Here is a 144,179-nt window from a genome sequence, read left to right as displayed (position 1 = left end):
TGATCCAGAAACAAGGTGGGGCTTTCATCGTTTGGGAAAAAAAAATGTTCTAAACCAATGAAAAGTGTTAGTTTTAGGTCATATGACCAAGCCTTCCATCTTTAGGAAACCAAAAGTAAAATGAACCAATGAAAAGTTTTATAAACAAGTCACATGACCTGTTATGCGGCATAGGGCTACAAAAAGCGTAGAAAATCCGTTGGCACGTGAGGCGGCGTCAGTAGCGGACCGATGTGCGAATAGGCCGAAGGCAGCACAACGCGTCGAGATCCGGATGGCACCGAGGTGGTGTCCAGTAAATTGCCGCACTGGTGTGGCCATCCTACAATGCTGCGCCGAAAGACGGCGTGTCCAGCTGAGTTGCGGTCACTGTTGCGGTACAGTGACTCGAACGCGCCGAGATCCGGATGGCACCGAGGTGGTGTCCAGCAAATTGCCGCACTGGTGTGGCCATCCTACAATGCTGCGCCGAAAGACGGCGTGTCCAGCTGAGTTGCGGTCACTGTTGCGGTACAGTGACTCGAACGCGCCGAGATCCGGATGGCACCGAGGTGGTGTCCAGCAAATTGCCGCACTGGTGTGGCCATCCTACAATGCTGCGCCGAAAGACGGCGTGTCCAGCTGAATTGCGGTCACTGTTGCGGTACAGTGACTCGAACGCGCCGAGATCCGGATGGCACCGAGGTGGTGTCCAGCAAATTGCCGCACTGGTGTGGCCATCCTACAATGCTGCGCCGAAAGATGGCGTGTGCAGCTGAGTTGCGGTCACTCTTGCGGTACATTGAGTCGAACGCGCCGAGATCTGGATGGCCCCGATGTTGTGTCCAGCAAGTTGCCGCACTGGTGTGGCCATCCTACAATGCTGCGCCGAAAGTCGGCGTGGGGTGCCCCGTTGGCTTATGAGGTGATGTCAGTAGTGGACCGATGTGTGAATAGGTCGGAACCAGCACAAGGCGCCAAGATCCGAATGGCAAGTCCTGGATGTTGAGTGCCTCAGTTGAGAGTTCTGAGCAGTGCTTGTAAGACTGTCTGAAGCTTATTTGCACCTGCTGCAGTTTCACTATTGCCCTGGTGTGGCCAAAGGTCGCACATGACATGGGCGGCCGGCTCCCGAGGTCCGGCGGAACTTTTTTCCTTTTCCTTTCTGCTTCTTTTCCTACAATCCGTTTCATCTGTAGACACGACCAGGTCCCTAAATGTGTGCAGGGGGACGCTATTGATTGAATGAAAATGGCGGCTTGACACAAAGCTGACTCAAGCGTTACTGTTGATGCTATACAGACAAAAATTGATTTTCAGTTTGTACATTCTTCAGGTTTTTTTTTCCATCCAAGTCTGATTGAGAGTTTGTAGAAAAATGGCTTCAGATTTACCATATACTACTCTTCAACATTCTTCCTAAATGTAACAATGTGAAACTCTCTAGGAGAACGGCTGTTTCTGTTTCCTTTCAAAATGCTGCCAACAAAATTTTCTGAATGGAAGACACCATCTTGTAGCATAAAGGGCCGAAAGGGGTTCTGGTCTGGCCGATGGTTGGTGGAGACATTTTGACTATATCTTGGACCTGCCCGGCCTCGCCCAAAATGGCGCCGGTATAAATAGGACTCGTAACTCCTTGCCCGCAAATGTATATCTAGAAAATGTTATTGTAAGTGGCCCTGTCTTATTTTAATTACAAAATGTACGTCCACCGATTCCGCAACTGTTAGACACCTTTGTTGCAACCTAATGGCCCGCTCGTTACGTTCTTCTACAGTGTAAATGTCTCCTCATCATATACGATTTCAGTTTGCTCCGTGGCCGGCCCACGTGGTTATAGGCCCGTATTTGTATACTGACATTTTCACAATAAAGGTTTTTAAAACAAAACACAGTAGTAGTATTTTCATTGGTAAAGTTTTTACTTTTAGTCACTGTTTTCGAATCAGTAAAAGGCAAGTGAAATAAAGCAGTCCAATTACATGACGGATAAAAGGTATAATATGTAGGAACGCAGTAAAGATAAATGGTCAAGGGCAGTTGTGTTTTTCATGTCTGCAACATAAAGTGATCGATAAGAATCTGATAATCAGGCGTATCGGCGACTAAGACAGCAGGCCGAATCTCTTTTACTCAACGGCTCCGTCATGGAAGGAAGAAACGCCCTTTTTCTCGAAAAAGGAATATATTTTACTTGCAAGACAGTTGTAAATTTTCCGGGAAAGTACATTAGCCTGGAATATTATAACACATGTTTGAAAAAAAAATATTGTTCGAAAACAATAAAAAGCGTAATTTTTAGGTCATATGACCAAGCTTTTCATCATTAAATTAACAAAAGTAAAATGAACCAATGAAAAGTTTTATTAACAAGTCACATGACCTGTTATGCTTACGTTATGCGCTGCGCCTCGGATCACTTCCGGGTGCGCTAACGCGGCGTGTCATATAACGCATTACGCGACAACGTAGGTCAAGAATATAGTCAAAATGTCTCCACCAACCAGCGTTCAGAACACAACCCCTTTCAGCAGTCCAAAAAGTTCTGTTAAATGACAACAGAGGGGACAGGCAACAAGAACCATCAGTCAAAGAGGGGAGGGCAAGTTCTTCTCTTCCGGGTCATGTTGGGGCGCTACCGGAACTGATCGAATTGTTAGTCTACAGTGTTTCTGGATGTTTCAGACTAAAGCTGGCGTCAGCATGAGACCACTACCATCTCGTAGCTCCGCCGTGGCCATTCCACGAGCAATCATGGCAGCCGCTCCCCACCAGAAGCCTGCGGGAGTCGGAGGCCCCCAAGACTTTTGTAGAATGTTCACGGCTGAGGGGACGCTTTTCGAGAATGGGACCCAAGCCCTATCAGGGAAGCGTCCGAGTTCCAAGGTGTCCCAGGGCCATTTTAGTGGACCAGGCCCAAAACCGAAGAGCCGGCCGCCATTTTGAGAGTCCTGTGGCAGCCGCCTATCGCTGCACCGCAAGAGCGGGAGCAACTCAACTACATGATGAGCGAGACGCTGTAGTCGCAAGAGCGGGCGGTAAACAGCTGAATGGCGGAAGAGGCACAGTGTAGCAAAAGCGGGCGGAATGGCAACTAAAACGGTAAAGGGGCGCCCCACTACAGCTTGTCTTCAGGTCAAACGGATTGTGGGACAAGGTCCAGAATTGAAGAGTCATCAAAAGGCAAAAAGTTCCGCCGGACCCCGGGAGCCGGCCGCCTATGTCGGGGGCGATCTCAGGCTACACCAGTGCTATAAGACTTGGGGAGTGTGTCGGAGCCAAGCGTCTTCTCCGAGTCCATGGCCATCACATCGCCCCTCAGGGGCCTCCGTCAAGCTGTTTAGGAAGGTAACATATCACATTGTTTTCTAATGCAGTCAGGTCCACAAACGACACTCACTTACTTTGAGAATAGTGAAGCTGCAGTAGGTGGAAATAAGCTTCAGACAGTGTTACAAGCGCTGCTCAGAAGTCTTAACTATGGCACCCAACATCCAGAACTTATGCCATTTGAGAATGGCAGTGACATCGAAGCAACTCAGGGACCAAAACCATTAACGTACTTTCACGTATGAAAATCTTACTTGGGGAGGGGGCAGGAGCGAAGCGCCTCCTCCCAGTCAGCGCCACCACACCGTATGTTGAAAATTTGAAGCCATCGTTCTACAAAGTCAACCAAACTTGGATTGAAAAATCTAGAAAAATGTACAAACTGAAAATCAGTTTTGGTCTGCATAGCATCAGTAGCAACGCTTGAGTCAGCTTTGTGTCAAGCCGTCATTTTGATTAAACAAAGCACAGGCATTGAAAAAGGCTCAAATTCAGAACTCTAAACTATGGCACCCAACATCCAGGAGCTTGCCATCCGTATCTTGGAGCCTTGTGCTGCTTTCGATCTATTCACACATCGGTCCACTACTGACATCATGTTATAAACCAACGTTATGTAAATAGTTTTTTAATAAAATGTTTTACCCTGTTTCTTTGCTGGTGTGTTGTCTATATTTTTAATATTTGCATAAGGGTTTGTCGTTATTTTGGGCGGGATGGGTGATGGATCCGAGCTGTCTTGCAGCCCTCATGGTGTGGAGCTCAGTTCATCTCACTATTTTCGTATTTCTCATGAAGGGTTGTTCCTAATATTTCTATTTTAGCGAGGTCAAAAAGAGATCCAATTAGTGGCCTACTGATTTTGCTCGATTACTTTTATTTTTTTACACGATTTTTCACTATCTGCAAAGACTAAACAGAGTATTGCGACTTTGTGCTTGTTTGTAAATAGAGAATGATCCAAAGAGAACCAATTCTAAAACAGTAAATGCTTGGACAACAATCAATCAAATGGAGAGACAAGCAGGCACGACGGATTACAACGGGGGCAAAGGCTTGCGTTAACTACCGTTCACTATCTGCAAAGAGAGAGTACTACTTAGACAAAAGAGGGGAGGGGGGGGGTGCAGCGTTCAAAGCACATCAGCGTGCATAAATACGAAAATGTTTTTATCTATCACGTACTTGACATTTTAAAGCTTTTCATATTTGCTATTAAAAAACCAATGAAATTCACAGAAAAAACCATAGGTTATAGTGGATATATAGTTAGGAATTTGCATTTACAAAACCTTGAAAATTCAATGAAAAAACCATTGGTTTTAGGCCATATATAGTTAGGGATTTGCATTTTCAAAACCTTATTTTACTCGCATAAAACCATTGAAATTCCATATATAGTTATAAGCGCTAACTATATATCGCGCACCCGCAATCCACTGCTGATGATGTCACATATTACATCATTCATGACATGGTTAGTGACATCACTGATGACATCACTGATGACATCTCAAATGACATCACTGATGACATCACTGATGACATCATCCAGTGACTGTATGTTTCTGTAAAGTTAAAATATCTCTTACATATTGAAGAATGAGTGGATATATAAGTGTCTGGATGAAGGATTTAGTAGGTGCATGACTGACTGTATGAGTGAGTGATTAAATGTGTCTCACTGAGTGCATGGGTTAGTGACTAAACTGTCTTAATTTGTGCATCATTATGTCTCCCCCTTCTCTTTTCTGCTCTGTTTCCTCACTCTCCCTCACTCTTATTCCCTTACTGCCATTCCCTTACTGTTTCACTCCCCTTACCTCACTCCCCTACCCTGAGTCCCCTTGTTTCAGTCACTCTTTGACTCCCCTTTACTCACTCATCATACTCCCCTTTCCTCACTCATTCTCTCAGTCCCTTCCTCCTCTTCACTCAGTCATTTCAGTCATTCATTTATGCACTACACATTCATTCAAAAAAAGAATGACACAGTATATAAGAAATACAGCTCTTCTTGGAGAAGTGAAGTTAGTTCTGAAAAGAACTGTTTTTTGTCTTTTTTATTTTATATATATATTTTTTCTTTTTTGAACAGTTTTATATATTTTTGTGTTTTTTGTATGAAAAAAATAAACAGGAAATGAAAAACTGTTCAACAGGAAAAAACTAAATAAAATAAAATAAAAAATATTTTCGTGAGCATTGGTGCTGCCTAATCTTATTTTCTGTTAGGTTGACACTCTGCTCTCTGTAGCATTGTATTTCTCTGCAAAAGTTACATGTAATATGTACAGTGCTCAAAAGTGGGTGGAGATCTAAAGCTGATGTCGATGGAGATGCAGATGGTGGTCCTGATGAGGTGCTGGGGACAGCAGGTGGAAGTTTTGTCGCAAGGGCTCTTGTGGAAGCCTGAGCATATTGGTGAGGGTGCACATTTTTCACATGTCGCAACATGGTGTGAATGCTGAAGGAGTATTTCTTCTGCGGGTTTCCCCTCAACAGGAAACTCCCCTAAATAGTACATGTTACCTTTGGAGCATTCACTTTTTTCTGCCCCTAAGGATACGAGAAGAACTTCCATATGAAGGATGTCTTCGTCTTCTTGGCACATGGGGCATCATCTGATACAGAAGAGGAGGAATCCTGTGGCTGCTGTCGCTCTGCCATATTTCCACTCCAAATCCTGGAAGAAAACTCCAAAGCTGGAACAAAACAGCAAAGGTCCTTTTCTCAAGAAAGTCAAAGAGATAGTGAGGGAAGTGGGTGGGGTTTTTGAAGATTCTGGAAAAGAAACTACTATAAACCAATCAAAAGTGTTGTTTTCAAGTCACATGACTTTACGTGCGCGCACCCATGCGTGCACGTTGCGTGACCGTCGCATATGAATGGCGTTTTACCCGATTTTTGTAAATACTTTTAAAAACGTGAAAAGGAGGCAGGGAAGAGACTCCCTGACCCCCTAGGCCTTCTCATGGGGTCCCTGAAGGACCCCAAAGGGCAAAAAATCTATATTATTTTAAAAGAAAAACCGCGAGGTGCGCGCACGGTGCACGCACCCTCGAGGCAGAAGTGACTCAAAAACAAAAGTAGAGAACATGAAAAGGGGGCAGGTTAGAGACTCCTTGACCCCCTAGGGCTTCTCAGGGGTTCTCTAAAGGACCCCCAAAAATCTCGAGGTGCGCGCATGTTGGAAAGAAAATTGACAAATTGACAAATTTGACTGTTTATATTTTGATTGAACATGTAGACTATACTATTCAACTTTATACAAATAAAAAAAATAGCTGTGCTGTTGGATATTATAGGATACAGTCAATGTATTACAATATATAAAGGCAGTTTGTTGAAAAATAAATATATAAAAAATATAAAAATTGATACAGAAATTCGCATTTTAAAAACCTTTGAAATTCACTTAAAAAACCATAGTTTTCACACACGTTATAGTTAGGAACTAGCACTGAAAAAACCTTTACAAATTCACTGAAAAAACCATAGGTTTCAGGCCTGATATAGTTAGGAATTTGCACTTAAAAACCTTTGAAATTCACTGAAAAAACCATAGGTTTCAGGCCTGATATAGTTAGGAAATAGCATTTAAAAAACCTTAGAAATTCACTGAAAAAACTGTAGATTTTAGGGGTGTTATAGTTAGCTGGACATTTCACTCATACAAAACCATTGAAATTCCTCCGATATAGGGGTCGAATAGGATGGCGGACGGAAGGACGACCGCCGGCCTGGAGTAGGTGGAAAATGCTGTTTTACTGTCCACCAGCCGCGGCCAGTCCGTCTGCCATATTAGGATGGAAAGCACTGTCAAATTTCCGTACGCCGCGGGAGAACAAGCACCGCCCCGTAAATACACCTGACCCCGCGGCGGAAGTAACCAATCCAGAGACACCGCCGTACGGAATGACGTCTCCTACCGTCCACGTAATCATGATGGCGTAAGAGACACAGCAAATCGCAGCGGAAAAAACCCCAGCCTGAACACGGCGGAATTACCACAGCAGAGAGGCAAAACATTACAGAGAGATTCCCACCACAGCAGATCACCGTCATGGACCCAGCTCTGCACGCATTTCCGATATTGTTCGTGCTCCACCACCAGCAAGTCATGGACCGTCGGCGACGACGACGCAGGTACGCAAACACACCAATCGATGTCAGAAGGGGAGTACCTTCCTGGGCTGTGACATGGGGAGGGGGAGGTGCATGTTGGGGAAACAGCATTAAAATAGCACCAATATATAAACAATGCAAGGAGAAAACCAGGAATTACACTGAGAAACCACTACACACGAATAACTTGCTTTATTGCACATATTAGTTAATGACTCCTAGAGTAGGCAGGAGCATGGGCACTAGATAGAACAGAAAAGGTAAATCTGAGTTAGCACATGTGAGGGCACAATGCAGTATCATACCAGCAACAGGGCAGTGTTCATAACAGAGCAGGTACATCTGAGGCCGCACATGAGAGGGGTTAAGTGCATCAACAGTCCATGGCACAGAGCAGGTACATCAGAGGCAGCACATGAGAGGGGCACGGAGCATCAACAGTTCATGGCAAGGCACAGAGCAGGTACATCAGAGGCAGCACATGATAGGGGCACGGAGCATCAACAGTCCATGACAAGGCACAGAGCAGGTACATCAGAGGCAGCACATGAGAGGGGCACAGAGCATCAACAGTCCATGGCAAGGCACAGAGCATGTACACCAGAGGCAGCACATGAGAGGGGCTAAGTGCATCAACAGTCCATGGCACAGAGCAGGTACATCAGAGGCAGCACATGAGAGGGGCACAGAGCATCAACAGTCCATGACAAGGCACAGAGCAGGTACACCAGAGGCAGCACCTGAGAGGGCACAATGCAGCATCCTAACAGCAACAGGGCAGTGTTCATAACAGAACCGGTACATTAGAGGCAGCACATGAGAGGGGTTAAGTGCATCTACAGTCCATGGCAAGGCACAGAGCAGGTACATCAGAGGCAGCACATGAGAGGGGCACAGAGCATCAACAGTCCATGGCAAGGCACAGAGCAGGTACATCAGAGGCAGCACATTAGAGGGGCTAAGTGCATCAACAGTCCATGGCACAGAGCATGTACATCTGGGGCGGCACATGAGAGGGGCACAGAACATCAACAGTCCATGGCAAGGCACAGAGCAGGTACATCAGAGGCAGCACATGAGAGGGCACAATGCAGCATCCTAACAGCAACAGGGCAGTGTTCATAACAGAACCGGTACATTAGAGGCAGCACATGAGAGGGGTTAAGTGCATCTACAGTCCATGGCACAGAGCAGGTACATCAGAGACAGCTCATGAGAGGGGCACAGAGAATCAACAGCCCATGACAAGGGTCAGAGCAGGTACATCAGAGGCAGCACATGAGAGGGGCTAAGTGCATCAACAGTCCATGGCACAGAGCAGGTACATCTCAGGCAGCACATGAGAGGGGCACAGAGCATCAACAGTGCATGGCAAGGCACAGAGAAGGTACATAAAAGGCAGCAATTGAGAGGGCACAATGCAGCATCCTAACAGCAACAGGGCAGTGTTCATAACAGAACAGGTACATCTGAGGCAGCACATGAGAGGGGCTAAATGCATCAACAGTCCATGGCACAGAGCAAGTACATCAGAGGCAGCACATGAGAGGGGCACAGATCATCAACAGTCCATGGCAAGGCACAGAGCAGGTACATCAGAGGCAGCACCTGAGAGGGCACAATGCAGCATCCTAACAGCAACAGGGCAGTGTTCATAACAGAACCAGTACATTTGAGGCAGCACATGAGAGGGGTTAAGTGCATCAACAGTCCATGGCACAGAGCAGGTACATCAGAGGCAGCACATGAGAGGGGCACAGAGCATCAAGTCAATGGCAAGGCACAGAGCAGGTACATCAGAGGCAGCACATGAGAGGGGCTAAGTGCATCAACACTCCATGGCACAGAGCAGGTACATCTGAGGCAGCACATGAGAGGGGCACAGAGCATCAACAGTCCATGGCAAAGCACAGAGCAGGTACATCACAGGCAGCACATGAGAGGGCACAATGCAGCATCCTAACACCAACAGGGCAGTGTTCATAATTGTCTTAACCCCTTCGATACTCATGACGAGCTCAGCTCGTCATGAGGCACGGTTGTAAAGACATGTGCGATGCCACTGGTATCAGACATGTTTAAGATTTGACTTAACATTTCTATGAAATGCACGGGGCATTTTGTCGATAATAGGGTATGTATCTCTGCCGCAGTCGTTGCAACTTGCAGATCATACGTCTCTTTGGACGAGGTTAAAGGCACAGTTGTCTGTAAAAGAATAGACTTCATTCTGCTTAAAGTATCAATTTCTATAGAAGAGATATTCAAAGGAGGCCATATTGCCGCCTCCATGTCTGGATTGCTGTTTGGATACAATACTTGCATACAGCAAGTGACCATGGAAGTAACGCTCATGAGATAGGTTTTTCCTGGCACCATGCCACAATAGCTGTGGTCACTTATTAGAACGTAGCTGCCGTTGGAAAGCTGTCTGAAAAAAGGCTCTATCTGTGTAGCAGGGGTGCCGTGCAGGTGACATGAAAGGTTGTTGAACCTTCGCAGTCTCCATGCAAGTTAATACCTTGACACAGAAGTGTACCGCTTGGTGAATTTTTACAGTTGTTACCACTAAGAAATACCTCTTTCTTGCCCCCACTCCAACATCTATGTGTATAAGGCAAATTCCAGGTTGACTTGATGTATCCTTTACCCAACCTTTCATACAGGCCTGCTGGTATATACTTTTGGCAGTATTGAAACTGAAAAGTTGTTATCGGGATTGTAATGGTGCCATGTATTATCCATTCAATGACCGGTCGTTCTAACATTGTCAATGGCAATTTTTCTAATTTTTCAATGCTCAGCACCGTATAGTAAGTCAGTAAGGTTAAAGATAGAAAATAATGGCGTTGTGTTGAATAGACGCCATGGCACGTTGCCTGAACGCAGGTTTTGTAATGTCCAGCCTAGCTGTACAATAGAACGTAATTGGGACTGGCCATGTTGTAACACTAGCATATCCTGTTCTATTATATCAATAGCAGATGATACAATGCTGTCCAGTGAATACATTCTGGAGGACAGGGTCGTTAACCCATTGTCCATTACAGAAAGTGATTTTTTCAAATTAATACAATCAATTTCTCGTATTTTTTCTGCAGTTTCAATTTGCGTTATTTTCCAAGCTTCATTGTAATCTGCGTATATACTGGTGTATATGAAACGTGTTTGACGCTGTTTGCGAGGTCCCAGTAAGAAATCTCACAAGTCAGCACCTTCTATAAGTAAAGTTAAGTGTTGCTTAATTTCGGGTAGTGTGGATTTCTGTAGCCATTCTAGGCAAAGTTTTCCTACACTGTATGTTGTTATAATCCCTGGATGTTGTCTTTGGAAATATCTTGGGTCTGGCCTATTCTGTTTGAACCCCTGTATTTTGTTCAGGAATCTATCTTGACAGTTATTAGTGTCTGTGGGCCAGATCAACCATTTGTTCCAATCAGGAATAGTTCTGTTTTGTTGTAAAATATAGGACACATCTAATCCCTCATCTGTAGTGGTGTTTCTATCAGGCATAGGCTTTGGTATAGACGGGTTGTTTGAATCTTTTATCTTAGCTAGGCCAAGACATGTTGTTTGCTGAATGGTACAAAAAAACATCAAGAGGGAGGTAGAGTATAGAGGTAGGATTCTTACTCCACGGGCACTGTTACATAAACAAAAGGAATCCTCCTCACAGTGGAAAAGGAAAGTGTCTACCACAGGCGTGAGGACACTCAGTGTTTTGTAAAATACCCCTCACACACCAACAGGCCCCTTGGTGTCATGCTTCATCATAGGGGTCTTCGCACCCCTCTAACTTGATGTGGCGTGCTGCGACCTACGACTACGTGGGAGCACTGATAGTTGGACTATGTGTGGCGCGAGGGTGGAAGTGGTAGGGGTGTTTTAATGTGAGTGGTGGGATATAGTGAAGTTTTAAAAAGTACCTGGCTCGTGGGTGTATAGGAAAAAACTTTATTCACAACCCCGGGCTGGTACTGGTAAAAGAAGTGCAGTGTGAGGTAATTATCTGTCGTGACTATGGACAGTACCTCTGGTGTGCGTCGACATGTTTCGGAGCATATGCTCCTTCTTCAGGACGGGGGCACAACTTCCCCACCTTACTCACGTATCTCAATAGTTAGTGTAAATAACCAAAAGTGCAAGACCATTTGCAGTGTCTTAATACTAAATAAAGGCTATAATGTCCCTACAGCGGTTTTTGACCATGCATTTGCATGACCTAAAAAGAGCAAAAAAGAAAATGATTATGGTTACCCTAATTAGGGTGGTTCAAACAGGTGCAGTCACCTGGAACACCAAGTGGCACATTGGCCCTGTAAAGGAAAATGACAGACAGGACACACAACATAGATAATACACATAAAGTTATTTGAAACATTTTGGTCATAATCATTGTAAAAAGTTGTCTTGCTTCATGAGCATTCAAGAACGTCTGGGGTTGATTGCTAATTTTGCAATCTAGAAGGATAAAGGATCGTTTTCAGTATTTTGTACTCACTTTTTGGATAGGAAATGGTGTTTTTGTTTACCCAATACTCACAGACTCGGGACGAGTTTGCCTCCGTGCTACCCCATACGCTGCTCAGCTGGTAGTGGCTGTGGATGCATGCCGTGTGGTTTTTATGCTAAGGTTCCCTAATTGGTTAGGCTGTCATAGGCTAATTGTCGGATGCGCCCGATGCCCATACATGGGTAATCCGTCTACTTAATGGTTAGTAGACACACCTTATATGGTATGTCTGGTGAAGCAAACTAGGGTGACGCTTAGCTTGGGTGCGGCGGAGGTGGCTAGAGGCGCGCATGTGCGAAAATTCCTTGACGTGCGCATGCGGGTGGCGAGTGGCCTCGCTAGCGTGGTGATCTCTTTAAGACTTATTGGTTCACACCAGACCCAAACCAAATACCACAGCGACGCAGACCACAATTGGGATACAGGGACATTTTCCCTGTGGAAATTGCAGTAGTTGTCATCTCACGCAGAAAAGCAACACCTTGACATTCAGAAATGGAACACTTCCACCACACGCACCACACATAGTCCAACTATCAGTGGTCCCACGTAGTCGTAGGTCGCTGCACGCCGCATCCGGTTAGAGGGGTGCAAAGACCCCTATGATGAAGCATGACACCAAGGGGCCTGTTGGTGTGTGAGGGGTATTTTACAAAACACTGAGTGTCCCCACGCCTGTGGTAGACACTTTCCCTTTCCACTGTGAGGAGCATTCCTTTTGTTTGCTGAATGGTGTCATTCAGGAACATCATTTGTTCTGGGATCATGCAGCCTCTAAATTATGATTCTAAATCTTGTACCTGCCACTCATGTTGTTTTTCCAAAATTCAAAACCAAATGTAGAAATTTTTTCATAAACCTTTTCAGAATAAATCAATTTAGTATTTGTCAACATGTTTTTCACTTCTGTCTTATTCACAATTTTAAAATAAAACGTTTCTGGATCAGTGATATTAAACCCTGAGAAGTATGGGAATTTCTCATAAAATGTTTTTGAACTGCCTTTTGGCGGAGTTGGACAATGTTCCCACTGATTATATCTGAAAACATTTCTTGAATTAGCAGTTTTATGCAAATAATGATGCCCAAAGTGATCGAAACAATACATTTCTTCATAATTCGATGAACCCTGTAAATAATCATGTTCTGTAAATTTTGCTGACATTTCTAAATCTGACATCAAATTATTAATATTTTCAAAGTCCCAATCATCAGAGAAAGTACTAGGTGATACAAAGTCACTTAAAGAAATCTTGAATTGATGTGGATATTTCAGGTGCTCCCCCGGGCCATAGATTTCATAGTCAGTATTGTCCCATGCTACACCACCAGGTATAGGAATAGCTGTGATGTTCACTGATGATAGTTCTCTTTTTTCGATGTGAGAAGATCTGTGTGGTTTTAGGACCAAGTTGATGTTCTGACTTACTGTGTCCATTGTACTATATTTTCCATCAATAAATCTACCCAAACTTAAAACTAAGATGAACCAGAGCAGGAGGAAAAGTACACCTAACACAATCCATAGTTCAATCCAAGGTGAAATCAGATATGTTTCTCCAAGTTGATGAAAGAGTTCTGTAATTTTTTCTTTGAAAATTTTTGTTGCTGGCTTGTCTACATGTTCGCTTGGATCATCGGAAAAGTCATCGAAATTCATGAAGTAGCCAGATGCAGTTCTGTCAATTGTTTGGATGGCATCAGGATTGTTATTGATCTTTGGATTTGCTTCTTCCTTTGTCTTATTAGAATAGTTAGAGGCTACATCGCTGTAGACAGGTGTTTCTTGACAAATTGTTGCAATTTGGGTTTCAAGAGGGCCAAGTTCCATGGCTTTGTTACATATTCCTTTTTTATTCACTGCAGGTTTATCAAAAGTGATTAGTCTCTCAGTTTGAACCTCTTAGATTGTAGCAAGGTTTGGTCTTCTGCTACTTCTTGGGAGTCCACTGGGCCTACTACTTATTATTGGCCACATGGGTGTGGTTTTACCAGGTCGATTGATACAACTCGGTTCTCCTTTTAACCAACAAGGGGCAGTAGTACTACTGATCTTGTTCCGCTGACAGGTAAGACAGGTACTGCTTTTCTGTAAGAAGGCCCAAATTCCTTCTTCACCGCAATCTTTTCTCTGACCAGATCTCCAATCTTTGGAATCCAGACAGGTCTTGCTGGGACAGGTGGTTTTTCTTCAGTGGTCGTTGGCTTTAGTTTTTCGTTACTTAGACTTTTTCTTGTTTCATTTAAGTCCTGTAAAACAGCCAAACGATCTTTGATATCAAAGGTTTTTTGTTTCACCACTGAAGTCTGACAATCCAGGTCCTGGATGATCATTCTAGTACCAAGCAAAAGTTCGTACAGACTGATACCTCCTAGAGAATTTCTTGGCAGGTTATTAAGACTACGTTGGACACTTATTTGACCCACCCGTCACCGGAACCTAATACCCTCGCTGTTATAAATTGCCTTATGTCACGTTTTTTTCACTCCACTACCGCATTTCCCTCGGGATGGAATGGACTAGAGTACCGCAATGCAATGCCCATGCTGGCCATGGCCTCCTTGTAAGCCCAAGAGCTAAACGCAAGACCCTGGTCAGAATGTATCATGCCAATTGCGTATGTGCCGATAAAGACTCGCAAATCTTTTATAACAGTTCTGGCATTAGCCGAGCGCTGGGGGCCTCATCTAAATGAATCTCGTCTTAATAATTATGGGATCGCATTCTTCTGTCTGGATGTCTGCGTATAGATAACCTGATGCTGTCTAATAGATGTGTCTGGGCAGGTGTATGGTCCGGTTCACAACTGCGATCTCTGTTGCAGTTCTGACAGTTCATTGCAAAGTTATAAATTTGCACGCTCATCCCCGGCCACCAGTATTGTGATTGCAATTCTATTAGAGATTTCAAGATCTCTTGGTGCCTCAGACCCATTCCCATGTGTGCTTCTTGAATCAAGTAAACCCTCCGATTCGTGTTTGGAATTACTCTATCCCGCACTCCAGGGATTTGAGCAAAAGGAATGGAGTTTGCAGCAATTATGTATGTATTTCCAAATGGATAATTTAGAGGTAACGCCGCATAGTTGCCTTTCAATGAGGCTTTTACTGCTAGCAGCGTTTCACCGTCTATTTGTTTTTTCGTACGCTTTTTTGTAGCTACGGAAGCCGATTGAACAGCTGCCGCTGTAGCTCTTTTAGCCAATGAATTCCCTGCAACGTGAACACCATCACATTGAAGACTCTGCGTATGTGTCACGTGAGTCTTTTGTAGTTCTTTCTACAAAAGAACTACTACTTGTTCCCATAGTTTTTTATACCTGTCTCATCTTTGTAACCGTTTTTAATCCAGGTCTGCATGGAATTATTGTAAGATTCAACGCAGTAATGCGAATCGCACACTATTAGTGTGGGGAATTCGCGATCAGCATTTTTAAGCGCCATCTTTAAAGTTAGTAGTTCAGCTTGCTGAGCTGCACATTTTCTGATTGATTCAGTTTTAGTGACCATCGGTCTGAATTTACCTAAGCGCCAGTGACCTTTAACAATCGCGAACGCTGCATTGTAAATTTGTTTTTCCACAACGTAGTGTTGTGCAAATCAGTCCATGTAGATTACACAGGTGTACTGTTCGAGAGGCAGAATTTCGATTGACAGAGGACATTCATGTTCGTATTCCAGAGCAGCTGTCTACTTGCAGAGAGCCCAGCAGATGCGAGAAGCCCACGGACGGTGCCCCTCCTCTTTGACACGCTGAGAAAGACGCTGTCTTTTCTCCTGCCGAGAAAATCCAGCCTCCGGCGTTTCCAGCCTACCCTTGCGGGTGACTGGGATATCGAGTCCTGAGAGAGAGATACCAGACCTCCTACATTCTAATCCCAAGGTACAGTGCTGACTAAACCCTTAGAGAGAATTCTTGGATCAGTTTCTTGGCAAAACCAACTTAACTTAAACTGCTACTTACTCACTCCCTCCCACGTATTAGGCTTAGGTCAGGTACACCGGGGTAGGCGTAGTTAGAAGCACGTACGTATCTTACTTTATATTAAGTATTGCAATTCTGGCAATCCATTTCTCTTGCATGAGAAGGAAGACGTTCAATAAATAATACCTTTTATTGAAAACGCCCGTCTCACTCTTCTCTGCACTCTGGTGAAATTAAGAACGCACATCTGACTGAGTGAAATAATTGTCTATTGTTTTCACACGACTCTAGAGATTGACTCTTATTCTGAAGAAGCAAAGTTGTCATGTTTATGCGGTTGTCGGAGCTGAATCCCTTCTTGTCCGAGCCAGGGAAGCTGATCCCTTCCTATTCAGTCAAGAAAGTTTCTGGTGACCTCTGAGCTAGCTGGCGCAAACCTAAATTAAGTCTAACATAGTCAATAGAGACCTAGAAGTCTTCAGTCCTACGTCTACACTGCTGTTTATGTTATTCCAATGTGCAGGGCCTATAGGGAAAATAGGAACTACACTACAAAGTTGTCTGCTAGGCTTTTGCCTTCACTTGATAACTCATAACCTAAAACAGGACTGTTAGGTGGGCAATTCGTGACTTTTTAAAGTTGAATTAGTACCCTTCAGATGCGAACCCAAGTATGATGGTGTTCACTCTTTTCAAGTGTGTCTCCAGGTTGTCGTCTGTAAGATAGATATCATCGACATAAGATAATGCCTCATCATCATACATTTGTAGTAACTCTTTTAACCCTGGCTGAAAATAATCCTGGGCTGTTCTTGAATCCCTGTGGGAGACGACAAAATTGCTTTGGGGTCCCCATACTGGAGAAAGCGGTCAAATACCTACTTTCTGGTGCTATGTTTTGACAGAAAAACATTTGAAATATCTAATGTGGTTTTATATTTTTTGCGCACGATATTATTCATTAGTGCTGCACTGTTTGAGTTTTGTACTGCAAAGGTTTTACAGCAGGAGTTTAGGTGTCTGTATTCCAAAACTAGATGATATGAATCACCTGGCTTGGAGACACGAAACAAAGGATTGTTCATTTGTGAGGTGCATGTTTCAATCATGCCCTGATATTCAAGTTGATCTAAGATCTCTCTGACTTGTTTTTTAGCTTCTTGCTTAACAGGATACTGCCTCTGAGCAGTAGGTTGATTTTTTAATTGGATTTTATGGTGAGGAGAATCCTCATCCCATCCTACATGATTTTTATATAAAGCAGGGGCTTGGGCCACTGACCATTTTCTAGCATATGTGCATTTTTTTATGAATTGGAATGTGATTTGAGAAGGCAGGCATAATCATTTCTTCACCATGTGGGCACTCCCTGACAAACTCTGGTGGCCAGTCTTTCTCAGCTAACAGGATATCATAGCCTCTAGATAAGTTATCCCAAAAGAGACCTCTTATTTTCCTAGTTTTGTACCCCTCTATACGTAATGTTATTTCATATAATTTATGGGGTATGATATCTCTGGTGTCTGCAGTTTCCACTTGAATGTATCCATTCATGTCCACTGTCTCCAGAAGATTCATCAGGATCTTGCGAGCTATGGTCACTTCTGCCGCGCTGTCTAGCATTGTCTGGGCCCACTCTCCGTTTTTCAGTTGTGTCCTCAGAATCCTCAGCATGTTTTATTTTAATGCTGACTACCTTCATTTTGGGAAATTGTATTTTTTTACTTTGATGAGCAGGTTCCTTGTCTTTGGACTTGACGTGCTCTTCTTTGTGTTTTGACCGTCCTCTTCTTTCCGACTTCTGTGAGGAAGTCTGAAAAGATCGAGAGGGACGTGTATCAATATCTTGATATCTGTTAGGTTTTCTAAAATTGTCCTTTTTTCTAAGGTTGTATCTTTTTTCGGAAGGCTCCCTTTGGGGAGACTTGCCTCCTCGTTCTGGAGAAGAGACCTTCCTCTGGACTGAAACTGTTTTTCTCTGGGAGTGGTTTGTTTACTACCCTCCTACCTCTTTTTTGGAGTATTGAGATTATTTTTGATAAAGGTTTTTTCAGGATTTTCAGTTAGTTGGGGTTTTACTGGTTTACCACCCAAACTATCTCTACCTAATTCTTCATAGGATTTTTCAATTATTCTGGCGAGTTCAAAAGGTTGGCGGATTGCTGTACCGTCAATTGTCAATTGAACTAATTTTCTATATGTATTCGTTAATTCTATTTGAACTAAAAGTTCTTCGCTAGACATTTTTTCAATGTCAGGATGTGGTGTATAGCTGGCTAGAACCGGCCATGTGGCTCCTGGTCTACCTAGTGGACCGAGCCTGGTAATGTGATTTTAATGTTTTAGGGCGCCATTAAACCAGAGCTGGTGCTCTTGGTATGTTAGTGAAATTTCAACGTCCTCGAATGGGGTGTATTCCTCTGGAGATTCCTCTATTTTGTAGTAGTGGAATTTGCGTGTCACAGCATGTGCTGCTGGGAAATGTATCCTGGAATAGAATACCTCTGTCTGACGATATTCATGGGCCTCTACCACAAATATGACTGTGCCACCTCTTGGTGATATTTCATTTTTTATAAGTTTCATAGTTATTGTTTTTCTTATATTGAGCGGGATGTTGATAGCATTCGAGTCATCTTGCCGAAGACTTGTGTCTTCCGCTAAAAGTTGAATTGCTAACGCTTCTCTTTCTCTTTCCTCTTCACTTTCCGTCATTTTATTGACTAAAACGTTTTTGTTGCAGAGCAAGTTTTAAGGAAACAAAGATTAGGTGCACAATATTTTGGAACACTGTATCCTTCAACGTTGACTAAACCAAAAACTAATACATAGGAATCTGTTCCTACTAAGTTTTGGCGGATATTAACCTTTTACCCACTCCAGACGTCTATTGAAGTTTTTATGGGAAAAGTGGTCTGTGTGAAAAGCACGACTGAGTTACTCTAGTATCTTGCGTTAGATTATTACCTTACCAAATGTTGGGCACCATTTATTGTAGTTCCTATATTCCCAATAGGCTCTGCGCATTGGAATAACATAAACAGTAGTTTAGACGTAGGACTGAGGTCGACTAGGTCTCTACTGAATATGTTAGACTTAATTAGGTATGCCAGCTAGCTCAGAGGTCACTAGAAACATTTTTGAGTGAACAGGAAGGGGTTAACTTTCCTGAATATACAAGGAGGGATTCATTTATGACAACCGCATAAACATGACAACTTTGCTCCCCCAGAATAAGGAGTATATCTCCAGAGTCGTGTGAAAACAATAGATAGCTATTTCACTCAGTCAATCGTGCATGCTTAGTTTCACCAGAATGCAGAGGAATAGAGAGACGGGCGTTTTCAATAAAAGTGGTTATTTATTGAGCAGTCTTCTTTTTCATGCAAGAGAAATGAATTTCCACAATTGCAATACTTATCATGAAGTAAAGTGCGTACAGTAAAAGGAGTATTATGAAATATGGTCACTTAGCCATAAGATACTAAAAAACGGATAAAATATATCCATACTTAAAATCATTGACTAAACATGCTCAACTGGTCCTTCTAAGATACGCCTACCCGGGTGTACCTAACCTAAGCCTATTATGTGGGAAGGAGTAAGTGAGCTGCAGTTTAAGTTAAGTTAGTTTTTGCCAAGAATCGGAATCAAGAATTCTCTGAGGATCTAATCAGCTCCGTACCTTGGTTATAGAATGAAGGAGGTCTTGTATCTCTTTCTCAGGACTCGATCTCCCAGCAACCCGCAAGGGTGACTGGAAACACTGGAGCTGGATTTTCTTGGCAGGAGAAAAGAAAGCGTCTCTCTCAGTGCGTCAATGGGAGGGTAGGCTTCCTTCGGCTCTTGCATCAGCTGGGCTTCGGATAAGTAGATAGCCGATCTGCTCCAAACCACTGTGTGTTTGCTTAAGGCAGATGCTGGTATATTTATACCTGGAAGGTGCCAAGTTTGATGTAAGGTTGGACATAAGACGTCACTAAGAACTGGCAGTTCTTTCAGGAGTTCTAGGACAAATCAAAACAAAAGCAGGGGGAATTCCTGGGCTGCTGGAGGCTTGGTTTGTTAAAGAACGCGTTGTGCTTTCTAGGAGTCTAGGGGAGTAGCCTTGCCATATTTGGACTGCATTGGCTATGACTAAATATGGATATGATTCTTATGCCTTTATAAGGATATGATTTGTTATTACCACATAAGGGCATGAATCGGGAATATTTAATTAGGGTCCTAGATCCGATTACAACACTGCATCATGTGTAATGGGGGAGGCAACAACAGTGTACTCCTTCCTCTGCTTCAGCGGGGTGTGGATGGCAGTAGAGGTATGGGGGACTCCACCGCTGACACATGTGTTTTACGTTCCTTCACCAACATCAGCCTCAGGGCACGCAGGGGTGAGGTATGCCTGTCCTTGGTGGAGCTTGTGTCCATGGAAGAACCCTTGGCCCTGGGAGGTGCCTTGGCCGTAGGTGTCCTGTCTCTGGAATGTACCTGATCCATGGGCGGTGCCCTGTCCCTGGGAGCTGGCTTGTCCTTTGTAGTGTCCCTGTCCATTGTAGTGTCCCTTTCCTTTGTAGTGTCCTTGTCCTTGGGAGTGTCCCTGGCCTTGGGAGGTGCCCTTTCCTTTGCAGTGTCCTTGTCCTTGGGAGTGTCCCTGGCCTTGGGAGGTGCCCTTTCCTTTGCAGTGTCCTTGTCCTTGGGAGTGTCCCTGGCCTTGGGAGGTTTCCTTTCCTTTGCAGTGTCCTTGTCCTTGGGAGTGTCCCTGCCCTTGGGAGGTGACCTTTACTTTGCAGTGTCCTTGTCCTAGGAAGTGTCCCTGTTCTTGGGAGGTGCCCTTTCCTTTGCAGTGTCCTTGTCCTTGGGAGTGTCTCTGCCCTTGGGAGGTGCCTTTCCTTTGCAGTGTCCTTGTCCTTGGGATTGTCCCTGTCCTTGGGAGGTGCCCTTTCCTTTGCAGTGTCCTTGTCCTTGGGAGTGTCCCTGCCCTTGGGAGGTGCTCTTTCCTTTGCAGTGTCCTTGTCCTTGCGAGTGTCCCTGGCCCTGGGAAGTGCCCTTTCCTTTGCAGTGTCCTTGTCCTTGGGAGTGTCCCTGCCCTGGGGAGGTGCCCTTTCCTTTGCAGTGTCCTTGTCCTTGGGATGTCCCTGGCCTTGGGAGGTGCCCTTTCCTTTGCAGTGTCCTTGTCCCAGGGAGTGTCCCTGCCCTTGGGAGGTGCCCTTGCCTTGGGAGTACCTTTTGAGCGGATGCCTGTGTTACATGTGAATCCCTATCCCCCAACACCCCTTAAGGATCCTGTGTGTCAACTCCAGGGTAGCTGATGTCGTGTTCTGTGAAAGATTTCCCTGCCCTAGGGGATGGTGTCTGTGGGCTCCGTGCCCTGCCTTGCTGCCTGTGGCTGCTTCTAGTGCAATACTCCGAAAATGAGACCTGCTCAGAAATGTCGCCGCTGGTCTGCAGTGGGTGCTGCAATGTGGCTGAAAGGGGAGGTACCAACTGCCATTCCCACTTGCACAATTAAATGTATGTGTTAGCCTGCCCCACTCACGCGGAATGCGTGCTCCGCCATTGTGATGCCAGTGAGTGATGATTTTCAAAAGATGCACCATTGTGTTAGTGCGCACATGCGGTTTGCGGGGCGTGACCATGATGGTCCTTGACCATGCAGCAAATGTTATGCACTATTGTAGTATCAAGGATCATCTTATGTGTTGGGGGAAGGTGTACCCGGATGGCGTGTGTACACACACTACATGTCTCCGCACACATGTAATGTTCATAGTTGTACACGTGTGTCAGGACATGTCCGGAATGCGTCAAGAATCATTATGTCTTGTCAATGGCCCATTTACAAGTGTTTCAGTTATGTCCATTACTTACATGTGTGGTCCTACTATTGACCTTGCCTGTGGTTAACAAAGGCCAGTGATGTGAGCCCAAGGTGCGTCAGATGTGCATGGCTATGTGTTGACGTCTTGGTTTTGAGGTCACATGTTTCAATTGGTACACATCTACACAGTACATCAAGGCTGTGTACCCACATTCTGTAGCTGTCGTGAGTGTGTGGTTTGTGTGTGCAAGTAGCATTGACGGGGTTATACATGCATACTGTGTATGCATATGTGTGTCGCCTGTTGTATGCCCATGCCTGTCATGTGAGGATGCAGAGCATTGTAGGTGGGGTCATGGGTGCATGATGACAAGGAGGGTGTGGTCCATGTTCGTGTTGTGTGTGCACGTCCATGTGTGTCTGTGGGGACGCTTGTCCACACTTGGGCACTCAGTCATGTGATGTTGGCTTTTCTTTCAACATGTGTGCACGTAACATTGGACATGTTTGCACACAGGAGGTTGTATGTGGGTGAACATTGTGTGTGTAGTCAGCTGTAGTGCCTTATATGTCGGTCACACATACAATCAGTGTCTGCGACATGTATTATTTGTATTGGGTTGGTCAAGATGTGATAGCGTGGCACAGCTGTGCGTTGTTGGTCAATTGACATCTGCTCCCATCCACTTCCACACAGGAGGGCTCCAAATGTGCATCGACGCTACACTGTGCTGGAGGACATGGTTGAAGAGGAGGTAATCCGCAAATTCCGGCTGGACATGCAGAGATTGCAGGACCTTTTAGGCCAATTGTCACCTCATCTGAAGCCACACAGGCCATATCCAGGAGCTATTACACCCAGAGCAAAGGTGATGGCGACACTTCACTTCTTTGCAGCAGGCACTTTCCAGTACACAGTTGGTCATGCCGGGGGGATGTCCCAATCCATGTTCAGCATGGTACTGCGGGATGTGCTGGATGCCATGATGCGTTACAAGGATGATTACATCCATTTTCCAGGTCCGGCAGAGCTGGCTGCAGTGAAAGGTGACTTCTATGCCCTGGGCCAGATCCCACACGCAGTGGGTTCCATTGATGGGACACATATTGGTCTGATTCCACCCCAGGCATGTGAAGCCGTCTATCGCAATCGGAAGCACTACCATTCTATCAATGTTCAAGTGGTGTGCCTGGCTGACAACATCATCTCCCATGTGTGTGCAAGATTTCCTGGGTCCGCACATGACTCCCACATCCTGCGGAGCAGCATTGTCCCCCAACTGATGGCTAATCTGTATCAAGAACGTGCGTGGCTTGTAGGTGAGTGTGATGTGATGACTACTGTGTTGTATGTGTGCCATGCTGTTCCCACCAATCCTGGTAATGATATATGTGTCTGTCATCCCTCCACCTAGGCGACTCTGCGTACCCAAAATGACCATGGCTGCTGAGCCCCCTACGGAATCCTACTACCCCAGGTGAAATGCGCTATAATGAGGCCCATGGGAGGACACGTCGGGTGGTGGAGCGTACATTTGAACTGCTGAAGTCTAGGTTTCGCTGCCTGGATAGAACAGGAGAGGCCCTACAATACTCACCCGGAAAAGTATGCAAAACCGTGATTGCCTGCTGCATGCTCCACAACCTGGCCTTACGCAATAATATAGCACTGATCATGGACCCTGCAGACCAACAGGTTGCTCCGCCTCCCATACCACCCATGTCCAGTGATGAGGAGAGTGGGGAGGATGAAGGTGTGAATCAGAGGCGTCAGCTCATTGCTCGCTACTTTCCTTGAATGTGAGTAACTACCTCTTGTGCTGGTGTTCAAAGCGTGATGTATGTTTGCTGGTGATGTGTGGATGTGGTGTGTGAATGCTGCCTGTTCTGGTATGCTCTGTTCACAAATGGGTGTGAGAGATGGTGTACATGCAATGCTCCCTGGTGTGTGTCCTGTGATCCGCTAAATTAGTGATGAGTGTGGTTTGTGGGATGTTGCAGTTCGGTGTGGTGTGATGGGTGTGATTCAGTTTCCTGACCTGTGCTTGTTGTTCTCTCATTATCCCTAGGTCACTCCCACAGAGGCATGATTCTCAAGAACATTGATCCCTGCACCTGGTAATGACAACTACTAAGACAAACCTGTGTTTGAAACATGGAGGTCAGACAGCATTGAGTGTTTACCTGGTGTTTATTTCACAGGGTGTGGATTACAGTTTGTGCATATTTACAAATAGGTGTTGGGGGGAAGGGAGAGTTGAAGGTCATGTCAGATGAAAACACAGTGGTGACACCACATTGTGTGATGTACACCTAGTCCAACAGACGTGTGCCAATGCTTGACATTGTGGGGCAAGATAGTTCGCAGAGTGAATGCCAGGCTCAAGGAAGGGTGAAGTCAGTGGCGGCCCCTCTTCGAGCGGGTGGATGGTGCATTGCTACTGCTCTCAGCTGGATCCAGCCTCGGACGGCCCCTCCGTCTTGGAGCCGGAGTGGGACCAGCTGTGGGGGCAGGTTGTTCAGTGACAACATCCCTTTCAGTGGCCTCAGGTGATGGTGGCGGTGGTGTTGGTGCCCTGTCCCGCTGGCCACTTGGGGGAGGGGGAGGTGGTGTTGGTGCCCTGTCCCGCTGGCCACTTGGTGGAGGGGGAGGTGGTGTGGCACGGGATAACCACTCCCTCCAAAGAGCTGTTTGCTGACCCATGAGGTCAACAATTTGTCCTATTCGGGTGTCCACGGACCGCAACAGCTGACAGATCTGTAGCGAGTCTGGTGTGCCCCATCCGCCTGTGCCTACGACCGCTAGTAGGAGGCTTCCACTCTGGCAATGCCATCCAGGGTCTCGGTCCCAGGATGGGCTGGGTGTTGTTCCTGACCTCGCCTTGCACCTGCACTCCTGTTTGTGACCTGTGGCCTCACCTGTGTCCTTCCCCGTCCACTCTCCCTGCTAGCGTGAGATATCGATGGCCCATCATCGGACGATGGGTCAGGCAGGGTGGCACAGGCAGGAGTGTTGGTGGTGGTGGTGGTGGTAGCTGCACAGCTCACAGTGGCAGGTGTTGGTGTTGTGACACTGGCCAAGGTGGTGGAGGCAGGGATGTCCTGGGAGTCTGATGGCCCTGGTAGTGTGCTTGGGCCGGCATCATCCTCTGCACCCGAGGTGTCCATGGAATCTTCACCGGAGAGTCCTGGCTGTGAAGGGGGCGACTGGTGCTGGCAATCACTGGTTTTGCCTGTCAAGTTGGAATCAGGACATGGTTGTTGGTGTCATCATGTTGGTGTGGTAAACAGTACTGGGCATTATGGTGGTTGTGGAGGTGGGGAGACAATACTTGGATGTGTGTGGTCCGGTCCTGCTATTGGATGTTGCCCCTGTGACTATGTCTACCTACCTGTAGGTTTGAAGGAGGAGATGCACTGGTCAGCAAATGGTGGGTGGACTCCATCTTGCTCTGGGATGGGACATGGGGTCTGTTGGGAGTTGTAGTGCTGGACCCTACCCCCCACCCATCCCAACCCTCCCTGTAGACATGGGGGCCTGTTGGCAGTTGTAGTGCTGGTCTCTCACCCCCCACCCCCACCCTTCCTGTAGACATGGGGGCATGTTGGGAGTTGTAGTGCTTCGATCCAACCCCCAACCCACCCCCACCTTCCCTGTAGACCTGGGGGCCTGTTGGGAGTTGTAGTGCTGGCCTCTCACCTCCCAACCCCCACCCTCCCTGTAGACATGGGGGCCTGTTGAGAGTTGTAGTGCTGGACACCCCCCCCCCTCACCCACCCCCACCCTCCCTGTAGACATGGGGGCCTGTTGGGAGTTTTAGTGCTGGACCCACCCTCCCTGTAGACATGGGGGCCTGTTGGCAGTTGTAGTGCTGGACCCACCCCCCCACCCCCACCATCCCTGTAGACATGGGGGCATGTTTGGAGTTGTAGAGCTGGACCCAATCCCCCACCCTCCCTGTAGACATGGGGGCCTGTTGGGAGTTGTAGTGCTGGTCTCTCACCCCCCACCCCCACACTCCCTGTAGACATGGGGGCCTGTTGGGAGTTGTAGTGCTGGTCTCTCACCCCCTCACCCCCACCCTCCCTGTCGACATGGGGGCCTGTTGGGAGTTGTAGTGCTGGTCTCTCACCCCCACCACCCCCACCCTCCCTGTAGACATGGGGGCCTGTTGGGAGTTGTAGTGTTGAACCCACCCCCCCAACCACCTCCAACCTCCCTGTAGACATGGGGGCCTGTTGGGAGTTGAAGTGCTGGACAGTGTGGTGTGCCCGCTGGTGGTTCTTGGCCCTGATGCCTTTCACCCTTGCCTTGAGGTCGTGCCACCGCCTCTGGATCTCGCGTTTGGTGCGTGGCACGGTCCCTGAAGCATTCACTCTGGTCACTATCCTGTCCTGGACTAGGTTACCGAACAGATGTGGTTCGACACGGATGATTTCATCCACCATGACCTTCAACTCACTCTCTGTGAACTGGGAGTTTTTCTTGGGTGCCATGGTGTGTGATGTGCAAGGTGTTGGTGGGCTGGGGTGGGGTGTGCAGGTGTGTGGTATGTAGGGATGGTGTTGTGGGGTTTGTGTGGTGGGTGTGTTGGTGTGCAGGTTGTATGTGTGTTTGTGTGTGTCTGCTGTTTGTGCTATTCTGCCTCTTTCTTCCAGCTGTGCTGTGATGCAAAGGATTGTGGTAATGGGAGATATTCATTTTATACTCTGTGTGGTTGTTGTGTCCCAATGGTTGTTGCCAGTCAGGTGTTCTGTGGGTGTGGTGACTTGGGTGCTCTTGTTTGTAATCACTATTACAAGTATGCAGTTATCTATACAGTTACGCATACAATCACTGAGTCTTACGTATACTTATTTATAAACAACAACTGACACATACATTGCCTTTTATTTTTCTACTTTGTTGGACATGTACCATTAAGCGAGATATTTGCGCATCACCACACCCATTCAATCGGCCAAACAACTGTTATAACATGTAGTCTTAACGTAATATACCTACTAAATCAACTATTCACACATCTTTGGGCAGTCACACACCTCCCACCGAACCATACACACATTCACTCTCCCATACAAATACTCAGTTAACTAATCAATAACTAATATAAACTTTCAAATAGCTAGTAACCAACTGGAGAAGTAGTTTTTACAACAACTGACAAAGTGATACAGATGTTTACACAGTTTAGTCACTATCCAATATATTTAGAGAGACACTTTAAGTTAGTCAAGTAAACAGTCAATCACACTGCTACTAAATCCTCCATCCAGATATTTATATTTATATATCCACTCATTCTTCAATGCAAATTGCTATATATATAATACATATTTAAATAACGAAGCAAACCACATTCACTGGATGATGTCATCAGTGATGTCACTGACCATGAAATGAATGATGTAATATGTGACATCATCAGCAGTGGATTGCGGGCGCGCGAGATATAGTTAGTACAACTAACTATATCGGAGGAATTTCAATGGTTTGTATGAGTGAAATGTCCAGATAACTATAACACCCCTAAAATCTACAGTTTTTTCAGTGAATTTCTAAGTTTTTTTAAATGCTATGTCCTAACTATATCAGGCCTGAAACCTATGGTTGTTCAGCGAATATAGATATGTATATATATATTCACTGAAAAAAACATAGGTTTCACCCATGTTATAGTTAGCTGGACATCTCTCTCATACGAAACCATTGAAATTCCCTTGTTATAGTTAGTTCAGCTAACTATAACTCGCGCACCTGCAATGCACTGCTGATGACGTCACATATTACATCACTCATGACATGGTCAGTGATATCACTCATGACATCACCAATGACATCTCAAATGACATCACAGATGACATCATCCTTGTGAAAGAGTGGCAGACCTCCTCTCAGTGTAATATAACCCTTGATACGCACATTCAAAATAGAAACTAAACATTTCAAAACAATGGAGATACCAATACCAGTGAGAACAACCTATTCAGTAATTCCAAAATCTACATACACATCCACTCATTCACCAACAGTTCTACATTGTCACTCATATATGTACTACACTCATACATGGAGTTACTCACACACATACTCACACATGCAAATAAACTATCAAACATCTATTTACTTGCATATACAGCTATACACTTACTTCTACAGAAACGTACACATACTTACTCTCGTAAACAATCACTTATAGAAACACATACTTATTTATACAGGAACTCTTCCAATCGTTCACTCTCATATATACTCACTTATATACATACATTTTCAGATATACTAGTTAAAACATATGTAGTTACTCATAAAAACACTATTGAGACAGTCATTCACTCACTAACACACACATACACCCATTCATCCATCCATACAGTCCTGCATACATGCTGTGTTCAAAACACATACAAACAGTGAGTCACTCATTCATGAATCTATGCGCTTAGTAATATCCCCCACCGAACCATACAGACACGCAGACACTTATACTGATACTCAAAAAAACAACTAATTATCCATATACACACTCATGTAGCTACTTACCAACCCATGCAGCCACTTATAGACAAAGCGAGACACTGATATAGATATTTACATATTTAAACATTACTCGCGAATACATGTATTCACTAAGATACACTTAATAAGTCAGTTATGCAATAATTCTTTTTAAAACATCCATTCAGACACTTATTTACCCATTTACTCTTCCATCGAACGTTAGATATACATATATGAAAAATATTTATTTTCAGAAAAGACACACATTCACTGGATGATGTCATCAGTGATGTCATTAGTGATGTCATTTGAGATGTCATGAGTGATGTCATGAGTGATTTCACTGACCATGTCATGAGTGATGTAATATGTGATGTCAACAGCAGTGCATTGCGGGTGCGCAAGTTATAGTTACCTGAACTAACTATAACGAGGGAATTTCAATGGTTTTGTATGAGACAAATGTCCAGCTAACTTTCACATGGGTGAAACCTAAGTTTTTTCAGTGAATTTCTAACGTTTTTTAAATGCTAATTCCTAACTATACCGTGTGAGAAACCTATGTTTTTTTCAGTGAATTTCTAACGTTTTTTAAATGCTAATTCCTAACTATAACGTGTGTAAAACCTATGGTTTTTTCAGTGAATTTCAAAGGTTTTGTAAATGATAATTTTGAAATGTAATAATTATTATATTTCTTTCTTTTTATAGTAATTTCCTAAATTTGTATTAGAAATACTTATATTTATTTTATTTTTAAAGTTACATTTCATATTTTTAATGTAAAACAATAACAAAAGTAAATTCAAAAAGAATGCACTGCTAGTGAAACTGCCTCAGTGAATTTGTAAGTGTTTGTTAGAGGCAGATTTACAACACCCTTGTGCCTCTTTCACACCACCGTTGCATCACTTTTCTGATGAAGCAGTGGTGCAAAAGATGCACCACAATATGTGGTATTTACAATGTGACGTATCTGGGAAGTATGTCACATTGTAAATCCCTGTACCAGAAGGACACATTCCTACATGGGGAGGCGTTCCTGCGCAGGAACACCTCCTAAAAGTGGCTGACTACAATCTACAAGATTTCACTTTGTCTTTTCAGCGCTCATGCTGTTTCAAAACCCTGCACTACCTTGAAGCAGGTGTAAGGATTGACACAGCAGTCTGAGCATAGGGCCCCCAGACCATTGCTGGAGATACGTTGCACTTCCAACATAACTCAAACAATGCACCACCTTTACAGCAAGGATACATCACATATATGTGCCATTTTTGTCTCATGGTACACCGCATTGTAAATACAACACATCCATGGTGGTGGTGTCATGGAGCACAATAACTGACATATTCCTGGGGATATGCCATTTATTGTATATGTGCCCATTAGTGTTTTAATGTAGTGATAGGATTACTACATACCGATGAATGAGTCACTACAAAACTAAAACAACTGTGACAGAGTGTTTGCTGGAAGTGTAATGATTCAAACTAGTAAATTGTGCGTATAAAACAAAAATGTGCAAGTACATAGAAGACTGCATTCATCATCTATAAGGGTTTTGAAGCAGTCTGTGCCCTAAAGCCTATTTTAAAGCATGAGTGCTTAGATAGTGAGTGGATGATTACAAGACTGCAAGGAAAGAACCTGATTGAGCCTCAGTTCCACCACAGTACACAGATAAACACATACTGCTGAATGGCTCACTACAATATTGAAACAGTAGTGTAAGAATGTTTGTTCTAAGTATTAGGATACACATTGTGGAATTCAACGTATAAAACATAAGTTTGCTGGTACATAGAACAGTGCATCCACAGTCCATAGAGGTTTGAAACAACCTATGCACTAATGCCTCTTTTAATCCATGAGTATCTAGATGCTGACTGGATCATTACACTTCTGCAAAGAAAGTCCCTCACTAAATTTATTACAGCTTCAGTTTTACCCCCGTACAATGAAAAAAAACATACTGCTGAGTGGCTCACTACAATACTAAAACAGCAGTGTCAGGGTGTTTGGTGGAAGTCTAAGGATACAGACAGGGGAATTGAAGGCATAAAACACAAGTTTGCACCTGCATACAAGACTACATCTATACTGTACGGATTTTAAGCAATCAATACCCTCAAACCCACTTTGCATATTTTAAATCAATACAAACATTTAAAGAATATATAACTGAATCTATAAAAGCTTTATTTTTACTACAATAAATACATTAGTAGATAGTGCTCAAACCTTTATTATTTTTCAACAATTAATTTATTCTTGTAACATCTCATAATTTAACAGACATTCCAATACAACTTCATCAGATATTTAATTCAGATCAATTTCCTCTTCAGCAGGTTATGATTTAATGTGTTCTAAAATTTCAACATAATTTAAAACATCAACGAAATCTGCATCACAGCTTTCATCTTCAAAATCACAATTGATGTCTGCAGCACTAATTTCCCCTTCTTCACTCTCATTGCCTGTGACAGATACGATTAGTTCTTCAATTATACTCAAAATAATATCCAAAATCTCCTGAGTATGAGGCTGTTCTCTTTCTATAATTTTTCCTTTATGTTCTTGCTCCTTGTATACAAATATAAACAGTTAATTGTATCACTTTTCATAATATATAATACAAAACTAAAGTTTTTACCTATTTTGGCCTACAAAAAATACTATATAAATGCAATTATCTAATAACATTCCATTAGTACAGTTGTGCTCATTGCAAAATTATACATCTATAATTACTTATAAGGATATCCGGTTCTTATCTTTTCTTAAATTTTGAAAGCAATCACTCCTTATGACTATAGGAAAAGACTCAGGCTGTTATTGTAAAATACACTACTAAAAAATGTAGAATATGTCTATTCACGTTACCCTTTCCAAAATAGTTAATGTGTTTTACTATAATGGAAAAGATAGTATTCATTGTCGTGAACAACACTGTGTATCTGTGTATATTTAGACATCATTATCACATTACTTTTGAATACTTCACGGGTCTACTCTATCTCTATTCCTCATCTATAACTTAGTCTAACCCTATTAATTACCTACCCCTTCCAATTTCGAACTAGCCTCTCCTCTAGTATTTATCTGCAACTTGTAGCTTACGGTTCTTTATTTTTCTCGCTGCTTTTAACCTATAATTACGTAACATTCATTAACCTAGGCCTCTCATTTTATTGTCTAATTTTTATATTATTAATTTCCTTATGTTCTTCTACTAACTTTTCTTTATGAGTGTAGTAGTGTGGCTCACTGGTTAGAGGCGGCAGACCCGAGAGCAGAGGACGGCCCGGGACCAGGGTTCGATTGCCGGTGCGGCAGGTTTCTGGACCAGGGTCAGCGGACTCGATAATTCTCTCGCCTCGGTGTCCACTCTGATCAGCGATCACACTCGGCAACTCTGGGCATTAGCTTGCTTCATCTTCACTAACGGCCCCACCAGACCGCCAGGGATGCCTGGTCTCATCCTGGAGATACCCATTAAGGGACCATCTCTCAGGGAAGCCAGGAAGGGTTTCGCAGCGGTCGAAGCGCCTTGGGACCCTCCGGGTAAGTAGTGCGCTATATAAATGCCTATACATTACATCACATTACATGCAGTTGCTTGTTATCTATTCTGTCAATCCTTCAAAATCTTGTGTTTTTAATTAATGTTCCTTCTTAATTCAAAAGTCTTTCTAGTATTCCTAACTCAATGTGTTCTTTTCCCTTAAGACCCTTCTTATCACAAATTTTATCGTTTCTTCTTTTAAGTTAGAGAAAATACATCGACTGACTACATTCAATATAGTCTATAATGTCAGGTAAGTTTACTTACTCACTACCTTGTCAAACAACGTTCTTTAACTCTCACAGAAATATTTCCACTTTTTCTTCAGGAATGTCTAAGGAGCAATTGAAAACAGGTCTGAACTCCGGAACGTCCTCGGTGAAGTGCGCACTCGTTAGTGAGCGCGCGCCTCACGAAGGATTCCCCACAACTCTGTGGTAAATGACTAGATCGCTGCCCGTGGAGGGAGTTACGGTTGGACATGCAGGGCGGGCGGGGGAGGGGCACGGTGGGGGGTGATCAACAACGGAATTTGCCTGATTGCAGGTAAATAAACAATTGCATTAATAAAACTAATTTCGGTCCATATTATCAACAAAACGCGACATCAACAAAAGACAACAAATTATCCCCGCTTTTATCAGCAGGATAGTGCAGATAAAGCAACCATAATCCTTCTCGTTTTGGTGATAATATGACCCGAAATGCATGCTAATGGGTTGGTGGTGACGATCACGCGTGGTTAGGGGGTCGTACATACATGTTTAGGCTCTATTTTTTTTTTTTAGAAAAATCGCAACGTACGCGTACAGAAATATGTACAATTACGAGCAGGAGCTGCATGCTGATTGGCTGTCAATACTCCAAACCAGGAAGTGTTGCAAGTCATCTTATTTATCATGGCAGCCAAGTCACAAGGAAACAGTAAAACTAAGTTGACAAATAAGGAAAGGGGGCACAATAGAAACATTCTCAACCTATAGTGTTGCTCAGGGGGTGGTACATTTATTGTACGCGTACCAACCACGTATGGGCGCCATACAGCTGTAATGTTGAAAGTCGTCACGTAAGCGTACGTAACCAAGAAAACAAAAAATAATTTTAGATATTCATGAAGTGTATTTGTTTCTGTGTTGTATGGCTCTAAAGAACTGTTGTGTTTATTGTGAGATGTTAGTACCTACAAGTAAGTACCGATGCAGGGTCTTAAGTTTATGAGGAACACTCTGTTCCCCTCATCTGTAAAATGTACACCACCTCTCCTATAGATTCCATGCATATTAAAACGCAGATTATTGTTGTAAACGGACCCCATTCGGTAGTCTCGCAGAAAGGCAGAAACAGATTTATTCACATGTTTCCTAGCTTTTTCTAACTATGGACAATAGTGGTTGGACCACTTCCATCTCTGCCTTTGGCATATATTAGAATATACAAAGACAGTTTTCGGGAACAGTGTCATCAATTGGGCAAAGGTGTCCTTCATGAGCATTTCCAGAGCTACCCCAGTCAAAGTGCCTAGGTCATTGCCACCACAGTGCACAATTATGAGGTCATGGTGTTGGAGATGCATAAAGGATTTCATCAATGGCATCAATTGGTGCAAGTTTAATCCTCTCTGTCCAATCCATTTAATGTCTACATTTGGTAAACCTAGGTCCTTGTGAATTAATTTCTGTTTGCTTACCTTTGACTCCAGAAAATATAGCTGTGTCCCACAATCCACACTGTAAGCATTTTGAAGAGAGGTCTGGATGCACTCTGACGGCGTCTGTAAATGATATGCTAGTTTCAAAAGTAAGATTTTTCTAAAATGGTGGACAACATGCAGTTTTGAAAAAAGAAAAGAAATGATTGGTTGTTTGACAACATTTTACAGAAAACTAGGTTCCATGTTCCTCTTTTTTAAAAGCCTTATTTTTATTGGTTAAGTAAAAGTGATAGAAAAGAACGTTACATAAGATAAGCTGGTATATTCTCCAGTCAAGCACACATGCTGTTTTAATTTGCAACAATGTATGATGATCTTTTCACCTGTGTGCTGAGTTAGGTGTTCCCTGAAGTGTTTCTATGGTAACTGGCAGATTGTGGAACGGGAGAAGGGTTGAAAGTTCTATTAGTACGAAAGCTTTGGAATGTTAAACCAATCAAAATGTGTGTTTTCTTTTTAATTAATGTGAACACGATTTTAATTGGTTATTTATATGTAAGTATACGTAAAATGAGAGGGAAAATTTTCAATTTGACGGTTGTGCAGCAAACACTGAACTGCAGAGATTTTGTAGAAGAATATCCACTGTGTGAGTGGTATTCCTATTAATCTAGAATTCAATTTGAAAGGTGAGTTGAAAAGTTGAAGGGGAGTGCATCTGTGCGGTGTATCTTTATACATTAACGAATTGTAGGGTGTATTATCAAGACTCGGCGATACAATTATCGCCACTTTATCGGCAGGAAACTGCAGATAAAGTGTCCATAATGTTATTGCCTGCATTGATAATATGCTCCTATATTCGTCCGTTGTTAAATGTTTTATAGTAGTAAACGTATTTTGCTATAATGCATGCTGTTATGCTTTTTCTTTAATATCATCTTGTGCCTCTACATTAAAGGATTATGTACCATATTATCAATAAAGGAAGATACATTATCGCCGCTTTTATCGACAGGAAACTGCCGGTAAAGCAGTGATAATGCTCTCGATAATATATCCTTGTGAATTCCCATAGAAACCCAGGTTATGGTGTTAACCTGGGCTTCTATGAAAATTCACAAGGATATACCATCGAGACCATTATCGCCGCTTTAGTGCCAGTTTCCTGCCGGTAAAATCGGCGATCATGTATCGCCCTTTACTGATAATATGGCACTGACGGGCATATTATTAAGAAACAGTGTTAAAATTTTTGACGTATTATGGACAGTAAACTGCTGATAAAACTGCGAAACTGGGCTTAATATTAGCTTCTTATAAATTGCTATAGAAGCCCAAATTCAAGTGCTAACCTGGGCTGGTATGGGAATTCTCAAGAGCCTAATATCAAGCTCATTATCGTCGCTTTATCAGCATTTTCCTGGCGATAAAAACGACAATAATCTATCGCCTTTTGTTGATAATATATCCCGAAATTCATTTTATTAATTTAATTGTTTACTTACCTGCAATGATTGAGGGGGCATATTGCCAAGGGGGTCGATAGGAAATTATCATCGATTTACTGTCCGTTTTCAGCCGCTAAGCGGCTATAATTCTATCGTCCTATTAGCAACCTGTTGCTAACTGATCTTAGCAACAGCTTTTACACGATAGCGAGAAGTTTGGGGCCCGCTTTGCATGTCAGCGATGTTTATCGCTAATGACGTGCAAACAGGGCGTACCCAACCAGTTAGCGACTGAAAGCAGTCACTAACGTCGCTATCGACTATTAGCAAGGCAGGCATACCGTTGGAAATATTCACGCTGACCGTGATTATCTCCAAATACTAACACCTGCCCAGACCAGTTCTTAGCCATGTTATCCAATGCCAAGTGGATAACATGGCTAAGACGATTTCATCTCTAATGCGTGAATATCGCTGTATTCTCAATGATATTCACGTATTTCGCCCCTTTAGCTGGATTTTTTTTGCCTTAATGGAGAAAAACGTTGCTAATAGCATGTTTTCCCTGCTAACATATCCAGCGATAGGCAGCGATGAAAAAAAATCATCGCTAACCATATTTAGCGATAAATATCACTACTTGTTGGTAATATACCCCCAGATTCCGTTGATTATCACTCCTCAGCCTGCCCCTCCTCTGCCCCACCTGCCTGCCCCATCGCAACTCCCTCCACGGGCCGCAGCTGTTTCTATATTCCGTTATATTGTACTGTTTATTTACACTCTCATTTTATATTAAATTTTCCTTGCTTCATACTCCTTGTTATTTTGTTGTAAGTCCTCTTATTTTTATACTCTGAGGTTTGTCCTCATACTCCTCCCTCCCTTCTTGTAAGTAATATAATAGAATATTTGCTATATTTTTTTTGTAATGTTATATATATTTTTTTATTATAGGTTGTGCTCATGGATACTAAAAGTACTGCATCATGCCAACGAAGTACCAACAGACGAAGCAACGAAAGAAAAGTGTGTATTTGAAGAGAACTCACCAAGAAGATTTACATGAAGAGAGATATCTTAACAAACACAAAGAAACTCCTGGTAAGAGCAAGAGCACTTTTTTGAGGAAAATACTAAAGACTAAGGGGCATATTATCAAGCCCCAGCGATAATTATCGCCGGGTAGCGTGGATTTTTATCACTGAGATAGCGTGCTATTAGCAACGCTTATCTCAGAAGTGATAAAAATCCTCGTGCTAACTGCCAAATGAGGGATTATCACTGGAAAACCAACAATAATCTCTCGAAGTTTGGCGTTATCTTGATGATAGGGGCTCACAAACTTAGCCATGATATCCACCTTCCATAGGATATCATGGCTAAGTCAGGAAAATACCAGGTGTAAAAAACACAGCGCTAACCACGGTTAGTTCTGCTTTTTTTATCACTAACAGGGTTAGCGATATCCTTGATAATAGGAGAATGTTGCTTAACAACATTTCTCCTATTATTTTTCTCTGGAACGCCCTCTTTGCTTCTCATTAGAGATGCAAGGGGAAGCGTAGAGAAAAAGGGTGCGAACATGCACATTTGCGTGTTAGCACCCTGTTGCTGATAGGGAGATCATTTCATCTCCGCTTTCTTGGCTTTTAAAGCCAAAAAAGCAGAGATGAATCCCTTGATAATATGCCCCTAAGAGTAGTGTTCAAAAAAAAAGAAAAGAATAATGGAAAATCAAGTGCAGACAAAACTGTGTATAGTACATGGAGAAAAAATCAATTCATAGAAATTAGGAAAAAATGTTTTATAATAGATTGGTATCTAATTTAATGAAATAAATTAAGATATATAAGAGAAAAACAGTATTTTATAAGAAGAAGAAAGTGATAGAAAATGTAGTTGAGAAAGCTTTGGAATTGAAAAGAAAACTGTATATTTTAGTAATTAATAGAATTAGATCACTAGATAAACCAATCTATTTAATGAAGAGCAAAAGTAGGTGGAGAAGACTAATTAACAGAAGTAATTTTTGTGAGTTTTTTTGGGTGAATGGAAACATACTTCAACTTCTGAGCCTTTTTTTAATAAAGAAAGTTATCTTCAGAGTAATAATTTGTTGCATGCAGTTGACACTTTCTGGTTGTGTTTATGAGGTTAGAAATGGTTGTCCTATTGAGAAAGAGAAAATTGTTCCTAGAAATGCAGAAGAGGTGTTAGCTGGTGAAGTTTTAGGGAGACGTCCTAAAGCTCCAGTCTACACTTGGAATTGGAGTAGTATTTGCAGTGTGCGGCAAGAATCTATAGATTTCTTAAGCAATTTCCTATGTAATTACACCAAGAAAAGTGTTTAACAAAAGATTAAGATGTTACAAGGACTAGGCCCTTGTAGAGTGAGAGAAAATACTGGTTTGCAAGGTCATTCTCTATCTTGTGTTAATAAAAAAGTATGTTGAAGTGTTTTCCACCATTTAGGATGTTAGCAGTTCATCATACTCAGATGAGGAAATTAGTCAGAACATTGTATTACACGAAAAGCCCTGCACTAATATTAAAAAAGTTGAACAGTGCTCTTTTGCGTGGATCTCTATCAGACGTAACAAATGTTTTGTGAAGAAATTGAGATTAGTTACTTTGGTCCTCAGGAAGACAGTGCAGAAAGTGAGAGAATAATAGAAGAAAATGTGGAAGAGAATGTAGGATAGTGCAGTGTAGAAAATTTTGAACAAGAAATTATACAGTTTAAGGTGATTTCAGGTGAAAGGCCAAATTATTCTTGTATCTGTTGTCAACGAATTCATTTTAAAAATCAGACCAGGACTGTTGAACTGTATTTAAAAAGTGAAAAGGAAAATAATAATGAGTGGATGTATTTTACAACTTGATTGTTGATAGAGAATTGTTTTGATTTGGGTTCTGATCAGCGTATTTGTAAACATTGTTATATCAAATTAGAAGAGAACAAAATGCCTGCTAGAGCTGTGCATAATAATCTTGAGTTGGAAAAAATTCCTTCTGAACTGATGGATTTAATTAACTATGAGTCTATTCTTATTCAATGTGTGCATCGATTTCAGGCTATTGTTCGTATGGAGCCTAAGACAGGAACATTGCCTCCTTCTGATTTACAGAGAGGATTAAAGGGAAGAGTTGTATATTTGCCTCTAGATTTAAAGAAAAATATTGAAACTATTGGTGTTGAAAATGTAGAGGATGAACCTTTAGTTATTCTTGTTAATGGCGTTCCTACTAAGAGTGAGAAAATCTGGCAAAAATTAGTGGATGTTGGGAAAGTGAAAAAGGCAACGTTGTATCTGGTAAAAAATAATCAATGTTACAAAAATGTGTATGTGGGAGAAGAAGAAATCTCTGTACAAGAAGATACTGACTTGCCATCTGGACAAATTGAAAAAGTGGATGTGTCCAGAACTGAAGAAATCTACGAACATTACAGTGTTCATCCATTGCATTCCAAAGAAATGATGGGGAATGCTATAGAGTTATTTCAAATTAAAAAAGCAAAAGGAAGTCCCATTAGTGTATGGGAAAAAAGCTTTGAAGCTCGTTGTTTCCCTCAGTTTTTTCCTAAAAGGAGGACGATATGATGAACGACCTGTGCATATTCCTGCATCTGAATACCGGACATCAAGATTATATGCAGAAGATGCAAGATTTCGACAATGTATTCCATATTTTTTTCATCTTTTGTTTGAGAGTGATTTATTTGGACTTTCTTATGCAGTAAACCACATATTGAAAACAGGTGTACATCTGCAAAAAGTTTTGTCAAAGGAATTTATGGATAAAGTAAAGCAGAAAGATAATGTGTTGGAAACTTAGCTTATTAATCGGATGGCATGTCAGAATGGTACTAATGAGTACTGGTACCGTCGTCACGGAGAACTCAAATGTATGCTAAGGAACTTAGGAATTCCTACATGGTTCCTTACTCTAAGCTGTGCTGAATATTCAGGGATGATTTACTTCAATTTCTTCGAGAGGCAAATCCAAATATACCAAATATCGAATACAAGACACCTGGAGAATTGTGCTCTTTGGATCCTGTTAATGTATGCAGTTATTTCAATCATAGATTCGAAGCTATGATGTCTTTTATCACCAATAAAAAAATCCTCCTCTTGGAGAGGTTCTGGATTTCTTTTGGAAAAAGGAGTATCAAGCAAGAGGTGCTCCTCACGTACATATGCTATTATGGATCAAAGATGTTCCCAAATTTGAAACAGACTCAGATGATACTGTGTTGTCTTTTATTGAAGAATATGCTACATGTGAAGTACCCAAAAGTACACAAGATAAGGACTTAAGACAACAAGTCTTGCAATTCCAAAGCCATCGTTGTAGCAAATACTGTCGTCGAAAGTACAAATCTAAGGACAAATTCTACAGCAAATGCCGTTTTGCATTTCCTCGACCTCTAATATCGAAAGGAAGAGTGAACAGTTTTGTGTCATCTTTGCGACATAATATCACAAGAAAGTCTATTTAAAATACCTACAACTTAAGAAGAAATTAAGAGTCAAAATACATAAATGACTATAACTCAGTCATTTTGTCTATGTGGAATGTTAATATGGATATTCAATATGTTGTAGACAATTCCATTGCTGTTGCTCGATATGTGACATCGTACATAACAAAGTCAGAAAAGACAGAATTGAAGGAAATGTGGAAAGAGATTTCCCATGCAAAGAGTCTAAGTAAGAAATTATACAGTTACAGTTTGAAGATGTTATCTCATCAGGAAATTGGAGCGCATGAATGCTCGGATCGCTTATCATCTGCAAGTCTGTACTCTAAATGCAGAAGAATCATTTGGGTGAGTCTAGGTCTTGCTGCAACACGAAACCGAGTTCTTAAATCTGTATAAGAAATTGAATATTTAGCTGAAAAAGAGCCGGAAAGTACTGATATTCTGAAAACAAATATGTTGGATACACATTATCCAAATAGAAGTCATCATCTTGAGAACATTTGTCTCTATAAAGTGCTGCAAAACAATATTTTTAAATGGAATAGTACAGAAAACATTAATAATGGTATATATGCCATTATTGGTTCTGAAGGATGTCTGGTGAAACAAATAAAAGGACATTTGATTAATCACTGTAAACTGAGTTGCGAAACACCTGACAAAAAGGAATTTTACTATTTAGCTCTTTTGCAACTTTTCAAGCCAAGGCGTTCAGAATTGGAATTACTTGGAGATTTTGAGAGCTATGAAGATTCCTTCAATGCAACTAAAGATACTATAGAATGTCAATTTTTTGCTAATTATGTCAAAATGTTGAATGACGAAATTGAGCAAGAAGCTACAATTGCAGCTGAGATTGCTAGAGATAGTTCTCAAGACAGTCAAACTTATGCTCCGTTGAGTCAGGACCCACTAGGAGAACCAATTGTTCTAAATGAAGCAGCAACTGCTATGGAAGAGGTGGAAACAGTAATGTATCATTGTCAAGAACATCTAACAAACTTAGGAAACTTGGAAGAACAACTAAATCTTGAGCAGAAAGAAATATATGAGCAAGTGAGAGAATAGATTGACCATGGATTTCTTCATGAGAACAAAGAGTGCTCTTGCTCATCATTTGAACCTATCCGTATGTATGTGAGTGGACAAGCTGGACTAGGAAAAAGTTTTTTTATTAAAGTAATCACAAGTTTTCTACAGAAAAGAACTGAGTCGCATTTGTCTTGTGTTGTCACTGCTCCAACTGGGTTGGCGGCACACAATATTAAAGGAATTACTTTACATCATGTATTAATGCTACCAGTAGAGCATGACAACAAATTACAATACCACAAGCTATCTGGAGAAGCTTTTTATGAAGTTTCAAGAGTGTTGAAGAAAATGAAGCTTCTGATGATGCACCTAAGACACAGGGCTGGCGGCTGTTATTACTCACACAGCTCTGATGGTGCACCTCAGGCACAGCGCTCACAGCAGTTATTATTCACACAGCTCTGATGACGCACCTCAGCATAGGTCTGACAGCTGTTATTATTCACACAGCTCTGATGATGCAACTCAGGCACGGGGCGGATGCAGGTATTATTCTCACAGCTCTGTTGATGCAGCTCAGGTACGGGGCTGACGCAGTTATTATTCACACAGCTTTAATAATGCATCTCAGGCACGGGGCATTTAGGCTTTAGGATATGTACTGCTAGAGAATTTTAGTCAGCAAGTGTGTTAGGTCTCTTAATTTCCAAATAGGCTCCATGCTGTACAATTAAGGTTCAGGGTGTACTGTTGAAATGAAAAATGAATCTTATGTCTTGCTTATATATATATGGTCTCCTTTTTGACAGTAAAACATACTTTCAACTTGTTCCATCTCCTTTTCTGTGTGCAGTATGGCTCTCTCTGTGAATGCACTTTTTTTGTATCTTCAGAGGCCTTTTTATGATATGGGTGATTCTCTCCTTTGCTTTCTTAATAATACTCTTTGCTTTATGCAGCTCAGTGTCTGTCTGTATTATCTCCTGAAAATGTTTTTGGGAAATGAGTCAGTTTTCTGCATTGTAATGTTGTGGTGATATACATTGGGTATATTCTGTGTCTTAAATTAATTCAAAATCAAGCTTGACTCACAGTGTGATCTTAGACACATGACCAGGATGTTACATATAATCTACAATGTCTGTGTCTGCTTGCACTATCTGTGTCTGTGCTAATACCATCTCACTGTCTCTACTGGCAAAAAACAGACCATATATATATATATATATATATATATATATATATATATATATATATATATATATATATATATATATATATATATAAAAGACATAACATTCCTATTTTCATTTCAACAGCACACCCTGGATCTGTATAATTTGTAAATGATGTATTTTTTAACTGAATAAGCTTTTAGAACATGTAGTATTAGTTATTACTATGTAGCATGTAACATGGTAATGAAATTAGTGCTGTTTTTGTTTTTTTTAGTGTTTGGTGCTGAAATCAAAGATTCTGGAGTGTGATTGAGAGTGTTTTGAATCTTCAAAACCATTTATAACGGTGAGTTGCTAATTTGTAAAGGGGATCTATGTTTGTGCAGTTTAAGTTAATAAGAAAAATTTCTCTCACTAATTCCAGCATTTCTTCTGTGTTGTACCACTTTATCTTCTGTGTGTACCATGTCTGTGTCTGCTTGCACTATTTATGTATGTGCTCATACCTTTTCACCATCTCTCAGCACCATTTTATGTGACTGCTCCATGTGTTCCTCTGCTTGCAGCCCTGCATCATCTATCCTCTGCCTTTAACAGTTTAGTCTCTGCCTGTGTTATTTCATTTTTTATCTGCATCATCTCTCTACCTCTGCCTTTACCATCTGTCTGTACCCTTTCATGTGCATTTGCAGAGGCCTATTATGATATGGCTGCTGGTGTGTGTTACACAGTGCTACCATGTTAAATCTTTTCCCTGTCTGTCTGTAGTTTCGCACCCTCTGCTTGTATTATTTCCTCTCTGTCTTCTCTTTCTCCGCCTCTGTGTGCTCAATTTAGCCTTTGCATGTAACATTTCAGTGTCTGTTTCCAGCATTTCTTCTCTGTTGTACCATTTTATCCTCTGTGTGTACCATGTCTGTGTCTGCTTGCACTATCTGTGTCTGTGCTCATACCATCTCACCGTCTCTCTGCACCATCTTTTTTGTGATTGCTCCATCTGTTCCTCTACTTGCAGCCCTGTACCATTTATCCTCTGTCTGTAACAGTTTAGTCTCTGCCTGTGTTATTTCATTTTTTATCTGCATCATCTCTCTATCTGTGCCTATACCATCTGTCTGCACCCTTTCATATGCATTTGCCCAGGTCTAATATGATATGGTTGCTGGTGTGTATTAGACAGTGCTACCATGTTAAAACTTTTCCCTCTCTGTCTGTAGTCTCACATCCACTGCTTGTACCATTTTTTCTCTGTTTCTACTGTCTGTCCCTCTGTGGGCTAAATCACGTAAACCATGGTGTGTTTCATGATTTAGGAGAGAAAGTTGTAGAAAGTTCAATGCAGTATGCATCTCAGGATTCTTAATTTTCAAATTGTATTCATGCTGTGCAATTTAGATGCCGGGTGTGCTGTTGAAATGCAAAAGCAACTATCTCTGTAGCAAGTAGTAATCATTTCAGTGAATTTTTATTTGTACATTCTGAGTCCCACCTTCACTCTCTACACAACTTGAACACCAGTTCATTGTGCTAAACCCAGAAGTTCCATCCCTAGAAACAAATTATAAACTCTTTCAACAGTTCTACAGTCCTGAAAACCTTGAAACAACACTCACAGTAAGACCCCCTTTGACTGTAGTAATTATTTTACTAAATTGCAAGGGATAGTGTTATGTGTCTAAGATCACAGTGTGAGTCTGTTTTCATTTAAGAGGAAGGTGGCAGATTAATTTGCGTAGTTAGTGTGTTTAAAAGTATGGGAATATATGTACTTATAATATTGATAAAGGTAGTTTTTTATTATCTATTAGTGAAAACGATATAATTAAGTGTTTATATTTTTTGCAAGGACCATCAACATTATCATTTTGTTGCAATGGAAGAGCATCAAGAGAAGGTTGCTTTGAATTTTGATATCTCATGCGAATTAATAGAGGATGTCAAAGATGGACCTTTTCCAGAGGAAATTGTCCTGAAAATGAAGATTTCTTTGATGAGAGTTTGGACAGTGTTTTTGTGGAAGCGGTAGAAGATTTTGAATTTGAAGATGTAAATTTTGTATTTGATGAAAATGAAATACCTGACGAAGTCATGTTGAAAGTTTTATTGCAATACGAAATGTCTGATGAATAAATTTATAATTTATAATTAAAAATTATTCGAGTGAGTCTTTTTGTAGTATTGTAAGAATTTGGATAGTTGATGTGTTTAATAAAAATTAGAATAGATGTTCTGATGAAGTGTGTTAGGGTTTAGGGTCAGAAATATTAATCCCACTATGACCCCCTATACTGCCTGAAAACCACTGCTCTGTTTTTAACCCTGAAATATTATTCTCAGCAAATAATTGTATAACGTTGAAATAGCAATGTACTGCCATAAAGTCAGAAACAGCATTCACTACATGATTTCCTATTCTGTTCAGAGACTGTTGCTATGCCTTAATTTTACTTATAATGTGAACCAGTGTTTACATTATTTATGTTATGTTATGTTATGTTAACCCTTTGTTAAAGCGCAAAACAGCTGCCCCAGCAACGGGGCATCCCGGCGCTGACCTAAACAGTACCTGAGAGGAAAAGGAGAGCCACAGAGGAATTAGATGACGGAGAAAAGGTGGGTTTTAAGTTCCTTTCGAAAGGTATTCAGATTGGTCAAGGAGCGAATATGCAGAGGCAGGGAGTTCCAAAGTTTTGCCCCTAAGACTTTGAAAGAACGGCCGCCCATTCTGCAAAGCTTGGTTCGAGGGACCGTCACCAGGTGCTGACCCAGCGAGCGCAGGGTGCGCTGGGGAGTGTAGGGTACTAAAAGCGGACGTAGGAGTTCAGGGCTGTCTGAATTGAGAATTTTGAATGCAGTGGTGAGAGTTTTGAATTGAATTTGGGATTCAATTGGCAACCAGTGCAATTTCCGGATGGTGGCTCTGGCAGAGCACCTACGTGGAAGGCCAACCACAGCCCTGGCGGCCGAGTTCTGAACTCGTTGCAACCGAGCCAGTTCTGCTTTATTTGCCCCTAAGAATAGAACATTGGCATAGTCCAGCCGAGCAAGGATAATGGATTGGATGATAAGTTGGCGGGTTCTGGAGTCGAAGAAACCGAGTATCGGACTGAGACTCCTCAATAGACCCACACACGTAGCTGCCACTTTCTTTGTGTGGGACTGGAAGTTGAGTGAGGAGTCCAGCCAGACACCTAGGTTCTTCACAACCTTTTTTGGCACGGGAGTGGGGCCAAGCAGAGAGGGCCACCAATGATCGCTCCAGTGGCCGGGGTTTTTACCAAGGAGAAGTACCTCCGTTTTCCCAGCGTTCAGCTGAAGGCAGTTGCGCGTCATCCACTGCGCAACTGCCGCTAAGCCATCCCTGTATTTAGCAGCCGAAGTAGATGGACCTTCAGAAAGAGTGATGACCAGCTGTGTGTCGTCGGCGTACGACACCAGCGTAAGGTCCCACTCTTTTGCCACTACTGCAAGAGGCTGGACATACAGGTTAAAAAGGGATGGACTTAGTGCCGAGCCCTGCCGGACTCCCTGTTCTATGGAATGGGATTGGGAGATGTATGGTGGGGCCGATACTCGAAAGGACCTGTCCTTTAAGAAGGACCGGAACCACTCGAGGGCGAGTTCATCGATCCCTATGGCCTCAAGTCGTTTCAGCAGGATATTGTGTGAGACCGTGTCAAAGGCCTTGCTGAGATCCAGCAGGATCAGCACGGCACTTTGACCGGCGTCCAGAACGCTTGAGATTGAATTTTTGAAAATCAAATTCGATAAAATTGAAGAAGTACAACAATTGAGTTGTTGTTCAGCTTGATTTTTGCTTGTAAAAGATGTATATGTCCGACGAAAACAGTTTCCTATTTGTTTGGCATATGTGGTGACTATTCATAAATCTCAAGGTTTAAGTGTAGATTGTGCTTTGGTGAATATTGGAAGTACTGTGTTCAAAGAGGGTAGGGCCTATGTTGCTTTATCTCGAATTAGAACTTTATCTGGATTGTATCTGATTGATTTTGATGAGACAAAGATTAGTGCAGATCTAAATTGTGTGAAGGAGTATAACAGGTTAAGAAGAGAATATGCTCCAAGTTTACCTCAATATCCTTTAATTGAAAAGCATGTGGTAGGTTGAAAAAGAAGATATGAGAAAAAATGTAGTGAAGTGGTTGAGAAAAGAAAAAAAGTAGATGAACCTGTGATTGGAAGCAAAAAGAAAAAGGATACTCCTGAAGAGGTTGTTGAATTTCAGTTTGAAAACAGTTCTGATGTCAACTGCTATGCAAATTTAGTGGTTAATGTTGTTTTTTTCTTGAAACTTTACAGCAGCAGATTTTTGAAAATCAGGACCAAACATTTTGCTGTTTATTGAATTCTGTGTTTGAGAAATATAGCAGTGATAACACTAAAATAGAAAATGTTTCTGATATTTGAAATGTTTTAGACATATGTGCTGGACTAAATCAATTTTCTCAGAAAATTCAGCAAGATTGTCAGGAATGTATTATGTATATGCTTGCTGTTTTACAAGATGAAGGTGTAGATATTGATAGTATTTTTGGTCTTTCTTATAAATGGCAACATGACTACGACAATTGTTAATTTTCAAGTAGTACTGACATACACACTGAAAGATTTATATATTTAACATTACCAGACTGTAAAGCAGTGTCTTTCAATAATCTAGTTAGAGAAGCAAATCAAAACAATGTCTGTCCTCAATGTAATGTTATCAACATTATTTATCCGAAGATATGGACAGTATATAATTTTAATGCTCCAACGATGCAGACCTGATGGAACAACATTGACAACTTCAATAAAAAATGTTGTGGCTTCTCAACTATCAATTTCTGGAAGAACTTTTGTAACTGTAGCAATTATCTTCCATGATGGTCCTTCTACAACATCAGGACATTACACAGCTTATTTAAAATCTCCAAAAGGCTGGACACACTGTAATGATACTCAATTGACTTTTAAAAAATGTTTGCCTTTTGACTTACCAAATTCTTACCTAGTGTTTTTTCAACCCAAATTTTAGGAAAATTAATTGGCCTAGGAAGATTACTGCTATTAAGAAAGGATACTCTGTTTTTCAGAATTAGTTTGTGAGTGAGGGTGAGCAAATTATAAAAAAAAAACTTGTATTTGATATAATGATAGCATCAGGTAGAGGTTTTACTAATCTTAGATGGTAGAGAACACGTTGGAACTTTTGATTCTAAAGGTCGGGAAAAGAAAGGTTAAGAGTACAATTAAGTAATTTGCAAACTAAAGACTTTACACATACTATTTGGCTGTGAGGAGAAGTATCTCAAAACAAAATGACTACTTCGAGAAAATGTTGTTAGAACATGCTTGTATGGAAGTTTATTTAGAGGGTATAAAAAATAAGTGATATTGTTTTATTACTTTGTGATTATTGGAGATGTAGCATACTTAAACAAGAAATTGCTAATTAGAGAAAAACATTCAAGATATGTTTTTTTCGAATATTCACATTATGTATTCAAATGTTGTATGTTTTTTTTTAAACACAATCTTTTTGATTGTGTTTTTTTTACCTGCTGTCATTTGATGAGTAGTATTGCACTCACTGTTTAAGTGAAATTCAATATATTCTGAGAACAGCAAAATAAAATAATTAAAATGTTGTACAAATTATTTTGTATTGCGAAATATACATTATAACTGAATTGTTTCTTCTCTTCCACAGATATTATATTTATAAGGTAAGTACGACAAACAAAAAAATCCTCTTTAAGAATCTCTTACTTATCTTTCTCTCTTTCCTCACCCTTCTATCACTTCTGTCACTGTCACTGCCTTTCACTCAATCTAAGTCATATTCTCCCACTGATATTTTCTTCTCTGTTCATCATTGTCATTCTCTTTCTCCTGCTCCTATTTCCTAAGTTTCACTTATTTTCTTTCACTCTCTCCATCTGTCAATCCCTTTCCCGTATTCCCCTTTCTTCAATGTCTTTTGCTAATTTTCATACTTTGAGTCTCTCACTTTTTTCACTCCATTTCTCTCTTCCTCTCTTTCTTTTTATCACTCAGTCTAACCACTTCATTTCCTTCAAGTTACACACTCTACCTCTCTTTGTCTTTCACTTACTCTCTTTCTATCTCTCTCTGTCATCCTCCTCTCTTTTCATTTCTATTTTTGTTCACTCATACTTTCTTTTGTATTATGAAATATATATTATAACTAAATTTTTTCTTTTCTTCCATAGATAGTATATTTTTTTAAAGAAAATATATTATAAAGTTGCCATTATTTATAAGGTAAATTTCACAAACAAAAAATATTTTTTCATCAGTCTCTTACTTTTCTTTCTGTCTTTCACATTCTTTAATATCACTTTTTCTAACCTTCTTTTACTGATCTTACTCACCTTTTCTTGTTTACATTACTGCCCTTCATTCACCTCTACTCTCCAAAAGTACTCTTCCTTCACCATTGTCTGTGTCTTACTTATGTTTCCTTTTTCCTTAATCACTTCCTTGTGTTGCTGTATCGCTCAAACTCTTCTCACTCCCCCCTAACTTTCTTTCTATTACATCTTCCCTCAGTGACCTTCAGTCACTCCACTTTTTTCATTCCTTCACTCCATTGTGTTCACTACCCTTCCCTAATACCCTTTCTCACTATCTTTTGCTTCATCCATCTCTAAATCTCTTTCACAATTTTAGTCACTATAACTCAATTTTTCTTTCACTCACTCCCCACTTCTCATTTTCACTTACCTCCCTTTTATCATCCTCATACCCCTTCCCTCACCATCACTCCACTTCTCTTAACATTCACTCCCCTTACCCTACTCTATTTCCCTCTCTCCGTGCCTTACACTCCTTCCCTGTCTCTGCCCCGCTCCCCTTCTCTCACTCACCCTCCCTCACTCTCTTTCCTGTAGTGCCCTTCCCTTACTTTTTTACTCCTCTTAACTCACTCCCCTTCCCTTAGTCCCTTTCTTTTAGTCACTGTTTGTCTCACCTTTCCTCACTCATCATACGCTCCTTTCCTCACTCACCATACTCTCCTTTCCACACTCATTCCCTCAGTCCCTTCCTCTCCTTCACTCAGTCATTCATTTATACACTACACATTCGCTCCCTCTCTCTCTCTCCCTCACCCTTCCACAGATACTATATAATTTGTCATTATTTATAAGGTAAGTATGACAAAAAAATATATCTTTTCATCACTCTATTATTACTTTTTCTCTTAGTTCCTTTCTTCACTCTCTCTCCTACTCATCTTCCATTTGTTTATGTTTGTCCTCTTCCATCATTCTCTTTACTCCTCTATATTCACCTTTACATTCCTTCTCTCACCATCAATATTCTTCCTTCACCCTGAAGTACCTTATCCAACTCCCTCTTTCCCCTCTCTGTCCCTCACTTCTCTTTCCTATCTTCCTCAATCACTACCCTTGTCTTACTGTATTGATCAGTATCTTCTCACTGTCCCATTACTCATCACCCCTCACTCTCTTTCAGTCTCTGCACTTCTTTCACTCTCTTTTCCACACTTCATCCGTCAGTCCCTTTCCCTTACTCTTCTTTCCTCATTTACTTTTGCTAACTCCCTTTCCTTTAGTCTCTCACTTCTTTCACTTCATTTCTCTCTCTCTCCCTTTGTCTCACTCAGTCTAATCACTTCATTTCCTGTAAGTCACTTGCTCTCCCTCTCTTTCTCTGTCACTTTCTCTCTCTCTTTCTCTCTCCCTCACCCTTCCTTACTTTCCGTTTCTGTTTCCTTGACTTCTACTTTTTTTTCTATTACGAAATATATATTATAACTACATTTTTTCTTTTCTTCCACAGATAGTTTTTTTTTTAAATACACTATAAAGTTGTCATTATTTTCAAAGTAAGTTTGACAAACAAAAAATACTTTTTCATCACTCACTTACTTTTCTTTGTGTCTTTCCCATTCTTTAATCTCTCTTACTAACCTTCCTTTACTCATGTTACTCACATTTTCTCATTGTGATTACTCTCCTTCATTCACTTCTACACTCCTTTTCTCACCAAAAGTACTCTTCGGTCACCATAACTGACCTTGTGTAACTCTCTCTTTCCACTGCTTGTCTCTCACTTCTCTTTCCTATCTTCCTCAATCACTACCTTGTGTTGCTGTATTACTCAATCTGTTCTCACTCCCCCTTACTCTCTTTCTATTACATCATCCCTCACTGACCTTCAATCACTCCACTTCTCTCACTCTTTCTTTTCCTTTTCCACACTCCCCTTCCTTTATTGTCTCCCTAATTCTCCTTTCCTTCATCCGTCTCTAAGTCTCTTCCTCTGTCTCAGTCAGTATAACTGATTTACTCCTTCACACTTCTTCACTCTCTCTTTGTTTGTCTCTCTTACTGTCTTCCTCTTTGTCCACAAGTCTTCCTTTTCTTTTCTCTCTCATTCCATAAATCCTTCTCTCTTACTCACTACTGTTTCCTGTCTCTTAATATGCTTCTTTTTCTCACCCTGATTCAGAAAAGGGGGTGGTGATGAACAGAGTGTCTGAATTAAGCAGACCACTCTTACCCAGTCCAAAGATCAGGGCTTGATCCATCACCATTTTTTAGCTCACTGCCCCATCCCAGCTCAGAACCTGGCTACATGCAAATTAGTCTGTTCCTGTCCCAGTGCATGATGGGAACAGGGCAAACCAAACTACCAAGCCAATTCTTATACTGGGAAGGAAACAAGCTTCCGGGGACCGGTTTCTGGCATTTCAGCCGTCGTCGGCCCGGCTTGCTTGAATCCTGATGGTGCAATGAGCAAGGGACTCACATCTGAGTATACCCTTCCACGCTTATGGTGGACAAAATGATTCAGAAAAGGGGGTGGTGATGAACAGAGTGTCTGAATTAAGCAGACCACTCTTACCCAGTCCAAAGATCAGGGCTTGATCCATCACCGTTTTTTAGCTCACTGCACCATCCCAGCTCAGAACCTGGCTACATGCAAATTAGTCTGTTCCTGTCCCAGTGCATGATGGGAACAGGGCAAACCAAACTACCAAGCCAATTCTCATACTGGGAAGGAAACAAGCTTCCTGGGACCGGTTTCTGGCATTTCAGCTGTCGTCAGCCTGGCTTGCTTGAATCCTGATGGTGCAATGAGCAAGGGACTCACATCTGAGTATACCCTTCCACGCTTATGGTGGACAAAATGATTCAGAAAAGGGGGTGGTGATGAACAGAGTGTCTGAATTAAGCAGACCACTCTTACCCAGTCCAAAGATCAGGGCTTGATCCATCACCGTTTTTTAGCTCACTGCACCATCCCAGCCCAGAACCTGCATACATGCAAATTAGTCTGTTCCTGTCCCAGTGCATGATGAGAACAGGGCAAACCAAACTACCAAGCCAATTCTTATACTGGGAAGGAAACAAGCTTCCGGGGACCGGTTTCTGGCATTTCAGCCATCGTCGGCCCAGCGTGCTTGAATCCTGATGGTGCAATGAGCAAGGGACTCACATCTGAGTATACCCTTCCACGCTTATAGTGGACAAAATGATTCAGAAAAGGGGGTGGTGATGAACATAGTGTCTGAATTAAGCAGACCACTCTTACCCAGTCCAAAGATCAGGGCTTGATCCATCACCGTTTTTTAGCTCACTGCACCATCCCAGCTCAGAACCTGGCTACATGCAATTAGTCTGTTCCTGTCCCAGTGCATGATGGGAACAGGGCAAACAAAACTACCAAGTCAATTCTTATACTGGGAAGGAAACAAGCTTCTGGGGACCGGTTTCTGGCATTTCAGCCGTCGTCGGCCCGGCTTGCTTGAATCCTGATGGTGCAATGAGCAAGGGACTCACACTCACATCTGAGTATACCCTTCCACGCTTATGGTGGACAAAATGATTCAGAAAAGGGGGTGGTGATGAACAGAGTGTCTGAATTAAGCAGACCACTCTTACCCAGTCCAAAGATCAGGGCTTGATCCATCACCGTTTTTTAGCTCACTGCACCATCCCAGCTCAGAACGTGGCTACATGCAAATTAGTCTGTTCCTGTCCCAGTGCATGATGGGAACAGGGCAAACCAAACTACCAAGCCATTTCTTTTACTGGGAAGGAAACAAGCTTCCGGGGACCGGTTTTTGGCATTTCAGCCATCGTCGGCCTGGCTTGCTTGAATCCTGATGGTGCAATGAGCAAGGGACTCTCATCTGAGTATACCCTTTCACGCTTATGGTGGACAACATGATTCAGAAAAGGGGGTGGTGATGAACAGAGTGTCTGAATTAAGCAGACCACTCTTACCCAGTCCAAAGATCAGGGCTTGATCCATCACCATTTTTTAGCTCACTGCACCATCCCAGCTCAGAACCTGGCTACATGCAAATTAGTCTGTTCCTGTCCCAGTGCATGATGGGAACAGGGCAAACCAAACTACCAAGCCAATTCTTATACTGGGAAGGAAACAAGCTTCCGGCGACCGGCTTCTGGCATTTCAGCCATCGTCGGCCCGGCTTGTTTGAATCCTGATGGTGCAATGAGCCAGGGACTCACATCTGAGTATACCCTTCCACGCTTATGGTGGACACAATGATTCAGAAAAGGGGGTGGTGATGAACAGAGTGTCTGAATTAGGCAGACCACTCTTACCCAGTCCAAAGATCAGGGCTTGATCCATCACCGTTTTTTAGCTCACTGCACCATCCCAGCTCAGAACCTGGCTACATGCATATTAGTCGGTTCCTGTCCCAGTGCATGATGGGCACAGGGCAAACCAAACTACCAAGCCAATTCTTATACTGGGAAGGAAACAAGCTTCCGGGGACCGGTTTCTGGCATTTCAGCCGTCGTCGTCCCGGCTTGCTTGAATCCTGATGGTGCAATGAGCAAGGGACTCACATCTGAGTATACCCTTCCACGCTTATGGTGGACAAAATGATTCAGAAAAGGGGGTGGTGATCAACAGAGTGTCTGAATTAAGCAGACCACTCTTACCCAGTGCAAAGATCAGGGCTTGATCCATCACCGTTTTTTAGCTCACTGCACCATCCCAGCTCAGAACCTTGCTATATGCAAATTAGTCTGTTCCTGTCCCAGTGCATGATGGGAACAGGGCAAACCAAACTACCAAGCCAATTCTTATACTGGGAAGGAAACAAGCTTCCGGGGACCGGTTTCTGGCATCTCAGCCATCGTCGGCCCGGCTTGCTTGAATCCTGATGGTGCACTGAGCAAGGGACTCACATCTGAGTATACCCTTCCACGCTTATGGTGGACAAAATGATTCAGAAAAGGGGGTGGTGATGAACAGAGTGTCTGAATTAAGCAGACCACTCTTACCCAGTCCAAAGATCAGGGCTTGATCCATCACCGTTTTTTAGCTCACTGCACCATCCCAGCTCAGAACGTGGCTACATGCAAATTAGTCTGTTCCTGTCCCAGTGCATGATGGGAACAGGGCAAACCAAACTACCAAGCCATTTCTTTTACTGGGAAGGAAACAAGCTTCCGGGGACCGGTTTTTGGCATTTCAGCCATCGTCGGCCTGGCTTGCTTGAATCCTGATGGTGCAATGAGCAAGGGACTCTCATCTGAGTATACCCTTTCACGCTTATGGTGGACAACATGATTCAGAAAAGGGGGTGGTGATGAACAGAGTGTCTGAATTAAGCAGACCACTCTTACCCAGTCCAAAGATCAGGGCTTGATCCATCACCATTTTTTAGCTCACTGCACCATCCCAGCTCAGAACCTGGCTACATGCAAATTAGTCTGTTCCTGTCCCAGTGCATGATGGGAACAGGGCAAACCAAACTACCAAGCCAATTCTTATACTGGGAAGGAAACAAGCTTCCGGCGACCGGCTTCTGGCATTTCAGCCATCGTCGGCCCGGCTTGTTTGAATCCTGATGGTGCAATGAGCCAGGGACTCACATCTGAGTATACCCTTCCACGCTTATGGTGGACACAATGATTCAGAAAAGGGGGTGGTGATGAACAGAGTGTCTGAATTAGGCAGACCACTCTTACCCAGTCCAAAGATCAGGGCTTGATCCATCACCGTTTTTTAGCTCACTGCACCATCCCAGCTCAGAACCTGGCTACATGCATATTAGTCGGTTCCTGTCCCAGTGCATGATGGGCACAGGGCAAACCAAACTACCAAGCCAATTCTTATACTGGGAAGGAAACAAGCTTCCGGGGACCGGTTTCTGGCATTTCAGCCGTCGTCGTCCCGGCTTGCTTGAATCCTGATGGTGCAATGAGCAAGGGACTCACATCTGAGTATACCCTTCCACGCTTATGGTGGACAAAATGATTCAGAAAAGGGGGTGGTGATCAACAGAGTGTCTGAATTAAGCAGACCACTCTTACCCAGTGCAAAGATCAGGGCTTGATCCATCACCGTTTTTTAGCTCACTGCACCATCCCAGCTCAGAACCTTGCTATATGCAAATTAGTCTGTTCCTGTCCCAGTGCATGATGGGAACAGGGCAAACCAAACTACCAAGCCAATTCTTATACTGGGAAGGAAACAAGCTTCCGGGGACCGGTTTCTGGCATCTCAGCCATCGTCGGCCCGGCTTGCTTGAATCCTGATGGTGCACTGAGCAAGGGACTCACATCTGAGTATACCCTTCCACGCTTATGGTGGACAAAATGATTCAGAAAAGGAGGTGGTGATGAACAGAGTGTCTGAATTAAGCAGACCACTCTTACCCAGTCCAAAGATCAGGGCTTGATCCATCACCGTTTTTAGCTCACTGCACCATCCCAGCTCAGAACCTGGCTACATGCAATTAGTCTGTTCCTGTCCCAGTGCATGATGGGAACAGGGCAAACCAAACTACCAAGCCAATTCTTATACTTGGAAGGAAACAAGCTTCCGGGGACCGGTTTCTGGCATTTCAGCCGTCGTCGGCCCGGCTTGCTTGAATCCTGATGGTGCAATGAGCAAGGGACTCACATCTGAGTATACCCTTCCACGCTTATGGTGGACAAAATGATTCAGAAAAGGGGGTGGTGATGAACAGAGTGTCTGAATTAAGCAGACCACTCTTACCCAGTCCAAAGATCAGGGCTTGATCCATCACCGTTTTTTAGCTCACTGCACCATCCCAGCCCAGAACCTGCATACATGCAAATTAGTCTGTTCCTGTCCCAGTGCATGATGAGAACAGGGCAAACCAAACTACCAAGCCAATTCTTATACTGGGAAGGAAACAAGCTTCCGGGGACCGGTTTCTGGCATTTCAGCCATCGTCGGCCCAGCGTGCTTGAATCCTGATGGTGCAATGAGCAAGGGACTCACATCTGAGTATACCCTTCCACGCTTATGGTGGACAAAATGATTCAGAAAAGGGGGTGGTGATGAACAGAGTGTCTGAATTAAGCAGACCACTCTTACCCAGTCCAAAGATCAGGGCTTGATCCATCACCGTTTTTTAGCTCACTGCACCATCCCAGCTCAGAACCTGGCTACATGCAAATTAGTCTGTTGCTGTCCCAGTGCATGATGGGAACAGGGCAAACCAAACTACCAAGCCAATTCTTATACTGGGAAGGAAACAAGCTTCTGGGGACCGGTTTCTGGCATTTCAGCCGTCGTCGGCCCGGCTTGCTTGAATCCTGATGGTGCAATGAGCAAGGGACTCACATCTGAGTATACCCTTCCACGCTTCCACCCTGTCACTGCCCTTCACTAACTCTCACTCATTTTCTCCTACTTCATATTCTTATCTCTGTGCATCACTCCTATTCTCTTTCACCTGCTTCAATTCTCTCACTCCCCCTTACTCTCTTTCCCTCACTCCATCTGTCATTCCTCTCCCCTTACTTCATTTTCCTCATTCATATTTGTAACTCCCATTTGTTTAGTCCCCCACTCCCCTTCACTCCATTTAACTCTCCCTCTCTTCGTCTGTGTCACTCAGTCTAACTGCCTCACTCCCTCTCACTCACTTGCTCTCCTTCTCCTCCTCCCTTATTCTCCTTCCCTCGCCCTCATACCCTTTCTTTAACTGTCACTGTCCTTTATTCACCGCCACTCCCGTTCCCCTACTACCTTGCTTCCTGTCTCTATGTCACCCCTGTTGTCTTTTCTGCTCTCTTTTCCTCACTCTCCCTCACTCTCCTTCACTCATTTAAATTCTCAGTCATATTCCCTCACTACGCTTTCCAAAGTCCCCCCATTCTCTCACTCATTTTCTGTCTCCCTCACTCTCCACTTCTCACTTTCACTTATCTCCCTTTTATCATCTTCATACCCTTTCCCTCACCATCACTCCACTTTTCATACCTTCACTCCCCTTACCCTACTCTATTTCCCTCTCTCCGTCCCTTACACTCCTTCCCTGTCTCAGCCCCGCTCTCCTTCTTTCACTCCTCCTCCCTTACTCTCTTTTTCTCAGTGCCCTTCCCTTACTTTTTTAACTCCCCTTAACTGACTCCCCTACCCTTAGTCCCTTTCTTTTAGTCACTCTTTGACTCACCTTTCCTTACTCACCATACTCTCCATTCTTCACTGATTCCCTCAGTCTCTTCCTCCCTTACACTCAGTCATTTCAGTCATTCATTTATTCACTATACATTCATTCAAACAAATAATGACACATTGTGTTAGAAATACAGCTCTTTTTGGAGAAGTTAGTTAGCTCTGAAAATAACTTTTTTTTTGTTTTGTTGTTTTATATATTTTTTTCTTTTTTGAAAGTTTTATATTTTTTTGTTTTTTTCCAAACGGGAACAGGAATCTTCAACTGCAAAACTGTTCAACAGGAACAAAATAAATCTAAACTTTAAAAAAAAATCATCTTCTCGGGGAGCATTGGTGGTCATTAATTCTCCGCTCGATCAGAGTGAGGCTCTGCTCCCCAAACACAATAATGTAAAAGCACTTGTTGCATCTCATGTGCACTTTTGTTAAGAATGGTCTTAAGTCCATTTTTGCTGTGGATGGGGATGCAGGTGGTTGTGCTGATGATGTGCTGGCCACAGCTGGTGGCATTTGTTTGGCCAGGGCTCTTGTTGATGCCTGTGCAAATTGCACAGGGTGCACTTGTCTAACATGCCTTATCATCGTGTGTATTAAGAAAGAGTATTTTTTTAAGGGTTTCCCCTTGAGAGAACATTGCCACATATAGTACATGTGGCTTTCGGTGCATTCACTTTTTTGAGCCCTTCTGGAATAGTAAAAAATTTCCAAATGAATGATTCCTTCCCTTTTCTCGGAGGTAGGCGATATTCTTCCTCAGAATCAGAAGATGAACGCTGTCTTTCCGCCATTTCTGAAAATTCTCAGGAAATCTGGAAAAGCTCCTTCTCCCACTAGAGAGAAACAGATAGTATGGGAAGTGGGTGGGGTTTTTGAAGATTCTAGGACAGAAAGTACTATGAACCAATGAAAAGTGTTGTTTTCGAGTCACATGACTTGACGTGCACGCTCAGGTGCGCGCACGCGGTGCGCGCACCCGGCGCGCACGTCGTTTCAAAATGGCGTTTTGCCCAATTTTCATAAAAGTTACAAAACGTGAAAAGGAGGCAAGCTAGAGACCCCCTGACCTCCTAGACCTTCTCAGGAGGTCCCAAAAGAACCCCGATGTGCAAAAAAAACCCTTTTTTTGGGGACGGGGAAATCGCGAGGTTCGCGCACCCGGGCGTGCACGCCGCTTCAAAATGGCGTTTAGCCCGATTTTCATAAAAGTTACAAAACGTGAAAAGGAGGCAAGCTAGAGACCCCCTGACCCCCTAGACCTTCTTAGGGGGTCTCAGAAGAACCCCGACAGGCAAAAAAAACCTTTATTAAAAATAAAAAAAATCCCAAGATGCGCGCACCCGGGCGCGCACGCCTAAAAAACTATTTTTATTATTATTATTATTATTATTTCATTATTATCTACGAAAACACCTGAATATATTTAATTTTTTATAATCATATTTTATATAAATAATCTGCACCATACTTTCGTAAAAGGATTGTTGGACATCAAAGTGCCAACGACCATTGTAAATCAAGAGAGATGAAACCATGCACTTTTTATACATTATATGTCATTTTCACACACATAATAGTTAGGAATTAAAATTTAAAAATATAGTAAATTTACAGAAAAAAACCTTAGGTATCGCGCACGTCATAGTTAGAAATTAGAATTAATAAACCTTGCAAATTCACTGAATAAAAAATAGGTTTAAAACACGTTATAGTTAGAAATTAGCATTAAAAAAACCTTTGAAATTCACTGTAAATTAGCATTTACAAAACCTTTGAAATTCACTGAAAAAACCATAGGTTTGACACACATTATAGTTAGAAATTAGCATTCAAAAAACCTTTGAAATTCACTGAAAAAACATAGGTTTGACATATGTTATAGTTAGGAATTTGCATTTAAAAAACCAGCAAAACTGCAAAACTGTTCAACAGGAACAAAATAAATCCAAACTTTTAAAAAAATCATCTTCTCTGGGAGCATTGGTGTTCATTAATTCTCTGCTCGATCAGAGTGAGGCTCTGCTCCCCATACACAATACTTTCAAAGCACTTGTTGCATCTCATGTGCACTTTTGTTAAGAATGGTCTTAAGTCCATTTCTGCTGTGGATGGAGATGCAGGTGGTTGTGCTGATGATGTGCTGGCCACTGCTGGTGGCATTTGTCTGGCCAGGGCTCTTGTTGATGCCGGTGCAAATTGCACAGGGTGCACTTGTCTAACATGCCTTATCATCGTGTGTTTTGAGAAGGAGTATTTTTTTGAAGGGTTTCCCCTTGAGAGAACATTACCACACATAGTACATGTGACTTTCGGTGCATTCACTTTTTTGAGCCCTTCTGGTATAGTAAAAAATTTCCAAATGAATGATTCCTTCCCTTTTCTCGGAGGTAGGCGATATTCTTCCTCAGAATCAGAAGATGAACGCTGTCTTTCTGCCATTTCTGAAAATTCTCAGGAAAGCTGGAAAAGCTCCTTCTCCCACTAGAGTGAAACAGATAGTAAGGGAAGTGGGTGGGGTTTTTGAAGTTTCTAGGACAGAAACTACTATGAACCAATGAAATGTGTTGTTTTTGATTCACATGACTTGACGTGCGCGCTCAGGTGTGCGCATGTGGTGCGCGCACCCGGGCGCGCACGTTGCTTCAAAATGGCGTTTTGCCTGATTTTCATAAAAGTTACAAAACGTGAAAAGGAGGCAAGCTAGAGACACCCTGACCCCCTAGACCTTCTCAGGGGGTCCAGAAGAACCCCGATGGGCAAAAAAAAAACTTTTTTGGGTGGGGGAAAAATCCCGAGGTGAGTGCACCTGGGCGCGCACGCCTAAACATTTTTTTTTATTATTATTATTATTATTAGTTCATTATTATCTACGAAAACACCAGAATATATTTAATTGTTTATAATCCAATTTTATATAATGTGCACCATACTTTTGTAAAAGGATTGTTGAACATCAAAGTGCCAACGACCATCGTATATCTAGAGAGATGAAACCATGCACTTTCTATATATTATATATCATTTTCACACACATAATAGTTAGGAATTAGCATTTAAAAAATTTGCAAATTTACAGAAAAAAACCTTAGGTATCGCACACGTCATAATTAGAAATTAAAATTAAAAAACCTTGCAAATTCACTGAATAAAAAATAGATTTAAAACAAGTTATAGTTAGAAATTAGCATTTACAAAACCTTTGAAATTCACTGAAAAAACCATAGGTTTGACACACGTTATAGTTAGAAATTAGCATTCAAAAAACCTTTGAAATTCACTGAAAAAAACATAGTTTTGACATATGTTATAGTTAGGAATTTGCATTTAAAAAACCTTAGAAATTCACTGAAAAAACCATAGGTTTTAGACCAGTTATAGTTAGCTGTACATTTTAGTCATACAAAACCATTGAAATTCCCCCGTTATAGTTAGTTGTACTCACTATAACTCGCACGCCCGCAATCCACTGCTGATGATGTCACATATTACACCATTCATGACATGGTCAGTGACATCACTGATGACATCTCAAATTACATCACTGATGACATCATCCATGTGACAATCAAATAAACCTCATCATACACTAGTATAATCTTTCATCACTCAATGTAAAATAGTAAGTGCCATATTTGAAACCATTGACACAGCAATAGAAATTTCAAAACACCCACTCAGTTATTCATAGAGCTATACACACATCTAATCACTTACCTATAGATTCAGTGTTATATGCAGTGAATAATCAACAGAACACTATCAAATATACTTATACGTCTATTTCAACATTACACACCAACACACATTGTATTCACTTATAAAGACATCCTTCTGACTTATGCAAACAATTGATTATATTTACATTTAGTCATCTACACACTTATTCAAACACCACTTTATCTATTTATATAGATAGTAACTCACACTTAGTGTGTTATAACATCACTATTACAAGTATACAGTTATCCATATGCTGACTCATACAATCACTAAGTCTTATGCACACCTAATTAGATATAACTGTCACATACACTGCCTTTTGTTTTTAAGTTTACTGAAAATGTACCATTGAGAGAAATATTTCATCACCACCACACCCATAAACATATACACTCACAGAAAAAACTGTTATAACATTTAGTCTTAACCTCATATACCTACTGAATGAAATATTCACACATTTTTGGGCAATCACAAACCCCCACCAGACCACATAGACATTCATTTACCCATACAAATACTCAGTTAATAAACCAATAACAAATATAATCTTTAACAAACTAATTAAGACAAAGCAATTCAAACTTTCACACAGTTTAGTAACTACGCATTATATATAGTGAGACTCTACAAATTAGTCAAGGAAACAATCAATGACACTGTTACTAAATCCACCATCCACACATTTATATTTATATACCCACTCATTCTTCAATGCAAAGTAGTGTATGTATTATACATATTTAAATATCAAAGCAAACCACATTTACTGGATGATGTCATCAGTGATGTCATCAGTGATGTCACTGACCATGTCATGAATGATGTAATATGTGACATCATCAGCAGTGGATTGCGGGCGCATGAGTTATAGTGAGTACAACTAACTATAACGGAGGAATTTCAATGATTTTGTATGACTAAAATGTACAGCTAACTATAACTGGTGTAAAACCTATGTTTTATTTAGTGAATATATATATACATATATATATATATATTTAGATTGTGATGTATCCTAAATTCCAGTCAATCGACTAATATTATTCACTATACTAAGATGTATTTATTTCACTTTCTAGTGCTGAAAAAGACTATGGATAACAATATGCAATCAGGTCAAGAGGCAAGATCATTAACCATAACGTAGAGGGTGGCAGGATGCACTGTAGCATCTAATCTTTCACTATCCATTGGTAGGGGTATTTGTGATACAACATATATATAAATATTGGAATTGGAACTGTGACTGTTAAAGGATCAAAACAATACAAAATATTGCACAACATGCGGTTTTTGCACATTTGATTGCGTAATTTGCACAATAGATAAGCGTATTTGCACAATTTTGGTATAATACCAAAAAACAGCACTTGCACTTTATTATTGACAGTATCCAATTTGATTTACGATATGTGTTACCCAACAGTGGGGAAAAAAATGTAAAAATTAAATTATGTATTTAACAAGTATTTTTTATGATGAAATGATATGATGTCTTTGCTTAGATAAGGTATTTAACCAGTATCTTTAAACTGTTACCCTCTACCAAAATAGCGGAGCAAAATGTGTTTATTTAAAACATTACCTTGAGTATGTTTTTCATGTCTATACTTCAGAGCTTCACAGGTGTAACCAATCACCCATCACTGGCACTTTAAAAGGTGAACACCGACAAACAAACATTGTCATGTGAACAAGGCTCGTGGGAGCCGAAACGTCATAGACTGTTTTTTTGCACTAAATAAATAAGAAGAAACCTTACTGGTCCGTGTCCGAGTGGTGCTTTGCCTGACGGATTGTTATCTCCAAGACAGGCGGGACGGTGGAATGCATGATATATATATATATATATTACCTACTGGCGGTCGCCAGTAGGTATATATAGTTAGGATTTTTTCCCTATGGGATTTCTGAAAATTCTATGCCTAATAACTTTGGCGTTTGTGGACGGAATTGGCTGAAATTTTCAGGAAAATGGCACATTTTGTTTCTGAGCAGCCCTTGAAAATTTGGGGGGGTTTTGTGGAGGGGGGGCCGAGAAAAAAGGGGGGTCCCAAAACGCGTTTTTTCCATGTTAATTTCCATAGGGCGGTTGGACTCACTTTTAGCCCGAACGGCTGAATGGATTTGCACGAAACTTGGCAAAATTGTAGGGACTGTTAGCCCGATGTGCCTTTGCTAGGTCTCAATATATGTGCTTCAGTGGATTTTGAGAAATTAACGTTTAAATCAAGATATATATCTGTAACAGCGCTCCGGGCAGCGATCCGGTTAGCGAACCTTTCGCGTATCGGAACTTTGCGATGCGAAGCTGATTGGCCCTCCGGTGTCTGTCAACATTCTAAACAGTCCGGAGCGGCCGCCATCTTGTCTCTCGGTAGGATCGAGAGACAAGAGGAGGCCAAAACAAAGGGGGAAATTACCATAAGGGGGCATAGTAGATCCTCGTTGACCCCCTAGGTTTTATGTGGAGGTTTTAAAAGGGCCTAGGAGGGTCCAAAAAAAAAAATTTTTTTTTGCGTGGTAAGCGCCAAGTTCGCGAACCGGATAGCTTTCTGGGCAGCGAACTTTATGGATAAAAGAATGAAAGACTTTTCTAATACTGTATGTTAATTGTTTGTTGTTTTTCTTGTTTTTTTTTGTTTTCTTTTTTTTTAAAGTGTTTTTTTTATTTTGATTCTTTTTCATAATTTATTAAACTTTCTAACATTTCAGTGTCTGAAATGTCATTATTTTCTTGAAATATTGTTTGCAATCTGTGAGGTTGCAAAATGTCCTCATTTGCAAGGAGGAGATCTACTGCTTGGACACATTGCAGCAGTTCATTATCCAAGCTTTCATCCATAAATTCCATGTCAATTGGTTCTATTAATTCCTGGCTGCTCTCTTCCAGGTCCATCTCAAATGAAACTTGCTGCTCGCCTTCCATTTTGCCTGAAATTTGGATTAAAAAAATATATATTAGTAGAGATAGGGCACTGTTGGGATTAATTTTAGATAGGCAGTTTTTATCAGTGAATTTATCTTTTGGCAGTGTATAGTATGAGAGTGGAAATAGGACTATAAAAAAGTGTATGTGATTTAACCAAGACAAGCCTTACTCCATTGATAACTATAACAGAGAAGTCTATCTAAATACATTACTACTACAGAGGGATAGTGTATATCTAGCAGAAAAAGTCTACTATATTAAGTCATAGTGCACAATATATTAAATTATAACTTACCTTCACAAAGAAGTTGAAGTTTTTTGAAGCTATTGAAATTGGAGGTACAACAAGAAGTAGTAGTCAAAATGGCTGTGTTTCCTTCTCTCCCTTTATATATATACAGGTATATAACCAATTAAATGTCAGGTAATAAAAGTAGAAAATGAAAGTAACATTTTCATTGGTTGTCAATTCCAACAATTCAGATGTGTTTTGTGAAGTAATTTACCTCACGGTACTTGGAGAGGTCTACAGGCTAAATGGCTAAATGGAATTTCAATGAAATTTGTGAGAATGGAAGGGAATGTTATGTAGTATGAGCTAATCTATATTTGGTGAGAGTGTCTCTAGTCGTTTTTCTGTAAATTACTTTCCCGCCTTTTTTTAGGACCGCTTTCCGGGAAGCTGCCCGGTTAGCGAACCTTAAGCGTCACGGGAGTCCACCATTTTGTGTTTCGTTCGCATTAAGATACAAGATGGAGGGCAAATAATGTTTAGAATGGGTAGAAGGGGTCATGGTAGACTTATCTTGACCCCCTAGGTTTTCTAAGCGTGGCTGAGGAGGCTTATATGTGCGGAAAAAAAAACTTTTTTAAAAAAAATTCCGCGAGGTTAGCTTTCGGTTAGCGAACCGGGTAGCGCTCCGGGGAGCGAATTTTGTGGAAAATTAGTGAAAAAAGTTAGAGAAAAATAATAATTGTGAGTGATCAGATGTAGGGTAGCTCTGAGAAGAGCTTTTGGGTTTATGGTACATTTAGGTACTTATAAGTAGGTACCAATGCACAGTCTTAAATTCAGAATGAAAATTCTGTTGCCCTCATCTGAGAAGTGAACTCCATCTCCTCTGTAGATATCTTGCATGTAGTAACGCAAGTTATTGTTGTAAAGAGAGCCCATTCCATGGTCTCTCATGTAAGCTGAAACAGATTTGTTTACATGCTTCCTCGCTTTCTCAATTTGTGGACAAAATTGGTTGGACCACCTCCATTTCTGTCTTTGGCATATATTGGAATATACCAAGGCAGTTTGAGGAAAAAGTGCCATTAATTGCTCCAAGGTGTCCTTTAAAAGCATTTCCAGACCTACCCCTGTCAAAGTGCCCAAATCATTACCTCCACAGTGCACTATTAACAGGTCAGGTTTTGGCAAATGCATAAAGGTTTTCACCAATGGTATCAATTGGTGACATTTTAATCCTCTTTGGCCCAACCAGTTAATTTCCACATCTTGTAAATTGAGGTTGTGTAAATTTCTGCTCTCAGCATACCTTTGAGCCCAGTGGATGTAACTATGTCCAACAATCCAGACGTTAAACATGGTGGAAGAAGGTTGTTCTGCAGTCAGATGAAGTGTGGTAATGAAAGGGTAGTTGAAACAGTAGGAGTTTCTAAAGAAAAAAAACTGTGGATTTACAATGCTAATGATTCATTAGCAGTGATTGGTGCATTTCCATTTCTGAAAACAGAAAGTTAGGGTGCATGGATGTGTTCTTTGAAAGATGTAATTTGAATGGTCAAGGAAGAAACAATTAATGAAAGATTGCACTGGATACGCAGGTGCACTGAGAGTTCAGAGTTCAATTGAAACATTGTTGTGTGAATTTGCAAACATCAGAGGTCTTCCAGGAGGTGGTTGCTATGGAAACAAGGCAGACAGGGCAGAGGGGGGAAGGGTTTTGATTTGAAAAAAGTGAGGGAAGAGGTATGATTGGCTAATATGAGAGATATGTGAAAAGAATATCTGTATTTCTGTGCTTTCAATAGCTGCAGCCTTTGGAGTGCATCCTTTTTCTTCTGCTGAAGACAATTTGGTGTATTTCTGAGACTGTTTTCAAAACTCAAAAAATATTTGCTAAGGTGAGAAAAGATTTATTTAATTTAGATAGAGAATAGTATGATTTAAGGAGAAAATGATGAAGAAAGCTGTGTTTTTAAAATGTGGTTTTGTCTCTAGTTATATACTAATAGAATTAGTTTCATAGAGAAATTATAATTGCATATTTGGTGTAACATTCTGGCATGCTGTAACACAAGATATTGTAATACATGGAGGCCATTTCATGGTCTGTTATGTAAGCTGAAACAGATATGTTGCTTTTAAAAACGATTTCAGAAATCAATTACATTTCTGGATATTTACTGCTAGAGCTTCATAGGTTGTTTTGGGCCATATTTATAAGGTATTTGAGTGTCTAAGATGTTATGTTCGCCTTTTAAAATGTAAAGTGTTCCTCATGGGGCAAGTGTCTTGTAAATACGCTCCCACTTGTGCTTGGCAAATTTAGATTTTGATTATGGGAGTTACCTAGCCATGTTAATAGTGTCCCAAAAATGGTGCTAGGGCATTCCAGAAAACACTTTCATGTGTCTCAAGGACATTTTTAGTTATTTCTTCATGAATGCAGATATACAATTGATTTATATGCTGTGTTTAAAAACGAATTTTGAAATGAATTAAATTTCAGGATATGTACTGTTAGAGCTTCATAGGTTGTTTGGGGTCCTATTTAGAAGGCATTTTAGTGTCTTTGATGTTATTTTTCCCTTTTTAAATGGAAAGCGTTCCTCATGGGGCCCTGAGCAGTTCTTAGCCATGTTATTTCATAGGAAGTGGATAACATGGCTAAGAGCATTTGCTGGAAAATGCATGAATATCGCTGATTTTTCTGCTATATTCATGGATTGTGGCCGTTTTTTTTCACATTGCTTCATAGGTTGTTTGGGTTCATATTTAGAAGGCATTTTAGTGTCTTTGATGTTATTTTTCCCTTTTTAAATGGAAAGCGTTCCTCATGGGGCCCTGAGCAGTTCTTAGCCATGTTATTTAATAGGAAGTGGATAACATGGCTAAGAGCATTTGCTGGAAAATGCATGAATATCGCTGACTTTTCTGCGATGTTATTTTTCCCTTTTTAAATGGAAAGTGTTCCTCATGGGGCAAGTGTCTTGTAAATACGCTCCCACTTGTGCTTGGCAAATTTAGATTTTGATTATGGGAGTTACCTAGCCATGTTAATAGTGTCCCAAAAATGGTGCTAGGGCATTCCAGAAAACACTTTCATGTGTCTCAAGGACATTTTTAGTTATTTCTTCATGAATGCAGATATACAATTGATTTATATGCTGTGTTTAAAAAAGAATTTTGAAATGAATTAAATTTCAGGATATGTACTGTTAGAGCTTCATAGGTTGTTTGGGGTCATATTTAGAAGGCATTTTAGTGTCTTTGATGTTATTTTTCCCTTTTTAAATGGAAAGCGTTCCTCATGGGGCCCTGAGCAGTTCTTAGCCATGTTATTTCATAGGAAGTGGATAACATGGCTAAGAGCATTTGCTGGAAAATGCATGAATATCGCTGATTTTTCTGCTATATTCATGGATTGTGGCCGTTTTTTTTCACATTGCTTCATAGGTTGTTTGGGTTCATATTTAGAAGGCATTTTAGTGTCTTTGATGTTATTTTTCCCTTTTTAAATGGAAAGCGTTCCTCATGGGGCCCTGAGCAGTTCTTAGCCATGTTATTTAATAGGAAGTGGATAACATGGCTAAGAGCATTTGCTGGAAAATGCATGAATATCGCTGACTTTTCTGCGATGTTATTTTTCCCTTTTTAAATGGAAAGTGTTCCTCATGGGGCAAGTGTCTTGTAAATACGCTCCCACTTGTGCTTGGCAAATTTAGATTTTGATTATGGGAGTTACGTAGCCATGTTAATAGTGTCCCAAAAATGGTGCTAGGGCATTCCAGAAAACACAATCATGTGTCTCAAGGACATTTTTAGTCATTTCTTCATGAATGCAGGTATACAATTGATTTATATGCTGTGTTTAAAAACGAATTTTGAAATCAATTAAATTTCAGGATATGTACTGTTAGAGCTTCATAGGTTGTTTGGGGTCATATTTAGAAGGCATTTTAGTGTCTTTGATGTTATTTTTCCCTTTTTAAATGGAAAGCGTTCCTCATGGTGCCCTGAGCAGTTCTTAGCCATGTTATTTAATAGGAAGTGGATAACATGGCTAAGAGCATTTGCTGGAAAATGCATGAATATCGCTGATTTTTCTGCGATATTCATGCATTGCAGGCCTTTTTTTATCACATTTGCAAGCACTTCTTAGCCATGTCATCCAATGGGAGGTGGATAACATGGCTAAGAGCATTTGCTACAAAGGTTGTTTGGGGTTATATACCATTTTTGGGAAATTATTAACATGCCTATCTAACTCCCATAATCAAAATCTAAATTTGCCAACCGCAGGTGGGAGCGTATTTACAATAAATTTGCACCATGAAGAATGTAAAATAGCATACTAGATACTCAAATAACTTATAAATATGACCCAAAACATCTTATGAAGCACTAGTAGTGCATATTTCCAGAAATGTATTGGTTTTCATTTAATGATTTACTTCATTGGTAGGCCTTCACATGTTTTTTTACCTTGGTTTTTTTTCAGTGAAAATCTTATCTGCAACCATGTGTTGGCCTCACCTCAAATAAACAAAACAGGTGATGGACTGAATGTGGATCAATGACACACATTCACCCCAGTCAAAAGATCTGGGCCTAAACAAACCTTTAGATAGGCTACATCTTATCGTCATCCTGAATTAATGATTTAAAATATTAGGGAGTGATTTATGAGTGTTGTATGCCTGTTTTGTACCATTGAGTGTCATTTTTGTGATGCAGTGCTGGTGGAAAATATTTGCTATGTTAAATAATTAGTACGGCATTAAGTTTTAGATGACTGTTATTTATTTACTGTTTGGTAATAGTGGTTAATAACATTTTATATTATATTTTTTCACAGATTCAACTGCAGATTCTTTCATAGTTTGGAAAATGCCTTCCAGAAGTCGAATACGAAAGGCTAGAAAACGTCAAAGACAGCAGGATGATGTTTTATTGCAGCAGTCCTCTTCCCCAAATACTTATCAAAACACCAAGAAAGGTCCGGGTAAGAGCACGAAATCATTCTTAAGAAATATATGTAGTAAAAAAAATTTTGCTCAAAAAAATGTGTCTGTTTACAAAAAGAAAAGTAATTTAAATGGAAAGGAGAGACCCATCACAAATGTTACTGGTAGAGGAAGAGATAACTCTGTGCATGATAGTAGAAGGAAACAACAGTTTAGGGACATTCGACAACGAATGTTCCGTAATAGGATATTAGTTAATTTATTGAAAAATATTAAAAAGAAAGGCCAACAGAAAGCGGCATTTTATAGGAAGAAGAAAAATGTAGAGAAAATTATTGATCATGCTTTTGAAATCAAGCGAAAGTTGTTTATTTTGGTAATCAATAGAATTAGGAAACTAAGCAAGGTAATTTCTGATTTCAAAACAAAAAGTAGATGGAAGAGAGTAGTAAATCGTACTAACTTTTGTGAAGTTTTTTCTGGAGAATGGATGCATAGTTCAAGTTCTGAGGCATTTTTTAATGAGGAGACTTATTTTCAGGATAATGATTTGGTGCATGCAGTTGACATCAGTGGTCGAGCTTATGAAGTGAAGGATGGTTGTCCAGTTGAAAAAGAACAACTTGTGACAACAGAGACAGAAGAGGCGCTAAGTGATGAGGTTTTAGGAAGACGTCCTAAGGGTCCTGTGTACATTTGGAAGTGTAGTTCTATTTGCAGTGTGCGACAGGTTTCCATCAATTTGCTTTGTGATTTTATACGGACATTTAATAAGAAAAGTTTGAAGCAGAAAATGAAGTTGTTGCAAGATTTAGATCCTTGCAGAGTGAGACAAATGACAGGTTTGCGTGGTCATTCACTGGCTTGTCTTTCCAGGAGAGTATGCCAGAGTGTTTTTCATCATTTCAGGATGCTAGCAGTGCATCATAATAAAGTGAGAAAATTAGTGAGAATGTTGTATTATGCTAAGAGTCCAGCAATTATGCTTAAACAGTTATGTGCTGCTCTTTTGCATGGTTCTGAAATAGATGTGAAGAATATTTGTGAAGAAATTGAGTTTTGTTACTTTGGTAGTAAAGATGAGAATGTTCAAATTGACCCTGAAGTAGAGGGTAATGTGGAAGATAATGTACAGGTTTCCAGTACAGATAATTTTCAGAAGGAAATTGCCACGTTTCAGATGAAATCAAGTGAGAGGCCTAATTTCACTTGTGTATGTTGTCGACGCACTTATTATAAGAATCAGACTAAGGTAGTGGATTTATATGCAAAAAGTGAAAGGGAAAATAATAGTGAATGGAAGGATTTAGCCACATACTTGATGGTAGAAAATTATTTTGATTTGGGATCGGATCAACGTGTGTGTACTTATTGTTGTAATAAATTAAACCAAAACCAGATGCCTGCTAGGGCAGTTCATAATAATCTGGAATTGGTTGAGATTCCTTCTGAATTGAAGGATTTAAATACTTATGAATCTATTTTGATTCAAAGTATCCATCCCTTTCAGGCTATTGTAAGAATGGAGCCAAAGACAGGGAAGTTGCCTCCAGCAGATTTACAGAGAGGATTAAAGGGAAGAGTTGTTTATTTGCCTCTAGATTTGAACAAAAACATTAACACAATTGGAATAGAAAAAGTGGAAGAGGAACCTCTGGTTATCTTGGTTAATGGGGTTCCGACAAAGAATAAGAAAATATGGCAAGATTTAGTGGATGTTAGGAAAGTCAAAAAGGCAACAGTGTATTTGAAGAAAAATAATAAGTACTATAAGAATGTATATGTTGCAGAAGAGGAAGTAAGTGATGAAGAGGATAGCGATTTGTGTGCTGGCCAAATTGAGAAAGTAGAGGCCTCTAAAAGTGAAGAAATATATGAACATTATAGTGTTCATCCTTTGCATTCCAAGGAAGTCATGGGGAATGCTATTGAGTTGTTTCAAATGAAACAAGCCAAAGGGAGTCCCATTAGTGTTTGGGAGGAAAGTTTGGAAGCTCGGTGTTTCCCACAGCTATTTCCCACAGGTCAAGGAGGAAGATATGATGAGCGACCTCGTGAAATTCCTGCGTCTGAATACCGGACTTTACGATTGTATGCAGAAGATCCTAGGTTTCGGCAATGTATTCCCTATTTGTTTCATCTCCTGTTTGAAAGCGATCTGTCTGGACTTTCATATGCAGTGAACCACATCTTAAAAAGTGGTATACAGATGCGAAACATCTCGGCAAGTGACTTTATGCATAAAGTCAATGTCCAAGACAGTATTTTGGATTCTCACTTAATTAATCTCATGGCGTGTCAGCGTGGTACTAATGAGTACTGGTACCGTCGTCATGGTGATTTAAAATGTATGCTGAGGAACTTAGGAACTCCGACATGGTTCCTCACTCTGAGCTGTGCTGAGTATGGCTGGGATGACTTACTTGAATTTCTACGAGAGGCAAATGGAAATATTGAAAACATTGAATTCAAGACACCTGGAGAACTGTGTTCTTTGGATCCTGTGAATGTATGCAGGTACTTCAATCATAGATTTGAAGCTATGATGTCTTTCATCACAAATAAAAAGAATCCACCTCTTGGAGAGGTGTTGGATTTCTTCTGGAGAAAGGAGTATCAAGCAAGAGGTGCCCCTCATATACATATGTTGCTGTGGATCAAGGATGCACCTAAATTTGGAACAGATCCGGATGACTTAGTGATGAATTTCATCGAACAGTATTCTACGTGTGCTGTTCCAAATGCAACGGAGAAGAAAAGTCTAAGAGAACAAGTTCTACGTTTCCAAAGCCATCGTTGTGGAAAGTACTGTCGTCGTAAATTCAGAAACAAGGACAAGTTCTACACCAAATGTCGTTTCAACTTTCCACGACCGGTGATTTCTAAAGGAAGAGTGAACAGTTTGATGTCTTCGCTGCGACATAATGTGACGAGGAAATCACCCAAGAATACATACAATTTGAAAAGGAATGAAGAGTCCAAGTACATCAATGACTACAACCCAGTGATTTTGTCCATGTGGAATGCCAACATGGATATACAGTTTGTGGCTGACAACTGTATGGCTGTGGCTCGGTATGTGACATCTTACATCACCAAAAAAGAAAAGACCGAACTGAAGGATATGTGGGAGGACATTTCCCATGAAAAGAGCCTCAGCAAGAAGTTGTACAGTTTCAGTCTAAAGATGTTGTCGCATCGAGAAATCGGAGCTTACGAATGTTCTGATCGATTGTCTTCAGCAAGTCTCTATGCCAAATCCAGGAGTCTCGTTTGGGCGAGTCTTGGTCTTGCTGCAACGCGAAATCGAGTTCTAAAACCTGTTCGGGAAATTGAGTATTTGGCAGAAAAGGAACCAAACAGTACCGACATTTTGAAGACCAACATGTTGGATACATATTATCCAAATCGAAGCAGTCACCTTGAGAATGTTTGTCTATATGAGGTTCTCCAAAATTATATATTCAAGAGGAACATCAAAGAAGATATTGAGAAAGGAGTGTATGCTGTAATTGGAAGTGAGGGATGCCTGGTCAAGCAAAGAAAATGCCAATTAGTAAACCATCGAAAATTAAGTGGCGAATCTCCAGAAAAAAAGGAGTTTTTCTATTTAGCACTTTTACAACTTTTCAAGCCTTGGCGTGCAGAAGAGGAACTGCTTGGAGATTTCCTCTGTTACGAAGACTCTTTCAATGCAGCCAAGGAGTCCATAGAATGTCCTGCTTTTTCTAAATATCAAGAAATGCTAACTTTGGAAATTGAGCAGGAAGCAACGATTGCAGCCGAGATTGCCAGAGACAGTTCTCAGGACAGTCAGAGTTCTGTTTCATTGAGTCAAGATCCACTTGGAGGACCTATTATCGAAAATGAAGCTGCCACTGCTATGAATGAAGTAGAAAGAGCCATGGCACATGCTCAGGAGGATTCAGTTAACTTACAAGACTTGGAAAAACAACTCAACGTTGAGCAGAGGAAAATATATGATGAAGTTACCAAGGAAATTGAGCACGGATTAAGTCATGAGAAGAAAGAGTGCTCGTGTACGTCGTTGAAGCCTGTCCGACTGTACGTGAGTGGAGAAGCGGGAACTGGAAAAAGTTTCCTCATTAAAGCAATCTCTTGTTATTTGCAGGAAAGGACTGAGTCATCGCTGTCTTGTGTTGTGACCGCTCCTACTGGACTGGCAGCACATAATATTAAAGGTATTACTTTGCATCGTCTATTGATGCTGCCGGTGGAGCATGACAACAAATTACAATACAACAAGTTATCTGGAGATGCTTGCTGTGAAGTTTCAAGAGTCTTGAGGAAAATGAAACTACTTATCATTGACGAAGTAAGCATGGTTTCCAATGTCATGCTTGCCTTTGTGCATTTGAGAATGCAAGAAGTACTTAAAACTGAATATGATGTCTTATTTGGTGGGAAACACATTATTGTTTTCGGAGATCTTCTACAGCTGACACCAGTAAAAGGTCAACCTGTGTTCAAAATACTCACGCATGAAGATACCAGGAAGTGCCTAGGGAGCATTGGCAACGTCAATATATGGTTAAACTTCAATTATGCAGAACTGCATCAAAATATGCGTCAGGCAAAGGATGAAGATTACAAGAATATTCTACAAGATATTAGAATTGGAAAAGTGACCGAGCATGGGAAAGAAGCTTTAAATGCACGGTTACTGTCAAATTTGTATCCCAAACAAGAGATTGTGCCTGAGAATATTTTTCAGAAAATTACTGAGAAGAAATCCGGGATATGTCTCATGCCAACTCTTGCAGAATGTGCCATCTTCAACAACAAAATGTTGAATTTAGAAAAGCAAGACATTGTGAAACTGGAAGCTATCGACAAATTAGAGCATATGGGATCAACAATTATTTTGTCAGATAATTTGAAATCAAAATTGGATTCATTAGAGAAGACTATATCTAAGACAGCGGGTTTTGAAAAGACTCTGAATGTGTGTTTAAATTGCCGAATCATTTTGAGACGGAATTTACATGTAGAAAGAGGTCTGGTAAATGGATCAATGGGTAATGTTGTTGATTTTGAGAAATACAGAAATAGAGATGGAATAGAATTTTTAAGAATTAAATTTGATGGCATTGAGGAAGTACAGCAAATTGGTCGTTGTTCTGCTAGGTTTTTGCTTGTTAAAGACTTATATGTTCGCCGTAAACAGTTTCCTGTTTGCTTAGCATATGCGGTGACAATCCATAAATCGCAAGGTTTAAGTGTAGACTGTGCATTGGTGAATATTGGCAGTTCAGTGTTCAAGGAGGGTATGGCATATGTGGCATTGTCACGAGTTAGAACTTTATCGGGATTGTACTTGATTGACTGTGATGTCACAAACATTTGTGCGGATCTAGATTGTGTTAAGGAATACAATAGGTTAAGAAGAGAGTATGCGCCACATTTGCCTCAATATCCTTTGTTTGAGAAACGTGTGGTAGGCCGGAAACGTAGAAATAGCAGTAATAGTAGGGAGGTTGTTGCAAAAAGACTAAAAGTGAATGAACCGAAAGTTGTTAGCAGAAAGAAAGTGGATACTGTTGAAGAGATTGTTGGTTTTCAATTTGAAAACAGTTCTGGTGTCAACTGCTATGCAAATGTCGTTGTTAATGTTCTCTTTTCACTAGAGAGTTTAAAAGAACAGATTGTGTTCAATTCAGAACAAAGTTTATGCTGCTTGTTGAATTCTGTGTTAGAGAAATGTAGCACTGATCGTACAAAAGTAGAAAGTGTGTCTGAAGTTCGTTATCTGTTAGATGAATGTTCAGGTCAAACAGACTTCTCTGAAAATAATCAGCAAGATTGTCAGGAGTTTTTAATGTATATGCTTGATATATTGCAAGATGAGGGTGTAGATGTAGATCACCTGTTTGGGCTTTCTTATCAATGGCAGCATGACTGCGAGAACTGTATGGTATCAAGTACTACTAGTGTAGACTCAGAAAGATTTATATATTTAACTTTGCCAGACAGTAAATCAGTGTCCTTTAATAAGCTAGTAAATGCAGCGGATCACAACATGGAGTGTAGCCAATGTAAATGTGATATGATGTCAACATTATTTATACGTAGATATGGCCAGTATGTCATTTTAATGATGCAACGATGTAGGCCTGATGGATCAAAATTGTCAACTTTAATAAAACATTTTGTGGCTTCTCAGCTGTCAATATCAGGGAGGACTTTTGTTACTGTAGCAATTATCTATCACGATGGTCCATCAACAACATCAGGACATTATACAGCTTACTTAAAGTCTGGAAACGGCTGGTCATTCTGTAATGATTCTGTTGTAACTTTCAAAAAAAAATTGCCGTTTGACCTTAAAAATTCTTACCTGGTGTTTTTAAAACCAAAATTTTAAGTAGAGGGAATGTAAGTCTGCAATGCTGTCTCGATTAAAAATCCAACTATATAAACCTGATGGAAGTAAGTCTGCTTCATAGTAAGCAGTATCAGTGTCATAGGAAAAGGAGAACATGAGTGACAAAGAAGAGTAAGATATTAGTAGTCCAGGATTGTGAAAATAATCTCAAATATTTTATTTTTGAAAGTTGCGAAAATAGAAAATGTCGGGATTTGATTGGAAGAATTACAAGACTTGCGAATCGCGGCAACATGATTTGGCCTAGTGGAAACATGTGATATAATGAGAGAAGTTTTTTTTCTATGTAACATATTTCACGTATCGATGGAGGTTTTCTTTCAGAAAGTGGCGGGCTGAAAATATTTAAAGCACAACAGAGTGGATGCTGTTTATAGGAGATCGTTTGACGTCATTGAAAGTAAGTTAATTTTAAGAAGTTTTGAAAACAGATTTCTTAGGTTGTATGGGTTTTTTAAACACAGTCATTTTGATTGTGTTTTTTTTTCCCTGCTGTTACATGATGAATACCTTCAAGTCACTGATTTAAGTGAAATTTGATACATTCTGAGAACAGCAAAAATAAACCATTTAACATGTATAATTAATGTTATGCTTTTTGTCCTTATGATGTACATTTAGAAATGTGTGGTACATATGGGTAAGCTGAGTTCTGTAAATATCAATTTTAATGCTTAGAGTGCTGTACTTCTGGGTAGTGTTTTTTTTTTTATAAAAAAAAGAGGCCTCACCTCAAAGAAAGCTCTTGAAAGCACACATCTTATTTGCATCCTAAAACAATCATTTACAATGTTAGACACAATTTTATTATGGCTTTACATCTTTTTTGCGCTGCTATTGCATCACTATTGTGAGACATTAGCAGTGCAAGAAAAACATCATGTTCCAAAATAGGCCTCAGTTCAGCAACATCAAGATACAGTTTCTTTTGAATATATATGTTTAGGATTGTGTAGGTGATGTAGAGAAGCAGAGACTTCTGTAAATGTCAAAGTTGTTGAAAAACTGTTTGTTTTTGAACCTTTTCCCTTGTCTTTTCTAATTTTTAAATACATGTTTTAATATTTTTTGAAATGTTTGTTCTTTGTTTTACAGATTGAAAGTATGAAAAAATATTTAAAAAAGGTAACAAGAATTATAAGGTAAATGTTTTCCACTCTTTTTACCCGCAATGCACTGCTGATGATGTCATTGACACTATCTCTCATTTACTCTCTCTAGCTGTCTTTCTTTTTACATTATTCTCTGATTACTTCCCTTATACTAACTCTTCTTTTTTTAAAAAAAATATTTTTTTAGTTCGCTTAAAGTTCGCGAACCGGTCAGCGAACTTGAAGCGAACCAAAAGAAATAGAGCTTGCCAGAGTGATAAACATTCTAGCAATTTTGTTTGAAAGGGGAGGTAGTTCTGAAAAGAACTGTTTTTTTTTGTTTTTGTTGTTTTATATTTTTTTTTTATTTTTTGAACATTTTTTGATTTTTTTGTATTTTTAGAACTGTTTTATGTTTTTTTTGTTTTTTTATGGAGGGGAGACAACAAAAAACAGGCTTTCAAAACGGCTCAACTGGAGCAAAAAAAAGAAAATTACTTTTTGGGTGCATTAGGGCATTTATGATTTTCATATGCAATGTTCATGAGGTTGACACTCATGTTGCCATATGATAGCATTTCACCACAGTAAACACAAGATAACTTTATGTGCTGGAAGTTAGGTTGGATGTTGGGCACAGTCTCTTGTGCCTCTCTTCCCGTCAAAGACAATGTGGATGTAGATCTTGCCACAGGAGTTGCCGTCGGATTGTCTACAAGATCCCTTAATTCAGCCCGGCTGTAGTTATTGGGATGCCACCTGCTCATGTGACGATGCATTGTATAGTTCCCCATACTGTACTTCTTTTCTGTGCCTCTCGACAATCTGTAGTCACAGATGAGGCAGGTGGCATATTTTGCATTCACTTTCTTTGTTCCAGGAGGGATGGTGAAAAACTGCCAGATAAAACTGGATTTTCGTTTAGAAACCCGGGGCAACTCATCAAGAAATTGTTGTTCCTCTCTCTCCTCTTCTTCTTCTTCCTCATCTTCCTCCTCTCTGTTAGTCAGAATTTGACTAGGTGGTCCTGTCTTCTTATGAGGAGGTGGAGGTGGTGGTGGGGGTGCACCAGCTGCAGCAAGAATGGAAGCCATTGTGGATCTTCAGATAAATGGTCTTTCTCTCACCAAGATGAAAGTCAGAGTGAGGAAATAAGGAGGGGTTTACATGATTTGGGGAAAACAAAAGTTCTGAGCCAATGAAAAGTGTTATTTTTAGGTCACATGACCTAGTCATACATCATTTGGAAACCAAAAGTGAAATGAACCAATGAGAAGTTTGATAAAAAAGTCACATGACCTGTTCCGCTTACGTTACGCGGCGCGCGCCGCGTCCCAGATCGCTTCCGGTTCGCGGTCCGGAGCACTTCCGGGAGCGCTAACGCGACGCGTCATTAGACGCATTACGCGATAACGTGATATGTCGCGCTTCCGCGACGCGTCACTGTTCCGCTAACGTAACGTTGACCGGTTCGCGGACTAGATCGCGGCATCAAGATGAGCTAACGGAAAGCTTCCCGGTTCGCGAACTAGAAGCGAAGAAAAAAATATTTAAAAAAAATTATCAATAAATATCTATATATATTTTGGGATTTAAAGAATAATACATTTTACAGCTACAGATGTTAGCTTTTAAAAAACCAATGAAATTCACTGAAAAAACCATAGGTTATAGACCATATATAGTTAGAAATTTGCATTTAAAAAACCATTGAAATTCAATGAAAAAACCATAGGTTATAGACCATATATAGTTAGGAATTCGCATTTACAAAACCTTATTTTACTCGCACAAAACCATTGAAATTCCATATATAGTTAGTTGCACTAACTATATATCGCGCACCCGCAATCCACTGCTGATGATGTCACATATTACATCATTCATGACATGGTCAGTGACATCACTGATGACATCACTGATGACATCTCAAATGACATCACTGATGACATCACTGATGACATCTCAAATGACATCACTGATGACATCTCAAATGACATCACTGATGACATCACTGATGACATCTCATTTGACATTACTGATCACATCACTGATGATATCATTCATGTGATAATACGATGAACCTCTTCAGACTCTAATATAACCTTAGATACAATCAGTGTACACAGACACTCACAGACTGTCACTCATCCATGGAGTTACTCACACACCTAGTCAGTCATGCAAAGAATCAATCACACCTCCATTTCCTCAACTATACAGTTATACAAACTTTACTTATTCAAACATATACTAACACATATTTACTCTCTTATACAATCCCTGATACAAGTTCACAATGATCCATACAGCCACTCACACATTCACTGGCTCTTATGCACAGTTATTTATATATGTCAACTCTCCCATGTACTGTGTTTTACATATGTACTTACTTTGACATGTAGCACTGAGATATCCATTCACTCACCAATACACTCATGCACACAGTCAACCTCCCATACAGCTGTTTCCACATGCACTTTTGAAACCATACATCTAGTGAATCAACTGCTCACACATCTATGCACAGAGTCATACACCTCCCAGCCACCCACACACACACTCAGTCTCCCATACAAATACTTGGGCAATCAATCAATAACCCATATAGTTACTCATATAGCTATTTATCAACACATGCAACAGTTTACAGAACAACAGACATAATGATGCACAAATTAAGACAGTTTAGTCACTAACCCATGCACTCAGTGAGACACATTTAATCACTCACTCATACAGTCAGTCATGCACCTACTAAATCCTTCATCCAGACACTTATACATCCACTCATTCTTCAATATGTAAGACATATTTTAACTTTACAGAAACATACAGTCACTGGATGTTGTCATCAGTGATGTCATCAGTGATGTCATTTGAGATGTCATCAGTGATGTCATCAGTGATGTCACTGACCATGTCATGAATGATGTAATATGTGACATCATCAGCAGTGGATTGCGGGTGCGCGATATATAGTTAGTGCAACTAACTATATATGGAATTTCAATGGTTTTGTGCGAGTAAAATAAGGTTTTGTAAATGCGAATTCCTAACTATATATGGTCTATAACCTATGGTTTTTTCATTGAATATATATATATCTATATATATATATATGGCACAACGCTGAAACCCCCAAACCGGGTTTACAAATGAGAGCACTCCAAGCCAATACGGCGTAGGTTCGCCAAGTCTTTTATTTAACAGAACCTTCTCAGCAAATCAGTCTACAAACGCGTTTCGGCGTTGCCGCCTTCGTCAGTGTAAACTGACCCTGTTTTCGAAATGCATTTAAAACAAAAACCGTGATTGACATAGGTCACGTGTTCTCAACAAAAATAAACATCAACATAGAAGACGGTACTTAAGGTAATTCATTCATTACTTTCACGGCGGCCATCTTTTAACGGCTAATCGGCTCATTCTAATATATACATTCAAAGGTGCAATAGGAGAACTAGTATATATCCTCTCAACATAATCATACCTGAAATTACATTTTTGTAAGTTTCTAGTGTCCTATGCTTGTTATACATGTGCAGATGACATCTATGCCGCAAGTACCTGGGTGTGTGATTTTCACAATCAACTCTCGGTGAACATCACTTAGGGTTCACAGAATTGTAGGTCACCAAAGATCAAAACACAGTTAATAAAGTATTTACAATCTAGCCCTGAATGGGCATAAGAATGTGCTTACGAACATTTAAGAAATCATTATTTCAAATTGTCACTGTGATTCATCAATAAAAAAACATAATAATAGGTAATAGGAATTGCATTTAAGGTGACGGGTCACACTACTCTGTATACATGAAAGGGGCTATGTACATATCTATTTTTCCCGGTTTTTAAGAGAGAAGATTGGGAAACACGAAGGGATTATTTAGATGTGAGTCCACATCTCTTCTTCATTATTCATCCCTCCCGGGGTCTTGGTCTGTAACTGAATAATAAATCTTGATTCTAATGTTCTTAGTTTCTTTATCCAGTTGCCCCCTCTTTCTGTTCTGACTAGTTGGTCCAAAATGAAATAAGTCAGTAAATTGCTATTGCTGTCATGTACCTGCTCGAAATGATGGGCTACTGGGTAATTTGGATCCTTTGAGGAGATAGCCCTCATATGTTCTAGGACCCTGAGTTCGGTAGGTTTCACTGTACTCCCTATGTATCTCTTCCCACAGGGACATGTCAGACAATAGACCGTATAGTCAGAGTTGCAATTCACCAGTTTGGTTATTTTGCCTTTCTTCTTCCTTCCTAGAATATAGTATTCCTTGACCTTTTGGGAGTTTTTACCGGCCTTGCACTTCATACAAGGGAAGAAGCCTGAAACAGTTACTTTTCTCTTTCTTTTCTTTTCATAGTGGCTATTCACAAGATGATCTTTAAAAGAGTTCCCCTTTCTATAAGTGATTAGAGGATAATCAGATATTGACTTTCCGATTACGGAATCTGATTTCAGAATCTTCCAGTTCTTACGCATTATATTGAAGACTTCTGGAGATTTTTCTGAAAAACCAGTAATTAGTCTGATCTTAGTATCTGAGGGCCTGAGTTTGTCAATTAGCAGGTCTTTCCTTTCTACTAGATCACTTCTCACTTCTGCTTGCTTCAAAATTCCTCTTCCATAGCCTCTCTGAGAGAATCTTTTTTTGGACTGTTCCTTGGCTCTCTCAAACTCCTGTGAGGTTGAGCTGTTGCGTTTTATTCGCAAAAACTCTCCCAAGGGGATGTTATTGATGACACTGCGGGGATGGTAGCTGCGTGAGTGCAATATAGTATTGCCCGCCGTGGGTTTTCTATAGACAGCGGTTTGTATTCTGTCATTTTCCACATAGACCCGAAGGTCCAAGTAGAATACCTCACTTTTGCTTACATTGCTCGTGAAGCTGAGATTCAAATTATTTTTGTTCAATTCAGAGATGTATTTCTCAGCCTTATTCTGTGGTCCCCGCTACACCAAAAACAAATCATCGATGTAGCGGGTCCACAGAACAATGTTGTCCATCCACCGGTCATTTTCCCCCGCCCAGGCCACGTGCTTCTCCCACCAGCCCACGAAAAGGTTTGCGTAGCTGGGGGCGAAGCACGTGCCCATCGCGGTCCCCTGCAGTTGTAAATACAGTTTACCTGCAAACAAAAAAATGTTATTTCTTAGACAGAAGTCTGTGAGTTCCAATAACATTGCATTGTGGCTTCGGTATTTGATAGGTCTAAGTTCTAGGAAGCTTTTCATTGCCATGAGACCGTCTTCGTTTTTAATAGACGTGTATAAGCTGGCAATGTCTAATGTTATTAAGATCATATCCTCTTCCCATTTCACATCCTGTATAATTCTCAAAAAGTCCTTCATATCCCTAAGATACGAACTGAGGTCCTTCACGAATGGGGCAATGAAGCTATCGATATAGCTCGAAGTTTTCTCCAATAAACTGTCTTTAGCAGACACGATTGGTCTACCAGGAGGCCAAATTTTGCTCTTGTGCACCTTTGGTAGGTGATAGAATGTTGCAATTTGAGGGAAATCGCACTTCAGGTTTTTCCAATCTCTAAAGTCAAGTATCCCTTTATCTTTCCATTTCTCAATCAGATCATTGAAGGCTTTAATACTTTCCGTATATTTGGTCCTCTTTATCTCCACATAGTGTTCTTTGTTGTTTAGTTGGGACAGGGCCTCATCCTCATATTGACTGCGTTTTAGGATGACAATATTCCCCCCTTTGTCACTGGGTTTTATGATGATATTTTCATCTTCTTTTAGATTTTGAATCACAGCCCATTCCTCCTTGCTCAAATTTTTCCTGTTGTGGTTGAAGCTTTCCATTTGGAGATATTTCAATTCTTCAATGACTATTTCCTGGAAAGTGTCTATTCCATCATGCGGTGTCCTTGGATTGGTTTTGGATTTAATGGTCATTCCACTTTTACAACCCTGTTGCACAATTCCACAGTCCTCCAAAGTCTGTGTGGGTTGAATATCCCAATCTTGCGAGTGGCTTGTTCCAATCATCGTTTGTGCCACCGCAATGGCCTGTAAATCTTTGCTTGTTATTATTGCTAAGGGATCAGTCCCTTCAATGCTGGTTCGATCATCTGCTTTGGGGTTAAGAGTGTGTAACTTCTGCAATTTTAATTTTCTAATAAATCTAAAAAGATCTATCCGTGTCTGCGTGTAATCGAATGCCGGAGTCGGACAAAAGGTTAGTCCAAGTTTTAACAATTCTTCTTCCTTTGAGGTTAGTTCTCTATCCGACAGATTTATTATTGTATTTTCTTTCAGATCCATCACGATCATTTCCAGGTCTTCCCTCGAGTGCTCCTTGTGACTACTGGGGTAGATCTTCCTTGGGCGCCCCCGCCTCCCCCTCCTCGTTTAACTTTTGGTGTTTTTGGTGGGTGTGTAGTTGCTGCGGGTCGCTGTCTGAGTCCTCTGATTACTTCGTACTCCTCGAAAAAAGGATCGTCCTCTGTGGTGTCTGCTCTTCCTGCTAGGTGGTTGTCACCACCTTCTGCGCCTCTAGATTCCCCCGTGTTCTTCGCCCTGACTGACTCGTCCTCAGAAATTTCAGACTCCTCAGTGCTGGCAGGGGTTCTATTTTTAAGTCTCTCTTGTTGTAATGTTTTTCTTGGGGCGTCGTACTTTCGTGCAAATGTCAATATTCTCCCATTTGCATAATCCTTTTCATCGCGGATGAACTTAGATTGTTTCCTCAATTTGATTGTATTTTCATAATAAATCAACCTTTTTTTCATCTGATCTCGTAACTCCTCGCACTTTTTTGTATCTTTATCGTCGCCAATCTTAACTTCAATTGCCTTAATTTCTTCTTGTAACTTGATCCTGTCATTCCATGCGTGCTTTACCAGCAGTTTGAGCATCCCTTGCATAACATCATTCATAAATTCTGACCACTCTCTTAAAAGTTCATTGTTGGGTTTTTCATAAGAAGGGACTAATAAGATTCTTATTCCCCTTGGGACTCGCCCAACTTCCAAATATTTTTGTAGGCTAGTGGCCTCCCACCACTTGCGAATCTCTCGCTCGTATGTTTTTTCAAGAGTGGCAAATAGCTTTGTAAGCGTGTCGGGTGCAGCCGCTGTCTGCAATGGAGTGACTTTTTTTTGTGCCCCAGTTTGGGGAATGAACGGAGAGTCTGCCGTTTGCTCCCTTTCACTATCTGTGAACATTTCCTGAGCTGAGAGGTTGGATTATTCTGTGCGTGGCTCTGCCTGTCGCTCAGGCTGTGCGTGGTCTGCCGGAATATTTTAAAGGTCATATCAGCGCCGTTCACTCACCCGTTCCAGATTTTCCCAACCGCCGAGTTTCCTCACGATCGGTCGTCCTTCTCCGGGTTTTGTCACGGAATACTGCTCGCTTTTTAAAGTTGTGCTCCTCGCACACTTCTCCGGCGGGGCCAGACGGTAATCCAATTTTATGGCACACAGGTTCCACCAACCGCCGCTCCACTCGCCCACGGGTGCCTCTCTCGCACGGTGGAATGCGTTACGTATGGCACAACGCTGAAACCCCCAGATCGCGGGTTTACAAATGAGAGCACTCCAAGCCAATACGGCGTAGGTTCGCCAAGTCTTTTATTTAACAGAACCTTCTCAGCAAATCAGTCTACAAACGCGTTTCGGCGTTGCCGCCTTCGTCAGTGTAAACTGACCCTGTTTTCGAAATGCATTTAAAACAAAAACCGTGATTGACATAGGTCACGTGTTCTCAACAAAAATAAACATCAACATAGAAGACGGTACTTAAGGTAATTCATTCATTACTTTCACGGCGGCCATCTTTTAATGGCTAATCGGCTCATTCTAATATATACATTCAAATGTGCAATAGGAGAACTAGTATATATCCTCTCAACATAATCATACCTGAAATTACATTTTTGTAAGTTTCTAGTGTCCTATGCTTGTTATACATGTGCAGATGACATCTATGCCGCAAGTACCTGGGTACACAGAATTGTAGGTCACCAAAGATCAAAACACACATGAATGATGTAATATGTGACATCATCAGCAGTGGATTGCGGTTGCGCGATATATAGTTAGTGCAACTAACTATATATGCGAATTTCAATGGGTTTGTGGGAGTAAAATAAGGTTTTGTAAATGCTAATCCCTAAGTATATATGGTCTATAACCTATGGTTTTTTCAGTGAATTTTCAAGGTTTTGTAAATGCTAATTCCTAACTATATATATGGTTTATAACCTATGGTTTTTTCAGTGAATTTCAATGGTTTTTTAATAGAAAATATCAAAAGCTGTAAAATGTATTCTTCTTTTAAAGGACAAATATATTTTATATGTTTTTAATATATTTTTTGTATGTATATATATATATATATTTTTTTTTTTTTCGCAGCCGGTCCGTGCACTTTGTAGCTTCCCGTTAGCTCATTTTGGTGCTGCGACCCGGTCCGCGAACCGGTAAACGTCCCGTTAGCGCAACTGCCGCGCTAGAAATCAACATTGTGACGTGTCGCGTAAGCGCGACGTATCGCGTTGCCTCGTGATGCGTCTTATGTCTCAATTCTACCGAAACACAAAATGGCAGACTCCCGTAAAGCTGCCGGTGCGCGTACCGGGGCGCGCACCAGTTAGCGCTCCCAAAAAAAAGGTGGGAAAGTAATTTACAGAAAAAACACTGGAGACACTTTCTTCAAATATAGAATAGGTCCTTCTACATAGACGTCCCTACCATTTACCCAAATTTGATGGAATTCCATTGAGAAAATGATGCTGTAGGCCTGACTAAATATCCTGAGGTAAATTACATGACAGAAACACATATGAAGTGTTAGAATTGACAACCAATTAAAATGTTACTTTCATTTTCTACTATTATTTCTTGACATTTGATTGGTTATGTATCTGAATATATATAAAGAAAGAGAGAGAAACACAGCCATTTTGACTACTACTTCCTGAAGTACATTTCAAGAGCATTTTCACTGTCAACTTTAACTTCTTTTTCAAAGGTAAGATATAATTTAACAAATTTGAAAGGAGAACTATGGTATGTACTTTAAATTAAATAAGGAAAACGTTTTCAGATAGTTACATAGTGTCCCTCTAGAAGAGTTAGTCATTGAGAAAGACTTAATTATTTAAATTATTGATTGAGTTAGGCTTCTGTGGTATAATTATGAATTTACTTAGGCTTCATCACAGGCACTTTTTAATAGTAATACTTCCTGCCTGAAACCATGCACTGCCCAAATATTACTTCACTGTTAAAAACTCACTAGCACCTGTCTGAACTTAAACCCAACAGTGCCCTATCTCCACTTATATATTTTTTTAATGCAATTAACAGCAAGAAAATGGAAGCACAGCAAAAAGAAAATACAATTTCATTTTAAATTAAGATTGAAAGCAATCCAAACCAAGAAAAAGAAGAACTAGACTTTATGGATGAATCTTTAGACCAACAATTATTAAAATGTGCTGAAGAATGTGAATGTGATTCTTGGAATGAAAAGGAGGACATTCCTGATGATTTAATGTTACAAATTCTCTTAGATTTTGAAAAATCTGAACAATAAATTTAAATTTTAAAAGTTAAACTTGTTTGAGACATTATTCTTTTTTATATGAAAATTATGAAATAGTACACAAAAAGATAAAATATAAACTGAGACTTAAAATATACTGTGCAACTTTTTTGTGTTACATAGTAAGTTTGCTCATAGTTACTTCCTTTCTCTCACTATATTATCTCCAATGTGTATTTTACATCTCTTTATCATCTCCTGCCTCCATGTTCTTTCTGCTTTCCTCACAGACTATGCTATGAATTCCATATACCACAATAACTTCTGAAACAACATGCAAGATAACTACAAAGGAAACGGTGTATATTTATTTTTAGACTCTGCATTGGTACCAACATGTTGGTACTTAAATAAAAAAAAATTAAAAAAATACAACAAAAAGAACAATCAATAAACATACAATATTTGAACATTCTTTCATTCTTTTTTCCCTATATTACGCTCCCCGGACCGCTTTCCGGTGCGCGTACCGGGCGCTCCCCCCGCAAAAAAAACTATAAGAATTTTGGGGGTTTTTTGCCCTGCGGGGCCCTTTTAAAGCCCCCTCATCAAACCTAGGGGGTCAGGGAGGATGTACTCTGCCCCCTTATGCTCATTTCCCCCTTTGATTTTGCCACCTCTTGTGTCTCGATCCTACCGAGACACAAGATGGCGGCCGCTCCGGACTGTTTAGAATGTTGACAGTCACCGGGGAGCCAATCAGCTTCGCTTCGCGAAGTTCCATTACGCGTCAGGTACGCGAACCGGGGCGCTAACCGGGACGCTGTCACAGATATATCTGTTTTTTAAAACATTAATTTCTCAAAATCCACTGGAGCACGTATATTGAGACATAGCAAAGGCACGTCGGGCAAACCATATCTACAATTTTGACAAGTTTCGTTTAAATCCATTCAGCCGTTCGAGCTAAAAGTGTTTCCAACCGCCCTAATAAAAAATGAATGGGAAAAACGCGTTTTGGGACCCCCCTTTTTTCTCAGCCCCTCCTTGACGAAACCCCCCCAGATTTTTAGGGGCTGCACAGAAACAAAATGTGCAATTTTCCTGAAAATTGCAGCCAATTCCGTCCACAAAAGCCAAAGTTATTTGACATAGAATTTTCAGAGATCCCATAGGAAAAAAATTCTAACTATATATACGTATTGGCGACCGCCAGTAGGTTATATATATATATATATATATATATATTCACTGAAAAAACCATAGGTTATAGACCATATATAGTTAGGGATTAGCATTTAAAAAACCTTATTTTATTTGCACAAAACCATTGAAATTCCATATATAGTTAGTTGCACTAACTATATATCGCGGACCCGCAATCCACTGCTAATGATGTCACATATTACATCATTCATGACATGGTCAGTGACATCACTGATGACATCACTGATGACATCTCAAATGACATCACTGATGACATCACTGATGACAACACCCAGTGACTGTATGTTTCTGTAAAGTTAAAATATGTCTTACATATTGAAGAATGAGTGGATGTATAAGTGTCTGGATGAAGGATTTAGTAGGTGCATGACTGACTGTATGAGAGAATGATTAAATGTGTCTCACTGAGTGCATGGGTTAGTGATTAAAGTGTCTTAATTTGGCAATCATTATTTATGTTCTTCTGTAAACTGCTGCATGTTTAAATCAGTAGCTATATCAGTAACTATATGGGTTATTGAATGGTTGCCCAAGTATTTGTATGGGAGACTGAGTATGTGTGTGGGTGGCTGGGAGGTGTATAACTCTGTGCATAGATGTGTGAGCAGTTGATTCCCTAGGTGTATGGCATCAAAAGTGCATGTAGAAACAGCTGTATGGACAGTTGACTGTGTGCATGAGTATATTGGTGAGTGAATGGATATCTCAGTTCTACATGTCAAAGTAAGTACATATGTAAAACACACTCCATGTGAGAGTTGACATATATAAATAACTGAACATAAGAGCCAGTGAATGTGAGAGTGGCTGTATGAATCATTGTGAACTTGTATCAAGGATTGTATAAGAGAGTAAATATGTGTTAGTATATGTTTGAATAAGTAAGGTGTGTATGGAAAGGGGCGACCGAATCGGTCCCCCCGAACTTATGGTCGAGTGCCTCGATCCCCCCGGGAAGCCATTTTGGGCGGGAGGCGCGTCTCAGCTGGTATGCCCGAAGCGGCGTAGCTGGGGCGCGCTCGTTCCCGCCCTAGAGTGGGCTGGCCTAGACACCGACGCAGCCAGCCACGCCCTCAGGGGCAGGCAGGGGCGGGTATACGCCCGCCCTGAAGACGGATAAAAAGGGACGCAAGACCAGAAGACATCCTCTTGTTCTTGTGCTCTGAAGCTGCACCTCCTCGCTGCACGTGAGCTCGGGACAGAACGAAGAGCCAATTTTGAGCGTTTTAATCTCTCTCTTTGTCTTTTAGATACTTCGTCGGAAGGATGCCCAAGAAAGGAGCAAAGAGAATGTCGACTGACCAGTTGGTTCGGGCACTCATGAAGGACATGTCCGAAATTAAGAAGCGGTTGGCGGAGCGAGACGGCGAGGAGGGATCGGGGCGTCCACCGGCCGGAGGAAGGCCAAAGAAGCCGAGAAGGGGGCCGGTCGGGGGAGACGTCCCGGTTCCCTGTTCTCCGCTCGAGGCGCCAGCCCCGGTACCGGCCCCGGTACCGGATGAGGGGATTCCGATTCCCGTGATAGTCACCCCGACGCCTGCCGGAGATATGCCTCCCGAGTTGGCGGCACAATTGGCAGCATGGTTGGGGGACAGTAAGGGGGGCGCCATGGCTACCGAAGCGCAAGCTCTCATGAAGCAGTTGCGCGAGAAACATGATACAGCCAAGGTGCCCGCGCCGGATGCGGCGACAGACAAGCCCCAAGGGACGGCAGCAGCGTCCGGTGCAGGTAAGCGGCCATTGCTGATTGCAAGGGATGAGTCAACACCCTCTCGTAGGGAAAGATTGGGGCAACATGTTCCTTTGCCAATAAAGGAAAAGATTTGGGCGGGGGAATACGTTAACATTTTCTCCCTGCTCGTTGATCACTATGAGGTGGAAACTGTTAAGGGTCAAAAGGATCTGATGCATCCGAGTGTTTGGCGCGCAAAAATGGCCGCCTTTAAAGTGAATGAAAATATTGGTAACTGGGGTAATGCTTGGGGAATTTTCACGGCAATTTTGGGGGAACGTAGGCCTGATTTGCTCCCGGAATTTCCAGTATATCAGTCACGAATTATGGGGTACTCGACATCACACCAAGGAAACCAATGGTTTTGTTATGACAATCTTTTCAGGAAAGCGATGGAGCATAACAAAAGTTTAACATGGGACTGTTACGATTCTTTAACATGGAATAAGATGAAAGAGTCGGGAATGTTGAAAGTGCCATTGGTGGGGAGTGTTGTTAGTGAGTCCTCCCGCCAAAACGGGGGGACGCCCTTTCGGTCGGGTACGGGTACGGACGATTACCCGAGACCCGCCGGCAATACAGGAAAGAGGGGGTTCTGTTTCAATTTCAACAGAAGCAAATGTACTAGGCCCCCGGGATCTTGTAAGTTCAAACACGAATGTAGTGGTTGTGGGGCACCCCATCCTGAGTCCTCGTGCAGAGCCAAATCGGGTGAAAATGGGGGGAGAGGAGGCGCTAAACAGGTCTAATATAGTCCGAGGGGCGCCTCTACCAACCCCGATTGATACCCTGGCGATGACTCCCTGGCTCAGCGAATACCCTGATCGTACTTCTGCTGGGGTGCTACGAAACGGTTTTTTATATGGTTTCCGCATCCCGGTGGGTAACTTTCAGGGTGTCGGGACGTGCAAAAATCAACTTTCCGTCTTGCAGCATACCACTGTAGTACAGGATAAGATCCGGAAAGAGGTTAGCCGAGGTCGGGTAGCCGGCCCGTTTCCTGCCCCCCCGGTACCGAACTTTGTTTGTTCTCCTTTAGGGGTGGTCCCCAAGAAGGACCCGGGTGAGTTTCGATTGATTCACAATTTATCGGCCCCTCATGGCCTTTCTGTAAACGATGCAATTAATCCAGAGATATGTTCGGTGCGGTACGCATCATTCGATGAGGCCGTAGCCATTTTGAATCGCCTGGGGCCCGGGACGCTGATGGCGAAATCAGATATCGAGTCAGCGTTCCGTTTGCTCCCGGTATACCCGGATGACCAACGTTTATTGGGATTCATGTTTCAAGGTTTGTATTACATGGACAGGTGTATGCCAATGGGGTGCTCGATATCTTGTGCTTATTTCGAGAAATTCAGTAGTTTTCTGCAATGGGTTTACACGAAGAAAACAGGTTCTCGGAATGTGATGCATTACCTCGATGACTTTCTGTTCCTTGGGGCCGCTGGGGATGATGAATGTGCCCGGGCCTTGACTGAATTTTGTGTTTTAATGAATCAATTTGGCGTGCCGTTGGCACCAGGTAAAACAGTGGGTCCCACGACTTGCCTCGAGTTCCTCGGGATCGAGTTGGACTCTAGTGAGGGTTGTTTTCGTTTACCAGCTTCCAAAGTATCGAAATTCAAGACAGCCTTGCAAATGTGTAGCACTGCATCTAAAGTTACGCTGCATCAATTACAGCAATTGGTGGGGAAGTTGAATTTTGCCTTAAGGGTGATCCCGATGGCCCGCCCCTTCTCCCGGTCGATTGCACAGGCGATGGTCGGCCTAAAGGAGGGTCACCATCGCACAAGGTTATCGGCCGAGGTCCGCCAAGACATGCGTATTTGGTTGGCATTTTTGGCGGATTTCAATGGTCGAGTCGTCTGGAACAAACCGGCCTTGACCTCGGAAGAGCTTGGTCTATGGACCGATTCGGCGGGAAGCATGGGTTTCGGCGCCATCTTCGGCACGAAATGGTCAGCACAAAAGTGGCCAACATGGTGGCACGATGGGGGGCTGACGAGTAATATTGCTTTCCTTGAGCTGTTTCCTATTTTGGTGGCCCTCAGATCCTGGCCCGATGGATTTAAGAATCATTCTGTCATATTCTGGTCTGACAATATGACCGTTGTAGAATGCATTAATAGTCAGGCAGCACGCTGTAAAATGATTTTGAGGCTGCTTAAAGAAATTGTCTTATTGTGTATGCAACTGAACGTGGTATTCAGAGCAAAACATGTCCCGGGGGTGTTGAATCAGGCTGCTGATGCACTGTCTCGTTTTCAAATGCAGGCTTTCTCGGGTTTCCTTCCCTCAGCGGATCCCGAGCCAGCACCCTTTCCCGAAGCTCTCTGGTCTCTCGGTGCCCCGAACTTCGTTACCTCGTGGGAGAGAGTCTAGCACCAAGGACGAGAAGGGCATACGAAGGGGCGTTTCGGGCTTATTTGGCCTTTTTGGGGACGGAGAGAGGGGGACTTTGGGGCCACGAGGATTGGGTGGTACATTTTCTGATGTCCTTGCGTAAGGCTGGGAAGTCGGTGGCTACAGCCCAGAGGCATCGTGCTGCCATCTCCTTTGTTGCCAGGGCTCATAATATCCAGGACCCGACAGCGTCTTTTGCTGTACAGAAAGCGCTGCGTGGGTGGCAACGCCTTGAGGGTCGCAGAGTAGATGAGAGGCGCCCGATAGGTCTGGATAGGTTGTCCCAGTTGCTGGCCACACTCCCCGACATATGCTCGTCTCAGTTCGAGGCCTGTTTGTTCCGAGCCGCTTTTACGCTTGCATTTCACGGGGCTATGAGGTTAAGTGAGCTGGTGGCAAGGAACAAGCGGGACGTGGCGGGGGGTTTGTGCCGGGAACACGTTCAGATTAGGGGTGAGACTATGACGGTATCCTTTGTCAAGTCGAAAACCGATCAGAGTGGGGTGGGAGACTGCATAGTCATTCGCAGGATTCCAGGGTCCTCCATGTGTCCGGTGAGGTGTTTAGAGGATTACCTAGCACGAAGGGTGGCAGCATGGGGGGGGACAATGTTGAGACACGCGGACGCCACCCCACTGACAAAGTTTCAGTTTCAGCGGGTGCTCGCGATGTCAATTTCCGCAGCAGGCTTGGACCCGTGTGAGTTTGGGACCCACTCCTTTCGGATAGGGGCTGCCACTGAAGCTGCAGCCAGGGGTCTGAATGTGGAACAAGTAAAACGAGTGGGGCGTTGGTCCTCCAATTGTTATAAGAGGTATGTGCGGTTGCACATGTTGTGAAGCTGTAACAATGTACTCACGCTTCTTGTCTTTTGTTTGGTTTTCAGTTACGCAAGCCTTCGAGGCGGGGCGGACTATGCAGTCGACCCAACACCGGGCCAGCGGTCAGACATCACCGGCTGTGAGAAAGGAGGTGTGGGTCGTGGGCCACTCATACGTGAGGCGTGCCGCAGACGTATTCAAAGCAGGTGACATGATTCACGTAGCTGGGGAATACGGGTACAGGATGTCCTTCTACGGAAGGGGCGGTCTCTGTATTGACCAGTTTCAAGCTTATTTTGAGGGTTTGTTAGGGCGGATGAGGTCACCGCCGTCTATAGTCATAGTACATTTAGGGGGCAATGATTTGGTCACCACCGGTAGACGACTTCTCCTGGAGGCAATGCTTTCCACCGTAAGTTGGTTGGCGAGGAAAGTTCCGGGGTGCATAATTGCGTGGTCTCATATGATCCCACGAAAAGTGTGGCGGGGGGCTAGTTCGATCCCTGCTTTGAACCGTTCTGTTAGGAAATTTAACAATAAAATGAGTAGGTTGTTCCGTTCCAGGACATTGCATTCTATCCCGCACGGTTGTATTAATGATGACAGTATGTATATGGGGGATGGTGTGCATTTGTCTCGGGTGGGAAATGAGTTACTCATAGGAGACTTCTTAGCATGGTTGAAAACGTTGGAACATGACCTTTAGCTAGGAGTTTTTGGTGGGGGGCCCGGATAGCCGGTCAACTATCCGGGCCTGTGGCGGTAAGGTCATGATCGGTGAGCACTAATTAGTAGATCCCTATGAGTGGGCGTCACCCAACACGGATGGGAGCGCTCGGGAGAGGTGGCCATTGGCCCCTCAATGGGGAGGCGGTCCCTTCTAAGGATGGGTCGCCGGAAGTAAAGGAAAGGCGGTCAAGGCCCCTTCCTTTGTAGGAGGGGTTACAGCCCCCTCCTGGGGAATTTCCCGGGGCCAGTGACATCTGCGACGGCAGATGCGGTAAGTTGTGTGGGGTTGGGATAAGGGACACGATACCTTCGAGATACCTCACACGAGTATTCGAACGACCTTTAACTGGCGTCGAATTTTAGGTGCCCCCGTCAAGTCAAGGGAAATTGGTAGTAGTTGCACTTGAGGTACGCCTCCGTGCTGTCGCCCATCCCAAGTGGGAGGGGTAAGTCCGGTTAGGGATCTTGACACCGGTTATGACCTGGCCGTTGGCCCTTAAACGTTAGGTTGTACAATTTCAATATGTCAAGAAATGTTTTGTAGGTTGCTAGTTCGGCTAGGAGAACCTCTGTATTAGAGAATCTGTTAAGGTTAGCCAAACATCGCAATATGGTAATGAAATTGTACATAACATGAAACGTTTAATGTTTTAATTTTGTTTTTAATAAATACGGCCGGGATGGTCACTCCATCCCACTTCCAAAAAAAAACTTCAAGAACTGTTTCCGGTTTCACTCCTTTTGGGGATTGTGTTGAGAGGGGGTGGCGGGTATCTCGGCTATATGGAAAGGGGCGACCGAATCGGTCCCCCCGAACTTATGGTCGAGTGCCTCGATCCCCCCGGGAAGCCATTTTGGGCGGGAGGCGCGTCTCAGCTGGTATGCCCGAAGCGGCGTAGCTGGGGCGCGCTCGTTCCCGCCCTAGAGTGGGCTGGCCTAGACACCGACGCAGCCAGCCACGCCCTCAGGGGCAGGCAGGGGCGGGTATACGCCCGCCCTGAAGACGGATAAAAAGGGACGCAAGACCAGAAGACATCCTCTTGTTCTTGTGCTCTGAAGCTGCACCTCCTCGCTGCACGTGAGCTCGGGACAGAACGAAGAGCCAATTTTGACCCACCCACCAGCCCCTGAAGACAGCCAGTTGTGTATAATAAAGTTGATTATTCTTGTTTTGTTTTCGTTTCCAGGTTGTAGTGCCATGATGATTTTGAGTTAATAAAGAATGTTCGTTTTTGAGCATGTTTACCATTAAAGATATTCAGTTAGTGTCGAATTTTGATGTATGCTCTTTCGGTCATAGTGACCAATGTATTCTTAGGTTGATTAGCACTGTCGTATTTATTTTGGTAGGCGGTAAGGTCATGATCGGTGAGCACTAATTAGTAGATCCCTATGAGTGGGCGTCACCCAACACGGATGGGAGCGCTCGGGAGAGGTGGCCATTGGCCCCTCAATGGGGAGGCGGTCCCTTCTAAGGATGGGTCGCCGGAAGTAAAGGAAAGGCGGTCAAGGCCCCTTCCTTTGTAGGAGGGGTTACAGCCCCCTCCTGGGGAATTTCCCGGGGCCAGTGACATCTGCGACGGCAGATGCGGTAAGTTGTGTGGGGTTGGGATAAGGGACACGATACCTTCGAGATACATCACACGAGTATTCGAACGACCTTTAACTGGCGTCGAATTTTAGGTGCCCCCGTCAAGTCAAGGGAAATTGGTAGTAGTTGCACTTGAGGTACGCCTCCGTGCTGTCGCCCATCCCAAGTGGGAGGGGTAAGTCCGGTTAGGGATCTTGACACCGGTTATGACCTGGCCGTTGGCCCTTAAACGTTAGGTTGTACAATTTCAATATGTCAAGAAATGTTTTGTAGGTTGCTAGTTCGGCTAGGAGAACCTCTGTATTAGAGAATCTGTTAAGGTTAGCCAAACATCGCAATATGGTAATGAAATTGTACATAACATGAAACGTTTAATGTTTTAATTTTGTTTTTAATAAATACGGCCGGGATGGTCACTCCATCCCACTTCCAAAAAAAAACTTCAAGAACTGTTTCCGGTTTCACTCCTTTTGGGGATTGTGTTGAGAGGGGGTGGCGGGTATCTCGGCTATATAACTGTATAGTTGAGGAAATGGAGGTGTGATTGATTCTTTGCATGACTGACTAGGTGTGTGAGTAACTCCATGGATGTGTGACAGTCTGTGAGTGCCTGTTTACACTGAGTGTATCTAAGGTTATATTAGAGTCTGAAGATGTATTATCACATAAATGATATCATCAGTGATGTAATCAGTAATGTCAAATGAGATGTCAGTGATGTCATCAGTGATGTCATTTGAGATGTCATCAGTGATGTCATCAGTGATGTCATTTGAGATGTCATCAGTGATGCCATCAGTGATGTCACTGACCATGTCATGAATGATGTAATATGTGACATCATTAGCAGTGGATTGCGGGTCCGCGATATATAGTTAGTGCAACTAACTATATATGGAATTTCAATGGTTTTGTGCAAATAAAATAAGGTTTTTTAAATGCTAATCCCTAACTATATATGGTCTATAACCTATGGTTTTTTCAGTGAATTTTCAAGGTTTTGTAAATGCAAATTCCTAACTATATATGGTCTATAACCTATGGTTTTTTCTGTGAATTTCATTGGTTTTTTAAAAGCTAATATCTATAGCTGTAAAATATATTCTTTATTAAGTGACGTATCACGTAGCCCGTGAGACGCCTCATGATGCATCGCATAACCGTGACGTATCGTCTCTGCAGCGCAAACCAAACCCAAAACGTAAGCGCGCCAAAACACGCTTAAAGATATATATATATTTTTTTAACCTTAATTAGACAAAATCCACACGTGCACATGTCACAAACGTTCAAAAAACACAATATGTCGGACTCCCATTACGCTGCCGGTTAGCTGCCCGGTTAACGTACCAGGAAGCACCTTTACCGCGAAAAATTGCATTTTTTTTTTCACCCCCCAGGGAACTTTAATAGCCCCCTCATCAATCCTAGGGGTTCAGGAGGGGTCTGCCTTACCCCTTTCATTCATTTACACCTTTTTTTTTCCACCTCTTGTCTCTCGATCCCACAGAGAGACAAGATGGCGGCCGCTCCAGACTGTTTACAATGATAACAGCCAATCAGCTTCTCCTCAGACTCCCGTTACACTGCCGGTTAGCTGCCCGGTACCAAGACGGGTCTCTACGGCGAAAAAATCGGAATTTTTTTTTTTGGGCCCAGCGTGGCTCTATAATATCCCCTCATCAATCCTAGGGGGTCAGAAGGGGTCTACCTTGCCCCTTTCCTTCATTTCCCCCTTTGTTTTGGCCTCCTCTTGTCTCTCGATCCTACCGAGAGACAAGATGGCGGCCGCTCCAAACTGTTTACAATGTTGACAGCCAATCAGCTACTCGTCAGACTCCCGTTACACTGCCGGTTAGCTTCCCGGTTAGCTGCCCGGTTCGCGTACCAAGACGCGTCTCTACGGCGAAAAAAACTGATTTTTTTTTTTGGGCCCAGCGTGGCTCTATAATATCCCCTCATCAATCCTAGGGGGTCAGAAGGGGTCTACCTTGCCCCCTTTCCTTCATTTCCTCCTTTGTTTTGGCCTCCTCTTGTCTCTCGATCCTACCGAGAGACAAGATGGCGGCCGCACCGGACAATTTTGCCAAGTTTCGTGCAAATCCATTCAGCCGTTCGAGCTAAAAGTGAGTCCAACCGCCCTATGGAAAACTCAATGTTAAAAACGCGTTTTGGGACCCCCCTTTTTTCTCAGCCCCCCCTTGACGAAACCCCCCCAAATTTCCAGGAGCTGCTCAGAAACAAAATGTGCCATTTTCCTGAAAATTTCAGCCGATTCCGTCCACAAACGCCAAAGTTATTAGACATAGAATTTTCAGAAATCCCATAGGGAAAAAATCCTAACTATATATACCTACTGGCGACCGCCAGTAGGTAATATATATATATATATATATATATATATATATATATATATATATATTTATATTTATATATATATATATATATATATATATAATATTGAAAAAACCATAGGTTTCACACACGTTATAGTTAGGAATTAGCATTTAAAAAACCATGCAAATTCATTGAAAAAACCATAGGTAAAACATTTTGCTAAACTACTATAAAGTTTCAATTACCATTTTTGTTGCAGAATCATTTAGTAACGTGTTGATCCATACTACTATTTCTCAAAATTCGTCATTATGGAAAGTCTCTGTAACTAGTTTCAAAAAGATTATGTAAAACAAAATTAAACAAACATTGGCAAAGGCAGTAAGTCTAAAATTGATGGTCAGCTTTTTAGTTTTGTCATTGCGTGACTTCTTTTGCCATCGTGTTTGTAAAACGCTATAGCAGTGTAAGCTGCTGAACCCTCACCATTATACCAAACATTTTGCAAAACCAAAAAATATTTTGGGTTTTAAAAAGCACAAACTTCCACAGTAGTTACTGGCACTGAACAAAACTGCTCTGTGTGCCGATATCCTGATTATGCAACCGCATATTCTGACCCTGGAACTATTTTTACCATGTAAATACATATAAAGTTTTTTTTTCAACAAGCTATTCACCTTTAAACCATGCAATATTAATTACAACTTACTTTTCACTTTCTTTTCAACTGGCCCAATGTTTCGAATGCAGCAGATGACCTCCTTCAATTCATAAAAGCAAATCTAAATCATACTTACCTGTTACTGCCTATACATGTAAATAAAATCATTTTGTTGAGTCTAAACACACCTTTTGCATTAGGACTGTGAAATAGTGGTGTAAAAATATCATTCATTCTATTGTCAGATATCTACCTTGGTGACAGTGGAATTACCACTACTTTTTAGACTACCATTGAACAATATTGTGTAGAGGAGCGGTGTTGCTTCTTGACCTTCAAAGAGGAAGATTTAAATGTATATTTCAACAGGTAAACAAAATAATTGCTCAATTTCAAAAAGAAAATTAAGTACGAATGTTGGAGGAACTCTGGTCCAACTGTAAAAGGATTGTGCAAATCGTAACAGGTGAAAAAAAGTGTCTCAATATTAGTTTTTAAGATAATTTGGACACAAGACTAGACTGCAGGAGTGTGCAAATATCTAATTAGATATCTTGCATGTGATCATATGTTACTTAAAAACATACTTACGCACTTTTTATGCTGGACAGTATTGCTTCTAAACACCCTTTCACTGCTTCCCTCCATACCTTCAAAAACGATTTCATGGATTCACATGCATAGTCTTTCAGGTCTGTATATCTGTAATGTAAAACAATCGTACTTGTTTTTCTTTTGTCACTGACATATATAAACTCATCAGTCACTCCTATGTCAAGCTTTTACAATCTTGAATGCTACGTTTTCTGTGAAAGGATGCCCATACATAACAATGCTAAGTTTTCTTTAGCTGCATGCACACATGTAGTGTAACCTATCAAACACTTTAAAATGCTACCCTCTCACTAGTTCTAAAGGCGGATGTAGAATTCAACCGTTCTTCACAAAATAGAATTGGACGTCACTAAGTACAAAGTGTTTCTGTATTATGAAAGCTCTAATGTGTCCCTTAAAGATTCCAGAAAAGTCCAGACACATACTACCAGAAACACACCAACCATTAGTAACCTGTTAAATTTACCAAACAACTCTTTCAAGGTGTGATCAATCCAAAAATCCTCCTTTGGCACAGCAAATATAGTGCAACACTTAAACAACTTGCACCCCAACAACTTTGCTTCACTACACCACAGAGATTGCAGAACAACCCACTTCCTGCTGCATCAAGCACATCAACTACTGCAACAGCATCTTCTGCAAACAGTCCATACTCTCATATTGATCTTCAATTTGGTAAACTTAAGTTTCTATGCATTTATTGCGAATAACTTTTGTGTTACGCTAAACAGTCTATCAACCTCATAACAAACAACAAACAGAAGCGTCACTGTCCTTAACATTAGTTATTAGACATTTATCAAACTTTTTTGTTGTAAAACTACCCCATCCAAAAGGCAGTGGAAAATTTGCACACTTCCTGCCTTTCTTGGCTGGAGTTATGAATTATTCTAAAATTAATTCAAGTTCTAAATGCAGACCCTTTATTTAGCCTTCATGGTAACTACTAACTGTGAATGGCAGTGAGTAATTTGCGCACTTGTGTCCTTTCTCCCGTCCTTTATACCGCACAGTGAGTGTACTTTCTGTACTTGCACTGTTTGCTTAGATGTGATACCCATTTCTCAGGCTCCCACTACAGAATCTGGCGCACAGTCTGTGTAATGGACTAGAAAACCAAACACCCACTTCCTTTACAAAGCCGTCTGTAGTTTCCACGTCTGCTGTCTTACTTAATTTTCACCTTATTCTGCATCCAGTAGAACAAACACACCTACCTGCTGCCTTTCTTGACTGTCTTTGCCAACTATTATTCTAATTCAAAGTAGAGATCGTTAAACACTACAGCCCACAGTGGGAACTTAGTACACTTGCTTTGCTTCCTTAAATGTGGTAGTCATTTCTCAGCCTGCCACTGCGGAATCTGACACCCTCTCTGTATAATAAAAATGATATCCAAAGATCCGCTTCCCTGACAAGGCAGAGCATAGTTTGCATATCTGATACACTTTATCATACACTAGTGTAACCTTTCATTACTCACTGTAAAATACAGAGTACCATATTTGAAACCATTGACACACCAATACCAGTCACTACATACCCACACACTGATTCCTAAGTGTACACACACAACTACACATTCAACAACAGAATCACTTATACATGCGGTCACTAATTAATAGAACATTATCAAATGCACTTATACACGTATATATATAGACATTGACACATCAGCGGTCATCTTAGTTGGTTATGCAGTGAAAAAAATTAATCACACTTACATTACTCACTTTCACAATTATACACACAACACCTCATTTAGTCAAACACATCCTAATTCATAGTTAATATGGTAAATAATCACCAATACAATTATATTCATTCATATAGTTACTCTCACAATCACTGACTCTTACATATACTTATTTATATACACCAACTCTCACATACAATGCCTTTTATTTTTGTCCTATGTTGAAGAACTACAACTAAAACATATACTGCCCAACTACTCACAAATAAATACACTCAGCCACATGCACTCTTAAACCTATACACCTGGTCAATCAACCATTCACACATCTATACACAGAGTTACACACACCCCATCCAACCACACACAAACTCAGTGTCCCATACAAATACTCATCCAACTAATCAATACCAAATATACCCACTCATGTAGTTAGTGACCAACTGATGCCGCATGTTATACAGCAACAGAGATAGTGCTGCACACATTCACATAGTTTAGTTACTAATCCATGTGCTAAGTGACACTTGTAGTTACTCAATTAAGCAGACAGCCAGACAGCTAATAAATCCTCCAGCCAGACAGTTATATATCCACTCAATCTTCAATACAGATTGGTTTAATACATATTTAAATTTCAAACTAAACCACATTCACTGGATGATGTAATCAGTGATGTCATCAGTTATGCCATTTGATACGTCATCAGTGATGTCACTGACCATGTCCTGAATGATGTAATATGTGACATCATCAGCAGTGCATTGCGGGCGCGTGAGTTATAGTTAGCAGACCTAACTATAACGGAGGAACTTATATGGTTTTGTACGAGTGAAATGTCCAGCTAACTATGACACCCCTGAAACCTATGTTTTTTCTGTGAATTTCTAAAGTTTTATAAATGCTAATTTCTAACAGTAAAGTCTATGAAACCTATGTTTTTTTCAGTGAAAATATATATATATATTACCTACTGGCGGTCGCCAGTAGGTATATATAGTTAGGATTTTTTCCCTATGGGATTTCTGAAAATTCTATGCCTAATAACTTTGGCGTTTGTGGACGGAATCGGTTGAAATTTTCAGGAAAATGGCACATTTTGTTTCTGAGCAGCTCCTGGAAATTTGGGGGGGGTTCGTCAAGGGGGGGCTGAGAAAAAAGGGGGGTCCCAAAACGCGTTTTTCCCATGTTAATTTCCATAGGGCGGTTGGACTCACTTTTAGCCCGAACGGCTGAATGGATTTACACGAAACTTGGCAAAATTGTAGGGACTGTTAGCCCGATGTGCCTTTGCTAGGTCTCAATATATGTGCTTCAGTGGATTTTGAGAAATTAACGTTTAAATCAAGATATATATCTGTAACAGCGCTCCGGGCAGCGATCTGGTTCGCGTACTTTTCGCGTAACGGAACTTTGCGCACGGAAAGCTGATTGGCTCTTCGGTGTCTGTCAACATTCTAAACAGTCCGGTGCAGCCGCCATCTTGTCTCTCGGTAGGATCGAGAGACAAGAGGAGGCCAAAAGAAAGGGGGAAATTTCCATAAGGGGGCATAGTAGATCCTCCCTGACCCCCTAGGTTTTATGTGGAGGTTTTAAAAGGGCCAAGCAGGGTTCAAAAAATTTTTTTTTTTTTTTTTTTCGCGATGAGCGCCTAGTACGCGAACCGGAAAGCGTTCTAGGCAGCGTACTATAAGGATAATAGAATGATATACTTTTCAAAGACTAAATGTTAAGTGTTTGTTGTTTTGTTTGTTGTTTTTGTTGTTTTTTTTGTTTTCTTTATTTTTAACTTTTTTTTTTATTTTGATTGTTTTTCATAATTTATTAAACTTTCTAACATTTCAGTGTCTGAAATGTCATTATTTTCTTGAAATATTGTTTGCAAGCTGTGAGCTTGTAAAATGTCCTCATTTGCAAGGAGGGCATCTACTGCTTGGACACATTGCAGCAGTTCATTATCCAAGCTTTGATCCATAAATTCCATGTCAATTTGTTCAATCAATTCCTATCTGCTCTCTTGCAGGTCCATTTCAAAAGAAACTTGGTTTTCGCCTTCCATTTTGCCTGAAATTTGGATTACGAAAAATATATATTAGTAGAGATAGGGCACTGTTGGGATTAATTTTAGATAGTCATTTTTTATCAGTGAATTTATCTTTTGGCAGTGTATAGTATCAGAGTGGAAATAGGACTATAAAAAAGTGTATGTGATTTAACCACGACAAGCCTAACTCCATTCATAACTATAACAGAGAAGTCTATCTAAATACATTCCTAGTACAGAGGGATAGTGTATATCTAGCAGAAAAAGTCTACTATATTAAGTTATAGTGCACAATATATTTCATTTTTAAAAATTATAACTTACCTTCACAAAGAAGTTGAAGTTTTTGGAAGCTATTGAAATGTGATGTACAACAAGAAGTAGTAGTCAAAATGGCTGTGTTTTCTTCTCTTCCTTTATATATTCAAGTATATAACCAATCAAATGTCAGGTAATAAAAGTAGAAAATGAAAGTAACATTTTCATTGGTTGTCAATTCCAACACTTCAGATGTGTTTTGTGAAGTAATTTACCTCACGGTACTTGGAGAGGTCTACAGGCTAAATGGCTAAATTAAATTTCAATCAAATTTGTGAGAATGAAAGGGATTGTTATGTAGTATGAGCTAATTTATATTTGGTGAGAGTGTCTCTAGTCGTTTTTCTGTAAATTACTTTCCCACCTTTTTTTGGACCGTTTCCCAGAAAGCGGTCCGGTCCGCGAACTAGGAGCGTAACGGGAGTCCACCATTTTGTGTTTTGGTCGAATCAAGGTATAAAATGGCGGGTAAATAATGTTCTGAATGGGTAGAAGGGGGCATGGTACAAGTATTTTGCCCCCCTACGTTTTCTGAGGGTGGCTGAGGAGGACTATATGTGCGAGGAAAAACTTTTTTTTTGAAATTTTGCGCGGTTAGCTTCCAGTTCGCGTACCGGATAGCGCTCTTTGAGCGTAGTTTGTTGAAAATTACAGAAAAAAGTTAGAAAAAAAATAATAAAAGTGTGTGATCAGATGAAGGGTAGCTCTGAGAAGAGCTTTTGGGTTTATGGTACATTTAGGTACTTATAAGTAGGTACCAATGCACAGTCTTAAATTCAGAATGAAAATTCTGTTGCCCTCATCTGAGAAGTGAACTCCATCTCCTCTGTAGATATCTTGCATGTAGTAACGCAAGTTATTGTTGTACAGAGAGCCCATTCCATGGTCTCTCATGAAAGCTGAAACAGATTTGTTTACATGCTGCCTCGCTTTCTCAATTTGTGGAGAAAATTGGTTGGACCACCTCCATTTCTGTCTTTGGCATATATTGGAATATACCAAAGCAGTTTGAGGAAAAAGTGCCATTAATTGCTCAAAGGTGTCCTTTAAAAGCATTTCCAGACCTACCCCTGTCAAAGTGCCCAAATCATTACCTCCACAGTGCACTATTAACAGGTCAGGTTTTGGCAAATGCATAAAGGTTTTCACCAATGGTATCAATTGGTGACATTTTAATCCTCTTTGGCCCAACCACTTAATTTCCACATCCTGTAAATTGAGGTTGTGTAAATTTCTGTTCTCAGCATACCTTTGAGCCCAGTGGATGTAACTATGTCCAACAATCCAGACCTTAAACATGGTGGGAGAAGGTTGTTCTGCAGTCAGATGAAGTGTGGTAATGAAAGGGCAGTTGAAACAGTAGGAGTTTGTAAAGAAAAAAAACTGTGGATTTCCAATGCTAATGAATCATTAGCAGTGATTGGTGCATTTCCATTTCTGAAAACAGAAAGTTAGGGTGCATGGATGTGTTCTTTGAAAGATGTAATTTGAATGGTCAAGGAAGAAACATTTAATGAAAGATTGCATTGGATACGCAGGTGCACTGAGAGTTCAGAGTTCAATTGAAACATTGTTGTATGAATTTGCAAACATGAGAGGTCTTCCAGGAGGTGGTTGCTATGGAAAAAAGGCAGAGAGGGCAGAGGGGGGAAGGGTTTTGATTTGAAAAAAGTGAGGGAAGAGTTATGATTGGCTAATATGAGAGATATGTGAAATGAATATCTGTATTTCTGTGCTTTCAATAGCTGCAGCCTCTGGAGTGCATCGTTTTTCTTCTGCTGAAGACAATTTGGTGTATTTCTGAGACTGTTTTCAAAACTCAAAACGTATTTGCTAAGGTGAGAAAAGATGTATTTATTTTAGATAGAGAATAGTATGAATTAAGGAGAAAATGATGAAGAAAGCTGTGTTTTTAAACTGTGGCTTTGTCTGTAGTGATATAGAAATAGATTTTGGTACTTTGAGAAATTGTAATTGCATATTCGGTGTAGCATTCTGGCATGCAGTAACACAAGTTATTGTGGTACATGGAGCCCATTCCATGGTTTGTTATGTAAGCTGAAACAGATATGTTGTTTTTAAAAACGATTTTAGAAATCAATTACATTTCTGGATATGTACTGCTAGAGCTTCATAGGTTGTTTTGGGCCATATTTATAAGGCATTTGAGTGTCTATTATGCTATTTTACGTTCTTCATGGTGCAAATTTCTTGTAAATACGCTCCCACTTGTGCTTTGCAAATTTAGATTTTGATTATGGGAGTTACATAGCCATGTTAATAATGTCCAAACAATGGTGGTAGGGCATTCAAGAAAACGCTTTCCTGTGTCTCTAGGACATTTTCAGTCCTTTCCTCTTGAAAACAGGTATACAATTGATTTATATGCTGTGTTTAAAAACGAATTTTGAAATCAATTACATTTCTGGATATGTACTGTTAGAGCTTCATAGGTTGTTTTGGGCCATATTTATAAGGCATTTGAGTGTCTTTGATGTTATGTTTTCCTTTTAAAATGGATAGTGTTCCTCATGGGGCCCTGAGCAGTTGTTAGCCATGTTATTTAATGGGAAGTGGATAACATGGCTAAGAGCATTTGCTGGAAAATGCATGAATATCGCTGACTGTTCAGCGATATTCATGCATTGCGGCCGTTTTTTTTTGCATTTGCGAGCAGTTCTTAGCCATGTTATCCAATGGAAGGTGGATAACATGGCTAAGAGCATTTGCTGGATAATGCATGAATATCGCTGACTTTTCAGCGATATTGATGCATTGCGGCCGTTTTTTATCGCATTTGCGAGCAGTTCTTAGCCATGTTATCCAATGGGAGGTGGATAACATGGCTAAGAGCATTTGCTGATATTCATGCATTGCGGCCGTTTTTTTTTTGCATTTGCGAGCAGTTCTTAGCCATGTTATCCAATGGAAGGTGGATAACATGGCTAAGAGCATTTGCTGGATAATGCATGAATATCGCTGACTTTTCAGCGATATTGATGCATTGCGGCCATTTTTTATCGCATTTGCGAGCAGTTCTTAGCCATGTTATCCAATGGGAGGTGGATAACATGGCTAAGAGCATTTGCTGATATTCATGCATTGCGGCCGTTTTTTTTTGCATTTGCGAGCAGTTCTTAGCCATGTTATCCAATGGAAGGTGGATAACATGGCTAAGAGCATTTGCTGGATAATGCATGAATATCGCTGACTTTTCAGCGATATTCATGCATTGCAGCCGTTTTTTATCGCATTTGCCATAAATCTTGCTAAGGAGAAAATGATGAAGAAAGCTGTGTTTTTAAACTGTGTCTTTGTCTGTAGTGATATAGAAATAGATTTTGTTTCTTTGAGAAATTGTAATTGCATATTCGGTGCACCATTCTGGCATGCAGTAACACAAGTTATTGTTGTATATGAAGCCCATTCCATGGTCTCTTATGTAAGCTGAAACCATTTTTTAAATCAATTTCAATAAATTTCTGAATATGTCCTGCTAGAGCTTCATAGGTTGTTTGGGGTCATACACCTTTTTTAGGGAGAGATTTATGACTGTTGTATGCCTGTTTTGTACCACTGTGTGTCATTTTTGTGATGCAGTGCTGGTGCAAAAGATTTGCTATGTTAAATAATAAGTAGGGCGTTAAGTTTTTGATGACTTTTATTCATTTACTGTTTGGTAATAGTGGTTAATAACATTTTTTATTATATTTTTCCACAGATTCAACTGCAGATTCTTTCATAGTTTGGAAAATGCCTACAAAAAATAGAATTAGAAAGGCTAGAAAACGTCAAAGACAGCAGGATGATGTTTTATTGCAGCAGTCCTCTTCCCCAAATACTTGTCAAAACACCAAGAAAGCTCCGGGTAAGAGCACGAAATCATTCTTAAGAAATATTTGTAGTAAAAAAAGTATTTCTCCCAAAAATGTTTCAGTCCACAAAAAGAAAAGCAATTTAAATGGAAAGGAGAGACCCATCAAAAATGTTACTGGTAGAGGAAGAGATAACTCTGTGCATGATAGTAGAAGGAAACAACAGTTTAGGGACATTCGACATCGAATGTTCCGTAACAGGATAATAGTTAATTTATTGAAAAATATTAAAAAAAAGGCCAACAGAAAGCGGCATTTTATAAGAAGAAGAAAAATGTAGAGAAAATTATTGATCATGCTTTTGAAATTAAGCGAAAGTTGTTTATTTTGGTAATCAATAGAATTAGGAAACTAAGCAAGGTAATTTCTGATTTCAAAACAAAAAGTAGATGGAAGAGAGTAGTAAATCGTACTAACTTTTGTGAAGTTTTTTCCGGAGAATGGATGCATAGTTCAAGTTGTGAGGCATTTTTTAATGAGGAGAGTTATTTTCAGGATAATGATTTGGTGTTTGCAGTTGACACCAGTGGTCGAGCTTATGAAGTGAAGGATGGTTGTCCAGTTGAAAAAGAACAACTTGTGACAACAGAGACAGAAGAGGCGCTAAGTGATGAGGTTTTAGGAAGACGTCCTAAGGGTCCTGTGTACATTTGGAAGTGTAGTTCTATTTGCAGTGTGCGACAGGTTTCCATCAATTTGCTTTGTGATTTTATACGGACATTTAATAAGAAAATTTTGAAGCAGAAAATGAAGTTGTTGCAAGATTTAGATCCTTGCAGAGTGAGACAAATGACAGGTTTGCGTGGTCATTCACTGGCTTGTCTTTCCAGGAGAGTATGCCAGAGTGTTTTTCATCATTTCAGGATGCTAGCAGTGCATCATAATAAAGTGAGAAAATTAGTGAGAATGTTGTATTATGCTAAGAGTCCAGCAATTATGCTTAAACAATTATGTGCTGCTCTTTTGCATGGGTCTGAAATAGATGTGAAGAAATTGAGTTTTGTTACTTTGGTAGTAGAGATGAGAATGTTCAAATTGACCCAGAAGTAGAGGGTTATGTTGAAGATAATGTACAGGTTTCCAGTACAGATAATTTTCAGAAGGAAATTGCCACTTTTCAGATGAAATCAAAGTGAGAGGCCTAATTTCACTTGTGTATGTTGTCGACGCACTTATTATAAGAATCAGACTAAGTTAGTGGATTTATATGCAAAAACTGAAAGGGAAAATAATAGTGAATGGAAGGATTTTGCCACATACTTGATGGTAGAAAATTGTTTTGATTTGGGAGTGGACCAACGTGTGTGTACTTATTGTTGTAATAAATTAAATCAAAACCAGATGCCTGCTAGGGCAGTTCATAATAATCTGGAATTGGTTGAGATTCCTTCAGAATTGAAGGATTTAAATACTTATGAATCTATTTTGATTCAAAGTATCCATCCCTTTCAGGCTATTGTAAGAATGGAGCCAAAGACAGGGAAGTTGCCTCCAGCAGATTTACAGAGAGGATTAAAGGGAAGAGTTGTTTATTTGCCTCTAGATTTGAACAAAAACATTAACACAATTGGAGTTGAGAAAGTGGAAGAGGAACCTCTGGTTATCTTGGTTAATGGGGTTCCGACAAAGAATAAGAAAATATTAGTGAATGTTAGGAAAGTGAAAAATGCAACTTTGTATTTGAAGAAAAATAATAAGTACTATAAGAATGTATATGTTGCAGAAGAGGAAGTAAGTGATGAAGAGGATAGCGTTTTGTGTGCTGGCCAAATTGAGAAAGTAGAGGTGTCTAATAGTGAAGAAATATATGAACATTATAGTGTTCATCCCTTGCATTCCAAGGAAGTCATGGGGAATGCTATTGAGTTGTTTCAAATGAAACAAGCCAAAGGGAGTCCCATTAGTGTTTGGGAGGAAAGTTTGGAAGCTCGGTGTTTCCCACAGCTATTTCCCACAGGTCAAGGAGGAAGATATGATGAGCGACCTCATCAAATTCCTGCCTCTGAATACCGGACTTTACGATTGTATGCAGAAGATCCTAGGTTTCGTCAATGCATTTCCTATTTGTTTCATCTCCTGTTTGAAAGCGATCTGTCAGGACTGTCATATGCAGTGAACCACATTTTAAAAAGTGGTATACAGATGCGAAACATCTCGGCAAGTGACTTTATGCATAAAGTCAATGTCCAAGACAGTATTTTGGATTCTCACTTAACTAATCTCATGGCGTGTCTGCGTGTCTGCGTGGTACTAATGAGTACTGGTACCGTCGTCATGGTGATTTAAAATGTATGCTGAGGAACTTAGGAACTCCAACATGGTTCCTCACTCTGAGCTGTGCCGAGTATGGCTGGGAAGATTTACTTGAATTTCTACGAGAGGCAAATGGAAATATTGAAAACATTGAATTCAAGACACCTGGAGAACTGTGTTCTTTGGATCCAGTGAATGTATGCAGGTACTTCAATCATAGATTTGAAGCTATGATGTCTTTCATCACAAATAAAAAGAATCCACCTCTTGGAGAGGTGTTGGATTTCTTCTGGAGAAAGGAGTACCAAGCAAGAGGTGCCCCTCATATACATATGTTGTTGTGGATCAAGGATGCACCTAAATTTGGAACAGATCCGGATGACTTAGTGATGAATTTCATAGAACAATATTCTACATGTGCTGTTCCAAACGCAACGGAGAAGAAAAGCCTAAGAGAACAAGTTCTACGTTTCCAAAGCCATCGTTGTGGAAAGTACTGTCGTCGTAAATTCAGAAACAAGGACAAGTTCTACACCAAATGTCGTTTCAACTTTCCACGACCGGTGATTTCTAAAGGAAGAGTGAACAGTTTGATGTCTTCGCTGCGACAGAATGTGACGAGGAAATCACCCAAGAATACATACAATTTGAAAAGGAACGAAGAGTCCAAGTACATCAATGACTACAACCCAGTGATTTTGTCAATGTGGAATGCTAACATGGATATACAGTTTGTGGCTGACAACTGTATGGCTGTGGCTCGGTATGTGACATCTTACATCACCAAAAAAGAAAAGACAGAACTGAAGGATATGTGGGAGGACATTTCCCATGAAAAGAGCCTCAGCAAGAAGTTGTACAGTTTCAGTCTGAAGATGTTGTCGCATCGAGAAATCGGAGCTTACGAATGTTCTGATCGATTGTCTTCAGCAAGTCTCTATGCCAAATCCAGGAGTCTCGTTTGGGCGAGTCTTGGTCTTGCTGCAACGCGAAATCGAGTTCTAAAACCTGTCCGGGAAATTGAGTATTTGGCAGAAAAGGAACCAAACAGTACCAACATTTTGAAGAGCAACATGTTGGATACATATTATCCAAATCGAAGCAGTCACCTTGAGAATGTTTGTCTATATGAGGTTCTCCAAAATTATATATTCAAGAGGAACATCAAAGAAGATATTGAGAAAGGAGTGTATGCTGTAATTGGAAGTGAGGGATGCCTGGTCAAGCAAAGAAAATGCCAATTAGTAAACCATCGAAAATTGAGTGGTGAATCTCCAGAAAAAAAGGAGTTTTTCTATTTAGCACTTTTGCAACTTTTCAAGCCTTGGCGTGCAGAAGAGGAACTGCTTGGAGATTTCCTCTGTTACGAAGACTCTTTCAATGCAGCCAAGGAGTCCATAGAATGTCCTGCTTTTCCTAAATATCAAGAAATGCTAACTTTGGAAATTGAGCAGGAAGCAACGATTGCAGCCGAGATTGCCAGAGACAGTTCTCAGGACAGTCAGAGTTCTATTTCATTGAGTCAAGATCCACTTGGAGGACCTATTATCGAAAATGAAGCTGCCACTGCTATGAATGAAGTAGAAAGAGCCATGGCACATGCTCAGGAGGATTCAGTTAACTTAGAAGACTTGGAAAAACAACTCAACGTTGAGCAGAGGAAAATATATGATGAAGTTACCAAGGAAATTGAGCACGGATTAAGTCATGAGAAGAACGAGTGCTCATGTACATCGTTGAAGCCTGTCCGACTGTACGTGAGTGGAGAAGCGGGAACTGGAAAAAGTTTCCTCATTAAAGCAATTTCTTGTTATTTGCAGGAAAGGACTGAGTCATCGCTGTCTTGTGTTGTCACCGCTCCTACTGGACTGGCAGCACATAACATTAAAGGTATTACTTTGCATCGTCTACTGATGCTGCCGGTGGAGCATGACAACAAATTACAATACAACAAGTTATCTGGGGATGCTTGCTGTGAAGTTTCAAGAGTCTTGAGGAAAATGAAACTACTTATCATTGACGAAGTAAGCATGGTTTCTAATGTCATGCTTGCCTTTGTGCATTTGAGAATGCAAGAAGTACTTAAAACTGAATATGATGTGTCATTTGGTGGCAAACACATCATTGTTTTCGGAGATCTTCTGCAGCTGACACTAGTAAAAGGTCAACCTGTGTTCAAAATACTCACGCATGAAGATACCAGGAAGTGCCTAGGGAGCATTGGCAACGTCAATATATGGTTAAACTTCAATTATGCTGAACTGCATGAAAATATGCGTCAGGCAAAGGATGAAGATTACAAGAATATTCTACAAGATATTAGAATTGGAAAAGTGACCGAGCATGGGAAAGAAGCTTTAAATGCACGATTACTGTCAAATTTATATCCCAAACAAGAGATTGTGCCTGAGAATATTTTTCAGAAAATTACTGAGAAGAAATCCGGGATATGTTTGATGCCAACTCTTGCAGAATGTGCCATCTTCAACAACAAAATGTTGAATTTAGAAAAGCAAGAGATTGTGAAACTTGAAGCTATCAACAAATTAGAGCATATGGGATCAACAATTATTTTGTCAGACAATTTGAAATCAAAATTGGATTCATTAGAGAAGACTATATCTAAAACAGCGGGTTTTGAAAAGACTATGAATGTGTGTTTAAATTGGCGAATCATTTTGAGAAGGAATTTACATGTAGAAAGAGGTCTGGTAAATGGATCAATGGGTAATGTTGTTGATTTTGAGAAATACAGAAATAGAGATGGAATAGAATTTTTAAGAATTAAATTTGATGGCATTGAGGAAGTACAGCAAATTGGTCGTTGTTCTGCTAGGTTTTTGCTTGTTAAAGACTTATATGTTCGCCGTAAACAGTTTCCTGTTTGCTTGGCATATGCGGTGACAATCCATAAATCGCAAGGTTTAAGTGTAGACAGTGCATTGGTGAATATTGGCAGTTCTGTGTTCAAGGAGGGTATGGCATATGTGGCATTGTCACGAGTTAGAACTTTATCGGGATTGTACTTGATTGACTGTGATGTCACAAACATTTGTGCGGATCTAGATTGTGTTAAGGAATACAATAGGTTAAGAAGAGAGTATGCGCCACATTTGCCTCAATATACTTTGTTTGAGAAACGTGTGGTAGGCCGGAAACGTAGAAATATCAGTAATAGTAGGGAGGTTGTTGCAAAAAGACTAAAAGTCAATGAACCGAAAATTGTTAGCAGAAAGAAAGTGGATTCTGTTGAAGATGTTGTCGGTTTTCAATTTGAAAACAGTTCTGGTGTCAACTGCTATGCAAATGTAGTGGTTAATGTTCTCTTTTCACTAGAGAGTTTAAGAGAACAGATTCTGTTGAATTCAGAACAAATTTTATGCTGTTTGTTGAATTCTGTTTTCGAGAAATGTAGCACTGATCGAACAAAAGTAGAAAGTGTGTCTGAAGTTTGTTATCTGTTAGATGAATGTTCAGGTCAAACAGACTTCTCTGAAAATAATCAGCAAGATTGTCAGGAGTTTTTAATGTATATGCTTGATGTATTGCAAGATGAGGGTGTAGATGTAGATCACCTGTTTGGGCTTTCTTATCAATGGCAGCATGACTGCGAGAACTGTATGGTATCAAGTACTACTAGTGTAGACTCAGAAAGATTTATATATTTAACTTTGCCAGACAGTAAATCAGTGTCCTTTAATAAGCTAGTAAATGCAGCGGATCACAACATGGAGTGTAGCCAATGTAAATGTGATATGATGTCAACATTATTTATACGTAGATATGGCCAGTATGTCATTTTAATGATCCAACGATGTAGGCCAGATGGATCAAAATTGTCAACTTTAATAAAAAAATTTGTAGCTTCTCAGCTGTCAATATCAGGGAGGACTTTTGTAACTGTAGCAATTATCTATCACGATGGTCCATCAACAACATCAGGACATTATACAGCTTACTTAAAGTCTCGAAACGGCTGGTCATTCTGCAATGATTCCGTTGTAACTTTCAAAAAAAAATTGCCGTTTGACCTTAAAAATTCTTACCTGGTGTTTTTAAAACCAAAATTTTAAGTAGAGGGAATGTAAGTCTGCAATGCTGTCTAGATTAAAAATCCAACTATATAAACCTGATGCAAGTAAGTCTGCTTCATAGTAAGCAGTATCAGTGTCATAGGAAAAGGAGAACATGAGTGACAAAGAAGAGTAAGATATTAGTAGTCCAGGATTGTGAAAATAATCTCAAATGTTTTCTTTTTGAAAGTTGCGAAAATAGAAAATGTCGGGATTTGATTGGAAGAATTACAAGACTTGCGAATCGCGGCAACATGATTTGGCCTAGTGGAAACATGTGATAGAATGAGAGAAGTCTTTTTTTCTATGTAACATATTTTTCGTATCGATTGAGGTTTTCTTTCAGAAAGTGGCGGGCTGAAAATATTTATAGCACAACAGAGTGGATGCTGTTCATAGGAGATCCTTCAACGTCATTGAAAGTAAGTTAATTTTAAGGAGTTTTGAAATCAGATTTCTTAGGTTGTATGGGTTTTTTAAACACAGTCATTTTGATTGTGTTTTTTTTTCCCCGCTGTTACATGATGAATATCTTCAAGTCACTGATTTAAGTGAAATTTGATACATTCTGAGAACAGCAAAAATAAACCATTTAACATGTATAATTAATGTTATGCTTTTTGTACTTATGATATACATTTAGAAATGTGAGGTAGATATGGAGAAGCTGAGTTTTCTGTAAGTGTCAATTTTAATGCTTACAGTGCTGTACTTCTGGGTACTGTTTTTTTTTTTTAAAAAAAGAAATAGGCCTCACCTCAAAGAAAGCTCTTGAAAGCACACATCTTATTTGCATCCTAAAACAATCATTTAAAATGTTAGACACAATTTTATGATGGTTTTACATCTCTTTTGCGCTGTTATTGCATCACTATTGTGAGACATAAGCAATGCAAAAGAAGCATCATATTTCAAAATAGGCCTCATTTCATCAGCATGAAGATACTGTTTGTTTAAAATAAATATCTTTTGGATTGTGTAGGGGACGTAGAGAAGTAGAGGTTTCTGTAAGTGTCAAAGTTGTTTAAAAACTGTTTCTTCTTGAACCTTTTCCCTTCTTTTTTCAAATTTTTAAATACATGTTTTAATATTTTTGGAAATGTTTGTTCTCTCTTTTACAGATTGAATGTATGAAAAATTTTCTTGAAAAGTTAACAAGAATTATAAGGTAAATGTTTTCTACTTTTTTAACCTGCATTGCACTGCTGATGATGTCACTGACTATGTTATGAATGATGTAATAAGTGGACATGTTTTACTGCAATGGTAGGTCTTCACATCTATTATCTCGTCTGTATTCTTCAACAAGCATAAATTTGATATGCAACCCAGAATACGGTTCACCTTAAACAAACTTTTAGAGAGGACACACCTTATCGTCACCCTCACTCAATCATTTAATCTATCACATTTAACATCTATTAGTTCTACTGCTTCATTTCTTTAATCTTTACTTTCCTGTGTTTGCTACTTCTCTCCTTCCTTTCTCTATTACTTAATTTTTCTACTCCTTCCAGTATTTTTTCTCACTCCCTCTCTTCTCATACTTCTTCATTATTATTCACTAATTCTGTCTCTATTAATGTTACTGTTTCTGAATGATCTCCAAAAATTTTTAAAACAAGAACAGTAAGTATAAGGATAGGAAAAGACATTTATGTTACAAGAAAGACAGCTATAGGAAGTAAACAAAAAAAAATGTTACTCGCAATCCACTGCTGATGATGTCACTGACCATGTCAAAAATTATGTAATATATGACATGATCAGAAGTGAATTGTGGGTAACAGTATCTTTTCTTTACTCCCTATAGCTGTCTTTTTTGTGACATAACTGTCTGTTTCCTTTCCTTATACTTACTGTTCCTTTTTAAAAAAAAAATTTTTTGGTTCGCTTAAAGTTCGCGTACCGGAGTTCGAACTGGGAGCGAACTAATAGAAATAGCGCTTGGCATAGTTCAAAGAATTCTACCAATTTTTTTTAATAATGGGGAGGTAGTTCTGAAAAGAACTTTTTTTTAGTTTTTGTTGTTTTAAATTTTTTTAATTAGTTTTCTGAACATTTTTTATATTTTTTTGTTTTTTTCTGAACATTTTGTATTTTTTTTAATTTTTTGGGGGGAGGGGGGAAACAAAAATAATTCATCGAAGACGGCTCAACAGGAGCAACAAAAAAAAGAAGAATTTATTTTTTGGGGCGTTTTGGGCACACATGATTGTTGATGGCTCTCATTATAAGGGTAATGCTACTTTCGCGGTAGCAAAGTGTCTGGTTGCACCACACACAGACTTGCTTCACTTCCCCCATGTTGATTTGGATGTTCGGGATCACCTCCCTCGCCTCCGGTCCCGATACCTCCTGAACAACAGATCTTCTTGCCATTTCTGGGGGATTTTGTTGTTGGTCGCGAAGCTGGGCATTACTGTAATTGTTAGGGTGCCACCGACTCATGTGCCTGTGCATTGTATAATTCCCATAGCTGTACTTTTTGTCAGTGCCCCTTGAAAGACGTTCGCCGCAAATACGGCAAAAGACGTATCTGGCATTGACTTTTTTTTGGTCAGCTGGAAATGTAAAAAATTGCCAGATGTAATTTTCTTTCCTGTTATATCTCCTGGGCTCTTCTGGCAAAAACTCAGGATGTTCTTCCTCTTCCTCCTCTTCTTGATTTTCCTCCTCTTCTATAATTAGTGAAGCAGGTGGTCCTTTCTTCCCATGAGGAAGTGGCGCAGGTGGTGGGGGCACACTGGCTGAAGCAACCATTGAAGCCATTGCTGAAGAATCAAAAAGGGTCTTTCTCTCACCAAGATGAAAGTCAGAGTGAGGAAAGAAGGAGGGGTTTTCATCATTTGGGAGAAGGAAAAATTCTAAACCAATGAAAAGTGTTAATTTTATATCACATGACCAAGTATTACATCATTAGGAAACCAAAAGTGAAATGAACCAATGAAAAGTGTTATTATCGAGTCACATGACCTGCTGTGTTTACGTTTCGCGCTTTGCTCCGCTTTCCGGTCCACTTCAGGGTCCGCTAACTTGGCGCGTCCAATGACGTATTACGCGGTAACGCAAAACGTCATGCGATCGTAACAGTTACGCTAAAGGAACGATTACCGGTTCGCGTACTAAGCCGCGGCTTTAAATTGAGCTAACGGGAAGCTGTCCGGTTCGCAGACTGGGAGCGAAACAAAAAAAATGTTTTAAAAATATTGTCTAAAGAACATGACAAATATATTTCAAGATTTAAAGAAGAATATATTTTACAGCTACAGATATTAGCTTTTAAAAAAACATTGAAATTCAATGAAAAAACCATAGGTTATAGTCCATATATAGTTAGGAATTTGCATTTACAAAACCTTTAAAATTCAATGAAAAAACCATTGGTTTTAGGCCATATATAGTTAGGGATTTGCATTTACAAAACCTTATTTTACTCGCATAAAACCATTGAAATTCCATATATAGTTAGATGCGCTAACTATATATCGCGCACCCGCAATCCACTGCTCATGATGTCACATATTACATCATTCATGACATGGTTAGTGACATCACTGATGACATCACTGATGACATCTCAAATGACAATGCATCAGTGATGTCATCAGTGATGTCACTGACCATGTCATGAATGATGTAATATGTGACATCATCAGCAGTGGATTGCGGGTGCGCGATATATAGTTAGTGCAACTAACTATATATGGAATTTCAATGGTTTTGTGTGAGTAAAATAAGGTTTTGTAAATGCGAATTCCTAACTATATATGGTCTATAACCTATGGTTTTTTCAGTGAATATATATATATATATATATATATATATAGTTAGGACCTAGTTTCCATAGGAAATCCACAACATTCTATTTAGAATAACTTTGGCGGTTCTACACGAATCTTTGTGAATTTCTCCAAGAAAATGGCCAGCTCGGTACCGCTCCTTCCCTGGGGGTGATTCGTCAAGTGGGGGCCAAGAAAAAAGGAGGCTCCCAAAACGTGTTTTCCCCATGCAATTTCCATAGGGACCTTTAGCCAGGGCTACAGCCCGAACGGCTGAACGGAATTACATGAAATTTGGCAGAGAGGTAGAGTTCTGTTCGGTGTAAATCAGTTCAGTGGTTTCTGAGAAAATTGCAAGTAAAATCATAGCGATATCTAGAGACGGAGTTCAGCACGCATACTGAAGTCTGTTCAATTACGAGCGGGAGCTGCATGCTGATTGGCTGTGAACTGTCTGTCAACACTCGAAACCAGGAAGTGTTGGCGGCCATCTTGTGCCTCGCTAGAACCGAATCATAGGAAAACAGTAAAACAAAGTTGAGAAATAAGGGAAAGGGGTAGGGTAGAGACATTCTGACCCTCTAGGCTTGCTCAGGGGGTCATACATGGATGATTAGGCTCTCTTTTTTGTTTTTATTTTAAAGAAAAATTGCGGCGTACGCGTATGGAAATATGTACAATTACGAGCAGGAGATGCATGCTGATTGGCAGTTAATACTCTGGGATGATTCAAAATGCGGTAGAGTCCGTGTACGATTGATGCGACAATCGACAGAAGATTAGTTTCAATCTTTGAAACAGGCTTGTATTGAGAGCCACTTCTTCCCTCTCCAGCTGGTATGAGATGACGTGGCTGGCTGAGGTTCCCAGAGTTACGATGTCCAACATTGGTGCAGTGACTGAGTGCTGAGCCCTGACGAGTCTGCCATAAGGTATAACATGTCAGCTGCAGGTATTGCTATGCGAAACTAAGCTACCAGCCTTTTTAGTTCACCAGTACACGCCAGATTTAGGAATAAAGTTGTGCCATTGGTGTGCCTGTTGATTTTAATCACTTATTGTGTCACATCAGGGAGCGATTGTTTGAGCTCCAAATTTGCACCTGTCTCACTTTTAACACGTATGGTTTGTTTTGGACACTCTATCTTTTCTTTCTTTTTCTGAAAAGGAATGACAACCGATGATGAGAAAGGCGCTATAAATCGGTAACATCTGCCAATTGCCCCGAGGGTTGTTCGCCCGGGAGGTGTCATCCTTTTTTGCCACACATTTTTTGCATTCTTTGACTTACATATCAAGTGTGGGTGGATGTACTGTTTCAGTGGAGCAGACATCAGTTTATTCATAATGGATTTGTTGAGTTGAATTCCGTCCGGAATCCCCCCTTTTACATGCAAACAATGGTTTTATTTGGACGGTATAGACATAGATATAGCATACCAGGCTACATATTGAGGGGCTGTAAAACTGGATTCAGATATTGTACTGTTCTAGGCTATAGAAGTTTTTACACTTATTAGAGGAGTGCTAGCCAACGTCCAGGGTACAAGGGTTTCTTGATATTGATAGTTAATACTCCAAACAAGGAAGTGTTGGCAGCCATGTTGTTTGTCGGGAGAGCAGAGTCACAAGAAAGCAGTAAAACAAAGTTGAGAAATAAGGAAACGGGGCAGGGTAGAAACATTCTGAGCCTATAGTCTTGGTCAGGGGGTGGTACATGGATCTTTAGGCTCAATTTTTATTTTTAAAGAAATAAAAAATGGCGGGGTACTTGTGCAGTACGCGGTGGAAAAGGTGAAAAAAAGTAGAAGTCTGTTTCATTCATTAGGTCCCGGGGGGGGGGGGCAAATTACGGGGGCAATTTTTCTAAATAATAGGGGCTTGTAAGGTGCCCCGAAGACTGGGGAATGGCACTCCTCTGGTTCTATTTTGAAGTATGCGGGGGGGGGTTACGGTCCTACTCCCCGCAGTCTCGGTGAGCGGCACCCCTTGGGTCTTTTTAAAAAATATATATGTTTTGAGCTCTCTCTCTCCCCGTAGCGGGGAACGCCACATTTCTGGGCCAGTGATATGTAAAATGACCTTCCAGCTCCGGGTACCTGCATTGTCTGGAGTTTTTTATTAATGTTGGGAGGGTGGGCTTGATAATATGTCCTTGTAAATTCCCATAGAAGCCTATGTTTTAGTGTTAACATGGGCTTCTATGGGAAATAACAAGGCCGTATTATGAACTCATTATCGCCGTTTTATCAGCAGTTTCCTGCCAATAAAACGGTGATAATTTTAACACCGGTCCTTGATAATATGTACCTAAGTTTACTGATCAAAAAAAGAGCAATGGGCCATATTATCAAAAAAAGGCGATACATTATCGTCACTTTTATTGGCAGGAAAATGCAGATAAAGCGGCGATAATGGGCTTGATAATATGCCCTTGTGAATAACCATCGCAGCCCAGGTTAACATCAAAACTTGGGCTGCTAGGGGAATTTACAAGGGCCTATGGTTTTTTATTAATGTTGGGAGGGTGGGCTTGATAATACGTCCTTGTTAATTGCCATAGAAGCCTATGTTCTGGTGTTAACATGGGCGTCTATGGGAAATAACAAGGCCGTATTATCATGGTCATTTTGCTGTTTTATCAGCAGTTTCTTGCCAATAAAATGGCTATAATTGTAACACCGGTCCTTGATAATATACATCTAAGTGTAATGGTCAAAAAAAGAGCAATGAGCCATATTATCAACAAAGTCGATACATGATTGTTGCTTTTATCAGCAGGAAACTGCTGATAAAGCGGAGATAATGGGCATTGATAATATGCCCTTGTGAATAACCAAAGCAGCCCAGGTTAACATCAGAACTTGGGCTGCTATGGGATGTTACAAGGGCCTCGTATCAAGCACATTATCGCTGCTTTATCGGCAGTTTCCTGTCGATAAAAGCGGCGATAATGTATCTCCTTTTGTTGATAATATGCTCCTTCATTTCTATGATAGTATGTAAAGTTTTCCTTTTGTTTTGGTGTAGCAGTTGTACTCTCTTCACATGCTCAGCGTCCTTTTGAAGCCCACGTTTTCTTTTTCTTCAAGTTCAACAAGCAAACCTTTCTTTATATAAGTTATTAAATCTGTCGCTTTCTTTTCTCGGTTCGTGTGTCATCCGCTGCTGTACTTTTGTACAGTATTAACAGTCATATTTTTTATATATTTATTTGAAAGGTAGTGCTGAGGTGCCAAATGTTGATTACGTACTCCGTCCACCGCCATTTTAGTAGTTTCTCACTGTTGTTTTTATTATATCTGTTAGTTAGAACTCAGTAGTCTTCAATCCTAGTCTTGAATATCTTACTATAGTATTTCAACATTATTTTTATTGTGGGCAGTCATACCCCTCCCCCACAAAATAAAAGAAGTATGTAGTTTTTTTTAATTAACTATTATTAAACAATAAATATAAACAAAACTCAATAATAACTATATTAGAACTGGAAAAATAACTTAAACAATGTTATAAACAATTTGTAAATGGATTTCAAATGGTGTCCGATTGGTAATCTGCAAAAGAAAAAAGAAAATTAGAGTTTAGAATTATGTAGATGTGAGTAGATGAGCTGAAGCATTACGAGCGTATTATCAAGAACGGCGATAAAATTATCGCCGTTTCAGTGGCAGGAAACTGAAACTAAAGCGGCGATAATTGGCTTGATAATATGCTGTTGTTAATCCCCATAGCAGTCCAGGTTCTGGTGTTAAACTCGGCTACTGTGGGAATTCACAAGAGCATATTATCAAGCCCATTATCGGCGCTTTAGCTGCAGTTCATGATACTATGCCCCTACAAGTTTTGGTAACTCTACGGTTTTACGTGTGCAGTGTGACTCGTACATTCCAGTTCATATAGTGCTGCGTTGAAGTGGTGTCTAAATGGAAGTGCCTACTGCGTTACTGACGCCCGTTATGACGACTTATTTCTAATGCATTCCTATGAAGGCTTTGTAGATCTAGGCCTCTGTGCTTACCGTTGTATAAACCTTGCGGGTAAACATTTCAGGCAGTTGGTGTCACAACTTATTCTGAACAATTCTTCTACACATTTACACGTCGAAGACAGCAGTGTCTAAGTTTAAGAGAGAAAGAGAAATTATGTCACAGAGAGTGAGAGAAAGAAAGAGAGAGAAAACAACATTAAAACTATGTCGCAGAGTCTGGAGTTGAGATTTTTTCTTCGTGTCACTTTACTCATGTTAAAAGTGAATCAAAAGTGGCGTGATAAGGTTGTGGATCTGTTTGTCAGACTGTTGTAACGTATCTGCTTACCGTTGTATAAACCTTGCGGCCAAACACTTCAGCCGGTTGGATTGACAACTTCATTTCAATTCTTCTACACGTCCAAGCAGACAGCAGTGTCTAAGTTTAAGAGAGAAAGAGAAATGATGTCACAGAGAGTGAGAGAGAAAGAAAACATTAAAACTCTGGGCCATAATATCAAGCCTGGGCGACAAAATTATTGCCACTTTATCGGCAGGAAAGTGTCGCTAAAGTGGCAATAATGGGTTTGATAATATGCTCTATGGAATTCCAATCGAAGCTCATGTTAGATGTCCTTCACATCTAACATGAGCTTCAATAAAGTGGCGATAATGTTGTCGCCAAGGCTTGATAATATGACCCTCTCTCGTTTCACAAATAATGTTAACACTACAGTTTTACCAGTGCAGTGTACCGGGTATATTTTACTTGTTATAGTGCCGCGTTTTCGTTTTAAGTTTAGCAGGATTCATGATATACGCTTGGGCGCCCTTACTCTGGAATTGAGTAACAAACTGCCGCAATTGCCAGCGGCTCTCCATTGTATATTTGCAGTAATCAGGCGTTGCAAAAAATTCAAAGCCATCCCCCCTTCTCTTCTTATTAGGCCTGGTATTCAAAAACACATCCTCCCTGGCAAGAAAACTATTAAATTAAATGAGGAAAGGCCTAGGTCTAGATTCCCTTTGCCCTGGGTGTAGGCGGATATTAAGCGGGTATCTATGCGCCCTCTCGATTTCTCTCTCCCAATCCCACTTGGTAATTTCTTGAAAGGCATTCTTAAATAAGTCTAAAATAAATGTACGAGAGTTCTGTCCCTCTTTCCCTTCCGGGATCTGCATAAGTCTCAAATTATTGCTACGTGCATGGTTTTCAAAATCCGCCATTTTCCACTGTATATCATCTTGGTTGGCGCTCAGTTGCTCTGTGGTAGCCTTCTGTTGAGCAAGTTCATCTCAATGTTTGAAATCCTCATTTCAGCTTCCGTAAATCTTTCCCTGAAATCAGATTGGGATTTTGCCAGTCGCCCTATTGAGTTTTGTAACTTCCGGCAGTAATTCTGTATTCTGTGACTCTCCTGTTCTATTTTATCCATATGGGACAAAATTGTCTGATAGATCGTAGTTAAGGTAATTTTCTCTTCCGTAAGTGCCATTGCCCCATCATAACCAGAATACAATTGGTCCGTTCCCACTGCCCATTTCTCAATCAATGATTCTCCACTTTCCCGAACAGTAGCTGGGCTGTCTTCAGTAAAATCCCCGGAATCGTCCAACTCTAGATCACTTTCATCGGCTATGCGCATTTGCTTTGAATATTGCGCTGCCGGATCTTCGCACGATGAAGCCAAGTTCTCAGAGAGGGAATAAAAATTGCCGGACTGTGACTGTGGTTGCAGTTGTATCTGTGTATGTATCTGTGTTAGCCCGTGTTTCTGTGGTCAATAGAGTATATTATCAAACCTATTATGGCCACTTTAGCGGCAGTTTGCTACAGATAAAGTGGCGATAATTTTGTTGCCAAGGTTTGATAATATGGCCCTCTCTCGTTTCACAAATAAAGTTAACCCTACAGTTTTACGAGTGCAGTGTACCTGGTACATTTTACTTGGTATAGTGCCGCGTTCAAGTGGTGTCTATATGGAAGTGCCTACTCCGTTACAAACGCCTGTTATGCCGAATTATTTCTAAAGCATTCCTATGAAGGATTTGTAGATCTAGGCCTCTGTGCTTACCGTTGTATAAACCTTGCGGCCAAACACTTCAGCCAGTTGGATTGACAACTTCATTTCAACAATTCTTTTACACGTCCAAGCAGACAGCAGTGTCTAAGTTTAAGAGAGAAAGAGAAATGATGTCACCTGAAGGACACAGAGAGTCCGCCTCCCCCCGTTCAGATCAGAAGCCACCGAAGTCATCTGCGGCGTTCCTCAAGATTCCTCGCTCAGCCCAACCCTTTTCAACGTCTACATGAGCCCCCTCGCAGCCATCGCACGCCAACACAACCTCAACATCATCTCCTACGCCGACGACACCCAGCTGATCCTCTCACTCACCAACGACCCCGCCACCGCCAGAGCCAACCTACACGAAGGGATGACAGACGTAGCCAAGTGGATGATGAACAGCCGCCTGAAACTGAACTCGGAAAAGACAGAAGTTCTCATCCTGGGATCTTCACCCTCTGCCTGGGATGACTCCTGGTGGCCTCCCGCCCTGGGCAGCGTACCCAAACCAACAGACCACGCATGCAAACTGGGCTTCATCCTGGCCTCCTCCCTCTCCATGACCAGACAAGTCAATGCCGTCACCTCGTCGTGCTTCAACATCCTGCGCATGCTACGTAAGATCTTCCGTTGGATCCCCACCAAGACCATGAAGACGGTCACCCAGGCCCTCGTCACTAGCCGTCTGGACTACGGCAACTCCCTCTATGCCGGAACCACCGCCAAACTCCTGAAGAGACTCCAGCGGATTCAGAACGCCTAAGCACAACTCATCCTGGACATCCCCCATCGCAGCCACATCTCTGGACACCTGAGAGATCTGCACTGGCTCCCGGTCAACAAGAGAATCACCTTCCGTCTCCTAACCCATGCACACAAAGCCCTACACAACCAAGGCCCAGGATACCTCAACAGCCGCCTCAACTTCTACGCTCCCACACGCCAACTTCGATCGACCGGCCACACCCTCGCCGCCGTCCCCCGCATCTGAAGAGCCACCACAGGAGGAAGGTCCTTCTCCTACCTGGCCGCCAAGACTTGGAACTTCCTCCCGACCCACCTCCGCCTGACCCAGGATCACCTTGCCTTCAGGAAGCAACTCAAGACCTGGCTGTTCGAGCAGTAGCGAACCCCCCCTCCCCTAGCGCCTTGAGACCCTCTGGGTGAGTAGTGCGCTATATAAATGCTTTGATTGATTGATTGATTGATTTCACAGAGACTGAGAGAGAGAGAAAACATTAAAACTCTAGGCCATAATATCAAGCCTGGGCAACAAAATTATCGCCACTTTCTCGGCAGGAAAGTGTAGCTAAAGTGGCGATAATAGGTTTGATAATATGCTCTATGGAATTCCAATCAAAGCTCATGTTAGATGTCCTTCACATCTAACATGAGCTTTGATTGGAATTCAATAGATCTTATTATCAAACCTATTATGGCCACTTTAGCGGCAGTTTGCTGCAAATAAAGTGGCGATAATTTTGTTGCCAAGGTTTGATAATCTCTCCTTTCATAAATAAAAGTTACTCTACAATTTTATGAGGGCAGTGTACCTGGTACATTTTACTTGTTATAGTGCCACATTCAAGTGGTGTCTATATGGAAGTGCCTACTGCGTTACTAACGCCCCTTATGCCGAAATATTTCTAATGCATTCCTATGAAAGATTTGCAGTTCTAGGGCTCTGTGCTTACCGTTGTATAAACCTTGCGGCCAAACACTTCAGCCGGTTGGATTGACAACTTCATTTCAACAATTCTTCTACACGTCCAAGCAGACAGCAGTGTCTAAGCTTAAGAGAGAAAGAGAAATGATGTCACAGAGAGTGAGAGAGAAAGAAAACATTAAAACTCTCGGCCATAATATCAAGCCTGGGCGACAAAATTATTGCCACTTTATCGGCAGGAAAGTGTCGCTAAAGTGGCAATAATGGGTTTGATAATATTCTCTAGGGAATTCCAATCAAAGCTCATGTTAGATTTCCTTCACATCTAACATGAGCTTCTATTGGAATTCCATAGAGCATATTATCAATCCTATTATGGCCACTTAAGCAGCAGTTTGCTGCCAATAAAGTGGCGATAATTTTGTCGCCCAGGCTTGATAATATGGCCCTCTCTCGTTTCACAAATAAAGCTAACACTACAGTTTTACGGATGCAGTGTACCTGGTATATTTGAGTTGTTATAGTGCCGCGTTCAATTGGTGTCTATATGGAAGTGCCTACTGCATTACTTCCTAGTCTTGAATATCTTACTATACATTTTTTAACATTATTTTTATTGTTGGCCGTCATACCCCTCCCTGCTTCACAAAATAAAAGAAGTATGTAGAGTTTTTTTAATTAACTTTTGTTAAACAATAAATATAATCGAAACTCAATTATAACTATATTAGAACTGGATAAATAACTTAAACAATGTTATAAACAATTTGTAAATGGATTTCAAATGGTATCCGATTGGTAATCTGCAAAAGAAAAAAGAAAATTAGAGTTTAGAATTATGTAGATGTGAGTAGATGAGCTGAAGCATTACGGGGCATATTATCAAGAATGGCGATAAAATTATCGCTGTTTCAGCGGCAGGAAACTGCAACTAAAGCGGCGATAATGGGCTTGATAATATGCTGTTGTTAACTCCCATAGCAGTCCAGGTTCTGGTGTTAAACTGGGCTACTATGGGAATTCACAAGAGCATATTATCAAGCCCATTATCGGCGCTTTAGCTGCAGTTCATGATACTATGCCCCTACAAGTTTTGGTAACTCTACGTTTTTACGTGTGCAGTGTGACTCGTACATTCCAGTTCTGTTATAGTGCCGCGTTCAAGTGGTGTCTATATGGAAGTGCCTACTGCGTTACTGACGCCCGTTATGGCGACTTATTTCTAATGCATTGCTATGAAGGCTTTGTCGATCTAGGCTGCAGTGCTTACCTTGTATAAAGAGTGCTGCAACCGGAGTTCACCATTCGACTTGAACTCTGATTTTATACGTCAAAGTATATTCAATAAGTTGCAGAGAATTCCAATGCTGTTGCTCGATAGGCCGTGGTTGCTTCTGAACGATGTTTGGTGAAGGAAACAAGAGGACATTTTGATTAGTCATCGTAAATTGAGTTGCGTAACTACTATCAAAAGTGAATTTTAATGTGGGTTCTTAATATTCCGTAGTTAAGACTGTTGCAGCTCCAGCAAACTAAGGAAGATCAATAAGTTAATAGAGGCCTGGGGCGGCCTTGTGACGCTGAAAAGAAAATACTATCATGGACGTCCAATTATTAATAATAGAGGCCTAAGCACGTGGCGTAGTACAGAAATACGACACAGAAATGTATGCACGCACAATTTTTAAGATTAGAGGTGTATAGGACCTCGTGACTTATAAAGAAATATTTCAATTATGTAACTACAATTTAAAACAATTGAGGGGTTTGAAAGCCATATGAAGGATAAAAAAATAGCATTATGCATATACAATTTACAGTGGAGGCTGATATTGTGACGTCTTCTCTAACCTTTGTTTCTGTCCTCTTTTGTCGTGTCTTGAAAGGCTGTGGTTTCGCTGAGTTTGGGGTGTTTTCGACAGTCTGTCTGTCACCGCAGCAGAGGCAGGCAAAAGAGAACGTGCTCATGTCAGTGCCCGCATTATAAGGGAACCATAGGGGCTGACCAAACCAGCCCAGGGCCGTCATTCATAGCATTTTCGCGGTCTGCAAGAATGATGGCCCTGGGGGAAATGCCATTGGGTAATGTATTGGTTTCCAGGCTAAATGATAGCAAGCATGCTTGGTGGTGGCATGTGGGTAGTGTGGGCGGGTGTGCACCGCGCATGTGCAAGTATGAGTGTGTGCACTAACAATTAACAACAGATAGAGATGGGGGCGGTGTTATAATGTACGCAGAATCGGATCTGCAATGAGTCAGTACTTCTAATCAATCTCCTTAGCGCGCCCTGAGCTCTGATTTATCACTGAAAGTTGATCGCACCATAGTTTGTACTACTTATCATACTCAGCGTTTACCCGCGCATACAGTACGAATATGCTCATGTCATTTGAGATGTCATTAGTGATGTCATGAGTGATGCCGCTGACCATGTCATGAGTGATGTAATATGTGACGTCATCAGCAGTGCATTGCGGGCGCGCAAGTTATCGTTAGCTGAGCTAACTATAACGGAGGAATTTCAAAGGTTTTGTATGAGAGAAATGTTCAGCTAACTATAATGTGTGAAACCTATGGTTTTTTCAATGAATGTGCATGGTTTTTTAAATGCTAATTCCTAACTATAACGTGTGAAACCAATGACCAATGTTTTTTTCAGTGAATATATATATATATATATATATATATTACCTACTGGCGACAGCCAGTAGGTATATATAGTTAGGATTTTTTTCCTATGGGATTTTTGAAAATTCTATGTCGAATAACTTTGGCTTATGAGGACAGAATTGGCTGAAATTTTCAGGAAAATGGAACATTTTGTTTCTGAGCAGCCCCTGAAAATTTGGGGGGGTTTCGTCAAGGGGGGGCCGAGAAAAAAGGGGGGTCCCAAAACGTGTTTTTCCCATGCAATTTTCCATAGGGCGGTTGGCCTCACTTTTAGCCTGAACGGCTGAATGGATTTACACCAAACTTGGCAAAATTGTAGGGACTGGTAGCCCGATGTGCCTTTGCTATGTCTCATGATATAGGCTCCAGTGGTTTTTACGAAAATTAACTTTGAAAAATATATATTGGGCTACATTGGGCTATATATATGTTGGAGCCCAAATGTAGCCCAATGTAGCCCAATGTAGCCCAAAGATGGCCACCAGAGACAAAAAAAAACAAATGTAGCCCAAATATCAGCCAGATGTAGCCCAACTATAGCCCAATGACAGATTGTCCCAGAGTGTTCTAAAGAACAACTAGAGTGCTAACAGTCCTACTTATTACAAAGGTATGGCACACCTGAAGCCATCTTGATTGGAATAAAGTGGTAACTCTTAAAACATTTAATTTAAAAAGGAACAAAATGAGGGGGTTCATTTTGCCATAGAAAGTATGATTAGCGAATATATGACGAAATCCCGCATACCATCAGTCCGCAAAAAAAATCTTGCATGTACTATTAGGCCGCAAATTAAAATAACGAAAACTTTTAGAACGAATATGCCTTTAGCATACACTAAACAACTAAACTACCCTAAACCCTAAAACACTACCCCCAGCATGACCCTACACTACACAAACAGTACAACACTACCCTAAACCCTAAAACACTACCCCCAGCATGACCCTACATTACACAAACACTACAACACTACCCTAAACCCTAAAACACTACCCCCAGCATGACCCTACACTACACAAACACTACAACACTACCCTAAACCCTAAAACACTACCCCCAGCATGACCCTACACTACACAAACACTACAACACTACCCTAAACCCTAAAACACTACCCCCAGCATGACCCTACACTACGCAAACACTACAACACTACCCAAAACCCTAAAACACTACACCCCAGCATGACCCTACACTACGCAAACACTACAACACTACCCTAAACCCTAAAACACTACCCCCAGCATGACCCTACACTACACAAACACTACAACACAACCCTAAACCCTAAAACACTACCCCCAGCATGACCCTACACTACGCAAACACTACAACACAACCCTAAACCCTAAAACACTACCCCCAGCATGACCCTACACTACGCAAACACTACAACACTAACCTAAATCCTAAAACACTACCCCCAGCATGACCCTACACTACGCAAACACTACAACACTACCCAAAACCCTAAAACACTACACCCCAGCATGACCCTACACTACGCAAACACTACAACACTACCCTAAACCCTAAAACACTACCCCCAGCATGACCCTACACTACGCAAACACTAGAACACTACCCAAAACCCTAAAACACTACACCCCAGCATGACCCTACACTACGCAAACACTACAACACTACCCTAAACCCTAAAACACTACCCCCAGCATGACCCTACACTACGCAAACACTACAACACTACCCTAAACCCTAAAACACTACCCCCAGCATGACCCTACACTACGCAAACACTACAACACTACCCTAAACCCTAAAACACTACCCTCAGCATGACCCTACACTACGCAAACACTACAACACTACCCAAAACCCTAAAACACTACCCCCAGCATGACCCTACACTACGCAAACACTACAACACTACCCAAAACCCTAAAACACTACCCCCCAGCATGACCCTACACTACGCAAACACTACAACACTACCCAAAACCCTAAAACACTACCCCCCAGCATGACCCTACACTACGCAAACACTACAACACTACCCAAAACCCTAAAACACTACCCCCAGCATGACCCTACACTACGCAAACACTACAACACTACCCTAAATCCTAAAACACTACCCCCAGCATGACCCTACACTACGCAAACACTACAACACTACCCTAAACCCTAAAACACTACCCCCAGCATGACCCTACACTACGCAAACACTACAACACTACCCTAAACCCTAAAACACTACCCCCAGCATGACCCTACACTACGCAAACACTACAACACTACCCTAAATCCTAAAACACTACCCCCAGCATGACCCTACACTACGCAAACACTACAACACTACCCAAAACCCTAAAACACTACCCCAAGCATGACCCTACACTACGCAAACACTACAACACTACCCTAAACCCTAAAATACTACACCCCAGCATGACCCTACACTACGCAAACACTACAACACTACCCAAAACCCTAAAACACTACCCCCAGCATGACCCTACACTACGCAAACACTACAACACTACCCTAAACCCTAAAACACTAGCCCCAGCATGACCCTACACTACGCAAACACTACAACACAACCCTAAACCCTAAAACACTACCCCCAGCATGACCCTACACTAAACAACCACCACAACTCTACACTACACTAACACAACACTACACTACACAACACTACACTACACTACACAATCACTAACCCACGAAAAAATTAACACAAACCCACTTACCTCTCTCGTCATCGTGGTTTTCACAACGCAAATGCATTTACCATACATGCCTTTAAAACGTAATTCTTTGTAAAGGCATGCGCGATAAATGCACATGCGTTTTGAAAAAATGCGGGATAATGGTATGCGAGCTCAATGACCTTGCGGGATAATGGTATGCGGACTGAAAGTCTGCGGGATAAAAAATGCGGGAAAATGGCTGCAAACCATGATTAGCAGCAGACTTCCCTGGTGAGCACTAGCTTTACTACAGTGATCTAATGAGCAACTAGAGTGCTAACATTCAGAATTTATGGCAAATGTGTGACACATCTGAATGCCTTCTTGATAGAACCAAAGTAAACAAGCATTGAAAATGCAATAGATCTCGCCCTCGTTTAAGTTAAAGCCATTCTGTTTGTTATGAGGTGGCTTTTTAGCTTTGCTTTTATTAGTGTTTTTAAAACTTTCATGTTAATAAATGCATATGTATGCATATATGTATATGTATGCATGCATTTATATTTATATAGATATGCAGATTACATATGTTTATATATGTATATTACCTACTGGCGATAGCCAGTGGGTATATATAGTTAGGATTTTTTCTCTATGGGATTTCTGAAAATTCTATGTCTAATAACTTTGGCGTTTGTGGACGGAATTGGCTGAAATTTTCAGGAAAATGGCACATTTTTTTTCTGAGCAGCCCCTGAAAATTTGGTGGGGTTTTGTCAAGGGGGGGCCGAGAACAAAGGGGGATCCCAAAACGCGTTTTTCCCATTCATTTTTCCATAGGGCGGTTGGACTCACTTTTAGCTCGAACGGCTGAATAGATTTACATGAAACTTGGCAAAATTGTAGATATGGTTTGCCCGACGTGCCTTTGCTATGTCTCAATATATGTGCTCCAGTGGATTTTGAGAAATTAACGTTTAAAAAAATATATATATCTGTGACAGCGCTCCGGTTAGCGCCCCGGTTCGCGTACCTGACGCGTAACGGAACTTCGCGAAGCGAATCTGATTGGCTCTCCGGTGTCTGTCAACATTCTAAACAAACCGGAGCGGCCGCCATCTTGTCTCTCGGTACGATCGAGAGACAAGATGTGGTGAAAAACGAAGGGGGAAATGAAGGAAAGGGGGCAAGGTAGACCACTCCTGAACCCCTAGGATTGATGAGGGGGATATTAAAGTGCCCCGCGGGGCAAAAAATTTTGCGATTTTACGCCGTAGAGGCGCGTCCCGGTACGCGAACCGGGCAGCTCACCGGGCAGCTAACCGGGCAGCTAACCGGCAGCGTAGCTGTCAACATTGTAAACAGTCCGGAGCGGCCGCCATCTTGTCTCTCGGTAGGTTCGAGAGACAAGATGTGGTGAAAAAAGAAGGGGGAAATGAAGGAAAGGGGCCAAGGTAAACCCCTCCTGACCCCCTAGGATTGATGAGGGGGATATTAAAGTCCCCCGCGATTTTTCGCGGTAGAGGCGCTTCCCGGTACGCGAACCGGGCAGCTAACCGGCAGCGTAACGGGAGTCCGCCATCTTGTGTTTTTGAGCGTCCGGTTCGCGTACCGGGTAGCGTCCCGGTAAGCCTAACAAGGGGAAAACCAAGAGAAACAGTAAAAAAAAAATTAAGGGAATAGATTTCCAGCAAACTTGGCAAAATTGTAGGGACTGTTTGTTTGATGTGCCTTTGCAAGGCCTCAAGATATGTGCACGTGTGGATTTTGTCTAATTAAGGTTAAAAAAAATATATATATCTGTAAGCGTGCTCCGGCACGCTTACGTTACGGGTTTTGTTTGCGCTGCAGAACCGATACGTCACGGTTATGCGACGCGTCATGAGGCGTCTCACGTGGCTACGTGATACGTCACGTAATAAAGAATATATTTTACAGCTATAGATATTAGCTTTTAAAAAACCAATGAAATTCACTGAAAAAACCATAGGTTATAGACCATATATAGTTAGGAATTTGCATTTACAAAACCTTGAACATTCACTGAAAAAACCATAGGTTAGAGACCATATATAGTTAGCTGGACATTTTATTGACATAAAACCAATGAAATTCCATATATAGTTAGTTGCACTAACTATATATCGCGCACCCGCAATCCACTGCTGATGATGTCACATATTACATCATTCATGACATGGTCAGTGACATCACTGATGACATCACTGATGACATCTCAAATGACATCACTGATGACATCACTGATGACATCTCAAATGACATCAGTGATGACATCATGACACACCAATACCAGTTACTACATACGCACTCACTGATTCCTACGTCTACACACACATTCACTCATTCACCCATACAATCACTCATACATACAGTCACTCATTATTACAACACTATCATATGCACTCATTCACCTATGCAGACACTCACACACTGCCACTCATCCATGGAGTTACTCACACACCTAGTCAGTCCTGTAAAGAATCAATCACACTTCCATTTCCTCATCTATACAGTTAAACACAGAACACCATACTTCAGTGACATCACTGATGACATCACTGATGACATCTCAAATGACATCACTGATGACATCTCAAATGACATCACTGATGACATCATGACACACCAATACCAGTTACTACATACGCACTCACTGATTCCTACGTCTACACACACATTCACTCATTCACCCATACAATCACTCATACATACAGTCACTCATTATTACAACACTATCATATGCACTCATACACCTAGTCAGTCCTGTGAAGAATCAATCACACTTCGATTTCCTCATCTATACAGTTAAACACAGAACACCATACTTTTCACATATATACTAACACATACTTACTCTCTTATACAATCACTGATACAAGTACACATTGATATGCACAGAGTCACACACCTCCCAGCCAGCCACACACACACTCAGTCTTCCATACATCCACTCATTCTTCAATATGTAAAACATATTTAAACTTTACAAAAACACACAGACACTAGATGATGTCATCAGTGATGTCATTTGAGATGTCATCAGTGATGTCATCAGTGATGTCATTTGAGATGTCATCAGTGATGTCATCAGTGATGTCACTGACCATGTCATGAATGATGTAATATGTGACATCATCAGCAGTGGATTGCGGGTGCGCGATATATAGTTAGTGCAACTAACTATATATGGAATTTCATTGGTTTTATGTCAATAAAATGTCCAGCTAACTATATATGGTCTCTAACCTATGTTTTTTTCAGTGAATGTTCAAGGTTTTGTAAATGCAAATTCCTAACTATATATGGTCTATAACCTATGGTTTTTTCAGTGAATATATATATATATATATATATATATATACACACACACACACACACACACACACTGAAAAAAAGTTAAAGTAGAGCTATAGTTAGTTAAAACGCTCTGCAACAACTCAATGTTTTACTCTGAAAAACACACTGAAATTCACCAGTTATTGTTGTCTTGAAGTAACTATAACTCATGGCCTTGTCATGAACTTCTAATTACCCCACATATTACATCGGTCATGACATGATCTTTTATATCACTCATAAAACCACTGAACCATACGAAATGCATCATTGATGAAAATAATGTGCATGGTGTGAGTTACTTTAGGGCACACATTTTTTAAGGGTGATTTGTATAGAAATAATACCTAACCTTTTCCTAACTATAGTTACGTGTTTACCTGTGCTATTTTCATTGAATTTTAAGGGTTTTTACATTTACAATCATGCAGGGGAATAGGGTAGATAGGAGTGGTGTAGTGTGGCATAAGGTGGAATGGCATAGACCGGAGTACCATAGAGTGGAGCACCATAAAGCAGAGTGGCATGGAGTGGAATAGCGAAGAGTGGCCTGGAGTAAAGTGGAGTGACATAATGTTGAGGACCATAGAATGAAGGGCGTTCAGTGGAGTGTCATAGAGTGGAGTGGCATAGAGTGCAACGGCATCAAGTGAAATATTATAGAGTCGAGTAGAGTAGAGTGACATAGAGTAGAATGGCATAGTTTGGGATATGGTACAAAGGAGTGTCATAGAATGGGGTTGTGTAAAGAAGAGCGACTTACATTAGAGTGGTATAAAATGGAGTGACGTAGAGTAGAATTAGTTAGAGAGGAGTGTCAGAGTGTTGTTTAAAGAGGTTTTGTAGAATGGAATAGCATAGTGCAGTATAGAGTGGAATGGTTTACAGTGGGTATATTAGAGTGGAGTGTTCCTGAGTGAAGTGGCATACAGTGCACTAGTGGAGAGTAGAGTAGCATAAGTGGAGTGGCAATTTGAGTGGCTTAGAATGGAGGGATATAGACTGAAATGGTGTACAGTGGAGTGGCTTAGATTGGAGTCATGTAGTGTGCAATAGTGTAGAGTGGAGTAGCATACAGTTGAGTGGCATAAACATGAGTGGCATAGAGTGGAGTTATGAAAAGTGGAGTGGAAAGACATACAGTGGAGTAGCGCAGAGTAGAATACAGTAGAGTAGATTGGCATACAGTGCCATAGATTCAAGTGGCATAAAGTGGAATACAAAAGAGTGGAGTGGTGTGCAGTGAAATAGCATAGAGCGGAGTCTCATAGAGTTAAGTGGCATACAGAATAGTGGCATGAACTAAATTGGCATACAGACGAAAAGAGTACAGTGGAGTGGCATAGATTGAGTGGATTACTGTGGAATAGCATAGAGTGGAGTGGCATACAGAGGAGCGAGATAGAATAGACTGGTTTAACATGTAGTGGCTTAGAGTGAAGTGGTGTAGAGAGGAATACTTTAGGCTGGAGTGGTTTAGAGTGAAATGGCGTAGAATGGAGTTGCATAGAGAATAATATCAAAGAGGAGCAAGATGGCGGCCGCGTAGTTGTGGCCGTTGCAGTGGAGCAGTGAGGGCAAGAAAGAGCCCAATGGAGAAGTAGCAAGCACAGCCAAGAATTTCCCCACACCACGAACAGGGAGGAATTAATATCAGGAACAGGAACGGGATGCTGACTGCACTTACCTGCCGTGGGTCTGCAAAACAATTCTTGCGGGCGTTGGTGCTTGCGGTCGCTGCCTTCTCCCTTAGCCGTAAACATCTCGGGAGCACAGGAGGGCAGAGACAGGTGCTAAGGTGGTGGAGCGGAGTGGAGCTCAGAGCGGACCGCAGAAGAGAAACAACTCTTGCGGGCGTTGGACCGCAGAAGAGAAACAACTCTTGGTGGGCGTTGGTGCTTGCGGTCGCTGCCTTCTCCCCTAGCCGTAAACATCTCGGGAGCACAGGAGGGCGGAGACAGGTGCTCAAGCGGTGGAGCGGAGCGGAGCTCAGAGCGGACCGCAGAAGAGAAAGCGGACGCCGAGGAGCTCTGAGCCTGCCCTGTCAGAGGAGCGAGGCACGGAAGGAAGCAATGGCTCCTTAAATTAATGTGGGATCGAAAGCGGCGTCCCTGAAGAAAAAAGCCGCGCATGAAGGAGCCGAGGTGGAGGGAAATGAGGACTCACGGAGAGAACAAACGCCCCCGGTGGAGCAATTAAAAAAGAGGCAACAAGTTGCTGCAAGGACCCGTCTGGGTGCAGCTTCAATCGCTGATCTGTTCTCCAAAGCTGATAAGGAGAAGGAGGCCAAGGAAGCGGGGGCAGCATTCCTGCTGAGGTGGAGGTACGAGACGAGGTGCCAATTGACGATAGCATGGTAGGGGAAGCACCCCCCAACCCGGCCCCACCCCCGGCTAAGGACACCCCACTGATGGGAGGGAAACCTCAGGGTTTAGCCGATGGGGTGATCTTAGAAAAAGCAGCCCTAAGTATGGGAAAAAAGGATGAAAATTCCTTAGCGCTTTTGGAAACGGAATTAATGGCGGGCAGTGGCCAAACGTCCTCGCAGGTTTCCATTATTGTTAATACGGTGGAGCTGTCGGAGTTGGGGGCCACGGCTAATATTGATAGCCCGTGTATAGAGACTGGTCTGGCTGCGGGTGGAGCTTGCAACGAAAAGGAGAAAGCTCCAAGTGAATCCTTCTTCTCGGTTTCAGATGGGGTCGGGTCGTCAGAGGAGGACGAGGAACGCAGTTCCTATCTGGATTCTAAGAGTGACTCCGAGCTTGATCAGCCAGCAACTGCGCTAAGGCCTCTGGCGGTAGCGAAGGGTCAGGTTCATCCCCAACACAAACTGAGTTGGGATCATTCCTCTGCCATGCCTCTGCAGGGAAGCCCTTTTGTGGAACTTACCCATATGTCGCTTTTGGAGACAATCCATCAAGAGATAATCGCGCATAGGGAGGAAACACGCCAGGACAATCGTAAATCCCAGGCTGCAATGAGAAGGATGCAGAGCATGGTTAGGAAGCTATCTAAAGAATGTACCAATACCAGGGACAGAGTCTCAAATCTGGAAGAGAGAGTGGTATCAAGGAACGACTGGACAACAACGCACACAACAGCAAGGAACTCTTCAACATCGTTAAAGAGCTCTCCAACCCCAACGCCGGAAACAACAACATCACCCCTTCACAAGACCTCTGCAACTCCCTCGCCTCCTACTTCTACAACAAGATTGCGGACATACACAACAGCTTCAACACTCAACCGACGGACGCCACGACCGAACCACCGCCCCCCACCACCACCCTCCGCGCCTGGACCCCGATCAGCACCGAAGACACCGTCCGCACGATGAACTCCATCCACTCCGGTTCTCCGACCGACCCCTGCCCTCACCACGTCTTCAATAAGGCCGACGCTGTCATTGCACCCCACCTGCGGGACATCATCAACACCTCCATCAACACCGATACCTTCCCGGAGAGCTGGAAGCACGCCAAACTCAGTGCTCTACTAAAGAAGCCATCAGCCGATCCCACCGACCTCAAGAACTACCGCCCCATCTCGCTGCTCCCGTTTCCTGCAAAAGTCATCGAGAAGACCGTCAACAAACAGCTGGCCGCCTTCCTTGAGACGAACGGATCCCTCAACCTCTCGCAGTCTGACTTCCGGGCCAACCACAGCACCGAGACCGCCCTGATTGCAGCCACCGATGACATCCGAGCCCTGCTCGACAACGGAGAAACAGCTGCCCTCATCCTCCTAGACCTCTCCGCGGCCTTCGACACTGTCTGCCACCGTACCCTAGTGCAGCGCCTCAGCAACGTCAGAATCCAGGAGAAGGCACTGGAGTGGATCATCTCCTTCCTCGCCAGAAGGACACAGAGAGTCCGCCTCCCCCGTTCTGATCAGAAGCCACCGAAGTCATCTGCGGCATTCCTCAAGGCTCCTCGCTTAGCCCAACCCTCTTCAACGTCTACATGAGCCCCCTCGCAGCCATCGCACGCCAACACAACCTCAACATCATCTCCTACGCCGACGACACCCAGCTGATCCTCTCCCTCACCAACGACCCTGCCACCGCCAGAGCCAACCTACATGAAGGGATGACAGACGTAGCCAAGTGGATGATGAACAGCCGCCTGAAACTGAACTCGGACAAGATGGAAGTCCTCATCCTGGGATCCTCACCTTCCGCCTGGGACGACTCCTGGTGGCCCCCCGCCCTGGGCAGCGCACCCAAACTGACAGACCACGCACGCAACCTGGGCTTCATCCTGGACTCCTCCCTCTCCATGACCAGACAAATCAACTCCGTCTCCTCGTCGTGCTTCAACATCCTGCGCATGTTACGAAAGATCTTCCGGTGGATCCCGACCGAGACCAGGAAGACGGTCACCCAGGCCCTCGTCACCAGCCGTCTGGACTACGGCAACTCCCTCTACGCCGGAACCACCGCCAAACTCCAGAAGAGACTCCAGCGGATCCAGAACGCCTCAGCACGACTCATCCTGGACATCCCCCGTCGCAGCCACATCTCCGGACACCTGAGAGACCTGCAGTGGCTGCCGGTCAACAAGAGAATCACCTTCCGTCTCCTCACCCACGATCACAAAGCCCTACACAACCAATGCCCAGGATACCTCAACAGCCGCCTCAACTTCTACGCTCCCACACGCCAGCTTCGATCGACCGGCCACGCCCTCGCCGCCGTCCCCCGCTTCCGAAGAGCCACCAGAGGGGGAAGGTCCTTCTCCTACCTGGCGGCCAAGACTTGGAACTCCCTCCCGACCCACCTCCGCCTGACCCAGGACCACCTCGCCTTCAGGAGGCAGCTCAAGACCTGGCTGTTTGAGCTATAGCGGACCCCCCCTCCCCTAGCGCCTTGAGACCCTCCGGGTGAGTAGTGCGCTATATAAATGCTTTGATTGATTGATTGATTGATTGATATCAACTGAGGCCGAGGTGGCCGCGGCCACTAGAAAGGTCAATGCTCATTGTTCTCAGGTGGTGGATCTACAGTGGAAGCTGGAGGAGATGGAGAACAGGCTCTGTCGGAAAAACCTGAGGGTCCTGGGAAGTCGAGGGCTCCGACATCAGGGCATATATCATCAAGCTCTTCGAGGAAGCATTTTCCGAGCTTTCCAGCTGGAATTGGTCCATCGAACTACAGCAGGTGCACCGCACCTCCTTCAAAGTACGAAGGAATACTAAGGAAGGGGACAAACCCAGGGCAGTTCTAATATTTCTTGGCAATTTTATCCTGAGGCAGTCTATCGCAGAAAAGGCTAGACTAGACGCTAGGAGAAGCATCTATGGGGTCTCATTCTTTGTTCACCCGGACTACTGCCATACGACCGTAGAGCAACATTGGCGATTGAGGAAAATGATTAAGCCTTTTCAGGATAAAAAGATTCAAGCCTTCCTGATAAATCCGGCTCAGCTAAAAATAATCAATGAAGGGAGGACATTATATTTCTCATCAGAAATCAAAGCGAACGAGTACCTGGACTCTTTAGGCAAATAGGTATTAATATTTAATTGCAGGTTGTAGGTTTCCTCCAAGAACTGAAAGGTCTGATATGTTGTATAAAAATCGGTGGGGTTACTGTTTGGTTGTGAATTTTGGTATTATGTTTATAGGTGCAAAGGGCTTTATTGGAACTTTAGATTTTGTTCCTAGTATTAGTCCTCACTGCTAACACTGTAAGACCATCACGTGCACAGACCAGGTCTGAGCGCTACACAGAGTGGGGTTTGGAGGGGTTTCAGGGGGGCGTGGGGGATGGGGCAAAACAAGAAAAGGGGAAAAGGGGAAAAAAATGTGCATTTCGGAATATTCTGGCTCTCTTTCTGGACAATTTATAGGCCCAGCGAAGGACAGGTTGTTTAAGGTTCAGGTCAATGTAGTTGGTCAACTAGACCATCAGGATAGTGAACATTAGAATATGCTTAATTAATATAGGTGGGATGAATGACTGGAAGAAACGTCAAAGATTGGCTCATTTTGTGAAATATAATAGAACTGGCGTTCTCTGTCTCCAAGAGACCCATCTACCTTGGGCTAAGAGGAATCTTTTTTTCCTTAGTGGTTTTGAGCTGGTTGCATGTTCAACGCAATCATCAACAATCAAGGGGGTCGCAATTTTAGCAAGAACATCCCTGGGAGTGGTTAAAAGGGTTAAAGCAGATAGCTATGGAAGATGGGTCTTAACTGAGCTTGAAATGGGCTATACATTGTGTGTAGTTTACGGGTCAAATAAAGATGACCCAGAGATTTATTACCTCCTAGAAGCAGAGCTAGCCAGTTGGTAAACCCCCCACAATATTCTGTGGAGATCTAAACATCTCAGCAGACTGGGATAATAAAGTTACATATGTAGGACGGAAACCGAGAGTTTTTAGGGCAGTAAAGGCTCTCATCAGATCACATGGGCTTAAGGATGTTTGGGGGGTTAACGAGCCACAAAACCCAGGCGTTACATACTTCTCAAACCCCTTCCAGAAGTACACCAAGTTAGACTATTTCTTTATCTCTTCTCCTGAAATAAATAGGGTAGGAATAACAAAACGTCCGAGAATAATTTCGGATCATAATCCGCTGGTACTAACCTACGAATTGGATAAGGTGGAAAGGAAAAGGACCAGCTGGACCTTTGAAAGGAGGCTACTGGCAGACAACAGATTTGTAGAGCACCTTACGAAATGGTCTGGTGAATTTTTTGCAGCTAATAGATACAGTACTTCACGAAATGGTGTTTGGGAGGCATTCAAAGCGGCCTTAAGGGGCAAATCTATAAGCTGCTCGGCCAGGCTGAGAAGGGAGGATAGGAGTGAGGGGGAGAGATTAATGGGGAAATTAGTTGTCGCAGAAGAACAGCACATTATGGATATTGCCCATTGGGGGGGATTGTAGCGAGAGCCAAAGGGAACTGTTGACTGTTAAAGCAGAGTTGCAGAAGGTGGTAACGCAGACTGCGATTGGCGAATATCAAACATCCAGGGCCAAGCGCTACGAAACTGGTGAACAGGCAGGTAGAGCTTTAGCATTACGACTAAGACAGGAAAAAGCTAAGAATATAATCTCCAGTATAGAAGAAAATGGTAAAGAATATACTGAGGCTAAGGAGATACTACAGGTTTTTAATAATTTCTATCAAAGCTTGTATGAAGAGGAAGATCATGATGGAGAACAGGGAGAGGAGTGCTGGGACAATGGTCCCCGACTAGATGATCTAGTGAGAGAAGAGCTGGATGGGGATATTACCGGGAGTGAGATCACAGCCGCATTACAGGAGTTAGCCTCGGGTAAGGCGGTGGGCCCAGATGGGTTTCCCCTGGAGGTATACAAATGTATTGAATCTGAGATAACCCCGCTGTTTGTGGACCTATTTAATGGTGTAATGTGCTCAGGAGTGATCCCAGATTCTTGGAGGGAAACCAATATAGTAATCTTCCACAAGAAGGGGAAACCCAGGGAGAATCCAGGGTCCTACCGCCCTATCTCGCTGATCAATGCGGATACCAAACTGTACTCTAAAATCTGGGCTAAAAGGTTGGGCAGGATCATTGGCGGTCTCTTCTCCCGTGGCAGCATGGGTTTGTCCCTGGGCATGGCACTACGGATCATACAAGATCAATAGCTCTGTTTGACGCCCAGGGTGCCCTGGGGGGGAGATGGCCTTGATCCTGCTCAATGCAGAGAAGGCCTTTGACCGGGTGGTTTGGAATTTTCTTTGGGGTATCCTGACATGGAGAGGCTTTGGGGATAAAATTATCAGAGCCCTCAAAGCTATGTATAGAGACCCTGTAGCGCGAGTTGTGGTCGTGGGTGAGAGCTCAGATAACAGGTATTAAGAGAGGTACGCGTCAAGGGGGGCTCTGAACATCAATATTTTCCACAACAGAATTCACCTCAGAATGAAAAAGGACAGACATTTGTGTCAAAAGGCAGGTCCAGTGGTATAATCCTAGGTTTGGGAGGGCCATCCCACCCCTTTCCCTAGGGTGCCCCTACTCCCCGATCCTCTTCTCAATCTACATTGACCCCCTCATTCAGAAAATATTAGGGTGTCCAAGGATTAGCCCCTTTGGATTTAATGGTCACGTAAACAACATTTTGGCATATGCTGATGACCTGGCGGTTATTACCACTGATCCCCAGCAGGCGATGCTAGTTTTGGCTCAAATGGCAAACATTTTCGGTAGTCGATAAGGGTATCTATTAAACGATTCGAAAACACAGATAATTTGTACTAAAACATTATTAAATCTGACCCTAGATTTGTGGACTCTGCAATTTATTTAAGGGTGAGAATCAATGCCTCAATTGATAAAATTGTAGACGAAAATTATCTCCCACTCATTAAATCTATAGAAGTAGATCTGAAAAGAATAGATGTGTTACACCTCTCATTGATTGGGAGGGTAAATGCATTAAAAATGACAATGTTTCCCAAGTGCTGTATTTGTTTTGGGCCATACCTTTATTTATTGAGGAGAAAATAATCAAAAGCCTGGAATCTATCTTTATAAGGTTTATCTGGCAGTATGGCAAGGTCAGGCGCTCCACTAACTTCATGTCACTTCCTAGGGAAAGGGGTGGGATGGCCCTCACAAACCTAAGATTATACCACTGGACCTGCCTTTTGACACAAATGTCTGTCCTTTTTCATTCTGAGGTGAATTCTGTTGTGTAAAATATTGATATTCAGAGCCCCCCATCTATATTTGAGCTTTTGCTGGGGAGAAAGGCAATTGGTTTATTGATGTGCGAAGTCGACTGCAGATATTGTAAGAGGGCCCGGCTTAAGATTTTGGAAGGGGCATGGAGGGTTTGGAAGTCTACCCTAAAGTGTTTTAATGTTCCGAAGGTAAGCTCATGTCTCCATGTATGCACCTCTAGCCTTTTCCCCCAATTGGGCGCAGATAGGAACCTTCAGGCTTGGAAGGGGCTTGGAATTAAGACTTTAGGGGATATTACGGAGGGAGATGGGATATTGGGGTTCGATGCCCTGCAGAGTAGGTTCGGTATTCCATCTAATCATTGTTTTTTGTATGGTCAAATTGTACGAACCCTGAAGGCACTAAGGCCTAAGCCGCAGCCTCTGGTGGTTATCCCCTTGATGGACTCTTTAGCTAAAGGGTGCAAGAAGATAAAAGTAGTTTATATTCTTCTCCTGATCGGAATCCAAGATGATATGGAGAAGACCGAATGCGCTCTGGCCACGAAATTGGGTAATCCCGATACTGATCTGGATCTCGCCCTATGATTGAATAAAAAAATATTTCGGTCTTCAAACCTGGGAGCCCAGCACTACCAAACATTGTTTAATATTTACCATACCCCTGCAAAGTTATTTCCTTTGGGGTTAGGGAGGACGATAGCTGCCCTAGATGTAATGGTAGACAAACAGATCTATTGCATATGTTTTTTCACTGTGGTCGGCTAGCTCCAATCATGGATGAGATAGAAAAATTTTGGGAGGGGCTGCTAGGTCATAAGATCGATCTATCCCCTACCCTGATGCTATTGGATATAGACGATAAGCTGACACTGGGAAAAGATGAGGAAGCTTTGGTCTTTATCTCAGTAGCGGTACTTCGGATCCTAATTTCGTTGGGGTGGAAAGATACTATCGCTCCCTCATTCCAAATGTGGCTTTCCAGACTACTGGGCATACATAATATAGAGTCCTGCCTATATGAACAGAACGGTAAAACAAGTGGAGTGGGATGAGTAGAAATGCAGAGTCTGGGGGATTGTATGAGTGCAATTGTACTGCCAAGATGATTAGACTATAGCTTGTGCAGTGCCTGAGTGAAATGAAAAGTGTGAGTGTAGTGTCTGGGTGAATGCATGAATGTAAGTGCACTGCTGGGTAATTGCATGACTGCATGGGAAAGGTGTGAGTGACTGTATGAGTACAAGTGTACTGACTGGATGATTGCATGTGTGCAGGTGCAGTGCCCGGATGATTGGATGAGTGCTAATACAGTGCCTGAATGAACGGGTGAGTGCATGTGCAGTGCCAGGGTCAATGGATGAGGGAAGATCTAGTGCCTTGGTCAATGAATGAGTATAAGTGCTGTGCATGGACCACTGGATGCGTGAAAAAACAGTGTCACAGTGAATGGGTAAGTATGAGTGTAGTGCAGGGGTGAATGAATGAATGAGTGCATGGGTAGTGCCTAGGCAAATGGGTGGGTGTGTGAGTAGAGCCTGGGTGATTGGGTGAGTGCATGGGTAGTACCTTGGTGAATGGAAGAGTGCATGCATCATGCCTGAATGAAAGGAGGAGTGCATGGGTGATTGGGGGAGTGCAGGGATAGTGTCTGGTTGATTGGGTGAGTACATGGATAGTGCCTCTGTAATTGGATGAGTACAATGGTAGTGCCTGGGTGATTGAATGACTACATGGTTAGTGTCTGGGTGATTGCATGGGTGCATGGTTAGTGCATGGGTCATTGTATTAGTGCATGAATAGCATCTGAGTGAATGGATGAGTGCATGGGTAGTGCCATCATGAATAGATGAATGGATGGGTACTACCTGAGTGATTGGATGAGTGCATGGGTAGTGCCTGGGAGAATAGATGAGTGCAAGCATAGTGCCTGGGTGTTTGCATGAGTGTATGGGTAGTGCCTGAGTGAATTGATAAGTGCATGGAGTATACCTGGGTGATTAATGAGTACATGGGTAGTGTCTGATGATTGCATGAGTGCATTTATAGTGCCTGGGTGATCAGATGAGTGCATGGGTAGTATCTGGGTGATTAATGAGTACATGGGTAGTGCTTGGGTGACTGTATGACTATATGGGTAGTGTTTACGTGGCGGTATGAGTATAGAAGTAGTGCAAGGGTGATTGCAAGTGTGCATGGATAGTGCTTTGGTGATTAGATCAGTGCATGGATAACATCTGGGTGATTGCATGAGTACATGGGTAGTGCCTGAGTGAATGGATGAGTTCAAGGTTAGTGTCTGGGTGATTGGATGTGTTATGGGCATTGCATGGTTAATTGGATGAGCACATGGGTGGCGCCTGTGTGATTGGATGAGTGCATGTGTGGTGCTTGGGTAATGTCATGAGTGCATGGGTTCTGCCTGGGTAATTGCATGAGTGCCTGGGTAGTGTCTGAGTGAATCGATTACTGCATGAGTAGTGCCCGAGTGAATGTAGTGTCTGGGTGATTCGATGAGTACACGAGTAGCACCTGGGTTAATGGATGAGTATGGGTAGTGACTGAGTGAATGTATTAGTGCATGAGTAGTGCCTGGGAGTTTGGATAAGAGCATTGGTAGTATATCAGTGAATGCATGAATGCAAGGGTACTGCCTGGGTCACTGGATAAGTGTATGGGCAGTGCCTGAGTGAATGGATTACTGCATGAGTAGTGTCTGAGTGAATGGATAACTATATAGGTAGTGGCTGTGTGACTGGATGAGTTCATGTGCTAGGATAGTGTCTAAGTGAATGGATGAGTGTCAAGTTGGTGCCTGAGTGAATGAATAAATTAGTGCATGAGTACTGCCTGGGTGATTGGATGAGTGCATGGGTAGTGCCTAGGTGATTAGATGATTGCATGGGTAATGCCTGAGTGAATGGATGAGTGCAAAGGGAGTTCCTGGGTGATTAGATGTGTATATGGGTAGTGCCTGGGCGAATGGATAAGTGCAAGTATAGTGCCTGGGTGATTGCATGATTGCATAGGTCCTGCTTGAGTGAATGCTTGTCTCTAGGATAGTGCCTGGGTGATCGGATCACTGCAAGTGTAGTGCCTGGGTTAAGGGATGATTGCAATTGGAGTGCCTGGATGAATGAACAAGTGCATGTGCAGTTCATATGTGATTTCACAAATGTATTAGTGGTGGGTAAGTGAAGTCATGACTATCTGGGTAGCACCTGGGTGATTGGATGAGTGCCTAAGTAGTGGCTGGGAGATTGGATGAATTGAAGTGCAGTACCTGAGAGATTGTTTGAGTGCGTGGATAATGGCTGGGTGAATGAATGAGTGCATGGGTAGTGCCATTGTGAATAGATTAAGTATCGGCGAATTTTGTGGATCTGCGGTCAGCGAATTTGCTGGAAATCAAAAAAAATCTGCGAACTCGCAGATTTTTTTACGATTTGCACTCTACTCAACTGGAGTACTTTCTACTGGCTAATCAGTAAGTGCTACCTCGTTGGGTAAATGTAAAGTGCGTTTCCTACACTGCAGCTGCATAAAGGGCCAGAAGATTTGTCTCCACTGACCATGTGTGCCTGTAACCTTGCCACCGCGCCAAAAGGCGCCGAGGTCCCTTGAGTGAGCTGTCCATCATAGTTGGGAAAGGGCGGGAAGATGTTACTGCTAGTGTGTGGTGCGGCGCTTCTATGTGTGTCAACATTCCTCTTGTGTATAAAGGGTCAGAGAGCAAGCAGGGCAGCAGATGAGGAGAAAGCAGCCTCCTGGTCACAGGAACTACACGGGGGTTGCGCTCAAGAAACTCATGGATGCAGAGAGTGACCCAGGGCTTCTATGCGTGTTCACATGCCTCTTGTGTATAAAGGGTCAGAGAGCGAGCAGGGCAGCAGATGAGGAGAAAGCAGCCTCCTGGTCATAGGAACTACACGGGGTTGCGCTCCAGAAACTCATGGATGCAGAGAGTGACCCGGCGCTTCTATGCGTGTTAACATGCCTCTTGTGTATAAAGGGTCAGAGAGCGAGCAGGGCAG

This window comes from Lissotriton vulgaris, chromosome 10, assembly GCF_964263255.1.
Source record: "Lissotriton vulgaris chromosome 10, aLisVul1.2, whole genome shotgun sequence".
NCBI classification, from domain to species: Eukaryota; Metazoa; Chordata; class Amphibia; order Caudata; family Salamandridae; genus Lissotriton; species Lissotriton vulgaris.
The sequence above is the reverse complement of the archived record's forward strand: the minus strand, read 5'-3'. Positions refer to the sequence as shown.